We start from the raw sequence: 103,138 nt of genomic DNA, 5'->3' as shown, positions 1-103,138 counted from the left end.
ACAGTAGAGGTTTGTTCAAGTTAATCCTTAACTAACATTTGAACTGATGCAAAACATTATTTTCTTTTCCTTAAATTTGTATTAAAACTACTAAGATAATCCTCTGAAATGTAGTAGTGGAAGCATAAGTACCTCCAAATTGCACCTAAAGCTACATTAATCATTTGAAAAGCCCTCTTTTCTGAAAGTAGCTCTTCTTTTTTTCATCCAACACATGTGCTTTCTGACAGCAGTAATATCATTATTATCATTGCACCATTATTGCAGTTGGATCCTGGGAATTATGTGAAATATGTATGTCCCTTTTTTATATTCTATGGTCTCTATCTGGAAGTGTGTGTCTGTCAGCGGAACATTTCATCTTAAGGCTGAACTCCTGTCAACGGAGCTGCTGATAAAACTGCTTTGAGGAGCAAAGCCTCCCCAACACACACACACACACCTCTTAGACTAAATACAGCCTGCCGAGACACTACACACCTCCATTATTTTAAAACTTTATTTATTTGTGACTATGCCCAACCAGCACACACGCACTCACGCACGCACAGTTGGTCTCAGTACACAGACACTGTTCTGATGTAATTTTTTCTTGCCTGACATTGAAAAGTGTGTGTGATGCTCTCTTGATGTGTGTGTGTGTACATTTGATTTTACTGTATGCTTGTTCAGTGTTACTGAAACTGTGTTTGCCCATCTCACACAATGTGAAACCAAGAACTGCCAGAGGGAGGGAGAGAGAGAGAGGGAGGGAGGGAGGGGGAGAGAGAGAGAGAGAGAGAGAGAGAGAGAGAGAGAGAGAGAGAGAGAGAGAGAGAGAGAGAGAGAGAGAGAGTCAATTAAAGGGAAATTTACATTAGCCGTGACAGCCTGGGAAAAGGCAAACAGGAGAGGGAGGGTATAAAAAGAAACAATTATTACATACATTACATGGAAGACAACAGAAGCCTTGGCCATAAAAACTCAAAATTCAAATGATATGACCTGGAATAGAAGGAGCAGGCAGCAGCAGGGAAAACGCAAGGAAAAGAATGTGATGAAAAAAAAACCAAAAACGGTGGGCACTGTGAAGAAAGCAGGACCCAGCTGGAAAACACTGGGTATAAAAAGGCAGTCACAACACTGCTGCTAAACAGGAAATCATAAAGCAGCACAGCACAGAGGCAGAGAGCTGCAGGTTAGCCTTAAAGTTGCAGCTTTAAGAATGTGAGAATTGAATTGACAATAGAGAGGGCTTACTTATTTCAAGGACATCAGTGGGGACTTCCTCGCAAGCCAAGTCCTTTGGGTTCTAAAGGACACCTGCTTTTAATGATCTTAGATATGAGAATAGCCTTTTGGATTTTTACCAAAGCGTGTTTTTATAAGAGCCCATCGAGACTCCTAAACTGTGAGGCAGAAATTCTGGCAGGAAGCTCTTTGTTTCTGAAGTAATTAACAATTATAGCCAGTGGCCTTTTTTTTCAAATTAGGTAAAAAGCCTGGAGGTTGACAATAAACAGTCACTGTTTGGTTTTAAAGGAGAACTTCATTGATTTTACACTTTCTTAATCTGTCTCTTATAAAGGCTCTGACACACCAACCCGATGGCCGACCTTCGGCAGAAAAGGCGTAATACGTCTCCATAACAGAAGGCGGCGCTAATCTGTATTGTCACCCAAAAATAGAAACCGACAGCTGATTGGACGAACGTGTCACGTGGGTCTGGCTGCTCCCGGATTTTACAACCGAGCATAATGGCGGCTCGTTTAGAATATGATCTCATATTTTACGAAGATAGTTCACCGAAACGTGTTTCTGAAAACATTTTAAGCGAGAAATAGGCCATGCAGTTTCTGAATCTGTCTTCATTTCAGATCGACAAACGTCAGTTTAAAAGATTTTCGTCAGATTTTGAGAGGCGTTAGTCAGGCTCATCCCGCTCGTCATTTCCGGGTTAGCGCTCCACCAATCAGATTGGCCATTGAGTCTGACTGCCCGCCCTCCGATTCAACATGTCAAATCGGCCCAAATGAAGGCCGACGGCTCCTCCGACTGACAACGGCACGGAACACACTGAACAGACTCGAGTCACTGACCTCGCCGACTGTCCGACGGCCGATAATCGGGTTGGTGTGTCAGGGCCTTAAGTCCTCCAACTTCCAGTTGCCACTGGAGATCACTGGAGTACTCTTTTTAAAGTTCTATTTACCGTGTTTACAGCCTCAGTATATATAAATTAGCCATCTCAATACGGAATGCTAATGGTAATGGAATAATGTGTATAAATAAGGGAATGAAGAAGGCCCAGCTGTATTTTTAAATCAATGTAATCAAACAGTTGGAAGAAGCATGGAAATCTGCTTGGTGACAGGCTATCACTCCAAGACCAGATCTGAAGAATCAATGGCTGAAGTGAAGGGAAAAAAATGACCCACTTTATAGGATTTTATGAATCAGCAGTACTTCAGCATCAGCCCCAGTGTTGTCACTAATGAGTCTCAATGTAAAAGTCTCAATGCCTCGTTGGATCCATTTCACTCCTTCTGCGAGGAGAAGAGAAGTCATCACATCGACATGCTTATTCCTGTGCTGTGTCTGTAGAGAATAGCCAACCAGCTGGCAAACTCCAGCTCTGGTTCTGTTACTTTTCTTTTTTCCTGATGCACTGAGTCAGAATTGAAATCCTGTGATCATTAGACTCTTGGCACCTTTGGTGTAATGTGAGTGCTGTGAGGTGCTGTGAAGTGCTCTCATTGCATAAAGGCTAAGTATTTTGGAAGTTCTGGCAAAATAACTGGGTAGACAGATATTCCTTTCAACACAGTCGTGCTGCTGACTTCATTAAAATATTGTCCTCTTTTTTTTGTGAAAATGTCAGTCTGGCTGCCAACTCTGGGGTATAAATAAATCTCTGGACTGTAAATATCATCAGTCACTCATAAGCGGACTATAATTGTTTGGTTTAGACAAGAGCGTGATGCATGCATCTCATTACACTAGTGGATTGTCACATGAAAAAAAGAACAGCATTTTTATGGGGCTTCTGCACTGAGGTGATGGATACCTTTCATATGAGGCACAACAAAAAGAGTGGTGCTGGTCCAGGATAGCCTTTAGAAAGACTCCATGCTCATTTATATCATAATTTGTGTTCAAGTAAAGGACTAAAACTATGGGTTAGGACCCAAAAAGAGTCAGAATAATGAGTGAGTTTCAGTTTGGTCTTGCAGATCAGAGAGAGATATCACTGTTAGCTGTTAAAACTGAGCTCCTGATGCTTTGGCTGCACAAACCTGCATGTGGTGGTACTGATTAAAGATAAACTGAGAGCTGATAGGCTGCCAGCAACAGTGTGTGTTTCTGTGTGCGAACATCTTTTATGTGCAGTTATTTCAGGCCTTCAAGCTTTCAATTATATCCAACCCCAGTATGAAAGCTCCTGTCACACTGACAGAGAGAGAGAGAGAGAGAGAGGCATAACGAATAAGCCTGCAGGCTTATTAAGTGAGTAATATGGACAGAGGCCTGGGCACATTATGCGTGCACATCTCCATCCCAGAGAGGCTGCGCACATGTAGCTCCCGCTGAATGTTCCTGCCTTGACAAGCAGCCAGCCAGCGTCTTCAAGAAAACAAGCAACCCATAATTACCCCATCCAACCACCGCATCACTTCCTGCAGGTGGAGATCCAAAAGACTCTGTCTCCGTGGCTACCCTGTTGCCAGGAGACAGTTCGGGTGGGCCAGGTTGATGACAGAGACAGACAGAAGTAACAGAGAATAAACTAACATATCTCCAGGTTATCAAGTCTCTCCTCCATTACTCTACTAAACTGCAGCCTCAATTGCCATCTTTCACCTTCTGCATCAAGATGTTGGAGACATTCATTAGAATATAAAGGCACTGTATTAAAAGTGCCTTGTTGAGGGTTCTTGTAAACAAACTCAAGTTATCTTTGCATTTTGTGTTCATCAGCAAAAGGCATTGTATGCATTCTTGATGTCTAACAAATGTGTTGAGTGCATTTCCTTCCGTCTGACAACGTTATTAGGAGTGCAATTCTAAATAGGTACTCTTTTAAAGTGTAGGCACAACTGAATCAAGCGAGAAACTATGTTGTCCATTGCAATAAAGCCACTTGACAGACCTTGTATGTATTTTAATATTATGACTTCTGTTTTCACTTGTAGTACCATATTCCGCCAGGAGAATTACTGCATTACAGCATAGAAATGGTAAAATATGAGTTTAGTGTATGGAGTATAAAAATGCAACTAACAAACCAACATGTCCAAGACAAATGTCCATTTAAAGTGCTCATATTATGCTCATTTTCAGGTTCTTAATTGTATTTAGAGGTTGTACCAGAATAGGTTTATGTGGTTTAATTTTCAGAAAACACCATATTTTTGTTGTAGTGAACATTGCTGCAGCTCCTCTTTTCACCCTGTGTGTTGAGCTCTCTGTTTTAGCTACAGAGTGAGGCATCTCACTTCTGGTCCATCTTTGTTGGGAGTCGCACATGCGCAGTAAGGACTACTAGCCAGTCAGAAGCAGAGTATGAGGGCGTGCCCTGCTAGCAGCTAGGCGAGCATTATAACGTGTGTTACAAAGTGATGCATGTTCCATGCTAGCAGCTAGGCGTGCATTATAACGTGTGTTGCAAAGTGATGCACATTTGTCACAGAAGTAAAGGCTGGACTGCAATAGAGCAGTTTGGAGCAGTTTGTGAACAGTGTTTTCTGTTGGAGATGGTAAGTCCCTTTGGGGTGGACTTTGGGCTTTTTCACTTTGTAAACCTATAACGTGCACAAAAAAAGATATATAACACAATAAAGGAAAGGGAAAAAGCCAAAAAGCATAATATGAGCACTTTAAAACTATGGCTTTCTTGCTCCAGATATTTTTTCAGACTTGCATATTCACAAAATTGTAGGTTTCCTAGTAAATAACCAAGTTGTTTAACTCATGTCGACCCCCTTGAAGCAGAAGGTTTATTTTTAGTTCAACACATCTCTGACCCTATTCTGTCACTGCAGTTGTGACTTTAGCAGAGCAGAGTGTCATGCTGCTCTTAAAGCATCACTGTCCAGGTCTCCTGAGTAGGTCACTCGACTCAATATATGCATGTGAGGGCGCTTTGTATGGGATTCACTGTTACCCTTCTGCAAAGGAGAGGGAGAGACAACATGTCTATGCAGAGGGAGAGACAACGTGCCTAAGCTGCTACTGTGCTGCCACCTGCTGGCCGCTCTCAGTCACAGTGTCTCCAGAGAAGTTGAAGAAGTTCTGTGGAAAACACACCAGCCCTTTGCCCTATACACTTCTCCCTCATATCTCTCACAACATGGGTGAGGGGTCAAAAAAAGAACATCCTGTGTACTTTGCCTAGACCTCAACCCAAAACAAGATATTCCCTTGAGGGATAATTTCCCTTTTATTTTTTTTTTTTATTTTTTTTAAAACAGAAGAGTTGCCCAATAGTTTCTCAGATTATTTAGCACTGACTGCTCTAAACCCCTTGAGGACACAAAAAAACTAAGTGAGCAACAAAGACTGCATGTCACATTTATTTACAAAAAAAAAAACTTTACATGAGGTTGACCCCAAGCCTTACGAATAGCGAGTGAAGTGTCCTCAGTCGGTTATGGTTCTCTCTTAAGAGTAAAGTGCATGATAAAGAGGCTTGCAGTTAAACAGCTGAGGCTGTGTAATAAGTTTGGGTTCGTTAAACCATGTGCCCTCCTGTGAGTCGTCTGAATGAGGGAGCTCTCACTGCTTCGTTCCCTCACCTCGGCTTTTCTTCTCCGTCCCAGCGAGGATATGAAGGACCGTCTGGTTGAAGTCATCGGGCTGGTCGGCGAAAACGTAATGGCCTGCTCCTCTGATGACCTTTACAAACACAAACACACAGTTGAACAGAAAGAGTCAGCTGTTTAGAGATAAAGCTGTTATGGTTCACAGGTAAACTCTGACATGAATATTTTTCTTTTTAAAACCACATTTTGAAGAGAAGTTGCAAAAAACTCAAAAAGAACCTACCATGATTTGCACATCTGGTCTGGTTTTCTTGAACGCGTATCCAGAGTCACTGTCAATGCTTGAGCGTGATCCATAGATGAAGGAAATGGGAACGTCAGCCTGGACTTGGTCGATCCTCTCCAGCATGGGCCTCTTAGCCCAACCATAGGGAATGGTCATGTTCTTAAAGGCCGTTTCTCCACTGAAACAGAGAAAAAATAATGTTGGAGAGAAATAAAAAAAAGTACCAGTGTACAGAATATCGGCTTAAAAGGTTTCTCACCTTGGTGTCTGGGCATTTAGATGGTAGATGTAGTCAGAAACTGTGTTGTCGTCAAACACGGAAGAGTATTTCTGCTTGAAATCTGACCTGACTGTCTGGACCAGCATTGGACCTGAGAGATATCAGTACGATAACTTCAAACAAACCAGACCACTGACAAGAAAACTAGCAGCCCTCTACTAACCTCTGCATTGCACATCATGTTTTGTGCCACGCAGATGCCAAACAGAGTTGGAGTTTTCAGAAATTCTTTCAAAAGCCGATGACAGAAATAGAGAAATGATCTTTTTCAGTCAAGTGAAAACAATCTAAGCGATAACAATGCAGAGCCAGGCAAAAAAGTAGTAACATCCTTTTTGTGTTAGGAAGCAAAAGGGTTTACAGGAATGCTTTTTTTATGTGGAAAACCATTTAAAAACAATCTTACAATACTATTGGCATGGGGTGGTATAGGCATGTTTAGCAAGCCAAGCCTCAAATTTAGTATACTGAATATGAAATGGAAGTAAAAATACATGTGTGTTAATGTGCGTGTGTGTGTGTGTGTGTGTGCTGACCTAAAGGCCCAGCCAGTCTGAGTCCAGCCAGAGGGTTGAAGGGGCTCATAACAGCCCCCATGGCTCTGATCCACACTGGGATGGCGTTGTGGTTGGGGTTCTCTGGACGTGCTGGGAACCCCCATGGCTCCACTAGCAGCAGATGTTTTACCCTGTGTGCACACACACAGTTAGATTTTAATTACAAATCTCCACGTATGTAACAAAGTATGTAAAAAGACAGTGAACTTAATCATTTGACAGACCTTTGAGGACTATAAGTTCACACTTGGCATGAATTTGATCAAATGTATTCCAAAAACAATATAAAAAAGTAGTTCTGAAGATACTGTGTGGCTAGTTCTTCACTAAACACTAAATAAAACACACCAAAGCACCTGTGTGGGTATTTGAGTGTGTAGGCAGCAGACAGGTATCCTCCGAGGTTGTGTCCCAGCAGCACCATTTCCTCCAGTCCCACCTTCTCCCTCCACTCCTCCAGGGCCGACACAAACTGCTCCTCAGCCCCCTCGGGGTCTGTGCTGAACTGGGGGTGGCTGCTCCTGCCGAAGCCCAGCAGGTCTAGAGTGTAGACCGGTCCACTGCTGGAGAGAGTGTCCAGGTTTTGGGCCCAAAGAGCAACCCCACCTCCAAAGCCATGCAGCAGAACCAGAGGGGGCCTGGGCTGGACAAGAGGTCGGGAAGGAGCGCATGGCAGTGGCTGAGTGAAAAAAGCTAAGGTCCACAGATAGTTGCGGTTGGATATTCGGACGTGCTGCCTGGAGAAAGGCAGCTTCACACCTGCAGTTTGGGACAGAGGGGTCCTTACTGCTTCTGATTCATTAGACTGAGAGGTGTTTGTTCAACAACCAGTTCTGGTATTTTTTTTACCCTTTTTTATAAAGACAAAAATATTAAAAGAAATTGCAGACACCAAATCCTCTCAGCATTTAGACAATGCAACACCAAAACTTTTAACTGGAAACCACCCAACGTTGTATCAGTGGTTCAACAGCTCTTTAAGGCCCACTTACTCTTGAGCATTTTTTCCTCTGCATCTTTCAGCTGAGAGGGAGAAGTGGGGCACCAAGAGGGAAGCCAACTTGATATCCAGGAGCTGTGATTCAGACAGCAGACATGCACAGGCAGGCAGACAGGACATGTAAAGTACATGCAAATACAGGCAAAGGCAAACTATACATTGAACTTTGACCAGATTACAATTCTGCTATCAGTGCTGAAGGAATGCAATCAATAAAGAAAGGCTTAAGAACTTACAAAATAGTAGCCATTGCTCAATTCGGCATGCAAAATGCATCAAAAGACAGTTACACCACCACAAATTCAATATTTGGAACAGAGAGGCAGGTGGAGATTTCATCAACGAATTAAATAAAAGTTGGTATTTTTATACCTATCTGCCTAATGGAAAACGTACGTTACCTGAGAAGATACCGATGGATTTCAATTGATTCAACGTTATTTGGATATTTAACAGAAATATAATATTACACAGTTTTAACAGATGTTTGGATAGTGTAAATTTGTAAAGAAAGCTAACGTTACTCCGGAAGTTGTCAGTACTAGCTAGTTCGAGAAAACAATTGGGTAACTTACTGTCATCACAAAACAGACGGCATTCAAAGAGAGAAACAACAGGCAAACTTACAAAACCAACCACGGTATGAAGGCAATTTAAAATAAAAGCGTTTTTAAGCAGGAAAACGTACCACTGTTCCTTGACAGGTTGTATCTCCTCAGCCATCCTTCGCATGGTGGTTTGTGATTCTGCTCGCGACAGTCCGTAGCATAGACTGTAAATATTAACAGTCTATGGTCCCTAGCAGAGCCCTTAGTAGGCTAGTCAGCATTTATTGCGATGCGTTCAGTGACATTAAGTAAATAATTAAATCTACAATTAGATGTAAACATTACAACTAAGAACAACATACCATTTTACCAAGTATGCGTCTGTGCAGCATTTCAATAATTTAGAATGCATTATGGTAAACAGAAATATGAATGTAAACTTATAAATGTTCCTGACAGTTTAGCACTCGACGAATTCTTTGTCAATTCGTTGGATGGCTTTCAGAGGGCTCAACGTTTGTATGTCCAACTACATATGAATGCAGCAGCGTGGTCTGAACCCGTAATCCGTGTTTTCACAACCTTCTACCCGTGAAAGTGCCCTGGAACGTTAAACTACTCGTGAACTCGTACCAAATCGTTGTACTCCCAGTTACAGTTTTGACGTCACACACACATAAACAACAATGTCGACCCTTTTGATGCTGTATAGATGCCGGTGATTAACTGTGAGAAATAGACATAAATAGGCAACGTAAAGTAATTCCACACATTGTAATCAAAACAATACACATACGACTGTGTAGGTTATGTTTATTAAATTAAGCCCAAAATATGTTGCCGACTGGAAATCGCTAGTATCAGCTAGCGCGAGATAACGTCAACGGTAGGTAACCGCTAGCTAACGCTAATGCTAGCTAGAAGGGTTTGTCGTGACTTTGCCTGGAACGCTACCAAGTTGTGAGTCGTGACTTGAAGTCGTAACTTACGGGCTAAAAATTGTGTCTGGAACGCAAAATGAATCCATGCCGACCTGTGATCCTCGTGCTCTGAGGCCATGACTCCGCCATCCTATTAAAAAATAATAATAATAGTAAACGGTACCGAACACGGGTCTTGTTTTAGTTTGCTAGGATAAAGCTCTTCATCCAGTTTATGCTAACTTCGTGAAGTTGTGCTTTACATTTGATTCGTTAAGAGGCGTTTAGGCACTGCGCCAAACCGTAATAAATGTGCCAAAGTTATGCAGCTGACTCCTCCAATAGCTTCCTACAACAGAGGTAACGTTAATATATTGTATAACAAATTATACAACATAGTTTATCATCTAAATCTGTAAATAAATATGATGAATAAAACAATTCAACATTGAAAACATTAGTGTAAAATACTAGTTTAATCCAATTTGTTGGGCTAGCATATTAGCATGACTGACCCAAATTGAACTGAATAACATTAGCTACACCATTAATGGTCATTATTTTAGTTAAGGTCACTTTTTTTAAAATTATATTTGGCATTTATACTTTTTTTTTCTTAAACATTACTGAGTAAATGCCATTTCACACACGAGCTAAACATGGCCTATTTCTATGCATAGGCTACATATAACATTTTGGCTAGTTTTTGTTTATCTTGAAGCATATTGTGTTGTGAAATACTGTATTATATTTTTTAAAATATAAGTTTTTACTAAACAACTGGTTAAGGCTTATGCTGCTGTTAAAATAGAATTAGAATGAAATACACCAACAGAAATGTTCCAAATATTGCCTGGAAGGGCTGAAAAATAAATCTGTTTGCATCTTGTGCAATGTCAAACCAAGGTAGATGACTTTGGCTTTTCTTAAACTAATATCTAGGCTAATAATAGACAGGAAAACCCCAATTGCTGGCATATAGATTAAACCTTTGCTTATCTGCATGCATTTCATACTATAATTTAAGATAAGGAAGGAGATTAAAACGAAAGTTAATTTTATTCATTATCCTCAAGGACTTGAGTGGTACAGTATGATCCTGCTGCTGTGGGAATAGCGCTTCTTCTATCTCGCTTTTCTTTTTCTTTTTTCTAACTTTTACTGTGAATTTCATTAAATCCTAAAAGGAGTTAATCTTAGAGATTTACAGAGGTATGACCCTTGAACATGTCAGGAGCACCATTCAAGAAAGGATTTCTTTAGTCGCTGTTTGCTGACCAGAGTTATTTGTGTCTTTTGGAAGACCTCTGGAACTGGGAACACCCTAACGAACCCTAGATTTAAATCAGTCTACAAACAACATGCATTATAAACATGGTGGCAAGACATTGTGTATGCAATCACTTTTTAATCACAGTGATGCGTTAAAAAACAGCCACTCTTTCTCAAAAATGATTTGTGATTTTCTCTCTCACAGGTCTTGGACTATTTGAGGAGAGCCCAACCAGTCCACAAGGTGGCGTACTTGTGTTCTATTAGTATAGACACACACACACACACACACACACACACACACACACACACACACACACACACACATTCTCTGGGTACTTTGTCCTTTATTCCTCAACACAATTTTCCTCTCATACCACCCACTTCTGGTGGCTCTCGGACTATGGGCTGGCTGAGTGGTTCCTGAGTGGTTCATTTCCTTCACTCTCATACATGCACACACTCTTTCTCTCTGTGTTACTGTCCGTTCACTCTGCTGAGCACTCAAAATGTCATAAGCCAGTAGACAATGAAGCTGTAGTCAAGCCCATAGAGGTGCAGTAGCATAAGGGCTGTAGCTGTCTGGAGAACAGCAGCTAAGTGAAACTTTTTACTGAGACGGCGGCACAAAGCTGCAGCATGGGGCCGGCCTGCTCAGTGAGTCTCACAACTAAATGCTAGTCATGCTAGCTAGAGGTTACACCGCATATCCTCTTCCTCTTGTTTTATCAAAGGCATAAAATCAGTAATCAGCAGTAAATTGACTTAACAAAAGTCTGTTGAGTCTCATCACTCCTGGGACAATCAGGAGGACATTTCACAAACAGGCAAAGCCATTACAATTTGGTCTAAATTGTCTCATTGTGTAATCTAACTGATTGTCCTTGGAGGTATAGCGTCAACTCAGGAAGCACTTTACTGTAGTGGGAGCAGGCATCCTGTGGAGGAGCACGCAGACGTCTGTAGAAATATGACACAAATGTTCACAATGCCATGCAGTGCAGACTTAGGCTTTTATCCAGTGATATAAATACTTGCGTCTTAAAGTCATGTTTACGTCATTATCTTGTCAACCTGAATACATTTAAAAAAAAAAAAAAAAAAAAAACACTTAAGTTTGTACAGTAACCAAATACAGTCCCCCACGTTATTAAAATGACCAAAGCATAGGTGGCCTGAAGAAAACTGTGCTTGGATTTCAAGTGATTACTGGAATGAATTCAAACTGCATCCCAATTCCATACTACAGACTAGTTTTAAGCAGGCTTTTGAGTAGAGTGTGTTCACACTGGAAAGGTGACAAAATTAAGTATACTCTTGCCAGAATGCATACTAAAAAGGTTCTGTGTCTGTGTGTGATGTTGACATACACTATTGTACCACAATGCAATGCACAAATGGAATGGAGGAGCTGCTAATGGCTGCAAAAAACTGTAAATAAATTGTGCATAGTGTTTAGACAGCTCAGAAAAAGATCTTACAAAGACAAAAAAAGTATAGATCATTTTGATTTCTCTTTAAGTTTGACATTCCAACGTCGCAGTTTGATTGACATCTGTCTCTGTATGTATTGCATAATTTCCTGTTGGTACAAAACCCCATGTCTCCCAGCAGACATTTTGACTTGTCATATTAGGAAAATCACAGGTAACATTAACGAATGCTCCGTTCTATCCAAGTGTCCCGGAAAGCCATGACAGTGAGTCAGCATGCACAATACCAGGACCCTGAAACTGAAGAAGCTAAATAGAAATCAGTCATCATTAATGTAATTAGTTTCATTATTTACACCTGTGCTTTTCCTACTGTGATGTATATACAATATACTATGAGAATTAGTAACATGAACTGAAAACAAATAGACCTGTGTGTGTGTGTGTGTGTGTGTGTGTGTGTGTGTGTGTGTGTGTGATCAGTATGTGCAGTATGCCCATCTGGAGTCAGCTTATTAGGTCTGATTCGTACAAGGTTAATACAGACCCACTGTAAATTAGTCAGTTAGCTGTTAGCACAAACTTCACTCTGTCATAAGTTTTTGGGGCATGGCCCGGTGCAGTATGGGTAATAAGAGTGACCAAGCTGTTAGCGGAAAATGGAAAGGGGATGGAGGAGAGGCGGAGGGTCTGTCTGGTTGCTAGGATACGTGGTCGGCGCCAACAGCGGATATGATTTATAATGGCCAGTCTCACTGTCTCGCTTTCTCTGCTAGTTTCCTCCTTCCTCTCTTCCCTCTCACTTTTCCACTGACTCTCTCCATCCTCTACCCTCATTTCTATCCTCAGCATCTCTACGGGTCTATTAACCGGCCCTGTCTGATCTGATCTGAGTTCTTACTGCTGGCATTAGTCAGGGCTATTATTTATATGGGTGTTCCTGATATTCTCTCCTGTGTCCACCATGAGCACGCTGAGACGAATTTCAAGCAACTTCAGTTGATTTGGCAATAACGACTCATTTTGAATCCACCTCTTTACGGTCTTGTGGGTTGTACATACACACTATAATTATATGTGCAGCAACTTCCGTGCACGTATGTATGAGTGTTCATGTTCACATGATCATGCATGAGCTGCACCCACATGAACGGATGATATCGATTTGCAGAGACTTGATCCACCTCTGGATGTGAACAATTCTCAGGGACAAATACAGTGTGAGGAGGAGGAGGCACACGGCCATGCAAAGGAAACAAGGAGATAAAAGGGGAGATGGAGGACCATATGTAAGATAAAAGGATGTTATACAAGGATGTAGGGATGTTCAAAGTAGTTTTTGATAAAGATGGGTATTTAAAGACTGATGCTAGCTCTTAAAATATATTTTTGTGCCAAAAGTGTTTGTCTCAGAACAGTATTCAGATGACCATGACACCCTGAAATGTTCTACTAAAAGACGGACTTAATAAAATGACCTTTGTGTTAGTGGCTCCTTTAAGTGACACAGGTTGCAGTGCAGATTTTACAGTGCGATGAGATTGACTTACTGCTATCTGATTTCCATGCAGATAGTTTTGGTTTTATCTGCTAAGATTTTGAGATACCTGTCTCTGAGATTCTGCCATTTAAAAAAAGAGAGAAATATTCAGCCAATTCAAAACCCTTAGGAAACTATCCACAGTGAGGTATGTGGTTTACCAACAGATATCTCAAAACCTGGGCAAAATTATTTGCATAGCTAGATACCACTAGAGGAAAAAGAGAGAAAATATGTTCTGTGTGAATTTGGGTTAAGCAACCCCTTAATACAAAGCCAGTGAGAGTCGCTCGATGGTGTTTTAAGCCCCCAACGTCTCCTTCCAGGCCGCGCTGCGACCGCTGACTTCAAGGCACCTCACCTTAACCCTAACCCCAAACACAGCACTTATTACTAATTTTTAATGATATGTGTATTTTTTAAAGCGCAACTCTCGCCAAAATGCAACCTATGGTCTTTTTGTGAATGTACCCGAGTCAAATTTTCATTTAAAAGCATATTTAGGACGGAATCGCCACTTTTAAGATTTACTGTATTTTCGTTTTTCGGTCAAATGACCTTTTGAATGGGAGTGCTAGGGGCACTTCTATGCTAGCCTCAAAATAGCTATTTTTAAAACACTAAGAAGGCTCGACACAACATGAAACTTTGCTTGAAGTATCGCCAAGGGCTCTACACCTTAACGAAAGCACTGAGAACATTGTTTGTGTACCCAGAGTTTACTAAAAAAGGTTTTGAGCAACTCGCTGTAGCATTTGTTGTTTACGCTATCCGCCATCTTGTCAGTCAAAAAAGGCGATCTCCGAATGCGAATGAACGGACTCCATAGGAGGAAATGTCATTCTTATATGAGGCTCCTTTTTCAACTACAAGGTCAATATTGTTTTTCACTAACGACAAAACAACGAATTATCCGTGCATTTATATGGAACTAAGCTTTTGGAGCTTTCCATCTTTACTCTCCTCCCTCGACTATTTTTGACTGGCTCGATAGACGGCGACCGGAAGAACAACAGCTACAGCGAGTTGCTCAAAACCTTTCTTTTTAGTATACTTATACTGTATTTAGTGTACACAAACAATGTTCTCAATGCTTTCGTTAAGGTGTAGAGCCCCTGGTCATACTTGGAGCAAAGTTTCATGTTGTGTCGAGCCTTCTTAAAAAATAACTATTTTGAGGCTGGCATAAAAGTGCCCCTAGCACTCCCATTCAAAAGGCCATTTGACCGAAAATTGAGAATACGGTAAATCTTAAAAGTGGCGATTCCGTCCTAAATATGCTTTTAAACGAGAGTTTGACTCGGGTACATTCACAAAAAGACCGTAGGTTGCATTTTGGCGAGAGTTACGCTTTAACCTCAAGGGCAAGTAATTCAGACAGTATTTTAGACCCTTTAAATGTTTTTATTTTATTTTTTTAGGTTAATATGTCCTTAATATTGGGATAGAATTTCTTTTGTATTGCGACGCCAGGCTATTTATTTACATAACTCTATATATTTTATTTATTTCAATTATTTATTTTGTAATGTCTCCAGAAGAGAGACCAGGGCAGGTGTGGAGGTGACCTTTCATTTAAAGTTTTAATCTCCCGCTGTCCGTCCTGTCCAGTGGTTCTTTTAACCTGCTTTTAATATCTGGCCTTCTTTTAAACAGCTTTTATATAACCGAACCCGGATTTTTAAGGAGGTTTTTAAGTGTTTTATTGACACCAGTGGTCCCCTTGTGCCCGTGCCCCTTGCAGCGCCCATCCTGGGCGTTGCGTTTTAACCCAAACCTAACCATAACCATAACCATAACCATAACCATTGCCTAATCCTAGTGTTTTAAGCCCCCCAAGACGTTGGGGGGCTTAAAACACTGATAAACGTGAGAGTCATCTGTATTTGCAAGCCAATATGGTTTATGTTGCTGTGCTGTAGACACCTACAGCGTATGTTTTAATTTATGGTGCGATGGATTTAACCTGCTGATAGCACCACAGCAACTCTAGAGAGATGTATCGTACGTTATCAGGCCGTATCATGCTTTAGTTATTTCCCCCGCAGTAATTGTGTTCATATTCTTTCATTTACTTTGTCATATAGAGTGACCGTGGGATGTGCATGTACTAACATAACTAAAGTTACATCCTGTTAGCTAGAATATAAAATACTACTGTGCAATGGCCGTATTTATTTAATTTCATTCCCTGTGATGGATAGCAGGGACCAGTGAGCAGAATGTTTGCAGTGGGCATGGCTTTGTTAGATGTGTGTTACTGAAAAGACTGCTGAGTCTTCTTCTTCTACTTCCTTATAGAATAGCAGTGTTTTCCCTAACTTTGTGGAAGACTTAGGTGCACGTACTTGGTGGGGGCTTTGGGCGTCCTTCCTCAAGAAAAGGTTATGTTTTTCAATTTAAAAAAAAAAAAAAAAAAAGAAGCAATTTCCCCATACATTTTGTGTCTCTTTGTGGGTTTTTGCATCTCTTTGTAGTCGTGTTGTGTCTCTATTTAGTCGTTTTTGTTTTCTTCGGGATTGTTTTGGGTCTCCTTGGTCATTTGGCATCTCTTTGTAGTCGCTTTGTGTCCCTTTGTGGTAGTTTTGCGTCTCTTTTTCCACATCATTTTGTAACCATTACCATTACCATATCTGTGTCTGAAACGTTGGATAAGCTAGAGCAGATAATAAATAAATAACACTCAAAAAGCTTAAAGACAAAACTTGCTCAAGAAGTCCAACTACAGTCATTAGATCTGAGTAAAATCTTTTAGTTACATTCATCAGGCTTGGGTGCTGCCTAAAACGTGGAATTCTGTACTAACCATGGAATTCTGTACTAAAAAGTCATCATGGACAGGAGGGACAACTATCGAGACCAACATGTGGGCATGTCAGTGTTTTAAGACTGACTTTAAAAAGATGTAAACCTATCCTTTATTGTTACCTCCACTATCAGCAATCCAAAAATGTCTCCTCTGGTTAGCTGAGGCACCATCAGTCTTACAATCTTCTTAACTTATCCGCACTTATTGAATTAGATTATTTGGCAAAGCAAGAAGTCTTTCGCTTGCTTGTCTCTTAGCTTGCATCCATAAGTGATCCAGGAAGGCATTCAAACTAGAGTGTCCATATTTCTCTTTCCCTCTAAGTCGGTCCAGTGTCTTCCAGTAAATGGAGGATAATTTTAGAGCGATAAAGAGCCCAGAGGATATCGAGGGGAGGGCGCACGCACGCACACACACACACACACACACACACACACACACACACACACACACACACACACAATAAGATGGTCCCTCATTCCCTGTTGCACCTGCTGACCCCACAGGATCCACTGAGATCGGCTACTGCTGAGTGTGCGGCTTCCTCACACACTCAAACACACACACACACACATACAGGAATGCGTACGCACTTTGACTAATAGGCCTAATGCTTCCTGAAGAGGGCCCAGCACTGCATTAGCTACGGATGTGGGATTGATTTAGAAACTGAAAGCCTTCTAGTGTGCGTGTAAGAATATGTTATGCACTCACTGGTGTGTGTTTTCCACTCCTCTAACATTATCTGTTTACTCACAAATGATGCACACAGTGAAAGACACATGTGAAGGAGGTTCAACCGATTTTGAAGATTAATATTCAATATATTTTTACTATATATAACTTTACATTTGGACATTTTAGTCCAAGAAAAGCAGAGGTATGCTGAGTTTCATCCCAAGATGTTATTCTTTTCAGACTGAAAAAGTCTTTGAATGAACATTTGAGTTAACAGCAGGGCTAATTAAGGCAGTTTGACCCTTCACACCAATTAAACAGTCGCAAAACTCTGAAAAACATTAGTCTTTCTAATGACAGATTAATTCCTGACATCAGTATTAAAGGATTAAACTAAAGAATATAATGGACTAATGAAATAAAGGCTGTTTTGATGTGACTGTGGTCCATCATTGCTGCAGTGGACCACACTGACTGACACTGTGCAGTATTTAACACATGAAAGGGCCTAGCTGATTTGCTACTGACCATGTCTATAAACTGCCAGTCATTTAGCTACACTGACTTTTTGACTACAGGAGTGGAACACTATGTTGCAACACCAAAGCTACAATAGCTGGCATTAGGGAACACAATCTTGACCCTGACTTTTGCTACACTGGCCCTTCGGCAACTACCTCACTATTTTTGCTACATTGTAGTAACATGATACAGATGTGCAAATCTGTGAAAATGTAGAGCTTAAAATTAACAAACTGTATAGAAAACATCCAAAATTAGACATTGCTGCTACATTTCCATTAAGGGATCGGTACATATTTTTTCACGTCTATCTTATACAATACTCAGATGCCATATGTACATGGAAAAATGTTCAGATGCTGTTCAACCATCTGACTAACGCGTGGGTTGGCGCATACAGACACCTTACTTTAAGAAATGGGGGACGGAATCCACAGTATAGCATAGCTGAAACTAACAGAAGGCTTCAGTAGGCTGAGTTATTTAATCAAGAGGTGATCTCCCACCATCTTTTTGTACATAATTCAGCATCAGTGGAATACTCCTGGCAGTTACATGTAGGTTTGTTGTCGGCCAGTATGGACAGGAAGAGACGTACATACGGCATGGGAGTACTGCTTCAAGATAGACTTGAAAAATCAAAAAACATATCCTTTAATATCTCTTTTGAACAAGACATGATATCATATTGTACATGTTAAACTCCAGTCACCTCCTAGATGTTGCTGTCAAATGCATGCTGGGAAACATTGACACAACTGAGATATAACCCTAGCATGAAGCCTTGTGGAGCTAAATGGAGAAACAAAAAAAAGGCCACGGTGCGTGGGGGAAAATATTAGTAGAGAACCAGGTGACTGGCAGAGGATGCTGGTAGAAAGAACGAGATCGAGGGCAGAAGAGGAACGGGTTAAAGCGTCAAGAGCGGAGGAGAGGGTGAGGTGGCCTGGGGGGAGGAGAAGAGAAAGAGCAGAGAAACAGAAAAGCAGACGTGGAGGAGGTGGGGAATTGATGAAGCAGAAAGCTGGGTTATTCCTGCTGTGAATCTATGTGTCTTTGCTGTGTGTGTGTGTGTGTGTGTGTGTGTGTACGCACGTGCACGAATTTGCACGTGAGTGAGTGCGAGTATGAATGGCAGTAAATGAAACTGTTTATCAGATCGATATGGCCATCATGTCCCAGATGACTGTGGCCTCTACTGAAGAGCAATCATAAATCACAACCAAATATGGAGGACACAATCTATACCGTCTGTGTGCGGGCATGCTGTGCACAACCCTACGTTTTTGTGCGTTTGCAGTAACCTGTTTGTGTGTTACTCTTTATACGTGTGTATCTGTGTGAAATAATCTTTCTCCTGATGCGCTGAGATTTGAGATGGAGCAGTCATAAAAATGGAGACTTGAGAAAGACAGACCACACCTTAGACCAGTCTATCTACGTAGCTTCACAGTGTATAAAATGAGGATGTTAAACAGTACACATATACGCGATCAGCCATATTGTAAGTGTGACATATCCTCCGTCCTTTTCCATAGGGTTAACAACAGCGCTCTTGTTCTGTCTGCCGGCCCCCAGTGCTCTCACTCTGAATAATGTAGCCTCCCGATATCAGTGACAAGAGTCTCGAAACCAAAATAGCATCTTGAGCTCCGATAAATATAGAAGGTTATTAAATCGGCAGCAGGAGAGAGACAGAGAAAAGCTAGGAAAAAAGGGATGGTCTGCTGTATGTGTGAGGATAAAACTCCCCTCTGCAGCAAACTACAGAAGATCAATTGGACGTTAACGAAACGCTGTTTGTTGTGTGGTTCCTTTTTTTTCTCACCCCTACGTTGGTATTATCAGTAATCGATTTTTTGTTTGTAATCATCCTTAGTGAATATACTGGATGTCAAGGTTGGGTCTGTGTGTGTGTTTTCGGGCCTGCCAGAGTGCAGTGAGTCAGCAGTATTTCACTGGCTAGTTCTCAGGAGACTCGGCCGCATGTGAGCGCTCGCTGCCATCTGCCTCTTGCCACTCTCTCGCCCTTCTTTACTGCCTTTCTGCGTGTTGTGCTCCTTTCCCACTTCGTCTTATCCTATCTTTTTGTCGAATGTTTTCAGTTCATAGCGAAACTGATGAATCAGGGATTGATACTGCGTGTGACACCCCGCAGAGCAGTGGGGTGAAAGGTTGTGGGGGGGTTGGATCTGCTTGTCAGAGCAACCTGCCCCCATTTTGACATGATCTCCTCTGGGAAAGTAAGTAAGTAAGTGTGTGTGTGTGTGTGTGTGTGTGTGTGTGTGTGTGTGTGTGTGTGTGTGTGTGTGTGTGTGAAATGTTGTGACAGAAACTGACTGACAAGCCCCTTCGCAGCCCAACACTGCAGAGAGACTAATGATGACAGCTCTCAGGCCGTACACACTGCTCTCTTTTTCTCTTTCTCACACACGCGCACATGCACACACACACACACACACACACACACACACACACACACACACATACACACACACACACACACACACACACACACACACCATGTCTTCCTATCTTTCGCTCTCTTTGTCTTGTCTTTCCCTCAGCTACCTCTTCCTCTATCACACGCCCACACAGACAATGGCATCCTGTATATCGTCTCCCTGACACAAAGGCGCAACAAACACACACATTTACATGAACACACAGGCAAAAACACACACACACACACACACACACACACACACACAGTCATATTAGTCTGCATTACAAATATTTCTCAAATACACACAGAAGGTACACACATTTTTTCTCTTGCATTGTCTGTCTTTCTCTCTCACACACACACACACTCGGGCGCGCACACACACACACACACACACACACACACGCGCACACACACGCTGCACTACTCTCTCTGTCTTGGAATTTTACATTTTGATGAAGGAGGAAGCACGTCGTCCAATCAGAGCAGCGGGAGCAGGGAGAGACCATCTTGGTGCAGACAGCAGGGTGGTGCGGAGCAGTTCGATGGAGTGTTATCAGGGTCGTCCCTACCAGCTCTGCCCTCTGGCGTCCCCTCGTCTGCGGGCGGCTGGTGGTACAATCCGCCAGGCTCGATAAGAACCCCTCCTCTTTGTCTCCCCCTCTTCTGTCAGTGCTAGGGTGTAGCTACTGATCCTATACTACAGCAGAGAGAGTGAGAGGGAGGAGGGACATCAGGTGTCACTGCTCTGCAACCCCAGTTGAGGCTGCATTACCACGACAACCAGCTCCAGGGGTGCTGCCAGGTGAGTCTGAGGACACGCACATACTCTCACACATACACTTTGACACACATGCTATACGTGTGCACAATGAGGTGATTCCACATTGCTTTCACATAGTGATTTGTTGAATTGAACAGATTTGCATACACAGGTGTGCAGCCGCTGATGTGCTCCAGGATGTGGGTATTGTCACTGCATCCGACACTACTAATTGAGTAGCAGTGTAGTGTGTGAGCGTGTGCGTAGTTGCTGTCAGCGAGTGTGTGCGTGTGTATGTTTCGTAGCCATGCCAGAATGTACAGCATATGTGTGTGTGTACATCCTTCCCAGTGTGATGGTGGGAGACAAAGGGTCCCCTCTGTCTGGCGCTGTAGCACCGCTCACACCGCCGCTAATGGGTGGGAAAGTTTAACTCTGTCAGCAATCATGTCTGATCGGAAAAAGATAAGAAGTCAAATTGGGTGCCCCCCCCCCGCCCAGCCCCCTCCCCCCAACCTCCACCTTCCCACCCACCCACCCATCGCTGTCGAACACTCCTGACTCACGGTGATAGGAGGACACGGTCATAGCAGATGATCACCCAGTTGGTGGGGGTTGGGGTTGTGGTCGGGGGTGGGGGTGTGTTCTGAGGACATGGAGGCTGAGAGGAGGGGAGGGGGGGGATCATGGTTGGCAGTCATTACTACTGTAATGTGTGATAGACATACCATAAAGAATGGAGTTAAAACACTTGTCTGAGGAGGGGTCATCTGCCATTTACATGACTGCTGGTGTGTGTGTGTGTGTGTGTGTGTGTGTGTGTGTGTGTGTGTGTGTGTGTGTGTGCGTGTGCGTGCGTGTGCGTGTGCGTGTGTGGAAAGAAAAAATTAAAGCAGGAGCTTAATATGCCCAACTGTCAGCCATTACTGCCCGATAAACACAGACAAAGGGCGCCGGATCATATGTGCAGTCTCGTGTCATACTCCGCGTGAGTGTATATGTGGGTGGGGAAGTAGGGGGAGGGTTTGTATGTTGAACGGTCATGTATACGCAGGGCACCTCCGTAAGCATGTGCGTACAGTATGTCTGATCATCATGTCTGAGCTCGTCCTGTAAAGTGGCAGTCGTCTCTAGAAGATCACATGTGCGCATTGCGCTGCCGTGTTCTCGGTCTTCTCTCCGTCTCAGTCCCTGACGCCCTCATTCAACCCGTCCCATTTTGACAGCCGGCCGTCATCCCACCCCGACTCTCCACCGTCATGCAGCACCAGCTCAGCACAGTCTCGTTCAGCCTCTGTCTCACAAGGATGTAGACTGGTTCAACCCAGTCCATATGACACTAAATTATCAATCCCCTCTTTCTGTCAACTACTGTAATAGATGTGCTCTTATCCTTATGTGGCCTTTGTTTAATCCTGCCCATGTAATTGCAGATCTTTCTAGAGGGGTGCGGCCTAGTGTAGTTTGTGTAATATGTAGATTAGCGTTTTAGGACTAGTCAAAGCTTTTTTGGTTTAACAAATGCTGTATCAGATAAATGACATTATTCTGTATTCAAAGAAGACAATATTCTGCATTCAGAAAGACCCATTGGTTGGGTCCACCCATGTAGACCCTCTACATGCGTGGGCTCGAACTCACACATACACTCGAACTCGCAAGTGCACAGGTCATGCATTCACCTACAGTGACACTGGGCCGCTGTGCAGTAAAAAAAAAAAGAAAAAAAAGGAGCAGAATTAAATATTTGACAAAGACAGCATCCCATTGTCTTAAACAGATTTTTTATTAACTAAGAAGTATGGTGCATGACAGGTGTGGGCTGTTGTTATCCTCTATTATCTGAGTATTGCATATATCATGAGAGCGGAGTAATCCATATCCTTCTCCTCCTATAGCTCCGAAACCAAATTACCAGTGACCAAACTGCATAGTCTGTGTGTAAAAATGGTGGCGACGAGAACAAGCTGTACATTTCTCTTTCAGTCCCCCTTCTCTCCTCTCTCTCTCTGTCTCCCTCCTCTTCCATTTTATTCCATTTCTCACCCTTCCCATTCCCTCTCTCTTTTCTCTGTGCTCACATAGACACAATCATTCCCTCCTCCATATGTGAGCACTGACGAGCTGTAGGGCGTGCCCCCCCCCCCACCCCAACCACATACGTTACAGCCAGCCATGTACATGCGAACATACATTCACGACCATGTGGAGTTCACACATGGCTGCACAATAACCAACATACTTGCCGTCACATATGGCCTAGCTTACACTATGGGGCCTCTGCGCTGAGAAAAGACATCGGGAGACACAGAATCAGGATTTTCTTCTATAATTTGGATACTATGTGGTGAGTGCAGTCGCACCGTGACTGAAATGTTACTATGTTGCGTATATGATGTCTGTAATGCTGAGAAATGGTGGCGTAAGCAACAATTACCCTAATTGAACATTCCAGAGCAGCCCTGCAAAATGGCTGCCGAGCTGGCACGCTGTCTGTGATGGCCGACGAGTGTGTAGGTCTCAGGTGTGTGCGTGTATAGCTGCGCTTGTCTATGTGTCTGTGTTCGCCTCTTTGTCTAGGTGTGTGTGTTCTGCCTGTGTGTTTGTGCTAACTCTATGTGAGAGTAATCCTGCTTTTGCTCTTTACTGACTGCTTTGTGTCAGGGGAAGTCTCCGCTCACCGAAGATCTCTGGTAATCCATAATTACTAACCTCAATATACCTCAACTGTAGAAGCCATTATATCAAACTGCCTCACTGTAACAGTTGATGATTTGTTTCCTGGAAGCTGTAGAAAAAAAAATCCTACGTTTAGCTTTGAAAATAAAACTCGACTCTCAGCTTTAGATAGCGACGGCGCTGGGAGTCGCCCTTTTCAGCTTCACGTCCACCATCTTCAGAACGTCGGCATTTTCACAGACGAGCATTAAGGTGCTGAATGTGTCTTAACAAACAGCTGATCTTGTTGTTTCTTTACAGCTCTCTGCCTTAGCCAGCCCTGCACCCAGCCGGCCACCCAGCCAGCTATCTACCCATCCATCCATCCAGCCATCCTGCCAGGCCGGCCCTACCCTGCCCAGAACTGGCAACATGCAGGAGTCATCAGGGTTAGTGTGCCTTTGGCACACCTCTGTGCCAAAATCATCTCCAAGCATCAGGCAGGAACTTGTAAATGTATAGATCTGCACCTAAACCAAAGGCCAGACAATCAAATAATATACTTACATTAGAGAAAGAGAGAGAGAGAGAGAAGGGGGGCGATCCCCAGCCATCCATAAAACACTACCACTGGTCCTGATTTATAACAGTCAATAGGACAAGTCAAGAGACATGCATAGGTTTAATTGTAGCACAAAAACCAATGTTTCATTAGAGGAGAAATCGAGATGGCAATTTTGTTTGTTTGATTTATGCTTGTATTTCTTTATGCTTCGACACAAAGAAGGCAATGAATCCTCTAAGGTCACTAGTCCAATATAATATCTCTGCAGCTTTCAGAGGTGGGTACCTTTTTAAACACACACACACACACACACACACACCGAGATAAGCAGCATTCTCTCATTTACATACCCACTTTTTCTCCCATTGATATTACTATACACACACAGAGGACAGATCACTGGATTAAGTTAAAGCTGTGCCGTTAATAATTCAAATACTGCAAGTGCTAGCATTTTCTGCAGTTCATCAGGGAGACACTGTAAAAAGACAAAGCTGAACTAAATGACTACCAGCGCTAAGGCCTTATCTCAGCTGTGTGGGTGTGCTCATGTGTGAGAGAGAGAGAGAGAGAGAGAGAGAGAGAGAGAGAGAGAGAGAGAGAGAGAGAGAGAGAGAGAGTGTGTGTGAATGCGAGGCTTGAATGTGACAGACGAGGGTCGGGCTTACACATTAAAATCTCCTGCCGCTGTTTGTAATGCATTTGCCAAGCAGTAGTGTGGTCACAGCGAATGGCAGAGATACAGCAGAGAGGAAAGACGACAATGATGAGGGAACACACCGCTGTACATTCACAACAGACCATAATGGGTGTGTCTGTGGATCTGTGTGCGTGTGTGTGTGTGTGTGTGTGTGTGTGTGTGTGTGTGTGTGTGTGTGAAAAATGTGTAAATGGCCTTCTATTTGATTTATGTGTTATTGTATATACTGACAATTGTTCTTGGGTGATCATCACAAAGCACATTTAGAAGTATTATATTTGTATGAGCTATTAGAAAGCTACAGTAAGCGGAGCGACCAGTGGCTCATTTAAAAGAGTTTCTGGTATTGACCGATATGCTTATGACAATTACAAAATAAGGCCATATAAGAGATAAAGTCAGAAAGGCCAGGTTAAAGAAAAAAATCATTTTTTGTTATCCAATTTAATTGGAAAGATATCGATGTCCAGGGAACATGAGGACAGCGGTCTGTGTGTCTGTGTGTGTGTGTGTGTGTACCTATTTTGGCAAAGGACCTTTTAGACCTGAGTAAAGAGGAAATGGATGCTTGGCAAATGCTCAGCCAGCCCCCTTATCACTGCTGCTCTCAGAGCTGACCACCACAGCTTCTTAATAATAGCGGACACAAAACACAAAGTAATTTCTATTCATGCACTCCCTAACAACTCTCAGCCTCCCAGTGTGTTGCTACAGGTAATACTAATGCACAAAATAATGCATCCTGATCCAGGAGACTGTTCATTTCTATTAACACAGTCATTTATCATCTGATTAAAAGACAGAGAACGAGGCGACGCGGCACACATTAAAAGGGGAAAAGTAAAACGAAAGAAATTAGTACAGCTTCTGTCTGTCTCAGCATGATGCTGAATAAAAGAGAATAGTGATTGACACAAGTGGCGGTCTGCTGGTTAATGGTGTGGGTCTAACAGAGATGGGCAGGATGTTCTCCACAGCAAAAGCTTTTTGCCTTCCTGGCTCCCACCCCAAGTGCAGACAACAGCCGTCGTTTTCCAACTCAATTTACAGACGCATTAGGAGATGCTGAGGCGCGCCCAACTCTCTCAAATGCAATCAGCCTGCCTGTGTGTTTTAAGAAGAAATTAAGGGTGCCATCTTTATCGACCTCTTTTTTTGACTTCTCCTCATTTGTAGACTCCTCTTATCACTAAAATAATTTCAAAACATAAACTGCTGCATATGGATTTTTTTTTTCTTGACTACCCTGTACTGATTTGTCTCCCTTTTAGGCTGCGTGAAAAAAAGACAAAGAGGATACTTGTGAGGACTGTGAACTCATCTAATACAGATTTAGATAGATTCAGATTTCCAGAGGTAAGATAAAATATATCTGTCTACATACAGACTTTGTATTTAGACCTATGTCCGCCTGGTTTATGTTTATCTACTATATTGCAAAATGAGTGTGTTCTCCAAGTGTGTGCAATTTCTTTAGGTTTTAATTAATTACATTTGAGGCCTCATATCGTCATTTTTTTTGAATGAAGTTTTATTTTTTGAACCACCTATATTTACAGATTATATGGGTTTTTATCATATTTACTGATGGGGTAGTCTTTAATGAATTTATTTATTATTTGACATTAATTAAAATAATAATGCTATTGATGGGATGGCAATAGTTCCTGAATTTTTTAAGTCAGAAATAACCCAGTTTTGACAGGTTTTCGTTCTATATTTTGTTGTTAAATTGATCTTCAATTCAGTTCCAGGCAGCGTTAAAAAAGCTCTTTAAATATGTGCAACCTGCCGATACCCTGAAAGTCTGCCTCTCCCTCTCCCCCTGTAATTGATTCCACACCTTTGAGCCTCACAATAGTTTCCTAAGTGCACTTAGGGGAGAGATTCAGGACAAAGTCAGCTTGTGAGGTACATCCATGTACGTGCTACCTACAGTCCTGCACTCTTAATGTCCCGTTTGACCCTCACCTTACATATGCTTGGGTAAAAACCGAAGAGAGAGAAAGATGTTTTTGAAAAGATTGCCTTATACTCTCCTATCTAGGAGCTTTCTTTCAATTCCTTTCTTTTAATTCCTTCATTCCCTCAAAGATGTCACGGATCATTCATCCTCTTTTTCACCCTTCATTTCTCTCTGTATCACTCCATTTCTCGTACCAGCTGTTCACTTCTCTGTTTCCCTTTTGATCTCGTTTCAGATTTTTCCCTCATTTTCCTTCTCTATCTGCTTAACATTTTCTTCTTCCCTCCCTCATATCCTTCAAACACTAGTCATTTTTTTAAAAAATAAGTGCGTTTTTTTTTCTTTCTTTCAATCACCCGCTAAGGGAAGCTGCCACGACAGCCGATTGATCTCACACAAATGCATAGCTCAAATTATTGATTATTTCCCACACCGTGGACATGTAGACACACAAAACATTATTCATATGTGCCGTTAAGTGGCTGCATCGCTTCGGCAAATCTCTTTTCCCCCGAGCGGCAGCGTGCATCTATAGCGTTCAGGTGGTGGAGGTGTCTCGAAGCATACGTTATCTTGAAACGAGGGGCTGGCTACCATAGCAACCATATGATGAGGCGGGCAGGGCTATTTAAAGGAATTCAGCTGCTCGCGTTACCGTCAGCTTCACACCGGTCCAGTGAAAGACAAAGATGTAGATGTGAATGCAAGAAAATATAGATCCTTATAGTTCCACCCCCACAATCTAATGCCTGGTATTAAGACTGGGTGACTAAAAAGAGTGGAATGCAACAAATCCCTCAATAACAGTGTAAATAAAGGGTTACTTACATTACACAAACGAACAATGCTTCACATGTATTGCTTTATGGAGGTCTGAATATTTATTTAATTTGCCTGAAGTCCTAATATCCTGCCATAAAGATGCACATTGATAGAATATTTAAACTTAATATAATATACTGTATATAAATATAAATATATGAAGTGTGACTTGTACAATGTAGCTAAAGCTTGCTTGCACAAGTGTTTTTTTTTTTTTGTTTTTTTACAGTGATGTGCATATGCTTGAATTACCTGCAGAAGGGGCCACTGTAATGTAATGTCTAATATTATTCACAATAATAAAAAACCCATACTTTTTCTCTAGAGAGGTATTTCTCAGTGGACAGCAACACATGGGGAAACAAGTGTGCGAGGAAGAACAACTGCTGTGCACCTACAGTGCCTTGCATGCCAAACAGAGAGAGGCAGAACACGCAAAGGAAAGCAGGATTTCTTATTCACATCTTTTATACACATATTTCTCTGTCAGATGTACACCTGGAGGAAATTGACATTTATTTCCCCATCACCTACTGAGTGCATTGTGGTATTTTAACTTAACTCCCCCATGTGTCTCTGTCTAGCTCTGTTAATAATAAGCATTCCTTCCTTTCTATCCTCCTATTTTTTTTTTAACCAAATAACCACCAAAAGATAGCTGTTTTGAACGCAGTGTTCGGATTATAAAAGTTAGCGTTCCCTAGTCTACAAATAAAACCATTGTTTCTAGATTTCCTCTATAATTACGGAGCTGGTTTGTACTGCTAGTCTGACAGGCTTTTGGCCATAAGCGATTAATCCATAAATGGACAGAAAATGAATCAGCTTTTCACTATTTTGATAATCGATTCATCCTTTAAGTCATTTTTCAAACACAAATGCAAAACATTACTCAGTTCCAGCTTCTCAAATTTGAGGATTTTATGCTTTTCTTTGTCTTTTGTGACATTGTTTTCTCCATTTTCTGACACTGTAGAGACTAAATATGTAATTGATTAATGGAGAAAAGAATCAAAAGAACAACAGTTAATGATGATAGCCATTAGTGGCAGCCATTAACAGACTTCTAGCTATTCTTCTGTCTCAGGACAAGACACTGAACCCTTAACGTGTTCTAGAAATCAGCATCAGCTAAGTGCCTGAAATAAAAAAAAACATGTATTTTTTCGTAGGAACTGACCTCACTGGTCTGGGCTCACGGGGTTGATAGGTGATTCTTCCACTCCTATATGTAAATGCACCTGATTTTTTTTTTTCTCCCTTTCATCGTGCTGATATTCTACAACATTTTAATTTGAAGTGCACAATTATTGGGGAAACTGCCGGTGTTCTTTTATCACTCAGTTGAGCCCAGTGTGCTATTCCAACGCCTGCGAGAGCAGTCAGGAAGATTTAAAGTGCTTCATAGAAGCAAAATTGTGAGTGACCTCTCTCGTAACACTCCCTCTGCTCTTCACTCTGCTCTTTATCTCATTATAATCCCAACTCATTTCATATGCTAAGTAAAAGCTTATATCCCTCTTCACTGTACGTACACACACACACACACACACACACACACACACACATATCCCTCATTGCTGTGGTGTGATTATAAAATTTGCATAGAGGATGTTGTTGGAGCTGTGGAGCGCAGAAGCACCGGAGAAATGAAGCAGGGGGTTGTGGGTGGTGGGTGGTCTAATGTCTTGTCAGGTGGAGAAGTGAGGCTCCCAAAATCCCTCATGTCTGGATGTATGATAACTCAACGCGAGGAACCCAGAGAAAGTTCCCACATGTCTCAGTGTCTCTCTCTCTCCTCATCTCGAATGGTTTCCTCGTAATCTAATTTGCATGTTCTCTTTTCACAGTTGTCACAGATGTTGCGACGATTAGGAGAGAGCGGAAGAGAGAGAGCTGACTCTACCACCCCGAGGAGGACGCAATGAGATGGAACCACTTCTCTGCTTTCCAGTGGAAAACCTCTTCCTCCGCCAGAGTGACATCTGCTGGCTCGGTGGGGCGGGGCAGCTGGTGTTGTGAATCAGGCCGCTGCAATCCAGGGACCGGCTACTTCCCAACACCAGGGTCTCACCCTCACCCCTCACGTCCTCACCTCTGGTTTGAAGGATTCAGTCAGCATATATATTTAAATCTGTGCTTTATACTTTCTTATGCCTGATGTGACGGTGATTATTTACTTGTAATATTAGGACTTTGTCCAAATCTGTATGAAATATATTTCATTTGCATCGTATCCTCTTAAATTATGAATCAGAAAAAAAGTACCACAAGCAAAACTATATCACACCCCATAAAATACATGCAACAAGGATACTGACATTTATGATTAGAATAGTATTTTCCCCAAATAAATCAATATATATTTCAAAAATATGTCTGTGGTTATTTTAATGACTTAGAAAATACTGTACCTGTTAAAGGCTGATGCTGTGTCTCTGCTGAAGTCTCTGCAAAAACTGAACCTCATATTGAATTGCTTTAGCGTGAAGTATAATGCAAGTTGTTCTCCCTCTGTAGACCCTGGTCTTATAGGCTACAGCTGTACAGATACTTGATTATATTAGGTTTGTCTTTGAACACAATGCATAATGTCAAAGTTTTATGTTCTATACCTGCCTCTGTAAATCTATTTTTATTTTCACGTTAATTTTCTTTGTCCCATGGTTTCATTTTCCACTTCTACAGCTTTATTCTAAAGAGTTATTTAGATTCTGTCTTTATGTCATGTTTATTTATTTATCTAGTTAATGTATTTAGTCACTCACTATTTTTTTTGTTCATGTTTTCTTTATTCCAATAACTTTTATAATATGTTAGAGGTAAACATCAGGATTACAACGGATTAAACTTCAGAAGAAAATTAGACTATGTAGGTTACAGTATATTATAATAGGAATCTACTATTATATCAACATAAATACGACAAACACACAGTTAAAGTATTGCAAAATTACATCCTTAATTTGCATGGCCAATATGTATAGAAATAGAAAGAAATAGCCTCCTATTTTAATATAACAGCAAAACTCGCGCATGCGCAGAGTGGCCAGCACACCTTCGTTCCCATGTCAATTTGTAGTTAATAAATCTGAACGGCAGGGAAAGATGAACGGTAGGATCGCTCGAGGCTAGTTTTGAAGTCGTTGCGCAGGTTTAATTATAGCGAGTTTGCATTTTACTCTAAAGCACTTTTTATTAAGCGAGTATTATTTTTTAGCTTTCTATAGTCATTGTTTTATATGACAGCATGTTACCATCTTCTAACAGGGTAAAACTTAACCGTGTGGCGTTAAAAAACCTTGTTGGTCAACCAGTGCCGCGGCGGAGACGACTCCCGAAGTCGTGGAATAATGTTACAACTGACTCCAAAAAAACAGAGCAAAACCAAATAGTTTCTGAACCAGTGTCGATAAAAGACAAGACCTCCGTCCCTAACAGCAATGAACCTGTCCAAACCTCTAAAACCGAACAATTGGGCCCAGAAAATGTGACCGATTCAACCGGTAACACCGCTAACGGAGAGCCGGAGGAGAATTGCGTAGGTACGCAGAAGGCAAGGAGAAGAAATAATTATCAGCCATGCAAAGGGAATAGTAGTGTGGTGGTTAATGAACAACAAGGGCCGTACACTAGAGGCAAGTATCAACAGAGCAAACCAAACACCAGGAGCAAGTACAGGTTGCACAGCCTCAAAAAGTTCTGCAACCTCAGACTGAGGTTTACTTGTTGGCTGTGCACTGGCTCTGCTTCAGACAGTGCGTTATTTAAACGGACAGAGATCCACCGCCAGGTAAAGCCGAGGCGCACAATGTCTTGTCAAATGGAGTTGAGTACCGGGGCCCCCTTGACCACAAGCAAGGCTACAAAGAACAAGACTCTGGTCGATCTAAAGTCTAATGTGGACAAATGTTCTGGTAGTTGTAAATCCAGACAAGGGAAAACTCGTGTGGCCCGTGTTGCTAAAAGTGGCAGGGACAGAGGTAGAAAGGGTAGGAGCAAAGTGAAGGCCAGGCCCACTGGGTGTGATCCGCCTCAGCCTGCTGCTTCTGCTGCTGTTGCAAATACAAGACAAGTGCAAACGGGAACACGGTCGATACCCACTGGACTGTCAAGTAAGGTGCACTTTAGGCTAAAGTCTTTAGCCGTGTTGTTTGCTTACATTTGGTTAGTTGACCATCAGTAAGCGTGTAAAATAACTGGCATAACTGTCCAGCTACGTTTTCAATTGAGGATATATTGGTAGTTAAAAGCTTTTGGCTAACTTTTGGCTAATTGTGTGTTGGAACGTGTCAGATGCTAAGCTAACGGCGCGGCTAAATCCTATCCTCACTTAACTACTTGAAGTGTTTTCTGTCAGTGGATAACGTAAGGATAATTTATATAATAAGTAACTAAAAACATAAAAAAGCAGCTAGGTACAGACTCCACATTTTTTTTTAAAATACTGAATTAAATAAGATACTAACGTAGCAGCTAGCTAATAGCATGTCAACTCACATTAACTGCCATGTTCTGCTGAAAGCCTCTGCTAAATACTAGCGTAGACCCTTGGGGGTGTTAAAAGATTACTTTTGGTAAGCCACTGTGCTAGATTGTTGGTTTGTTGTGTCTCGGTCAGACTGAGCTATATTTACCAATTTGGTTGCTTGATTATAAGGCTAGTTAAATGTTACATATTTCCATTGGAATGGTGTAATTTTCTCCACTCACCAGTTTAGAATATTGTGAAAAAGTTGATTAAAAACATGGTTCCCCATTTGGGATTGTCTTATTCACAGTCTGGAAGATAGTCCCAGATAACTGATTTGCTAAACCAACAAGTTAGGGAACTAAAACATACAGTTCGATGACGCCTCTAAGAAAGCATACACCTCACCTTTTGTGTGGCTTGTCCAAGTTTGTTTTTGACTATGGAATGGGCTCATTACTGCTCCTTGTAGCTGATGAGGGGGTGCGGAGAGGACAACCACTACAGCTGCGCTTTTTTTCCAACTGCAGTGAATGTTTCCCCACATTATAACACCTAGTAATGGAGAGTAATGAACCCATTACGGCTTGGCGGATCAGAATGAGGTGAACAAGATGCTGCACTAGAAAAACCGGCTTTGGTAAGCTACAGAAAGGTGAAATTCATGCTTTATCAAAAGTGTTTTACGAGGGAAAGGACTTCACAGAGGAGGATTAACAGGTTGATTTGGCAAATGCGTGTCTTGGTAACCTCTGATAAACAACTGATAAAAGCCGCTCCGCTAAGCTTTTCGTCTCATCTACTGTCTCCCACAACCACCAAAAAACATCTTGCTATGCTGATAGATTGGGTTCTCCTTAGTGCTTATTAGTTACAGATAGGGACTGATGCTCTACTTAACAATTTTTTGTTTCCACTTGCAGACATTGATAGAAATATGCACCCAAGCCCCACAGGACTTGCTGGTTCAGAAGGATCTTTGAGAAGAGCTGTCAGAGCCTCCAGCTGTGGTGACTGTAAATACATTTACTCTCAGCAGAAGACATTGGGTGAGCAAAGACAAAAAAGCAGTAGCCCAGGGCCAGAGCAGTCTACGGTTGATTTTAAGATCAAGAAAGGAAATGCATTCACTGAGACCTCTAAGAAGATTATCATATGGATAGACCAGTATCCAAAGGTGACGCTTTGCGACATAGCTCAAAAATGTGATGCTTTTAGTCGTGATTGCGGCTATGTGTTACCGGATGTTCTCAAAACCAAGGTTGTGCGTTGCTTCAAACGGGACATGAGAGCTTGTCCCAGAATTCAGTCTGAGAAGAGCATCTGTCCGTCTCAGAGCCTGACTGAACACCAAAGACACCTGAAAAAACGCACGGATGTGCACATGTCATCTAGTCATACCACGTGTCATTCCCTCAACAGTTGGACAAGTGAAGGCTCTGCAACTTCTTCTGCTTCTCTTTTACTAGGTGGACATATACAAAAGGGGGAATGCAGGACTGGCATGTTGGACAGAGATGTTGAGGAGGATCCTGGTCCAGGATCTTGCCTAATGGGATCTGAGATTCACAGGGACAAAAGAATAAAGCTTGGGGATAGTGTTAAAGATGGGATTTTGCCATCCACTCCAAATTTAGAAAGCATCCGTCGCAAAGACCCAGCAAAAACCGACTCTAGGGACCAAGAGAAAGCATGCCATTGGATGTCTGTTGACAGTCAGTCATGTTTAGAGCATGAGGTTGGGGGCAGCAGCTCTTTTGGCTCAGCTGTGGAAGAAAACGGTGACCACAAGAAACCTTGTTGTGAGCTTGACAATCCCACAAAAACCGATGCAGCGCAAATGTCATCAGAACTGTTCTGTCAGAGTAACGAGGTGGACACGGATAACCTAGAGTCATTCACCTGTCAGAGAGTAATGGCCTATCTCAGAAAAACTAAACTTTCTTGTGCACGCACATACATGTCCTGGCCCTTCTCTAACAGTGGCCAGACACATACAGTACATACTGGTACCACAGGCTGTCCAGCTGATCCATCAGATAGACATAACAGCAACTCTCCATTAGATCAAAATCAGCCATGTTCATCCAACAACCGAACCAATGACTTGCTCCCAGATGCACCTACAGACGCCTCTTCAGGCACAGCCCACCACGTTTCTCAACAAAACGGAGAGAAGCGAGAAGTGGCTGAAGAGAGCATTTTAGCAGGGAGAAATGGGAAAACACATGGTAATATGTCTTCATACTCTTTGGAGTTTGCACCTCACATCATGGGGGCAAAAGAATCATTAGCAGGTATTCCCTCAGATACTGCTACCCTTTCCAACCCAAGTCAGCATGGAGGAGAGTCTGACACTGACACAGTCTCAGCCTCATCTTCACCAGTTAATGGACCTGAAAGTGACCGCTCCATGTCTACCCCTTCCCCCTCAGCACTTGGCCTGGTTGACTGGGAAACTGCCACTACTTTGTCTCCCGTGTCATCTCCGTTTACACATGGTTTGAGAAGCCTATCGGCCACACCATCCCCTCTCCCACCTTCATCGTTCCTACTGAAGAAAGTCGAAGGCGTTGAGTTGGCTGAGGCTCATTCTGCAAGCGCGTCACCCAAATGTATGGTCAAAGCTGTAGAAAAAGCATTGTTCTACTGTGAAGAAACCCAAATGACTTCATGGACCCCTCCAAACAACTCTGATGCCTTTGAATCATGTGATTCCTCCCTCCTGCTCGCTCAAGATGAGCAAGAAAGTGACAAAGGGATTCTCACAGGCAGGAGTCCACCAATACTGGAGCCATATTATAATATAAGCCCCTTTAACCATGCTCTTTTAAAGGAGAGATCGTTGCATAACATCCGCACAGAAAAGTGTGTCGAAACGGGCTCAAATGAGTTTATGCTTCCACCACTGCTCTCTCCTGTCACTTCACCACAAGGGAGCCCTAGAAGAAGCCTCCTGCCCCAAAGCCCAGGCTGTTCAGATGAGAAGGAAATCAACACCAGAAAACACAAAATATTACCTGGATGTCACATGCTACACATTGTGAATAGCAATAATGAAAACTCGGATAACACAAATAATCTTGAACATGGTAGTGATGAGATGGAAGGAGTCTCAGCAAATTGCAATACTATTTTAAGGGATCCTCAGTCTTCTCCAAGCAATGTTGAAGATGTGGATGATGGTAATGATGAAAAGGAAAGCCAGGATGGAACTGGTTGTGAATATGATGTTGAACAGGGTAACAAAAAATCAGAACAAGTTCCCTCCGACCCCAAAATAAAGGGAACTCTTACCTCGGGTGCTCTGACAAAACCCAGCTCTTCTCCCAGCAGTGATGACGATGATGGTGGAGCCTTCAGTGATGAGAGACAGGCCTGTTCTACTAGAGAAGAGGGATCTAGTCCATCTGAAATAGCAGGCAGTGAAAGTGATGAAACCGATGCAGAGGCAGCTGGTGATACTCAGTGCAGCATTTTGGATGAGTTCACAGCTTACAAACAGGATATCCTGCTTGTTGATGTGATCCAGGACGACCCAGAGCTGTTTGAAAACGTGCCCCAGGAAAGATTGCTGAAACTAGGTCCCACCAGAGTTACTGAGTCCCCTAAAACCAGACCTATTGGAGTGGTGAAAACGCTGTTGCCCAAGATAGGTGAAGCATTTCTGGAGTTAAAACAAAGGTAAGCTCTCATATTTGATAGCATTTCCTTACAGTCACAGATCAGTTGTGTATTTAACAATTACAATTATTACAAATGAAATCAAAATTAAGTCTTATTTGTGTTTCAGCTTGACCCCAGTTCACTGCGACAGTCCTGATATCACAGGTATGACTAGTGCACCAGTAAGGAAAAACGGAGCAATGATGAGTCATTTTAAGAGACAACAAAACATTCAAAAAGTTAAAAAGATCTTCAACGGAAGATGTATTTAGTGTACATTTCTGATGCTTAATTCTGCTTGCAGGCATAGCTAATGTCCCTGTATCAAGCTCACTGAACTTTTGTGTAACTTTATGTAAAAAAAAGAAAAAGATCTGTCCTTTTTGAAAAATTGGATTTGCATTGTATGTGTGGAATGTGATCTATTTTAGCCGAAGATCATCTCATGATTTTTTTTTTGGTGTGCATTTTACAGATGAGAGCGACAGCAGGCCATGGAGACCTCAGTGTAGCAGCATCGCTTCCGAAACGCAAAGCAACACATGGCCTGCTACAGAAAAGCAAACCAAAAACTTGGTAATGTAATGGGTTTAAAGTTGTGTCATGTAGTGGACAAGTTTCCCGGGACTGTCTTTCAGCATGTTACTGGAAGGCACAAAACATAAAACAGGGTATTTTCTGCAGAAATGCTCCCTGTGCCTCCCCACACTAACATTACAAAAACTAAATAACCAAGAGTGTTTGATACCGTTCAAAATAATCGTCCTAGCTTAAAGCTTTAGTGCGTAACTTTTTGATATTAATGAACGTCCGTTACATTCAAGCCATTGCCAAATGAGTTGCTACAAAGCTAACTAAGACTATCTGCTCCACACAACTCTCTCTGTATTTACTCAGTATGGCTATGTTCAGAAGATTGTGACTTGCCTGCGCAGAAACTCGAGTGAAGATAATTACATCTTCTGAAGAGTCCATGTTTTTTTTTTTTAATCCTCCGTGTCCTCCTCGGCTACTAGCAACTGCGTGGAGGTGGTGCGCACTGTCACGGAAGGCTTGTATCATGTGGATGCGCCGACAATGTTGTTGCCATTACTTATCATTCCTCATAGGGGCGACAGAAACTACGCACTATAGCCTTAATCAACATAGGATTTTACAGGAACTTATAATACCCTGTCCTACTACTGTAACATTGGGTCTACTGCATTAAGATTAGATGTCCTGGATGAAGTAATGGCCTTAATGCATGCAAGAGGATTAGTTACTACAATAAGAAGTAAACTTCTTCATGTTAAGTCTGTTTTGTGTTTTTGAACAGGGTCAGCCTGATGCCAACAACAATCATGTCAACGGAGTCCTGGAGAGGTAGCTGTTTGCACACGTCACACAATGAAACATTTCTTCGGCCATCGTAATCTCTTTGTTTTGATAACCACTGTGTTTATGTCCTGTAATAGGAGCTGGCCCATTCAGACAGTAAACTCCCTCCGTAATCACATCCCTCCACTTGTGACCGCAAGAGATGGTTAGTGTATCTTGTTTGCATTGATAACTCCTAATTTTGTCATTAATTTGCCAATGCAAATGTTCCCTCCAGAGTTCCTTATCTAAAACTTGAGCTGCTGGGTATGACTGCTGTTCTTTTGCTCCTCTGCTCTCTCCACAGCACCATGGATCCCAAACCCAGCAAACATGACAGCATTCAAGCGACAGAAATCTAATGTTGTAAGTGTTCCATCAAATAAAGAACAGTCACTGACTTCCCATTAAAAAGCCCTCATTTATAAACACATTTATTGGCTTTAGTATGGATTATATTTTCTAGTTATTCCAAAGAATCGGACCAAAATGAATCAGTTCTAGACATACTTAACATAAAAATCTTACTAAGTACCTAAAAGAATGCAGAATGATGGAATATAGTTCCTACTGTATGCCAGGTATCACCTCTGTTCTTTTGATATGAAGTTAGAAATACTTTTATAATGAGACTTTTGAGATTTCTTTTAATTATAGACAAGTTGGTATTAAGGTCTGCTTTAGAATAAATTGCGTAGTGTTGGGTATAAAATAAATTGATAGTTTTATGTAAACTATGTGCATTGATGGAGGCAGACAATGAGTTCCCGGAGATGTATTACAAAAATGCTTAGCTTGTTAATAATATATTTCATAAAAACTTGTTGAATATTCTCCTGCCACAGACATTTTGTTTTAACTTCTCTCCCTCTCTAAACCCTCAGTACTGCAGGCAGTACTTCAGCGAGTCGCTGTCCTGCGGGTTCAAGATGTGTCGCTTCCAGCACGTGCCTGTGGACGGGGACGAGAAGGTACGATCAAATAATATTTTCATAGCTTGCCAGCATCATGCCAAACAATGAACACACTGGAGCGCTGTAAGGATCTTTACTCTACATTTTCCTTCATCAAGTAAAGGAAATTAAGTAGACGAACTTTTGATGTATGAGTCAGTTATAGAACTGATGTGTAAAGCCACTGGCTGGAATGTGGAGTCATTCTAAAGCTCGCTGGTCACAGAGGAAAACACATCCTCTGCTCTGCCATAGCTGTAATTTCACTCTAAATTTCAGAATTGTGAAGTCACCTCACTTTTTTCCCTCTTTCAGTTGTGCATTGAAACGGTGATACGGTTCACCAAAAATCCAACGTGTCTTCAAAAGGCAGGCAAGTTTTTAATTTATCTGTTTGAATGTCCGTAACATCTCTCCCCCTAAACTCAATGTCCTCCTTTACCTTTTTTTTTACTTTGCTGCATTATCTGTCTGCTCTACCTATCTGACTCCATGGGTGTCTGTCTCCAGGAGCTGTGTTTACAGGCTACTACCAGAACAACCCACCAGGAGCGTTCTTCTCCATGCCGGTGCTTCTGTCACTCCTCTGGGCTCTGCTCAAAGCTGGCATGGTGTCTGATGTCTTCTCAGTCCTCAGTGTCGGCTTGGATCACAAGATTGTGGTCAGTGTGGTTTTCATCCATCTTTTAACAACAATGTCATGCTGCAGTACACTGTGTAATCCAGTAGAGGGCTATTTGGTATGTGCAGAGAAGCCCTTGATGGTTACATATGGTTGCATGCATATTCAAATTACCCATTACCACTATAGGCATAAAAATAATAATATTCCCCTCTTCCTCTCTTGCTAGCCTGGCCATGAGTTCTTGTTGGCCCTCTTTAACATTGTGAGAGAAAAGGGTCTCATCGGTGTTGTACCTGAACTCATGCAGCTCACGTTCAAGGTATCTCGACTCCTACACTCTTAACTTACCGCAGGGCAGTAGGATCTGTATATTATTTTTTTTTTGTATCTATGGAAACATTTATTGTGCATATATGTTGACAGATGGCCGGTGCCGGCCTAGTGCTGAGTTTGGACTGCCTTGACTGTGTGAAAAACACTCCTGAGTTCCAGCAGACAGTCGATCCAAACTCACTTACGTCTGGTAACCACAAGTAAGTGGATCTTCAATTCACATCGCTCTACAACAAAAGTAGTTAATTATCATCCAAACTTATTTATGACTCTTATTTCTGAAATGTTGTATTATTTATTTATCTTTTTGGATCTTTTTTGGAAGTTGTATAAGTGGCTTACTTAACTTAATAACTCTATCTTTGTATGTATTATAAAAGGTTATCCACCAGTGCACGCTTTCCAGAGTACCTGAACTTGGCCCATTCCATTGTGGAAATAGAGGTTTGTTCTTCTCTCCAGAAGATTACTTTTGTCAACTTATTCAAGGATGAAATGGTTTTGTGTTGCATCTGTCATTGTATTCAGGCCTGCCTTTATGTTTCAGCTTTGTACCAAGCAAGAGGACTGGAGGCGGATGGGGGTGGTTTTCAGGTCCATCTGCCAATCCAGCAAACATTCCAACCAAGTGGGGCGAATCAGCGGTCGCATTGCCATAGCGCTCCTGTCTGAGAGCAAAGACAAGTTGTCACTGCCCTTTGTTGCCTTTGCTGAGACAGGTTAAACCTGTGACTTTATACTGTATACACACACACACACACATTTTTTATATATATATATATATATATATATATATATATATATATATATATATATATATATATAATAAAACATGCTTCTGTGTAATTACTATTTTCCCAGAACATTACATAATAATTAGTGCTGTCAAACAATTAAAATATTTAATCGCATTAATGTCATAGTTGACTCGCAATTAATCGCACATTTCTATCTATTCTAAATGTCCCTAGATTTCTTTTTGTCCAATTTTTTTTTTTTTCATTTTAATGCTCTTATCAACATGGAAAAGTGGATCAGCTTGCTTTGTGCTTTTGTCGCCTGGCTTTGACGAGGGGGCGGAGAATTGGCATCATCTGTGTGCTTGGCCATCAAGTGGTATTTCAGACTGGACGTGCTGCGATGATAGCTCAGTTCACAACGACAAAACACACAGATCACTTTGGTCTTGTCAATGGAACCATTTGGCAACTTTTTAAAAGTAAACTTTCCATTCAGAATCTTATTGGCATCCATTTTCGGCATCTCGCGCTCGCCTTCCACTCAAAACGTTCCGGTCTACCTAGATCCGGTGTGGTGTTGTAGTTTTTCTAACGTTACTAGTTGTTGCAACAGCATGTGATTAAAAACTACAAAGTTTGCTAGGCCAAAAAGAACGTTAACCTCGCGATAAAAAAATTGACGCCGTTAAAATGGGTTTGCGTTAACGCCGTTAATAATGCGTTTAACTGACAGCACTAATAATAATTGCTGATAATTTGATTATTCTGATTTTTAGTGTGTCAGAATGAAGGTGAGGACAGCCTGATCATGAGCTTTTTAGGCAGAATTGGAGTCTCTCTCATGTTAAGATACCACAAAACGCATCAATGGGCTAAGGTAAATAAACCGTCTTGGTTTGTTTTCACACCCTTGTCTCTTATTTACATCTGGGTCTGTATTCACAAAATCTTTTTATCTTAGCAATTGTTTGTGATTTCCTCCTAGTCACTTAGGAGTCCTCCTGACTACTAACTTTTCACAGATTTAGGAACTGGTATACTCTATATACTAGAGAACTACTAGAGTAGACTATACTGGAATACTCTTAGACCAAAAATGTCTTAAAATTAGGACTTGCACGCACAATTCTTTTAAAAGTAATTCCTAAATCAACCAGTTAGGAGCTACTTTTAGTCTAAAGATGTTTTCTGAATACGGCCCCAGATCTCTGTCATAACCTGCCAGCCACCTCGAGTCAGGACAGTCCTGGAAATGATGCGTGTGTCCGTTGCACAACATTCATGATGCAGGGGCTATCTTGACTCAGCAGAGTTTATGTAGCCAGCTATGATCTGTGTGTTTTTAAATGTAAATAGCTTGCTAGGTTAGATTTTAACAACTTAATTTCACAAAAACTATATTTTTCTTGTTTTTTTATGTTATAATTAAGACACAGGGTTATACTTAAAGAACATCACATTTAAGATGCAGTAATGTTGCTTTCTTTTGTGTTTGTGTGTGTGTGCATGTAGGGTCGTAGGGTGGTGGAGGTGCTGTCCGTTTCCAAAGTCAACTACTCAACACTGAAGGGTTTGTTTGGGAATGAGGATGGAGCAACACGCTGCTACCTGGTCACTGTGGCTACTGAGCTCTTTCTCCTGAGTGGCAGCTTGGAGGGAGCTCTGAACACACTCCGAGGTAATGGGGCTGACCATATAATGCATCAAAATGTAACCTGTGTTCCTACTCGGTGTAAGCACCCAGTTTTTCACCCAGGGGGTCACATTTTCGCAACTCCATGGTGGTGACGTGTATGGCAAGCCATTTTAACATTTAATAGAACCACATCTTATAATTACCTAATTACAATTTTAAAATCCATAATAGCATTTCTCCTAGTCAAAATTATGTACAATAACATTCTTACTAGTGGAATTTGATTTGATTGTCAAAACTAAATTCAAGATATCTTTAAATCCTTAAAAAGAAAATTGGCCGTTTTAACATTTAATAGCTAGACTGGATATTTATTGCGGATGTCCTTAGTTCAATTCTACCTAAAGCCCTATTCGCACGGGATTAGTACCATCAGGGGACCTCGTGAGATTTAGAAATTACGCCCCCACATCTGAGTTTTGTGTGGCTCATTCGCACGGGATAAGGAGGCCTGGTTTTATTTGAATTTACTGACATATGTAGCCTACCCCCGAGTTGGCTACCCGGAGGCACGCGGAGGACAGCCAGGGCGGGGCTGCTGCACCGCACTTGGGTCGGGGTTCCGTATCTTTTTGGGCCAGGCCCGGTAGAGGTTACCAGAGGCGCATACCCTATCCCCGCCACGGTGACACCCACACAGCATCACCGTCAGCCCTCGGACAAAGTCACAGGGAGTGCGTCGACTCGGGGATGGAGGTCTCCGGTCGGGCAGTGATCTAGATTAGGTTGGTCATGAAAGGCGGCGTCTGCAGCCCCCCGCAGTCCCATATCCAAAAATATATTTTGACTAGTGAAAATGCCATTAGGGATATCCACGATTGGCATTATGTCTAGTAACAATTGGATTATAGATATCTGAAATGCAAGTTTTTTTTCTGTTAAGAATTATATTGCAGATATCCAGAATGAACATTCTGAATTAAAATGAAAATTCTAGATATCAAAAATGCAATTGTGGACATCGGAAATTGAAAGCCCGATACATGAATGGCCAAAGTGACGTAATTTGTCCCAGGAAGAATGATGTGAATATCTGAAATCACAATTGTGTATAGGAAGACTGTCATTGTGGATATATGAAATGCTCATTTTGACTAGGAAGCATTGAATTACTGATCTGCAATAAATATCCAGTCTACTTATTAAATATTAAAACGGCTTGACATAGGTGTGTACAATGTTGCCTGGCAGAAAAGCAGTATTCAGTTTTAGACAAAATAATAACGTCATTTTATTGAACAGGATTTTGAGTCTGAAATGGAGTTGGACGCTGATGTAGCTTAGTCTGTTACAAACATTACAACGAATCAAGATCTTAATAGATTACCATTTAATGGTATACAACAGCCCTATGCTATACCCATACTGTATACTGTTTTTTGTTGGAGTTTTTGGATAGGGCATTTTGTAGATGAAACTTCTTTCTGTTAAAATATGCCTTTTTAAAAGTGTGTTTACTTTTTGTTTATGCATCTCTTAATTCAGAAAACAAATGGTTCCTGAGTTCGTGCTCGTGGCCGTGTGAGCCTGCTGATCTGGAGAGTAGGAGTCGTGTGTTGATGCGTCTGGCTGAGAAAACTTCTCACAGAGACACACTGGAGGTCCTCTGTAATCTCCCTGGGCTCAAAGAGCCAAACGGTGAGAGGGAAAAAATATTCTCATTGCCTGTAATGTTCAGAATCCCAGTTTCATCACTTTCACTCAAATATGCTATAATATACCTGTATGTTAAGGTTAAGAGAAACATGTATTAGACACAGACTGTTAATATTAATGGACAACGCATCCGGTTCGGCGAAGTGCTGTAAATGAGGAAGTTCCTTAAACCTGCATTCTGTCTGAATTCCAGCAATTCCAGCAAGGGGAGACAGGTGCGGTTGCAAAAGGAGGTCGGTTTCTGTAGAAGTCTATGAGAAAGTGACCCACTTCTCACTTGATTTATTACCTCAGTAAACATTTTCATAATGAGTTTATGGTCTCAATCGCTAGTTTTAAGTCTTCTGCAACACAGAATGATGTTCGTGTTTTGAATTATGGTCTCGGGGTGTTTTAGGGCATGGCTATGATGTGATTGCCAGTGAAAGTGTGTAACGTACCGTAGAGTGTAAGCAGCTCCTCTCTCACTCCTCCCTCTTGTCTAAAATCGTCACATCCGCAACCAGGATGGCTGCGCCCGTAACGGCAAACTCGACGACGGATAGCAGATCTCCACAAACCAATGGGTGACGTCACACATGCGCTGTCCATTAAAGGTGCCGTAAGTAGGATTATGAAGATCCAGGACTTGGCCAAAGAATTTGAACATTGACAACTTCTCAGTCCCTCCCCCCCTTTCTGCTAAAGCCCAAATGGTCTCCTAAGCCCCTCCCCCCACAAGGGAGAATGAATGCGTGTGCATGAGCAGTTAGACACCCCCCTGGCCCTGATTGGAGGATCTGAACAGGGAGCTGTGGATCTTTGCAATTCGCACTACAGGCTGTAGGTGGTGCCAGAGGAGCTGGATTTTTTTTTTTTTAATTACCTGCCTAATGTAGTTCTACTGGAACATAGGGTCAGTTTCAGCAAATATGACAGAAAGTTAGTTTTATAACTCTTACCTACTGCATCTTTAATATACAATCTATGATTAGACAGTACCAAGACCCATTTGATTGGGGCCCAGACCTGTCACTTGTTTGACTCAGTTGTGAATGACAGAAGTCAGACCTACGAGCTCAGCATACTTTCCAACCATTTCATAATGACTCACAGTTCAGGGAAATCAACTTGCTTTTTACTATAATCCTTGACAGTAATTGCTATAGTGTTGCCTGTCAATTTGAATAGCAAAAGTAAGGAGCATCAAACATTGTTAGAAATTAAAATACAAGCAGCATCTGAGCAGCAATGTCTGCGCAGCGGAGAGGGGTTCACCCTAACCTATACTAAACTAAAATATTTAATGATGATCAATCGCCAATTAATTGCACTTTTTTTTACCATGAAGTAATAATTGTCAAGTATTTACTGTAGTTACTCTTGTCAACATGGGAGTACACAAATATGCATGCTTCATGCAAATGTGTATATTTGTTAAAAACCAAATTAACATCACAAAAAAAATACATTTTTCTTTACCTGAACAAATCTGTTGAAGTCTGACATATTTAAATCTCTCTGGTCATAATGTTTTTCCGCCTCTCTGTAGTCACCACTCAGCCTCACAGTGACTTTCCCACAGCACTATCTGATTGGTTACATGTCACAAGTAATAGCCAATCGACACCACTGAAGGCTGCTGTGCCACAGACTCAGAGCTGCTCCGGTGAGCGAGCACAACTATGTGTTGAACCTAAAAGGCAAATATATTACAAAAGTTTCAATAAGCGTCAGAAGTTGGAAAAATGAAAATCACGAAAGGAAAACAGTAGTTACTGGATGTTCAGTTCTATAAGAGAGAGCTGCAAGGAGAGAGGGGGAATGAGGTGGCGGCGGTACGCAGGCAAGCGATGCGACCCGCGACAAGATTATTGTAGTAAAAATGCAGCAGTTACGATACGGACAATTTATACTCCTGACATTTGTAATGTGGACCTGCAGGTGCACATTGAACCTCCTTTGGACCTGTTAAGAGACTCCAGTCTGCAGTGTAGTTCATGCACTTCACTGACAAACCAGAGAACTGTACAGTTACACCTGGCTTCATGATCAGTTATAACCAAACTTGCGGAAATGCAAAAACAATTGTGGCGTTCAAACAAATTTGCGTTAATGCAACAATGAAGCATTAACTTTGACAGCTCTAGTAGATACGTAAAGCTAAAAGATAACTCCCAATGTGTTTCTGGCTACTGCCCTCAATATAATTGAATGTCATTGTATGTTTTGTTTTCCTCAGACTTGGTCGATATCTCCAGGTATGGTCCTCTGTTTAACTCTCACCTACAAGTGTGTGTGGACCGACAGATACTTCCTGTAGCTTCAGACACTGTGGACTTCATGCTCTCTAAAAACCTGGCAGTTGACCATGCTTTGCTGCAGATGCTTTTGCAAAAACTAGGCAAGCAAAACCTCTGGCTCCGGGCTCGGGAAGTCTTCAGGCGTAAGTATAACCGTCTGGTGTGTTGGCTTCTCCGCTTATATTAATACGCATCATAAACACAATTTAGGAAAAGCAGAAAGCTAAGACAAATGAATGACTTTGACAGTTGTCAAACTTTTAATTCAATGGCTACACCAATGTGTATATTCATCAGACTCTCTGAGTATGGGGTACTACCCAGGTGTGTCGGCTCCTCCTGGTTTTATGGCCCTGATCGTCCCCTGTCGACTGGGGGAGGTGGAGCTGGCTCTCGCCTTTGAGATGTTCATCACTGTCAACGCAACGGGCATTTTCCACCTTTCAGAGACCACCACTTCCTCTCTTAGCATCACTCTCAAAAGGTAACGTGTGTGTTTGTTTGGGGGAACACTGGTTGCATTGTGTGATCTGTATTAGAGGATGGCTACCCGAACCGAGCACGTCGGGTCCCAACGGGCCGGGCCGGGTTCGGACAGATATTTAGAAATGATTATGGGTTCGGGTTGGGCTCGGTCACATCAGCGCGATAAGGCATTGAACATTTTAAATTTAAAAAAGCTTATTATGTAGGTGCGCGCCTGTGTTAACGTGCGCTTGTTGCCCCGTGTGCGCTGCTGTGCTCATCTGTTGACATTTCTAATTGTCTTCCTACAGTTGCTTAATAAAAGTGGGATTTCCACATGAACAAACGTACATGTGTCAATAGCATGAGAAAAAAAATTAGATTTTAACTGTCGGGGCTCGGGTCGGGCTCGGACATAAATATCTTTATGCCTGTCGGGCTCGGGTCGGGTTCGGTTACTGCTCTGTCGGTCGGACAGAAAAATGTGACCCGATCCGCAGTCTAATCTGTATGTACATGATGGTCCTGCTTCCTCCTCTTCCAGGACTCAAAGCTGTGAGAGCGAGTACCTCTCCGCTGGTAGCCGCATTCTCTCTGCAGCTTGCATCCCTCAGCCCAAACTAAGTGTTCACTACACAGCAGTTAACTCGTCACAGGATCAAGTGTTCACACTTGACATTGCCTCTGCTCGATGCTGGCTCCGCCACAATCATTTGTGGGCCAATGAGGTGTGGACACACTGAACCAAACGGTTATTCCCCTGCAGTACCTGAAAGTACTTAAACTTTCCTTTCCCTGGAAACCTCATATGTTCCAGAGACATCAGTTGACTCAACCCAATGAAATCAGGAAAACAAACTCATGAACATTTCTGTTGGCTGTACGTTTTGTAACACTAATGGTCATAATTTTAATTTAGCCTTTGACTAAGAAGCAGAAAATCACAGACGGACACCAGAACTTTACAATGTTTTATTTTTTTTAACAAAAGATAACTTATTTTTGTTCAAATTTGTTTCAAAATATGTTTACGGATTTTTTTGTTAATTGTTTCCTGACGAGTTCTTCAAGCTAGTTTGTCTATGCTTTATGTCACTCAGTGTTTGTGTGATTTACTATTTGAAAAAATAAGTCTGTTGGGGAACGGAGTCCAGCATAATTTAGTAGGATTGTTGTTACAAGTACTAGATTTAGTTTATAACAATGTAAATAACATCTGAGTGTGTGTGTGTGTGTGTATATAGGTAAATATTTATAATGTTTAGTCTTTGACAGTATTATGTTTCTGTATTATCTTATTGATTGTCAAAACCTCTATTGTTGCTTGTTCAAGAGCTGTGATTTACGTTTTCTTTGTGTGACGTTTTTATAAACAAAATAACATTGTTCTGAAGTTTGTTTCTTCACAAAATGAAAGAAAATCCTAAAACAAAACAAAATATTTTCTGGAATAAAAGTTAAAAGGAAGGTAGGTAGTTAGAATTCCACTGCCATTGTTTTTGTTTATATGGAAGGTATTACCAGCATCATTGGTCAATTCCAATTTCCTTCTTAGGCCGGTTACACACTGGATGCGGCGCGCGAGCGTGTCAGCTGCGTGGCGTGTCCGTTTATATTTCGGCTCCCATGTTAACAGGTTCGAGCTTACACACTGCCTGCGTGACAAGCACGTTTCAGGCGCAGCTCGAGCCGCGCCGAAAACGCGTGCATGCTAGAAATAAGACCGATGCCTATTTTTCACGCAACACGCAAGCCATGCACGCAGCCGCCACGCCTCTGACTGCAACAGGAACGCCACGCTCACGCCACGCAGGCAGTGTGTAACCGGCCTTAATATTGTGGCTCCCTTCACTCACAGCAGCTGCCTGGTGGAGCCCAGTTTCTTAACGGTCCACAAGGGAATCATTATCAATGAATGGAAGGGGTAGTGAAGACACCCCTACTGGGATATCAATCAAAGTGAAAAGGGTGAACCTTTTTAGCACAATGTCCAGCTGGTTACAAGTGTCCTCTTACATTCACAGTTGGTTGGACTAATGACAGCGCTCTAATTGAAGACAACAATCTTTTGCTTTGATGTCCAGCTGACAATGATTAGCCTATTGAGCCGTTATCCCATATGATGGTAGCTACATTTACATGGAGCCTATCTGTCTGTACCATGGAATAATAATCAAATGGTAATTTAACCTAAATGATAATGTCCACAGGGTGCATGGCTACTGTGACAGAGCCAATGACAATAGATAGACTGGTCAAGCAGAAGTCAGTTTGAGTTGCTGGTGATCCACCGATCCACTGTTTAATCAGTTGTATGGTCCATATTATTCAGACCTACATGCTCTTCCGTACCTTTTAGTGAGAAAATGTGTTTGTGTTAGCTACATTCTAAGCCAACACAGACAGTTTCACATTAAAAAAATAAATAAAAATGTGTCATTTGCTAAAATGCAGTTTCTCATTTCCCTATGGTCACATGTTGAAGTCAAAGAACTGCATATGGCCGGCATCAGCACCTCTTACCTCCGTTTCTGTGCATTTAGTTACACATCGTCGAAGCCTAGTGTGAAGGTGTTACGGAGCAACTGAACCACCAGGGGGAAGTACTGGGCTGTGGTGTGAGGCGAGAAGTGATGTAAGACATGATTAGCTAATAAAGTAATAAAGATGTGCAGATGTCAAATGAAAAGAGGCTGGTGAAATTAGAAGAAAATAGACATCTGCTTAGATAACTGAAGTGAACCTGGACAGCTCCTTTTCACTGAGGATTTTTTTTTTTTTTTAACTGATGGTAAAAGTCACTTTCCAACATAAAGCCCACCAATATCATAAAAACAATCGCCCAGATGCTGAAATTGCCATTGTGTGGCAACAATTACAAGTCTAAGATGACCAGAGAGAAATAGAAGATCTCACAGACGACCAGTTTTGTGAGAAGCGAATATAACGCAAGTAACACAGACACTGATGTAGTATTATGTTCTATTATTGTAGTCCTATTCAGTGCTGCAGAAAGTGGTTACTTATAGACTCATGTAGTGCTGAGCAAGACACTGCACCTCCCTCCCAGATCTCCACCCATGTAGCAAAAATGTTTGTTTTAACATTAGGGGGCACACATTATAACCAGGGTGTGTGGATCGTCCCCCCCGGAAACAATTTGTGCCTTTTCTGCATGCACATTCATTTATTAATGTTGTTTTGTTCAAAACGTAATGCAGATTCAAAACATTACACGTGATGTTTTTTTTCTTTAGGAATTACGCCTATGGTTTAGCCTATATGTATTTTCCTACTTCCTAATATATTTCTGAAACTTAAATTGTAGATGTTGTATAGGATGTTACTTACCAAAATATTTTTTTTTACTGTAGATGCACTTGTTGAAAATGTTTGTATGGTAATATACTCTAGGCCTACATCCTTAAAAACACAACGTCCAAATTAAATAAATATCCTGAGTCCTAATGGTCACTTAAGTTATTCCTTTAACTTTTCCTAGTGTGTAGTGTGTGTGTGCACGCCTCGACCTTTCTGACGCCAGTGAGCGAGCAGTGCTTGCACGCACGTGCAAAATGACCACACTCCCCTCACTGTCGTGAACGAGCGTTTGACGCACACCCCTTTCACCTCCCTAGGGCGGAAGTGGGTCCATTTTTTTCCTCAATCGGATAAGAGCGGCTCGAGGAGCTGCAGCCAGAGCAACGCGCAGCCACGAGAGCGCCCACCTTATGTTAACATAAATGTTAATTCACCGAGAGTAAACAACGCCAACAACAACGAAGAAAGGAACGCAATTCAGGTCCATACGGTCGTTGGACCGAGTTTTTCCCAGTTGTAGGGCACCATTTTCCACGCTGCGCATTCCTCCATGCAGAGAGCCAGAGAGGAAGGGAGAGCACCGACAGACTGAACGGGCAACGAGAGCTGGAAGCGGCCTCTTTACAAGGTGGACCGGTGAATTCACCCACAAAGGCTCGCGATAGACGTCCTGTCTGTTGTTTTGGACGTGTCGAAGTCTCCCTGTGTTTGTTTTGATGACCAAAGGCACACTATGAGACCGTTGCTTTGATGAATTATTTACGGTCTCGTTCCGAGGCTCGCGTTGCGACTACCAACCCAACGTTGGCTGCGCCCGACGCCGCCTGAATGGGCCCAGATGGTGGACTAGAGAGAAAATCCACCACGGGCCTTAATTGGAGCGCAGAAAAAAAACCGTGAAAAATTATAAATACTTCGATACTCGTCTGGGTGCTGTTTCGTAGCGCAGAGCTACGGAATGATGTTGCTGAGTCGGTGGGGGAGGAGAGACGGAGCCCCCAGTACTTCCACGCTAATCCAGTGTCACTCCAGTTTCGGGTTTATTTTATGAGCCTCAACGAAGCACCATCGGACACTTTTTCTCGCTCATTGTAATCTTGCTGGTCTTATTCGATAGTGTGACGCGGATGCTTCACTCACGCCTTACACAACTGAATTGATATGATCTTAACAGCCTTAGTGTTTTTCTTTTTGTTACCTCAGAACAATCTTTGAAGAACTGCCTAGCTCCTTGTTCTGCATCAGGTCAGAGTTATACAATACAGAGACAAATCAGTAAGTCGATGAGCACCGATTTCACTGTTGAACTTACTTTAATAGGCTACCTCATGAATCTACCTCAAATACAACTTAATTTTCTACACAACACAACGGGCCGATGTGTCCCCAAATAAATACCTCAACCTCATCGCTGCGCATGTTGTAAACTGAGTCTGTATTTCGGTAATGCTGCAGATGGCTTCGTTCCCAGACACGGACCTGCAGACCTGCCCGCTCTGCAAGGAGCTGTGCGGCTCCTCTGCTCCTATTTCTTCTAGCTCTTCTACCTCTTCATCTTCCTCACATACCTCATCCTCCTCCAGCCAGACCAACAGGAGGCTCCACGTCCTGCCCTGCCTCCATGCCTTCTGCAGGCAGTGCCTAGAGGGCCAGCGCAGTCCAGGGGACCCGCTGAAGCTCCGGTGCCCCACCTGTGACCAGAAGGTGTGTATCTCTGAGGCTGGAGTGGACTCCCTGCCTTCTTCCAACTTCCTCTTCAGCAATCTGCTGGACGTGGTGGTGAGCTCTGAGGAGCAGATTCAGAACAAGAATGGCGGCCACCACCACCACCCCCGGGGAGGCTTAGGTGGAGGCTCCTCTGGCTTCCATCACCCTAATCATGGAGGCCTGCTGCACCCTAACCACCTGGGAGAGCCTCAGTGCAGTTCCTGCGACGAGGAGAACCCAGCCACCTCCCACTGCCTTGACTGCCAGGAGTATCTGTGTGACAACTGTGTGCGGGCACACCAGAGGGTGCGGCTGACCAAGGACCACTTCATCGAGCGCCTGGGAGAGAACTTCCACCTGGGCCGAAACAATGTCAACAACAAGCCGGGCCAGCCGGGGGTATCGGTGTCTCTCGCCCAGTCCTTGCAGAACAACTTTGCCCTGCTGTCCCTGTTCCAGGACCACATGAGCTTCTGCCAACACCATGACAATGAGGTGAGTAGAGCATATGAATATATCTACTGCACCTAGGAAGACAGGCTGTAGATGTTCATTCATATGAAAAACACATTTTACAAATGGATGGAAAATATTGCACATCTCACAGAAATAATGATCTTTTCGTATCTATTTTTGACACATTTTGGGGTGTTTTGGCTCTGTGGTGTTGAAAGTATAATAACAATATTTATTACACACACACACACACACACACACACACACACACACACACACCCCTATAGTGTAATTGTGTTACGTGTGTAGTATAGAACCATACTGGGGGCCATATGGCCTTAGGTTCAAAGGGAGCTGAGTGGCTCTTCACCTAGTTCCCTGGAGACGAACAGGCACGTGTACTGAGCTGGATTTACACACGTACACGTACACACGTGCACGCACACACTTATAAGCATAGACACATGCAGAGTCTGGTTAATCTGTACCACACCATCCATTCAGGGCAGAGAGAGGCCCCTGTAGTAACTGCACACATGTTTCTATGACTGTTAGTTCTGTCCATGGACATATTATGGATATCTAGGTTTTCCCTGATAATGGGAAAGACAAGTTGGAACTCAGGGCCCAAAGGGCTTTTTCCAGACCATGTGATCTAGGCAAAGTAAACTTCAAAGGCCTGTAAAACAGGAAAGCATCTTTGTCTTGGTTTAGTCATATGGTCAGGAAGAATAACAAATAGCATTGGTAGGGGGTCGTGGAATGTAATTTTTGTACCACTTCTGGTTTCTGTTGAGAAGCTCAAGGAAGTACTCCCTGCTTCTGGATAATACACTTTTGCCCAAAAGAGCATCAATAAAAAATTATTTTGTCTAAGTATAGATTTTTAAGTGTCGTCAGGTAAGTCAGCAAATTTTGAATGCCGAGATCCCACAGTATATTTACATGCACTCTAATTGTGACAACCTGTTGTGCACGTTTTGATTTCCAAGAGAAACTGAAGCAAATGGTGGTTCTCTACTCTGCTTAACTATTTAGTGCTTGTTACAATGTGCTGAATGGACAAATAAAAATGCAGCAATGTCAGGCGCCCGGATAGCTCAGTTGGTAGAGCTGGCGCCCATATATAGAGGTTTACTCCTCGATGCAGCGGGCCCGGGTTCAGTTCCGACCGGCGGCCCTTTGCTGCATGTCGTTCCCCCCTCTCTCTCCCCTTTAATTTCTGCAGCTATCCTGTCAAAATAAAGGCCTAAAAATGCCCAAAAAACCTTAAAAAATTATAAAAAATGCAGCAATGTCAAGTAATTCTGTCTGCAGTTCTCAAAACGTTTAGCGCCCACTCACAAAAGCCCAGATCACATTTCCAATTAACTTTTTGCCACCCCTTCCCCCAAACCATTGCCAGTAAATAAGTGAGCCCAGTTTTCCAGTAAGGGCTACATTTCCCCTCACTCACTCACTCACTGTGCTTCAGCCCTGAGGGAGGGAATGACACAGGAGAAGGCTCATCTTTCTTTACCTATGAGCACTGAGCAAACAGGGTCATTGTCCATCACCCAGCTCCACATCCATCATATGATAAAGGTGGTTCCTCGTAGGGCTGCACAATTAATCGCAATTTTATCGAAATTGCAATATGGGCGCAATATGCGTTAAAGGCAAAATATGTGTCTAACCATTCTGAATGAAGTATTGTGGGGCTGCAGATACGTCCTGGGCCTACAAATCCTATCCTACAGACTAAAGGAAAACATCTTTGTTTGGTACCGATTCTTGCAAAAATCCCGCTACATGACTAGTACATTTTTATGTTTCAATGAGAATGATGATCCAAAAAATTGATCATTCCCTCCAATATCGTGAATCATATCGCAATCGCAACATCAGTCAAAATAATCGCAATTTGACATTTTCCTCATATCGTGCAGCCCTATTTCCTCGTATATCCAGTCATTCTGTTGAAAAGACCAATTTTGGCCTGTTTGCACTTTTAAGATTTTCATATTTGGTGATGACCAGTACATTTTTCTTGATCTCACTTTATATTTTTGTTCTGTTAAAACTCTCTGATGAAATGCAGATTTACTTAACACACACTTTGCCATTTCTTAGTTTAAACGATAATATTGTCTATGAAGGCCGGCTATCAATATGAAGGCCGGCTTTTCACTCCCCCTTTGAGTGTCGCTGTTCAGACTAAATATAAACACTTGATTTCTGACATGGTTTGACAACGCGTCCTACGACTTAGTTCTGATTGAGTATACCCCAGCCCTGACAGCCTGCTTGTTCATTCAGAAACTTATTTCCTAAAGTTTGAGTGCTGAAAGGGGTTGATTTGGCCTCAAAGTTCATGTTGTCTCAAACTGTTGTTTACTTGTTTACTTACTGTGAGCAGTAAGAAAAGACCTTGTTACTATTTTGAACGCTATTGTCTAGGCAAAGCTCCAACCAGATATGTCTGTCATCTAGTTTTATGGGTTGTGGGAGCTGGTTACTGGAGAGGACAACGGAGACATTTTGTACAAGAAGTTTGTTCCATGCAGCAAGGGATCTCATCAAAATGGTTTTCTTTTACTGTTTTGATGTGCAATATGTTTATGCTATCCTGTCATCCTATTTAATCAGATATTCAGTTGAGCATTAACCGTTTGGTTTGCTGCAGTGTTGCCAACTTGGCGACTTTCTCACTAGATTTAGCGACTTTTCAGACCCGCCTTAGTGCATTTATTCCTAAAAAGCAGCTAGGGACAAATTTAGCGATTTTAGACTATGAGGGTAAAAGCGAGATATATTGTAATTGATTTCTCTCTCCCTCTTGCGCCATGCAGCAGGCAGTAAGCCCACACAGCCACTAAGCTTTTTGCAAATGATACGTGCATTTTCATCTCTCCCAAGTGTTTGCACGATTTCTCGCCCGGAGTTTGGCTGTTTTTGTATTCCTTTTTAGAGAGGATTTATATAAACCTTGGGTCTCCTAACACAACCTCTCTTCAAAACAAGGATACATTCCATTTTGTTAACTAATTCTTGGCAAACCAGCTAGAGGTGCATACGCCACCAAGTGGAACAAGAGATTAACTGGAGCATATGCAGTTGGCACGCTTGCTGTGCGTACAGTTCACACGGTCACAAATTTTGGGCTGCAAGGGTCTGCGCTGACATGGGCGGATGACGACATTTTCGTGACACGGACCCTTAAGGACACACAGATGCAGAGTGTAGAGAAGTATGAATGGGCCTTTCTTAGGGAGTGGATCTTCTTCCAGGAGTCTGTCCCATCTCTAGTGTTATGTGAGCCTTTTCAAGGAATTTCTCCTCTCCTAGGAGATTGATACTGACGATGGTTAGGCCTGTAACAATTATTACATAATTGTCAATTTTTTTTTACATAATCGTGGTTTTTTTTTAGAGATGCACGGATTACAATTTTTAGGCCGATTCCGATTTTTCATTGAGTTTGACCAGCCGATACCGATTTTAGCCAATTCCGATTTAATTTTTTCTAACCACTTTACAGCACACACAAATATTTATTTTCTATCTTTTCTTTAATAGAAAATTTACCATTTTTCATAGAACATTTTTTTAATAGATAATTGATCACTATAAAATATAACTATATAAATTACTACTGGTGGGGGAAATTCAATGTTATGGAAGAACCATTTTCTTCTTTTCACATCCAATATCCACAACAACAAAAAAAGTGATATATTTAGCAAACTAAACTGCTGTATGTATGAAAACAGGGAAAACAGGTAAAGGCAATAAAATAATTTATAAATAACAAAAATAAATATAGTATAAATATATTTCTCAAAACACACACACAGGCCTGTTTGAACGTCAACAGTAACGTTACCTGAAACAGTGTGTAGTTCCTTATTTAGCAAGTTTGCTTTATTTGTCATTGTGCATAAATATGAACAATACCGTTGCTGTCAACAGGCTTATCTGCTGCTAACATCAGCTACCGGCGGTAGGTTTTTAATGTTGGTTTTGAGCGCTATGCATCCCCACTAACCTGGAAAGCGTTTTAAACAGTAACGTTAATACAGCGTGTCGGAGGAATGCAGCGTCTCTTTTTTTTTTTTTTTTTTTACACAGCAGCCAGTGGGGCGTCAAAGGCAGAGGGACCGTAGCGTTTGCTAACGTTAGCTTCTTGTCTCATCTGGGGTCTGATAAACAGTAAATTCATCAAAGTCAGTGTGCCCAACGCTATTTTCCGATAAACTGTAGCTGTCATATTTCACGGGACCCGCCTGAGTGCGGTTTTCATGTTCCAGTTGTTCAGCCTCAGAGGGGAGAGAGAGAGAGCGGCTGACTGTTCGCCTGAGATCAGTAGAGCCGTGTATAATTATGACTTTATGACATTTCATAAACAGCTGATGGCGCGGCAGTACGCCGCTGCTATGTGCATATAGCGGAAACCCTGCATGTGCACGTGTGGTGCTGATGTTGCGCGATGTAAATCATGCGCCTCCTGAGTGAATTTGAAATCGGCATATGTCAGACTAACCGGCAGGTTGCCGGTCATGGCCGATGACGTGAAAATCGGCCAATTCCGTCACCAGACGGTCAATCGGTGCATCTCTAGTTTCTTTGTTTAACCGCAATTAATTGCTAACATTAGCTAAGGTACTAAGGAGTATGGATTAGGGTAATTGTTGATTTCATTTGGATATGTCAAATTGTAATTATATAAGTGATTATTGGTTGGATTGAGTTTTTGGCACTTGATGCTTTACATGTTCATAGCATCAAAAATGACCAGGGGGATACAGTTAGAAAAAATGTTTTATGATAATAAAGGGCCGTGGTTTACTTCATAGGCTGTGTACTTGTGTTATTGTATTATCTGAGTCACATAACCGTGATATAACCAAAAGATGTATCTGGAATTCATTCAAAACTTTCATTTGTTTCAAAAAGTAATAAGTAAATACATCTTTTTAAATAAGACTGAAAGAGACGCTTATATTGTTAATCGCAATTATTTCTGAGAGAATTAATTGTACAGCAAAATTTGGAATTGTTACAGCTCTAACGACGGTTACCGCTCAGTGCACAAACTCCTAACAGAAAGATTTTGTTGGTTAGGATATTGTGGAAGTGTTCAGTCCCTTGGGTAGGGCTGCAACTAACGATTATTTTCATAGTCAATTAATCTGTCGATTATTTTCTCGATTAATCGATTAGTTGTTTGATCTATAAAAATGTCAAAACATGGTGAAAAATCTGGATCAGTGTTTCCCAAAGCCTAAGATGACGTCCTCAAATGTCTTGTTTTGTCCAAAACTCAAAGATATCCAGTTGACTGTCACAGAGGAGAGAAGAAACTAGAAGATATTCACATTTAACAAGCTGGAATCAGAGAAATCTTATTTTTTTTAAATAAAAAAATTACTCAAACGATTAATCGATTATCAAAATAGTTGGCGATTAATTTAATAGTTGACAACTAATCGATTCATCGTTGCACCTCCTATCCTTCTTCTCCGTCTAAAAGGGGTACTAGAATGAAACAAATTCAGTAAAGGGTCAATTAAAAGACTAATCACTTACTACTTTTTATGAGGATTTTTGTTGGCCCACAAAACACAAAGTGTGAGGCAATGGTCCTGATTTGGAAAAGGGGTGCAAGAAGAATGAATCTTGTACAGATGTAATTAATAACATTAACAATGCTTGCATTACACTTCACTTCTACAGGTGTTCCAGTTACAGGGCCCTGCTGTTGTGCTTACTTAAACTTAAATTGCATAAATGTCAGTTGTTACTCATCTGAAGCACTGGCAGTCAGAGAGGATCCGTGTGTGTGTGTGTCCGTGTGTGTGTGTGTGTGTGTGTGTGTGTGTGTGTGTGTGTGTGTGTGGTGGAAAATTGGATTACATCAAAGGGTTGTCCTTTGCTTGCTGTGATGTCAGCCCTCCAACATACAAATCCATACGCAGGTCCATCTGAGAGACTGCTAATGATAAGATAATCCTATAAAATATTACTCTGTGCTTTAGATTAAGCACCATGACTACGCGCCTGGCTGTGCACGTGCGTGGCTACTCAGCAACACACGCAAATAGTTTTTATAAAGTAGAGTTGGGGAGGGGGGGGCATACAGAAAGTGGTTGCTAGGCATGAGCGCCTACAATACATTGTGTTATAAGGATGAAGTGAAGTTGAACTAATCAGTTTGACAGTCTACCAATGCTCCTGTATCTCCTCAGGGACCATTTTTGTCTAGCGTTAAACTAAGGAAGACAGGGAGATGGTCAGATGCTATGGGAGGTCTTGACATTTTATTGAAGTATGTCACACATTTCCACAATCCTACTTTTCTTTGTAAAATTTTACTGAACTATTATCTAGTTCTGTAGGGGGAGACAATCACTTGAAACATATGCTGGGTTGGCTTTGTGTTCACCAGTTTTAGTCCCCCTCTCTGGAGCTCACTAGCAGAGAATGTAAGGAAACCTAACCCTACACTGACGCTGATACAAGGCCAGAGGAATTCCTGTAACTTGAGTTTATACCTCCTGGGTACTCTTTACCCTCTTTTCCTCTCTCTCTTCTCTCTCACTCACTCACTCACTCACACACTCTCTCTCTCTCTCGCACACACACACACACACACACTGTGTGCCGACTCCTGCCTTTCTCATCAGTGCTCTCTGTCTGCTCTATGTCAGAGACAATGGACATTATGGATGCAGAAAGTCTCCTCAACATGATTTAGCAGCTGTTGCTGTTGAGAGGCAAGTGATTACATTTCATCACTCCTGGAAGTGTCTGTGAGTGTTTGGCAGCAGCGTTTTTCTTTCTTTTTTCTGTTTTTATAAATCTTTTTATTTGCAAAAAAGAACAGCAATTGCTTACAGACATTTGGCAACAAACATTTTGTTTTTTTTGCTCCCCCCACATACTGCCTATGCAAATAATAGTTATACAGAAAAAAAGGGTATTGTACCAATAAAGTAAATAAATACACATAAAATGAAAATATATATTAAAATAAAGTAACAATATAAAAGTGTATGTATATATATATATATATATATATATATATATATATATATATATATATATATATATATATATATTAAAAAATACATATTGAGAGGTACGAATAAAGGATGTCTGTGGATGCACAAGTATATAGGCTAATTTGCCATCAGCTCTTATCATTATACTCCAGTATGTTGAGAGCTCAAACAATGGAGAAGGGTTAGTTATGAAGGGTGCAGTTCCTTGTTAATTTTTGGGAAGAGTCTTCAGCCTTTCAAAATAAAACACCAAAGCATCCCATCTCTTATGGAATTTGTGGATCGACCCTCTACTGGAATATTTAATCTTTTCTAACTTTAGAAATAGCATCAGGTCGTTCATCCAAGCTTAGGCTTTGGGTGAATGTTCCGATTTCCACTCTAACAAAATCCTTCTCCGCGCAAGAAGAGTTGCAAATGCAAACACATCTTTTAGTCTACTTGTCATTTGTATCCCCTGGAACGCCGAAAATAGCCATTTCAGCACTAGGCCGGATCTCTGTCAAATGCCTCAGACAAGGTCTGGAATACCATAGCCCAAAAAGTCTTCAGCTTGTTACAGGACCAAAACATGTGGGGCATGTCTGCCTTTTCTGTGTGGCAACGATCACATAAGTCATTTACATTAGGGTAGAGCATGGACAGCCTGGCCTCAGAATAATGTGCCGTTTTCCTTTTCTAAGAGCATCTCCCATCTGTAGGTAGTTATCCTCTGAAGAGGATTTTAGTGTGTGTGTGTGTTTCCACACAGCCAGCAGAGTTAGATTATATGAAGTTGTACTTCCAGGTTTTTAATGCACAACATGTGCCCAGTAATTAGAGAGCATTCCCTGTTTCCTGTGTGTTGTGAATGTGTTTCATGTAGGCTAAGGGGGAGTGTGTATGTGTGTGTGTCCTAGCTTTGATGTCCATATGAGGACTTTGGGCCATATAAATTTAATAGAACGGTAGGCATTTATCACGTTCCCTTGGACAACAGGATTTAAAACCCATTCAAAAGCTGGAACCTGCCGCTTCCTACTCAGTGGTTGTGCACAAATGGGGTTTTAATTGGCCATTATTTGACCTCACTCAACGGGATTGCGCGGTTAACACATTGTGACGTTAAAACTCTCAACCTATTTAAGGGGACATTGCACAGCTTCCAGCCATGTTTTGTCTACCATAAGTATTTTTTTTAAATATTAGGCCAAGACTATGCTTGTTTTTTAGCAGTTGCGATAAACCGTCGGCTCAGTTGCTGTAGTTAAAGAATCCAGCAAGTTTTAGCTCTACATTTTTGCTAAGCTGTTTTTTATGGTACAAAACTAGATTTCTTCCTACTGTCCTAGGCAGCCGTCTGTTTCCATTGGCTGTAGTATGCAAATCGACTAGCAGACTCTTAAAGCTTGGTTGATTTGTATAATATTACAGGCACTGGGTAAAAAAAAAATGCAGCCACCTTAATTCATTTGAATGGCTCTGATGCATTGACACGGTGTGGATGCTTCAATCTTAAAAATAAAACAAAGAGTCACAGCATCGTCCAGCAAAACAGTTGAACGTGGCTGCAATGCAACTCACTGTCATCAGGCAAGGTGCTGCATTGGCCAATCTAATATGTGCAGGCACACATTCCTAGTATATTACTTTGTAACCCAAACGTCATATTTCTGCCGTTTCTTCTTGATCACCGAGATGGAGGATAAAGTGATTGTTGCCATCCTTCCTCGTAGTTGGGTAATGTGTTTTGGTGTCCCATAAGCCTTCAAACGTCACTCAAACCGGCTGCCCTGGATCTACTCCAAGTTACCTCATAATGATAATATATTATAGTGTTCAGTAAATATTGTTTCGTTGTTTTGGCTGTTCCTTTTATTGTTTTCTGTTTTCACTTCAGGAATTAGCATTTTTAAAGGTTTTCACTTGGTTTTCGTTTTATATTACGGTTAATGCTACATGTGACAGGCATTTGCTCACGTTGATGTTTCAGCTTACTTGTGTAACCAGTCCATTTCCTGTAAAGGTCATGCTCTTTAGGCTGCCAGGTTGGTATGCCAGCCTTGTACATGTGTATGTGAGCGACAAACGGGTGAGGAATATATGAGGCCTTTGGGACAGAGCGGTGTACAAAACGATGCACGTTTGTTGTCTTTCTTGCAAATGTAGCATGTTGGTTAACGTTTTGGACCAAATCTGTTTATATGGTTATGTTTTGTTGACATACATGAGCAGTGAAGACAACATTGAGAGCTTAATGTGAGAGTGTGGCAGAATGGATTGCGGGTCATTAAGCATGTGGGTTGTTTATTATGCAGTAACCAAGAATAACTGCGTTGTGACTGTATACAACTCAGCTGCTCAACATTTCATTCACACAGCTTCTCCATTTCTCCCCTTGGTTGCTCGAAGCTGTGCCCCCCCCCCCCCCCCCCCCTCTCATGTTTCTCCCTTTTTCTCTTCTTCGCTTTCTACATTGTTGTTTACCTCCTTTTTCTCTTTCCCTTGATTTTTATCCACCCCCTTCTCTCGCACTCTTTCACTTCCTTTGCTCTTTATTTTTTTTATTATTTTTTTTTTTTTTTACTGCTCAAGTATTAAGCACAGGATAGTCAGTCACATGCTCGCTGGCTAAGGAGGCCAGCTGACTGTGGTTTGTTTTCCTTCTCCGCTGTGGGGCTGTCCAATCAGATCGCCTTCTTACAGCCACCGCCCCCCCTGTCGTATCTGGCAGAGTTTCAAAACATCAGCAGGCATGTCTGTGTGCGTGTTGTGTCCGTGGCAACAAGCCAACGGGTTGCCATGAGAGGGCGTGGCAGCGGTGGAAGATAGGAAATAGCAATGATAGAAGACTAATGTAGGGAACAGAGAGGGGAGGGAAAAACTGTATGTGAGCAAGATATGGAGGGTGTTTGGAAAAGATTAGAGTAGGTGTCTGTAAGTTTCATAAAAGGATTTTTGTCTGGCAGATGGTGTTCCTGGGAATGTTGGGATTGGGTATTCCACAGATTATCAGCCTGGACATACCAGACTGGCTTCAGGCCGGGGCCGTTTATTTTCCCCTTTTATAAGTGAAGTAACGTTGCTAATATTTCTCTCTTTCCCTAGTTCTTAACCCTATCTAAAACAGATGCAGAATGGTGAAGCGCTGGAGTTTCCTCACAGACAGATAATTCAGAAATGAAAATTGATTGTTTCTTAACCTGCCTGATCTATTTTGCTATGCAGGAAGCGCTGCACAATATGATCACCGTAATATTTTCTTCATAGAGGAAGACAGTTTTTGTGTTAGTGCTTAAGGCATCCTGACACCGGCTTCTGCCTGATGTGCTGGAATTAGGCCTGTCGGAGTTATGTGTTTGTCATCAAATCTTTCAAATGCTTGGCAGTCTTACCTGACGTGACTTTTATTCGTGTATGTGTAAGGAATCCCTAACATTTCGACATACAGTACAGTAAAAAGAGAGCCCACATTTGTTATTTTAACTCAGTGTGAAATGTGTTTTTAACACTTAATTTTGTGTTCGTAGTTAAAAAAAAAAAAAAAAAAAAAAAAAAAAAATTGACAAACTGCACTGCTACTCGTTCTATCGTGGACTGGCATGATTACAGGTGAGGTTATGAATGCGGTCGCCTCTCCTTCATTACTAACTTTAAAGTGCCCTGAAGCAAGGCATAAAATGAGGGATGTGTCCGTTTCTCAAATAGAAAACACTTATATTAAATGTGTTTGTCTTAAAGCTGTTAAACACACAGACCACACCTTTTCAGGTTTTAAAAGACAGAGTACATAGGCCTACAGCATTAAGGAAAAACAATTTAACATCCACTCAGTTAATCCCATTATCTTAAAAATAAACATACTTAAAGTGGACATATTATGCTTTTCCGTATTTTCTGTCATATCTACAACGCTATAATGTCGGATTTCCATGTTAAACGTGGCCAAAACATAATGAGGTAAACGTATTTTAGAGAAATCCCTGTGAGCTAAAACATTCAGATTTCCAACTGTTCTGAACGCTCTGGTTTCAACCGTTTTTTTCTACTCTCGGCTTAGTGTTACGCAACTCTAAGCCGGCCTTTTATGATTGGTCATAAGCTCCAGGTAGGCAGGACTGGAGTGTTTTTTTTTGTTTTTTTTTAAGCTACTGCGGTGTTAAGATCATCTTGGCTGCCAATGTTGTTAAATTCTCCCCAATTCCAAGTCACATTACTCCTGAAACATTAACGGTTATGTAGTATTTGGTTTAAAAGCCTTTATCTGCGGATATTTGACTGTAGAAAGTGCTGCTATATACTATTAGTGTCCTCTGCTAACTATAGTAGCTACATGCTAACGGCAGTAAAAGATGTCATCTTGGCTGCAAATTTGTTAAATTCTCCCAATTTTGGGTCGCATTACTGCTGAAACATGTACGATTGGGTAGTGTTTGGTTCAGAATAGGGATGCACCGATCTGACTTTCAGTCCCGATACCGACGCCTGGGCTTTGTGTATCTGTCGATACCCAATACCGATCCGATACCGTTGTTGAATTAATAATACACTGTATACCTTCTACCTTATACCTTCCTTCCACCATGTGGAAGAGACTAAAGGCACCAGACGTTCCTAACTAAACATTACTTTCCTAACTAAGACAAAATAACATAGATGGAATGTATTGAATTCTTATTACACTCAACTCTTCCAGCATGCGACACACGTGCAACAGAGGGAAAAAAACTGGATCGGCCCGTGGATCTGTTAATTTTTCTGATCCCTGATCCAGCTATTTTGTCAATATCGGGACTGATATCCGATCTTAATATCGGATTGGTGCACCCCGAGTTCAGAAGCCTTTGTCTGTGATTTTTGAGAGTAGAAAGTGCTGTTCCATTACAATCTAATGTAGCCTAGTGCTAAATATTAAGTAGCTGCATGCTAACGCAAATAGCTGTAATCTTGGCAGCCAATGCTGGTCATTTCTCCCCAATTTTGGGTCACTTCACTGCTGGGACATGTCCGGTTGTGTAGAATTTGGCTTAGAAGCCTTTATTGGTGATTTTTCACAGTACAAAGTCCTGCTATATACTCCTTTTGCAGTAGTTTCAGCTTCAACTATTGACGCAACAGCTGAGGCTGCGGCAGAGCACAGATTCTAGGAAACACTCTGGCCAATCAGAGCAGACTGGGATTTTTCGGGAGTGGGTCTTAAAGAGACGGGTGCTCCTACAGAGCATCTCATACAAAGGGTGAATACAGGTGCAGCAGCCATAGGCAGTATGAGAAAAATAGTTTTTTTTTGTTTGTTTTTTTAACATTAAAGCATGTAAACATGTTCTGGTACAAACACAAAATACTAAGTATTATCCTGAAAATGCTATATAAAAGTTGCCCTTTAAGAAAATGTCTGTGTATTTGTACTTGCAGGTTACTTTTAAACATCTTTCAAAAGATGTTTTGAGGTGATTTACTGTTAGACCTTTCAGTATGGTTTTGAACCAAAATGTATTTAGTTTCTCTGGGTTAAAATAATAATTTCCCATAGTAAGTTTCTTCACAGATCAATTCCACTAACCTGAGCCCCTGTGCACTGCTGCTGGGAAAATAAAATCCCAGAGGAAACAGTCTGATCTCATCTCTAAAAATAAGCTCACATCTTTTCCTACTTACTTCAGAATGGGTTTTATAGTTGTGTTATGTTGTATATCGAGTTTTAAGTCATGCAAGCCATGTTAACAAACATATTCTGCAGTACATGTGAAATGCATTTTTTTTACATGTAACAGACAAGGTATAGAGTAAGATGGAAACTGTTGAGGAATGGCATTTGAACATGGTCATTGCAGATGATCTGAGCATCTCACAGTCAGTGAAAAGTGGTTAAGTTCTTTGAGAGAACGGGCTTTCACAGTTTTCAGAGCAGCCCTGGTTTTTCCAGCGCCACAGTGTGACATTACATGGCCCTTGTCCCTTCCCCCCACTTGGCTCTGCACGCAGGCAGGGAGTGCTGCACGGAGTGATTTTACTGGCTAGTTGAGCTCGTGCCCTCTCCCCCAGTTCCCAGTACCTCAGAGGGAGGGAGGAAAGGGGGCTGATCCTAATGCTGCCTGCCCACCGTGTGAGCAAAAGGCCAGGATCACAGCCATCATGCATTTAAGGTTGTTTTCCTCACGATTTCAGTATTTTGCTCCTGTTAAGCTAGAGTGTGGTGTGATTCTTTCATACTCCATTATAGATAGCCTGTAACTAGCAGATTATAATGTGAATGTGTATTAGTGTGATACTACTATAGAACAAATGTGTAATGTCCCTGTCCTTTTGTGGGGCGTGGAATTATTGTACTTGAGTGCACTTTCCACCATGTATTAACACGTACTCTCGTAAGCAGAGATACATTTCTCAAATAACTGAAATTAGTACTTGGCCTGCTGGCGCACTAGCAGTGTTGGTCTATATTTGTATATATGACTGCAACAAACAATTATTTTCATTGTTGATTTATCTGTTAGACTATATGTTTAGTCTATAAAATGTCAGAAAACGGTGTAAATGCCCACCATAATTTCCTACGGCCCAAGGTGACATCCTCAAATTGCTTTGGACCAACACAAAAACCCAAAGATATAAAATGTACAATGACAATGTTTCGGCTTTATTTGTATGATTTTTCAATGGAAATAAGAAAAAACAAACAAAACGACAACAACATCAACAATCCTTAACGTCTTTGATTTATGAAGAAACATTTTCAAACTCACACACACACACCCCGACATATGTAAATGTCTAAGTGTAAATGCATTAAGGAGCATAATGGGCAAAGAGGAAGAATGGGGAAACCTCCGGTGCATTAATGAAATACAATAACTCACTTCCCCCAATGTGGCCGAGCCCTGCTACTCAGAGCATCATAGCTGGTGATGGCATGTTTGTTCCAGCCCCTCCTCAACAGCAAAACATCCAGCGGCACACATCAAGTTTACTTTTCATTTTGTGTGTACCTGTTTTCCTGTGCATTTTGCACGCACATCAACATGTGCTTGGATATTTTGTTAGAGCATGTGACATGCTACTCTGCAAGTCTGTATGTGTTTACTATTTCACATCTTTTAAGTTTTTTACATTCTGAGTCACATACACACTGGAAGTTTCTGGTGTATTCTTGCATGTGTGAGTGTATCTGGCGTGTCTGTGAAATTCCTGGTCTGTTCTAGTACCACATGTGTAACGGAGCAGCTGTATTCGTAGCTTGCAAAGAATTAGGCTTGTATGTTAAGCATTCTTGTTTCTCATAGCTTGAATAAAAATTAGTTATGAATTACTTAAAGCTTGTTAAAGATGGGTTTTAGAGAGAGGCAGATAAAGACAAAGGCAAGCAGAAAAGGAACAGCATCCTTCCATGAAGACCTCTGGGAAAAGCCAGTATCCTGTGTAAGTCAATAATATTGACTGGCATTCCAAAAGGTTGGTGTTATGTAGTCTACAACCTTGTGTGTATGAGTGAGTGTGTTTCACCTCAAGGACTGTTGAGCTGTTGATGGCACATACAGTAAGCAGCAGGTAGCATTTAAGAAATCTGAAGCCTGTTGCAGCTGTTTGTCAAAGGATCTTTTTCCCTAAATTAGCCGAAGCAGAGAGGAAGACTTAAGCAGGCTATTCTCCTGAATAGTAGGTGCTAGGCCTATAAACATCACAAGTAAGCAAGTCAGTGTTTTCATAACAAGATCTACTTTCTTATCACCATGAAAATGTATATTTCATTTAACCACTCGTCATGTAATTGTCAATATTTTAACGGCTTCATTTGATAATCTGAGTGCTGCAGATGGGTCCTGTAGATACTATGGGTCTATCGTTCACCAGAATCCATTCTATCCTTGCACCATCAATCTGCCTGTCCCTCAGCCCCAACTGCCTGAGCCCTGTGTCCATCATTGTCTATCTCCACATTCCTCCTCCACTCAACTGCATTCCTTGCTTTTGTGTGTCCCGTCCCCTTTGAATTTAGGAGATGTCGATGGGGGTGGGATAGGACAGGAGGGAAGAGGATTGAGTGACAGTGTTGCAGAGACTGTAGTAGAGGACAAGGCTCAGCAGAAAGAGGGACAGCAAGAAAAGGACAGGAAGAGCTTAAGGAGGAAGAAGTAAAAAAAGGGGGAGGTGTGTGTGTGTTTCTCATTAGATTATGCTGCTCCCTGGGGGGAACAGCCATAATTGATGGATTGATTGCAGGCCCCTCCCTATCCACTCAGGTCTCCTGCTATTGGAGGCCATTAATGTGGTGTCTCTTTGGAATGGAAGGCTAATTAAATATGCACTAGCCATCATATCCCAAACAATCAGCATTCAGAGAAGGTGTTTGAAGCAAAGCTTAGGTTTTAACCGCACAGGTTAAATGACATTTTTCCTTCTTATCCCGATCATGTCAACCATGATTAGTGCTGATTTTACTTTATCAGTTATGCATACTATATACCAAGCATCTCTGTTAAAATAAAACTGGTATATGGCATACATAGGCGTGTATATTTCAATCTAAGAAAATGTAGGAAATAAGGCATATACAATTTATTTTAATTAAGAAAATAGTAAAGTTCAAAGGCAAAACTACAAACTTCCAAACAGAAATCTCAACAAGCATGAGACTGTTGCCAATACAGTAATGAATGGTTTGAAAAATATGACATCCCTTTACGGCCCTCTTCCACAGATGTTAAAAGATTGTTCAGAATGAGTATTGATCTAGTTTTTGTGGCCTTTAGTCCCTTTGTACTTCTTCTGGCTCTGTGTTTTGGAAGAGACAAACTCACTGGGGTCTCAAGGCCTATATGAGTACCTAGTAACGCATGCATTTGGATGACATGTTTATCATTCATGGTCTTTTTATAAACTGAGCATTATCACATTGCCACAAGTCAAAATCATAACAGTAATTGTTGGGGGTCTAGCAGTATAGAGAAGGGGATCGTGGCGTGCACAGGAGTGAGCAAGGCAATGCATTGTGGTGTTTACACGGAGCTACGGTAGAGAGGGAGTGACAGGCTGGGAATCAAAAGAAGGATGGGAAATACTGTTTTTTAAAATGAAATAAAAATGGATAGCTGTCCCAGAGTCATCTTAAACTTTGTATATTGACTTCTAATAGCCGTAGTGACCGCACCGTTTGGTGTAGTTAGCAATGCTGTTACCATGGTTAGTAAGTCGTCTAAAAGATAAGATAGACTTTATTAATCCCACACTGGGGAAATTCCTGTGCTACAGCAGCTCAAAAGAAGAAAAAAAAATGTATACACAACAGAATACCACAAATACACATTAAGTAGACATAGGTGAAAAAAAAAAATACATTAAGTATAAGAAATAGAAAAAGAATAGAATTGGTTATAGAATTAGTTATAATAATAATAGCAATAAATCAAACATATTTACACAGTAATAAACCTCCTTTTATAAACAGACAGTATATAAACACAGATATACAGATGAGTAAGGTGTGGATGAATAGAAATGAAATATTGCACAGTTGGAGGTAGAAGACAGAAGATATACATTAACTATAATATATATATATATATATATATATATATATATATATATATATATATATATATATATATATATATATATATATATATATATATATATATATATATATATATATACACACTAATAGAATTAAATCAAACCTATTCACACAATACACCTTCTAAAAAAACAACTGTCTAAGTATGCATACACAAAGGAACGTTATATTGTAGCTCAAAACCTTTTTTGAGTTTCTTGAGTGTCTCTGAGCGATTATAAGAGTATTTAAATTGATTGGCCAGTAAGATTTATTCAACATCTCAAATTAGTAAATTTGTCTATTTGTGAGTATAGCTTTGATAAGGCAAATGTATTTATATAGCACATTTCATACCCAAAGGCAAACCAAATGGCTCATATGCAGTATCAGTCATGTATGAAGTCCAATGAAGTTTTTTGTTTGTTGTACGGCCATGACAGCAGGTGTTGATTCAGTTCGTACTATTTGGAACACAAAACTGATTTGTCTATCTCCCTCTTTTCCCAGGTGTTTCTGTTCTTCTGTGAATCCTGCTCGGTGCCTATCTGTAGGGAGTGCAGTGTTGGCCGTCATATGGGCCACACCTTTATTTATCTACAAGATGCTGTACAGGACTGCAGGGCCATCACCATCCAGCTGCTGGCAGATGCCCAGCAGGGACGTCAGGCTGTGCAGGTGAGACAGGAACCCAGACAGACACATTCTCGGGGGATAAAAAGGAAATATCAGTGATTTTTTTTTCGTTTGTTTGCTTGTTCTACCCCTTTAGAGCTGGAACTAAAGCAGCAGTATTCAGGCAAACGTAAAACCTGCATAAAATAATTAGAGATGCACCGATTACAACTTTCTAGGCTGATTCCGATTTTTGATTGAGTTTGAAATGCCGATACCGATTTTAGCCGATTCCGATTTCATATTTTCTAACCACTTTACAGCACACAGAGAGCAGACGGCTCTGCAGAGCCGTGTATAATTACGACTTTATGACATTTCATAAGCGGCTGATTGAGCGGCGGTGCGCTGATGTTGCACGATGTTAATCATGCGCCGCCCGAGTGCATTTGACCGGCATAAAATCGGCATACGTCAGACTGACCGGCAGGTTGCCGGTCGTGGCCGATCACGTGAAAATCGGCCAATTCCGGACACCGGCCGGTCAATCGGTGCATCTCTAAAAATAATACTTATTCATGTGTTTTGTCTTTAAGACAACATGGCCAGATTATAATTGCATTAAAAGGAAATGGTATTGTATAACTCCACTGGATTCAAATAGGTCAACCTGATTTAAGTCCCTATACAATGCCAAGAGCTCTTCTGCATGATTCTTCAAGGTCTGACAAAAAGCCAATCCTTATGGAGGTCAAACCACACAAGTCCACACACACTCATCCATCTCCTAGAGAAACCAAGCAGTTGCTGAGAGCAGCTGTGTCTTTCCAGTGTTCCTCAGCACAGAGAAGACCAGCTTGTGTTTGAGAGTGACCAGACCTGGGCTGCTGGGAAGCCTGAGGTTATAGGTGTCCAGCTGGCCCTGAAAGAGAGGGGGAGGTGCGGCCTGAAGGTCAAAGGGGAGGAGGAGCCGAGTGGGGGATGGGGGAGGGTAGATGAGGTATTTAAAGGATTTCAGAGAATGGACAACTCCCCTTCTCTTTAAAGAAGTGGAATACATTTCCCTCCCCCTATTCACTCACTCACCCATCCACTCACTCCCTCCCTCCGCCTCTGACTCTCACTCCCACACAAACACACACACTGCCTGTCTTCAATTACGTAATTATAGATTGGGTGGCAGCTTCATAGACCCCCCTTAGATTTCATTTTATACAGTGACACATGCACAAGTGAAGACTGGATGAGAGGTTTCACTAACTGTTTAATAACAATGACCTAAACAGTCTAGTTGTGATTTTTTGCCCATGTACGAAAGCACCATATGAGTTGCATGTATGGTAATGGTTTTAAATTGTGCGGAAATAATTGCTTAGTCATTTGACAAATGAAAAACTAATTTTAACAATTTTGGTAAGCAATTAGTTCAATTCAGTAATTTATCAAATAATGTATGGCTCTAAAGCATGCTGGATCTGTGAGTTTGTGATTAGGCACAGAAGTACTCTGAGCCAAATATGAATGCTAGCATGCGGATGTTTAGCAGGAAATGTTTACCAATCTCACCATCTTAGTTTAGCATGTTGCTGCTAACATTTGCTAATTAGCACAAAACACAAAGTATGTGCTGGACAAATTAATTTACAACACACGACAACTAATTTTGACCTCGTTAAGGGATCACAAAAGTTATTTACGTTCATAGTGAGGTAGACATGAAATTGTGAGTGTGAGTGAGATGTGTTGAAACCACACCTAAAAGTGGTAACAATGATAAATCACTCACACTAGGGTTGTCTAATGAGTAAGTTCACACAACGTGGACCGGGATCTGTGCCGCTGAGTCATTAGAAGCACGCCTACCATCTGGCAATACCTTGCAGTGTTTGGTGTGTGTTTGTCCATTTTGTGCCAGGTCACCATGGGAGTAAATGCTGACGCCAGATAATATGTAAACACTCACACCACACGCGCTCCTGTCCCCTGAGGTAGGAAATTTCCGACCACTCCACATCCATTATCTCCGCTGACCTCTGACCCTGGGCTTGTGACCTGCTGGTTGGCCAGAGCTCCTTCCCTGTGATTGGTCAGTTTGACTCTCTTTGTGTTCCCAAGCTGTTCTGGGAATTTTGAGGGAAAAACCAAAAGTGAGAAAATGGAGACACAGTGCGTTTTACATTCAGTTTAAAAAAAGATTATATTCAGGTTAAGGCAATACCCCCTGTTTCTCAAACGCCATGTATACACCTACTCCGGTTAAAATCGGACTTCTCATAACCCGATTAACAGACCTAGAGAACTCCTTTAGTAACCGGGGTACGTCTGCATGTACACGCCTTAATCGGAATAAGGTCGGGTTAAGCGTACATATAACCCCTTTAATTAACATGATACAACAAAACAAAACAGTGTCAGCAGCAATTTACTGTCCATGTGCTTCAGTCCCCACCGAGCAGCAGACACTGGGAGATGGCTCAACAGGTTATCCATCTCCGGGGCTGTCAACGCTGTGTCTCGGCAAAGAAGTTTTTATTTTTTATTTGTCTCGGCAAAGAAGTAGAGGGAACGATCCACCCGCTGCGGTTGATGGCTAACGTTAATGTTAGTTAGCTAACGTTAGCTTGCCAATTCCACTGACACTGGGCAACACTTAACGTTACAGATAATGAGCCAAACCAAGTTGTCATCTGGCGAGAGCACTAGAGTTACACCCGTAATTCTTCCCATTCTTCCCCGCTCATGTGTACGGGGAGAACTGGCATAATCCGGTTATTCACTTAGACCACATGTGTCAAACTCAAGGCCCGCGGGCCAAATCCGACGCCTTCCAGATTTTGATCCGGCCCGCATATCAATTTAGGTTCCCAATACATTTTGGCCCACCTAGCTTTTTCCCACATTTTTTTCACTTTTTGGCGATTTTTCGTTGCTTTAGACTTTCAATGTTTTGGGCGCTTTTTCTATGATGGATAATTTTTTGCTGACTTTTTTAGGGCTTTATGTGGACCAAACAGTAAGTGAGAAAGCTATATGAGACATGCAATAATACAGTCAAAATATTTGACTTTTTCTCTTAAAAAAAGCATGTCAATAAACTTTACATGTCTGGCCCTGGATGTGATTCTCTTTTTCCAGTGTGGCCCGTAGTGAAGTGGAGTTTGACACCATTGACTTAGACCATACCCCGGTTACTGCTCTGCATGTAAACGCACTGACAGAGACTGAGGAAGATAATGAGACCGAGGACAGAAAATGAGGTGTAAAAAAGAGAACCTGAGCAGGAGTGAGGGAACTCAATGGTAAGAGAATTTTGTATGAAGACAAAGAGACAACTGGAGAAAGTTGGTGGCTTTATAGTTCACCCTGCCTCCTTCCTCACAATGTATTGATAACACTCCCCCGATTCTTCCAGGATTCCCTCCCTGCTGTTCCTTCTCTGGGGGCCTGGTTTATTTGACCATTTAGCTGCCCACCTCAAATGGCCAGGCGAAAGAGAAAAGGGCCCTGCTGCCAAGCTTTGTTCTTGCAGGGCTCCACTGGGGGGTGGGCGGTATGTGTCTCAAGACAAGGGTTGTAGATCATGACCTGTAGAGGTTTAGGTGACCTTTGATCCCTGCGGCCGATATCACAAAGGAGGCCTTATGCCACCTCCTCGTTCGTCCCTGTGAGGTCCGGTTCACCCTGTGACCTCCCAGAAAACGCCAGAGGAAAAGCCAGATAAAACACTTCGGGGGAAGGGAGGGAGACAAAGAGAGAAATGTGCGTTTAGCCCAGATTGTGGGTTTTAAAAGCTTAAACCTTAAGTCTATGCCTGTATTTAGCAAGGTAATGAAGAAACGTAATGTCCTCATGTCACTGTACAGAAGCCCTGATCATATAATTCCATTTTGTGCAGTGAGAGGCACTGTGTAAAGAGCAATTCATGTTCAGTACATACATTGGGCTGGGTAAAATGTTTGAAAATATTTAATATGATGTTTGAGTTTTGATACCAAAACAATGCTGCTCAGTTTTAAATAAAGAATAGTGCCTAAATAAAATAAATGGCAAGAATAAAATTTAGATTCAAATGATATTGAAAAATTAAGATAATTAAAATAAAGATTTTAAAAAGTCAACTTTCAATACTTTTCAAGTCTAAGGACACTTCAGAATGTTCAATATTGCACTATGAGGGGGAACCCATTTCAAATGTACTGCATGTATTATTCGTATTTATGATGCTGACTTTGAATATCAGGACCGAGTAGGTTTTCAGCCCAGCAGGAAGTTGCGTCATTTTGTGCTGTGTGAAGTGACTTCCTATTCCTGACCCATGTTTCCCTTTCAGCCTCTAAAGGAGCTGCCAAACATGAGAAAGGAAAAGATCACAAACACACAAAAACTGAGCAGGTGTTTGTGCAGTCACAGGAAGATGTCACATACAGTGTCCTCTCTTTTAATGTTTCCTAGTCCTCTGCATCCTGTTTCTGTGGCTCATCTGTATCCCATTTGAGTAATAAAACAGACCAGGCGGTGGTGTGTTTGAGCATTTAGACATTCCTGTCCGGTCCTTTTGTCACACTGCAGAGTGAGAGATAAGCATGTATCTTTGCTTGACCCCACATCTAGTGTCTTTTTTTTCTTTCTGTCCCACTCTTTGGTCCATTATCATTGGAAGTGATCATTCATAAAATTCGGGGGAAAAAATCTCTTGTGGTTCAGATAATTGTCAAATAAGGCTGACACAGTGTTATGGCACATCAGCGAGATAACATGGCTGTTTTTTCCCCCCCAGCTAAGCATGGAGAAGGTCCAGGCCATGGCAGAGCAGGTGGAGATCAAAGCCAAGGTGGTGCAGACGGAAGTAAAGGCCCTTGTGCTCAAACACAAGAAAGCACTGGAGGAGAGGGAGTGTGAACTACTGTGGAAGGTGAGCTGCTACCTTTGTGTTCATTAGCATCAAATCAAGTCCTAGACTGGGAAGTTTTGTTTCGGTTTGAAACATTCAGGCCAACTTGGCACAATTGTCAAATAACTCTCTCTATCTGTCACACAGTTTTCTTTACTTTTCACCCAGGTGCTAATGAAATATCCTGTCGGCACTAGGACCCTTGAATACAATACTACTGTTGTGGCATGCTCATTGCCGGCACGTTGTGATTATTACAATGACTGTGTTAAATGCATTACCACCTGTAACAGACGCATTAAAAAAGCAAACAAATACCTTTGCTTTGTTTAAAGACTTTCTGGACTCAAAGGAGTCAAAATAGAAATACAATATACAATCTAAGAAGATGGGCTTTGATACAAATCTAACTATTTCTAACCATATGAGAAAAATACCATACATTTACTTTTTAAGATATTTTATTCATAGTTTTCGTCAAATCACAAACCACTAAAAAATCCATACAAAAGAAGACCCTACAGTACATCCTCTTCCATACCCACACCCATATTGTGAAGGTGTTGGCTCAGTGAGACCAAACTTAAAGAAACACGCCGACTTATTGGGACTTTAGCTTATTCACCGTATCCCCCAGAGTTAGATAAGTCCATACATACCCTTCTCATCTCCGTGCGTGTCAAATCTCTGTCTGACGCACCCACCGCCAGCCTAGCTTAGCACAGATCCTGGAGGTAACGGTTCCAACTAGCCTACTGCTCCCAATAAGTGACAAAATAACGCCAACATGTTCCTATTTACATGTTGTGATTTGTATAGTCACAGCGTGTACAAATAACAATGGTCACATGAGCCACAGCCATCTTCTAACCGTATACATACTGGGAACTATATTCTCAGAAGGCGAAGTACTGCTACTTGGGCGGAGTGATTAGCGCAACACCTGAAAAGCACCGTTGTTATTCTCTGCTCCTCACCACGGGGCTTCTCAGGTGCTGCAAGCAAATCACTCCGTCCAAGTAGCAGAAGTAGCAGTGCTTCGCCTTTCTAAGAATATAGTTCCCAGTATGTATACGGTTAGAAGACGGCTGTGTCTCATGTGACCTTGTTATTTGTACACGCTGTGACTATACAAATCACGACGTGTAAACAGGAACATGTCGGCGTTATTTTGTCACTTATTGGGAGCAGTAGGCTAGTTGTAGCCGGTTACATCTAGGATCTGTGCTAAGCTAGGCTAGAGGTGGGTGCGTCAGACAGTGTTACAACACGCACGGAGATGAGAAGGGTATGTATGGACTTATCTAACTCTGGGGGATACGGTGAATAAGCTAAAGTCCCAATAAGTCGGCGTGTTCCTTTAAGACTTATTAAATGAAGAATCCCCAGGTGTAGTTCCTTAAATGAGTTTGCAATCGCCACAGATAGTCTGGTAAGAACTGCAGAAGAAAAAGATGTCCTCAAATGGTGCTTTATTAACTACAACACACATAATGCAAGCCACTCACTAGTAGACTGAGCTCAGATCTGTAAACTGATGTGTGGTTTCATATTGCATTAGTTTAAACCCAAAACTGTGTATCCTTAGATACACAGAGCAAAGCCATTGTCAGCAGGGGGAATAAGGATGTATGCCTATAACGGAGCATTTAGTGTGTTGTCTAGACTGGTTTAAGCTAAACAAAACCAAGATCCAGTTTTTAACTTGGCAGTTTAGCCTGCATTCTGTGCTTCAGGAACCCTCTGCAAGGGCCTCCTAGGTTTAAGGTTACCCAGCGAACAAGTGGGGTTTAGGGTAAAGAAAGAACCTTCATCCCTGATGCCCCTCACCTTAGCCCCTCTGCTAAGCCAAATCCCTAACCCTTTGGTAATAAATTAATTACCACATAAAAAGGAGACTGTACATGCATGCCATTGTACCAGTCAGGTCTCTAACACATGTTTACAAGCACACAAAATATGCATCCTATCAATTATAACTGAAACCAGATAGTAAAATGTGTATTTGTGCATTTATGTACATGTGCAAATGTGTTTCTTTGGGCCTGACGGAACATAGTCAATGATTTACCTTAACACCCACCAGTCTACCAAACTCTTATTTCTCTTCTCCTGAGAGCAGGCTCAGTGACATTGTAAAAAGTGACCTGTGTCTTACTCCCTCAGATCTTACAGCTCTTATGTGTGCAGGTCAAAGTGTCACAAAGAAGGTTTTAACTTACCAGTGTTCCCGCTTTATTCCTTTTTACACCACTACAGGGGACTCTCTTTATCCCTGACCTGATAAAGCCATTACAGGCAACCATAGCCAGTGTAGAGACCAGTGTAATCTTTTAGAGCCCTTGTTCAATGACCAAATACGCTTTGGTCATTTCAACCCAATAAAAGTGCCACACTGGTGGCATGCTGCACGCTTCTTTACCTGCCAGCTCAGATGCAGAAAGCTTACAAGTTGAGCTGTAAAACGCCCAAATCATGCAAGGTATAGGAAATTACTCAGCTAGTACTGTGACTCAGTGTGATGGTCACCTGTGTAGACAGTGGTGTTAGGAAAACAGAAACTGAATCTGGGAAGGCTCTCCACAGAGACTCAGCACTGTGGCATTAAACTAGAGAGATTCATGACTGAGATGACAGCAAAAGCACTATAATGTGACTCACGGGTAAAACGTTTGACTTAAAAGAGCGAGTCTAGGTGTGTCTTGCATATGTTAGATTGTGAGGTTGTAACTTAGTTGTTACATGAAAGAACATGGGTGTCTCCCCCTCTCCGTGTCTCTGGGCTTTGCTCCGTAACTCTGTGAAATGCATACCAATTCTACCAATGAGTGTTTTCAACTGAGGAACTAAAACTAGGTGTCTGTCCATTAGAAAGCCTGACGTTGAGTCTTTGTCCTCAGTTACTATAAAGTATAACTTGAGTCTCACATATGCAAATTGGAGTTCCACTTATTCCAAGGATTAACAAAAGACCCCTCTCTTTTGGATCCTTTGTTTCTTTCAGAGTTCCCCCCTACTATCAAAAGTCATTCTAACCATAGAGGCAGTCAGGCTATTGTGTAATTCTCTTTTTGTTGTGTTATTCTCTTTTTGTTAGGTGACAGTAATAGCCCAATCCATGCCTCTCAGGTTCTACCACCCTCTTTAATGCTTTATTCTCACTGACTTTACTGTAACTTTATCTGGCTTCTCACGGTAACAGAAATGTGTCGGGGCTAAGTGACGGTCACATTTCCTTTTCACAATTAGCTGAATAAGTCACCCCAGTAGTACTTTAGTACCCATTTTTTTGTTTTATCAGTCCCATTATATCTGTGAATAGTGTTCTTTGTACTATGGAGTGTTGCACATTGTTTTCTTCTTTCTTCTTCTTCTTGCAACAGTTGATTAAAATAGGTTAAATGTTATCTGTGATGCAAAGTGGACTAACAGCAACCCTCTAGCTTTTATAAAATATGCATAAATGATGCCCTTCCATTTAAGGAACATTGTATTACAATTAAAATATGTAATATGTCTAAATCTATAGTAACAGTAATACATTTTGTAGGGTTGAATTTCTGCTCAAAGAAAGCCACAACACAAGAGCAAACACATCAATGGTGTGTTCAGTTGTATAACAAACTCCCCAATAATCAGTCAACAGCCTTTCCAACAAAGATTATATCCATATTTCTCTATGACATTCATGGAGTCCTTAATACTTATTACACAGGAATAAATACGATGTGAGGTTATAGAAGTTTATGACATATCAATTATTTACATTTTGTCAATCGCCCACAATTTGAATTTACTCCTGGAATCAATAATGCACTTTATCTCAACCATGCCCTTCAACCTTAAGTCAACTTCAAATACTTCCTCTGCTACCTCACATCTCTTCACTTAACCTGCATTCTACCAGACTGGTTAATATTGACACACTGATGCCCAATCAAATTTTATGCAGCTAGCTAGATGCATGTCACCCACATTTTAACCTCCTTCTGCAAGAATATTTGACAGACTTGGCATGGTCAGCACATTGCTGCCATCCTGTGGGCAGAGTTGCTGGTAACAGGCTGTGGTATGGAGGTACCAGGAGACTTAATTTCACATTCAATTTTACAGGAAAACCTTAAAGTACAAGGATGTTATGTGTCTGTGTTTTGGCTGCCTGCATTACCTGTGCTTCTGGCTCTGTCATCTGCTTTCTATGCTGTTTGAACAATAAAAAAAAAAAAAAAAAAAAAAAAAACTTTGTTGTTTAACATTCTGTACTCTGGTTGTGTCTCCTTTCAGGTAGAGAAAATCCGTCAGGTGAAGGCTAAGTCTCTGTACCTGCAGGTGGAGAAACTGCACCAGAGTCTGACCAAGTTGGACAGCACCATCGCGGCCGTCAGCCAGGTGCTGGATGAGGGCCGCCACCTTGATGTGCTGCTGGCCAGAGAGCGAATGCTCACCCAGATCCATGAACTCAAGGCTTTGAGGAGCCTGCTGCAGGCGCAAGAGGATGACCGCTTCATGTTCACTCCTCCAGACCAGGTAGGCACTGGGACCCTGTAGATCATAGATCATAAAGAAGTGGTCAGCGCCTAAAGTTTGGATAGGTTTTGACATTATGAAAGCATTTCTATGTTTGCTGAGCCTGAGGTGCTATGGCTGGTTAACTTTGGGTATCACTTAAATGTATTCTTCTAAGTAAACCTTTAAAATACCAATGTATTTCATCATGGTTCCCACAGGCTCTATACATAGCTATCCAGTCAATGGGCCTTATCAGCAGTGGAGCCTTTGCCCCAGTCACCAAAGCCCATGGTGAGGGTCTGAAAAGTGCACTACGTGGCAAGCCTGCATCCTTCACTGTGATTGGATACGACCATGATGGCGAGCCACGTCTTTCCGGCGGGGACACGGTGTCTGCAATAGTCATGTCAGTCCCAGACGGTAACCTGTCTGCAGCAGAGGTACAGGACCACCAGAATGGCTCCTACAGCGTCAGCTACCTGCCTAAAACTGAGGGGGAGCACCTTGTGTCGGTGTTGGTGTGTAACCAGCACATCCAGGGCAGCCCCTTCAAGGTGATCGTGAAGTCAGGGAGGAGCTATGGCTCCCTGGGCTCCCAGGTTTCTTCCTTCGGGTGCGAGGGGGAGGGAGATGGTCAGCTGTGTCGTCCCTGGGGCATCAGCGTGGACAAGGAGGGATACGTGGTGGTGGCCGATCGCAGCAACAACCGCATACAGGTAGAGCATAATCGTCCATGTTTTTCTCTCCGCAATCACACTGTCACAAGTATGTTGAGTTGGTTGTTATAAACCTTTTTTTCTCTATACCTGGCCAGTTTCACAGTTTTTATTTGTGGGACTTAAGGAAATGATAATAAAATGAAGCCAATGAATGTGGGTAAAGCAAATGGAAAGAGAGAGCATTTTTTTTGCATCTAGGGCTCTGAAAGCGACTCTGGCCCCTTCTTTTTTTTCTGTATTCTACCCTCAATTTTAGTCTGTCTAAACTAAACACCACATCTGAACTTAAATTGCATTTAGAATGGTTATATGTAATTTATCATCATTCACTCACCAGCTATGCTAACTTTACTGTTTATTGTGCTGAAATGTTTAGATAGCAGAGTCTGCTTAGCAAAACTTTGTTCATTACACACACAAATACACACACCATTGTCACTGTGATGTCTTGTCACTAAAAGTTTTTTTTAGTGATTAAACGCTGAAAATAGGATAACTAAATATAGGACTGTATTTAATAGAACAAATGGCCTAAATGTTGAGGAAGGCCCTAAAAACTTACCGTACACTCTTACAAGCTTGAGTGGTTCTCACATGTATATTGCTATGCTAGGAGAAGACATTAGCTGGATGTACATTGGAGTGCTTCCAGAAAGCCAGAGGAGAGTCTACAGTCTGTAAAACTTACACAAAAACACAGCTACGTTTGACCATTACTATAACATGCAGGTTAATGTGAGAGCTTTACAGGGGAGTTGGTACATAACTGCTGGAACAGTGAAGTGGAATCAATAAGCAATGTATTTGGTGCTGCCCTCTCCAGATATTCAAGCCTTGCGGTGCCTTCCACCATAAGTTTGGCTCTCTGGGTTCTCGGCCTGGTCAGTTTGATCGTCCAGCGGGGGTTGCATGTGACAGTCAGAGACGAATCATTGTGGCTGATAAAGACAATCACCGTGTGCAGGTATGAACACCAATACATTCCTACTTACTAATTTTGTATAATTGCTGTAATTCTATTGTATTCACATGTGAATCGAAAAGTCCAAAAGCCACAGGAAAAATGTAAAGAGAAAGTTGTTTAAGTTTTTAAAAAAAAGCATGTTAGCTTCTGAAAACTTGTAAACCTATATGCACGTATGTAAACACATAGCTCCTCATGCTTACTCTCTCTACTGCAAATGTAAACATGTTGGGCCCTAAGACATTTGCTTTGTCTGACAGGTGTTTACTTTTGAGGGCCAGTTCCTGCTGAAGTTTGGGGAAAAGGGTACTAAGAATGGGCAGTTTAACTATCCCTGGGATGTGGCTGTCAACTCTGAGGGTAAGATCCTGGTCTCAGACACTAGGAACCACCGTGTGCAGCTCTTCGCCCCTGACGGCTCTTTCCTCAACAAGTATGGCTTTGAAGGGGCCCTATGGAAACACTTTGACTCTCCCAGAGGAGTGGCCTTTAATCACGAAGACCACCTGGTGGTGACCGACTTCAACAACCACAGGCTCCTTGTCATCCGACCGGACTGCCAGTCAGCTCGCTTTCTGGGCTCTGAGGGCACCGGGAACGGTCAGTTTCTGCGGCCCCAGGGCGTCGCTGTGGACCAGGAGAACCGAATCATCGTGGCCGACTCCCGCAACCACCGAGTCCAAGTGTTTGAGCCCAATGGAAACTTCTTATGCAAATTTGGCACACAGGGGAGTAGCTTTGGACACATGGATCGCCCCTCCGGTGTGGCTGTGACGCCTGACGGAGTCATTGTGGTGGTTGACTTTGGAAATAATCGCATCCTCAAGTTCTAACAAAGTTTATCTTTGCATCCTCTCTCTCTGTTTGCCCTTTTGCAGTTTTGTTGATGAAGGAAATGGAGGCGAGAGAATGAAATCAACAGACACAACAGGAGGCAAGCTCAGAGAGGATTGAGAGCATGCTGAAGTGAAGGGAAATTAAAACTATAGCTCTTTTTTTCAGTTACATTACTATATTCCCAATGAGATATCTGTGGTATGTATGACAAAGGGGACCTCTACAAATTGATAATCAGTAGAACAAGCCATATTTTCCTTCCTCTGTCTCAGCTGCTCTGAATTCTCTCTGTGAGCTCTCCTTAATATCCATCTCAGGGATTTTTTCACTTTTCTTGAAATCTTGTACCCTCTGCTCCATACCTACCTCATTTAGCTCTTTATGAATGTACTCATAGTCACTGAGCAGAGGTTTTAGTCCGTGAAGTTTTACAAAGCAGAAAAGCCTACCTCTATACTTTATTTAAGAGAATAGACTATTCAGTTGATATTTGCACAGGATTAAATGAATTCTTGCTGTGCATTTTGAAATATGAGTTAAAGTGAACCTCCTGAATGTTGTTGCTGAGACAATACTCAGACCGCTGTAGAGGCTGCGTGATTTATTCTCATTAGAGGGCTTTGCTCGGAGAGGAAACTAGGGTACAGTAGTGTCGTTTTTCGTGATTTTAGGCTAGTTAGTTTTTCTCTTATGCATCGACCCATGTCTCTTTGGGGCTCTGTGAAGTTTGTCGTGTCATGATAGCCTCAGCAGAGTGTGCGAAGCGATGCCAAAATAGATAGAATCAAAATAAGTTCAGATCACGTTAGGACTGATTTAAAATTGTCAGTACTTTTCAGGCTCTCTCCCTCTAGCTTTACTGGCTAATGCTAAATTGATGAATTTATTGACAAATATTGAAATCATCTCCATAATAATCCCTGAAATAAGTTATAACTAAGTTGCCCTGTGAGAAAAAATAATCCAACGTGTTTGATCATGCTTACACCCCACGCCCCCAATCTGCGCTCATAAAACCGGATGAACTCATGTCTTTGAGCAAATAAGAGAACCTGTTTCGTTACTATCCAGTCAGTTGCGTAAACAACTAAGATGCAAAGACAAGTATGCAAGGAGAGCAATGTCTCCTCTAAAAGGGAGGACCCACCAAAGGATTTTGGTGATGAATTTTCCGAGATCTAGAGCGATCTTAGCGCAGAGATTTAATAATTTAATTGAATGACACCTTTTTGATGAGGCATGCTGTGTGACAAAAGCCTCACGGGTAGACACCTAATATGGCTGTCCAGAGGACGTTGATGACATCAAATAAAGGCCTAACATTATAATCCTTTGGATTTAGATTGTGGTTGAAAGCCACCCCCCTTGGCTCCTGGGGCCAAGGATTTAGTCCAATGAGAGGGCGAGATCACAAAGCCCTGCCCTATTTATTGATCCTCGGAGTGGAGGAGACATCTCCAGATTGAGAGCTAGTAGACCGATTCCTCTAAAGATGGAGGTCTGTAGACCAACTACTGGAGTCAACCAAAGTTAGAATTTCTGCACAATGGCCAACTGTAGATTTGGCGATTTTAAAGAAACCTGGGAAAAAAAGAATCCCCTTTTAAAAACATTTTCTTAAATAATCATTGTTGCTGGGAAGTCTAAAGTCGATAAAACCCATGGAGTTGAGTTCATAGCACTGTCCATGTTAGACTTAGATGAATAAAGAGTGCATTGGTCACAGTTTGTGTACTTCCACATCCTGCTACGACCTGTTGCTGTGTGAGGCAGGTTTTGAAAGAAGATCCTTTTCATCTGTCTGAAGAGATGTTCGTGTAGAGAACAGAAGACACCCGCACCAAAGAGAACCCCATTGTCCCCCTCGCATTTATCATATCATTTATCATTACTAGACAGCCCATTAACTTAAAGTTACATCTTAGATTAGCTTTTGTATCCCAATCTAATTACCATAGAAACGAATAGCTACTAACTCTTTGTGGTGAAAGCATTGTGGGGTTTAGAATCCCCTTGCCCGTTTTCAATCTGTGTTCCAGCACTAGACAATTATGGTTCGGTTAGTCCTTAGCTTAGCAACGAATCTTGGGACCTATGAAAAGATTCACCGACTGGCTCTCGCCTCTGAGGAGAGGGCCCGTCTGCACATGATCAGGATCTACATCGTCATATCTCAGATATCCTGCACCGTTTTACCTCCTTTCTCGTTTACCTCAACTCCCGAATACCTCAAGTATGTCACTCATAACTACTGTGCATTTAAACATTCAAATACCTCAACTTGTTACACATTCTGAATACCTCATGTTTACTCTTTTTATTTAAGCATACCTCATTAGATATTTATGCATTACAAATATACCTCATTCTTTGCATCCTCCTGTTACAGTACAGCAATTGTCCCTCAGCTCTAGGACCAAAGATCATGGTACTGTCTTGAGTTGAACTAACTGTATTATGGTTATCGCTTCATCTTGCATCCCTGAGCAGCTTTTGGTTTGTTGAATCTACTGTAAAATGCCTGGTAAAACTGCATTTTATCATCAAGAAACCAAATATTTTCAGATGAAAGCATTGTGCCAAAATGATCTGTGAGAGTTCTTGTGCCAAACAGGGTTGGCATTGGGACCACGCTGTTGTAGACGACAAATGTCACTGGACCATTATATCATAGATACAAATGTTAACCCAGAGCACCTGAGGATAAATTCTCTCTCTCTCTGATTGGATGCACTTAAGAGGGCTGGGCCCAACTTACCTTTACCTCATAATGATGATGAACATGCAACAGGTAGTTTGCTACTGTGTGCAAAGGGTGAGGGAATGAGGATGTGGCCTCTTTTAAAGAGTTAAGATCTTCACAAATCTGCCCAAGAATGACCTCCTGATTTCTGCACAATTTACCAATATTTCCGTGTGGATTTTACGAAGGTTGACGTTGGTTGTGGAGGACCTTGAGTCTAAACTCAACCATTCTGTGGCAGAACAAAGGCATCAGAGGATTACGCCTAATGCGTGACAACAGCCTGGTTCATTATTTTGAGTGGAGCGATTGGCACGTTGATGGCGAGCCAGTTTGATTCCACAGACCCAGCTGCTTTGAACTCAAGTTACACCAACAAGATCATTTATTATTTTTTTTTTTTTTTTTGCTTTTCAGTATTACTTGTGAAATGTTCATTCATGTTGCATCCATTTTTGTTTTAATTTAAACTGCAGAATTCTATCTTTATGATCCTTAGGTCTTCACTCTTAAAGAGGAAACATGTATTTTAAACTTTTTTTTTTTTTTTTTAATTTGTTTTTCATTTTGTTGCATGCTTTAAAAAGTCCTTGTATTATATTGACGTCTCTCAGATAGGTGTTGAAAAACTCAGATGGGGTGGGTAGCTGACTATTGGGATGGTTTTACCAAAATATATACCCAAAGATGTGTATGTGTGTGTTAGGGTTGCGTTGGATGGGATTAACCTTTTTGACCTTTGCGATTGTATTTCCTGTTCTCAAGAGGCTCTGCAGAGCACAACCTGTTCAGCCAGCCAAGCCTTGATTCCTAAAAACAATAGAGGCAGAGTTGTTAGATAAATGCTGGCGCGCCCCTGACCATTAGTGCTTCATTTACTTTAACTCTCTCAAGTATGCATAATATGGGTAGACGTATTGTTCTTTTCACACTTCAGTTCTGTAACTTTAGGAAGCGAAGCTGTAAAAGCTTCCTCCTGAGGATAGATTTACCTTCCCAACAATGATGAATCCATAAGGCGGCCATTTTGCGTTTGACCTAGTAATGGGAGCTCTCTCGCTGTCATGTAAGAAGCAGCTAGTTTTCTCCAGCACAAACCAGCAATCGGCTTCCCTCCTTGTCTTTGTTCTAAGAATCCATGAAGTGTGGTGATGGCTGCTGAGCACGTGATCGGTTGACTGCACTCCTTTTTTGGTGTTTTATTTTTATTTTTTATTGGGCCCCTGTGGTTTTTGTCCACCATTTTATTGCTGGCCTATTACGGCTTTAAGAGAGAAAAAGCAAAGCTGCACCAGGTGACGTGTGCAAGGTCGTAGACCTCCATGTAATGATTGTATACTCTAAAGACAAAAAGACAAAAAAAAGGTTGGAAAATTTAGAAAGGAAAAAAATAAAACTCAGGTAGTTCTCAGCAGCCCTGCTCTGCAGGTGTCTCATTGAAACGTGTCCCGTAGTGATGATGTAGTGACTTTTTTCCCTGTTATGACTCTCAGTACTAGTCTAATTCTTTTGTGTGGCCATTTACATAAAAAAAAACAAATTATTTCTAAATCTGAAACGATAACACTTTAGATTAGTTTCCCCTGATTTATCTTTGGTTTTGTTAGTTTTTTTGCCATTTTTTTTAATTTCCTTTTACAAAAAGTACAAATACTTGACACCACTTGATGTTCATTGGCCCTTTTAGAATGTATTTTGTGAAGAAAAGGGTTAAATGGGATCTTGTTGATGCTCACTTGCTACAACCAGCTGCTGGTAGCATTATAAGACAGAACACAGGGAACGCTCAATTCTTCTCTGACATTCGGTGCTAAATGTTCACACCAGCCATACTTTGAGTATGAGGTGGAATCATGTGGTTGTATTGGAACATGCAGCACCGTGTTCATTTATAAACCAGCTTTAACGCCAGCCTCCCCCAAATGGGAGGTGTTTGGCCCAGCTCATCCTGTCCAAAAATAATCTTGTTTGCGTCCTGTGTTCTCCAGCAGCTGGATGTGTGTGAAGTGGATATTTTGTTTGTGCGCTGAATCGATGTGTAAGCAGAAATCCACTGAATGTATCCTTCTTACAGTCCAAGAGGCAGGGTGAGCCAGTGTGGCCAGCTGAGTTTAGATGGTTGCTGCTGGCACTTCCTCAACCAGGCCGTTTTGTGTGTGTGTGTCTTTGTGTGTGTGTGTTTATCAGTCAACCCTGTGTGCGTGTTGGCCAGGACACCTTCCCTCCCTCTTAGCACACACTCACAGATCGTGCTGAGTTTAAGTGCCAATGTCAGGTCTTCAGTCTAAATAAGGCCAGAGGAGACTATAATATATTGGCCACCTGCTGCTCACTTTGTACTCTGTGGACTTTAAACATTTCCTATGCAGTTTTTTTTGTTTACACTTAAATAAAGTTGTATTTCTTTGCCTCAAAACTTGTGACTCTTTCTTTCCTCTTTAACAGAAGAAATACTAAAATCTATGTATTATTGTGACTGTGACTTATATAATGCCACATATGCTTTGTTACTCGTAGTAGTTATATCTTTCACTGATTCACAACCATGTCAAAAGACCATCTCATCAGGAACAATAAAGAAAACTTACAACAGTATGGTGAAAATACTCTCAAGTGGGAGATTTTTTTCTTCTTTTGCCTTGCAAGGGAAAGTACCATTTTAAATGTGTACAGATTGTTTTTATTAAACCTCAATTTAATTCCCATAATCCAGCAAAACAATTACATTTTTTGTCATTTAACTGAAGTCTCCTATCCGAAGTCAGCGGACCTCAACCCCCACTGAACATTTTTGGGAACACTGGGAATAGCAAACATATAATGGTGTGACATGATGGTCTAAAGTGCAAGCGGTAATTCAAACCTGAAAAAACTTCAGAATCGGTGAAGGGTTTATTGCCAAAGTTAGTTACACTTACGAGGAATATGCCTTGGTGGTTGGTGCATACATAAACAAACTAACATATTGAACATTAATATGAAATAAACAAATACAGAAACTAAAATATGGAAGTAAATTTCATCGGATTTTGAAATTAAAAAGCCATTGAATTTCTAGCACTAAATATTTATGCATTGAAATTATGTCTGAATTTTACTCTTCAAATTTTCAGCAACAAATTTTCACTTATTTTTCTAAGTTCATAAATTCAGAATCAAAAATTCAACGTAAACATTAAATATAACAAAATTCTGATGCGAAATACAATGTTTAAAATTCAACCAATATTCAACTTGCTCAAATTCAACAGGCTAAATTCACCTGCAAAATGTAATGTTTAAATTTCAGTGTTATCATCCGGGAACCCAAGGAAAAGCAATCGAGTCTAGGATCTACATCGGAAGTGAGTCGTAGTAGCAGCAGGCAACAACTGGAAACTTGTTACAATTTCCGTCTGCTATTTCACCACTAAATTCACTTCTGAGACTTTTTATGCAAGAAATCAACTGGGCAGAGTTCGAATATGGGCAGTTTGACAAAAATTGATGGCAAATTTCACATTTGCTCCGATGTTGTCGGACTTGAGAAGCTCCACTCTGACGTGACAGCCAGTTGGTGGCAGCCGGGATCGCTCGCTCGCCGGCCGGACAGTGATGCGCACAGATCCCGCTGTCAGCTGGAAGTCTCTCAATAGGCTTATGGACAAGTTTATTTCCTCAATCGTTTGTTTAAATAACAAAACACAATTATCCATTATAAGATAAACCGCAACCTGTGGTTATCTGCCTTTCAGAGTTAAAAAAGCTCCACAAGCGTTTACGGACGTAACGTTTATGAGCTCCGTGGGCAGCCAGAGGAGGAGTCAGAGGAGTAGGAGAGCAGCGTCTGAAAGGGCAGAGAGATAGGTCTCTCTTTAACATAGTGTCAATATGTGTAAATAAGAAATAATGGCATATGTTATTTAGACTTAAGGGGAGACACCAAAGCTATTGTCATTCGTTGGCTTAAAACAGGGACAAACAGTTTATTGCACCATAAATTTCATTTAATTTCATTTATTTATTTATCTCGAACCATCAACAATGTTGCAAGACAAAACAATAACAAAAAACCATAAAATAAAACACAAAATCAGATTTTAACAAAAATAAAAATATAAAAGGGATTAGTTCAAGAAGGAGCAGGCGGAAGCAAATAGCTTATTTGGTCCTGCCCCTATTTCACAAAATCAAATTGATACAAAGTAAGTAGATATGCAAATACAGCATACACTTGTTTCAGTCTTACAATAACTTAAAACAGTACAACAATATACAACAATACCTTTATATTACAATTCCATTCCTGTTTTGGTCTATTCTTTTCTGTATTGGTCAAGTAATGATTTCTTTAATTTATTTTTGAACTGAATGATATTATGGCTCTGTTTGATCACAATGATAATTCCCATCTGTTGTCTCTGGGCATGTAGGCTGCACATAGAGGCTATATAAAAATATATATATTTCCACATAACACTAATGTACACCTGTAGGACAGACTAGTGTTCAGAGAGGCATATCAGACCTGAATGATGACTCTTAAAACAGTTTTGTTCATGTAAATAAAAACCAAAGTTTTTTGGCAAAAATGTTTTATGCACCCTCGTTAAATAAAAGTATGTTAAAGGTGCACTATGAGTTCCTGCATGGTCACTTCTGTTGACATAACGTAAATTTCATACAAAACAGAGCAAGCTCGCCCCTCCCCCCATGTTTCCGTAACTGTCATGACTAACTGACTGTCATTAACCCCCTCCCCCATCCATCTTGTCGGTGATTGGCTGGAGGGGTTTGTTGTATTTTGGTGCACCGCCTGTGCCTCTAGTGTTTGTTTGACATTTACGACCCCTGTGTTGTCTCCCGAGACCGGGCTTTTTCACGGTGTATTCAGGGGGCAGACAGCTAGCAGGTCATGGAGAGATGCCTACGATTTGAGACAAAAATGAAATCGCACTGAAACCATGCAGGAACTCATAGTGCACCTTTAAAGAGAGACCTATCTCTCTGCCCTGTCAGACGCTGCTCCCCCTCGCTTCTGGCTGCGTGCGTGCGTGTGCGTGTGTGTGTGCGTGCGTGTGCGTGTGTGTGTGTGTGTGTGTGTGTGTGTGTCAGCTGACCAGTTCGTTAACATAACGCCCGCAATCGCATGTGGAGCTTTTGCAAAAGGTTGCTTGGTTAATGCTTCTCAAGTCTGACAACATCGGAGCAAATGTGCAATTGGCCATACATTTTCGTAAAACTGTCCATATTCAAACTCTACACAGTTGATTTCTCACATAAAAAAGTCTCAAAAGTGAATTTAGTGATGAAATAGCAGACAAAATAGTTGTTGACTGCAGCTACTATGGCAAACTACCGGTCTATATTCTAGAATCGATTGCTTTTCCTTGGGTTCCGGGATGTTAACACTGAATTTTAAACATTACATTTTGTAGCTGGATTTGGCCTGTTGAATTTGAGGTAGTTGAAAATATATAATATGAATATATTCTGCATCTGAATTTGGTATATTGAAATTTTTTATGTTGATTTTGGATTATGAATTTATGAACTTAGAAAAATAAAGGTGAGAATTAGTTGTTGAAAATTTGAAGAGTAAAATTGAAATTCAAACAATTCAGATACATAATTTCAATGCATAAATATTCAGTGGTAGAAATTCAATGGCTTTTTAATTTCAAAATCCAATGAAACAGATTTACTTCCATACAAATATATGCAAATAGCAAGGGGCTGAATGGATTGAGTGCAGAATGTGCAAAAAATATATAGTATGTGCAATGTTTTAGTGGAAGATTGCTGGGCCTTGCTTTGTACAGTATACCACAGAGGCAGTTTCCTCCTGTTATAACATGGATTCATATAAGACTAAACTAAAACATGTGACCTCATGTATATATTCTACACATGAACAAGTGCACCATGGGCTGTCATCCCCCCCTAGTGGAGACATAGTTCAGCCATTGTCACATGTCAAAATGCAAAATGTGTTACAGTACAAAATGCCAAGTTTCTTTTTGAGTATTAGAACAATCGGGCCTACCTGCCTTTATGGAGCAACTCACTCCCAGTGATACTGACAAGAAGCCCCAAGTTTGCTTCCCCACAGGGATACAATGAAGTGCATCAGAATCTGACCCTGTTGTAGTTCCCTGCCTCTACAACTTGATGTCAGCAGCGTTACGTTTCAGAGTCACCCTGAGAGCAACACTGTGGCCTGCTCTTACAGTAGATTTGTGGTAGCCTGAGAAAACCCTGACGAACTTCTGGCAAATTTGAGATTTGCGCTTACAACTGAGAAGGGTCTGGTGTCAACCAGGCTAGATTTGTGGTACAGTATGTCAATGAATGATGTTAATCAGATCAAGAGGAGGACTGGATAACAATGTAAGCTGTGTGAAATGTTCAGTGGAGCATCCATGTGATTGAGATCTCTTGGTGTGAAGGAGTGTTGTAGTCAAAGCCACCTAAACCGAGACCAAGTCAATTACCAAGACCAGAGTGTATAGAGGCCAAGACAAGACCAAGACCAAGACCAAACAACTTAAATATACAGTATATACACAACTGGTTAGTATGTATAGCTGATATTTGCCTTATCACTTTGGGTGATGGGTGAAGAGATTTCTGAAGAGTTTTGGTACAGAGGCAGATTGATAACTTTAGCTAGCTAGCTTTGCTAGCATAATTTACACTCAGCTTACCTTTCTTTATGTTTCTTTACTAAGTGCAGGTAAAAAATTAAGGTGGTCCCAGCTGTGTTGGTTAGCGTTACATTGCAGAATTTACATACTGCTGTGTGTTTTCTTTTAGATGTTGTTTTGCAAATAAACTCTAAAAAAATATATAATAAATAAAATGTTATTACGACAATTTGGCTGACATCTCCCAGACAGGCAGAGATTCTTCTCCTGTCACCTACATTCACTTTGGGAGTGTGTGTTAAGCGGGCGGGGAACTGGGGTTAACAGTAAATTATTGATTGCATTTGAAGTAGGAAGTTTTACATCCAATCACAGTAATGATGTTAAAGCTTTAGTGCGTAACTTTTTTTTTATATATATATTAATGAGCGTCCGTTACGTGCGCTATCACGGAAGGCTTGTGTCATGTGGATGCAACAGTGGTGTTGTCATTACTTAGAATTCCTCATGGGGGCGACTACAACGCACTATAGCTTAAACACAAATCAGACATCACACAGGCAATTTAGTGATATCCCTGAAGTTGTGGTCCTCTTCATCCAAGACCGAAACGAGACCAAGTAAAAATTCTCAGGTAGCAGTAACGAGGTGGAGTGCAGTGAGAGAAGTGGCTGTTTGGATGGAGATGAGTTGTGAACGGCAGCTTTACAAAATTACAATGACAAGACACGACACAGCGTCTCTGATCAAACAGCAGGCTGGTGGGACCTCAAACATCCCCCTGAGCACTGACTTGGGAACGCAGGAGCAGAGGAGCACCTGTATGTACGAGCCCCCAACAGATGGCTTGGAGGTCCTGGGTTGGTGTGTGTTTGCGAGGATGTCTGTATGTGTATGAGTGGCTGTATGTGGCTCTCAGAGGAGCCAATTAGCTGTAGCAGACTGAGAAGGCGCCACAGAGCACAGAGATCCAGATTGTTTTGTTTTGGTGGTGGCACAAACTCGGCTGCTTTGCCAGAGTCAGCCGAGAGCATCAGTCACCGTTAGTCACCACAGAGCTGGATTAGCCTACATGTTTATAGTTTTACTCTATTTATTTGTTTGCACTGAGCATTGAGGAGATGGCCCAGAGGCTATGAAACCCCAAATATGGAATAGGCCTCATTAAAAGAAAAACATTATGAAATAGCCTAAATAATCATATGAGTAAAAGTGAACTAATGTGAAATAATTCAAGCAGTTATTAATAGGCAAACCCATTATTATGAACTATTTCATAATTTTTACTTCCATGAACTTTGCTCTAGAGTGACCACAGAGAAACACTGTCCTGCAGTGGTGACTCTGGAATAGCCAGCTAGCTGCTAACATTACCAACAAAGCTAGCCTGTTAGCAGGCTAGGTAAGGTATGTGCAACGGGGTAAGCGAGCATTTGGAAAGCGTACCTCCTATGGGGAGATTCTAGGCTAACAAGCCATCGCCTTCCGCTAGCATTCCATTGACTCCCATTCATTTTGGCGTCACTTTGACAGCGAATAACTTTACATCTGAAGCGTTTAAAGACTTTTTTTTGTCCATTGTTTATTTCTAAAGAAACACGACAATGTATAAAAGGCTCCGTTACCTTGTACCTAACGTTATGGCTCCGTAGCAACCGTTTTTGTAAAAATAGGCTAACGATTGTGTCATAACCACCCGACTTAGTAGAGAAATTACCGTATAGTACAGGAGAAGCTCGCAGGCAGTTTTGACTTACATTAGCTGTTTAAGTTTAATTACTAATGTTAACTAACATTTTAGTTAGCAATAATTAGCCTGTGCCTATGTTATCTCCTTACATATAGCTACGCTCTCCGTCTCTGCAAGATTGGGAATGATTGAGATTTCTCTTGGCACAGCTACCAGAAGACTTCCAACTTTCAGACAGGTTGCTCACGTCACATCTACGTAGTCAAGCTCAGTTAGAGGCTGCGTAGTATGCAGCCATCACCGGAAAAGTGACTTCACTGGTCTCCGTTGAAGTTTATGGCATCGCTGTGTCCATTTATTTTACTGTCTATGGGTACGTGCAGCCGTGTTAAACGTGCAGTAATTTGTTTTGGCCACTTGAGGCAGTGGACACAAGTTGTGAATGCAACACTGATGCGTTATTATGGAACCCACGCAACTTCTAGGCAAGACCCGCCTTTCAATAGCATTCACACGCTACTATTGACCAGTCATCCATGCTTACGCAAGGTAATGTAACCCGATTTGTTTAGGTCCTATCCCCTGACCAATCGGCTATCCTAACCTTAACCACTCAAGGTCAATGCCTAGCCCTACGAACCAACTGTGCTGCTTCGTAGGGCTGGACTTGCCTAGAAGTTACGTGGGATCCATAATAACGCAACAATGACGTGTAAGTTGATGTTGCGAACATTTTAGCAAACAGTTGCTAACGTTTATTTACACATCCAGCAGTTACGGAACATTATCATTTGGGGAGGTGATTTTGGACGCCTGGTGTCACTCTCTTTCATACAGAAGCGTAATTCTTTAACTTGAGGACAAATATGTTTTTATGAATTAACAAGATAATTATCTCAGACATTCTGAGATAAAAGTTTATGAAGAGAAAAATTCTGCTCTGTTTTCTAATTTAAGGAGATATCTCAAAATCTTCTGGTTGCTGCTGCAACAGTGCAATAGATAGATTATTTCAAGACGTGATTCTTTTTAAAACAGATACATTGTACATATTTCTTTTATAGTATTTTTATTGTACATTACATATTCTATATTTATGTATCTTTTATGCAGTAGGCATACTTCCTTTTATTATTTTCTCCTACTATGTTTATTGTTATAAACCAAAACAACAAGGCAATTTCCTTGTACACTATGTGCCAAACCCTCTTGGCAATAAAGATTCTGATTCTGATGAAATAGCATTTCAAAACAATTAAGTTTTAATCATTTCTCAAAATTTTCCACCAATTATTCACTCATTTATGAAGTTTTCAATATGTATTCACGTATTAATTCAAAATTACTTGTTTTATGGCTCCATAAGAAGCATCTCTGAATCTTTTCCCTCCAAATAAAAAGTTGTTTTGAGTCACCATCATCAACGTTTTGAGACATTGTATGTTTTTTGACCCGTAGACAACTTTTTCTTTACTGAATACATTACTTCTTCTGGATTAGCAATTCCTTTTTGAGAGCGTAAGAGATAGGACCTTGATGGACAGACAGATTTGACGACCCCTCCAGTACAGAGCAGAGCGAGTCGCTGACGTAGTCTTGACGTTGAGTTGATGCAGGGCATGACGTGGTCGAGAATGTGATCCCCCTGAGGTGCCTTCATATCTAATTCCACCCTGGTGCTGAGGAAAGACGTTCCTCAGTCTCGAGGAGGTGTCAGGAAGGAGGAAAGGAGGAGGGGGCAGATGTGTGGCAGCAGCACGGGGAGGGAAACAGAAAGAGAGATAGACATTGATTTTGTCTTGTATTTCACACTCTTCAAAGACTTTTCAAGCACTCCAACTCACAATCAAGACATTGGTTGCGCTCTGTCTCATCATGGAGACAACCAGAAGGCAACATGAGATAATGAGCCTTTTCACCCAGTAGAATAACAAGATACACAAAGTGAAAACATTGAAAACAACTTTTTCTTATTGGATGTTGTGGATTTGAGAAAAACAATTAATGCCTTGGTTGAATTTCTTTCTTCTTTGGTCATTTCACTTCACATAACATGCTTTTCTCCTCTTATATCAGTTAACATTCACTCTGTGTCATATTATCCCCATGTCTGTGTGTAGTGTCATGTCATGTGTGTAGTGTTCTGTTGCCTGTTTCATGCCTGAACAGAGCTGTGGACAGAAACGTACAGACAGATTCAGCTCTGCTAGAAAAAAGGTGTTAAAATCATCCTTATGTTGTTTATTGCTGTTGCTGATCCGATTTGCTGCACGCCAAGAAATTATGTCATCTACTGTACATTTACCATCATATCCACTTTTCAAATGTATTCTGTTGGGTAGTTGTTGTTTTGTCCCAAAATTGTCTTAAATTACAATGGAACCCTCCTTGTATCAGAAGTAGAAATGAGCACCCACTTTTAAGACAATCCATTAGTCTCTCCCACACACACACACACACACACACACACACACACACACACACACACACACACACACACTTCAACAAGCATCCAGAATGCACCTCAAAATGCAGGCACACGCTTCTCCACACCAGCGACGATGACGCCTACTCAATGAGGGCAATTGACTACTAAACTCAAAAAGATGATGCCCACTTTTCTGCCGAGATCGAGGTGACACGCTGAGTCATACTTCGGCTCATTATCCCATTTTCTGCTCTGCATGATGTTTTTTTGGTGAACCCCTTAAAAAAAGATGGGGCAAATGACACTGTCATTTTTTCTTTTTTTTTTTTTTCATAGCCTTTGCATTACCTGATAGACTCTGATTATTTTCTTCCAAAGACAAATTGCATCTGTATCCTCCTCCCCTCCTGTGAGTCATGGCAACCCCACTATGGCAGCGTCGTCAGGCAGAATGTGATTGAATGTGAATAATGTGGTGGGAACATAAACCAGTAATAGGATCGTAGACTCACCGCAACCTTGTAACCTCAAGTTTTGTCTAGGCTGACCACTACTCTCCCTAGTCATCATGCATCAGAGCTGGTTAGGCTATTAGGCATGAACACACTCGTGCGTGCACATACGCACACCTGACCAAGCCATTAAAGCAGGCAGTGGACTGATATCCATACAAAGCGACAGATGCAAGATGGAGCCATGTAAGAGCCCATTGACCTCTGCCATATTCTGGGCGCTGTGTTCGCTGGCGCAAATTACCCGTCCATCCAACCCCATGCATCCTCCCAGCAAAATGAGACCGACTGTGAATCACTGCATCTCCTGTGCAGATAGGCCTATGGCACGCTCCTGTCCAGAAATTGGAGTCCTTTCATGCATGTGTATGCTGACAAAGAGAGGAATAACCACAGAGGAAGTGAGGGAGAGAGAATATGAAGTTCAACCAGCAAAGCGAGGACATGTTTTTGGAGTTTTTGCTGCTCTGTTGTGTCCTTTCTAGGAATGTTTATTTGTGACTGAATTGAACAACATTTTTAAATTCTAGGTATAAAGGAGCGCAGAAACTGACAAACTGTTGTAAAAGGTTATCATCAGGGGTTAAAGTGGGATCAGGCAGGTAAGATCTGGCTGGTGTAGTTTTATGAAGATAGACTTAATTTTGTCAGTTTTGGAGCGCCATGTATTTGAAGTTGTTGCAAGATAAGAGAGAAGAAAAAAGATAGTAAAAAGACACCTTGCCCAATTTGATTCCTGCAACAGCGTGGCCATAAAAAAGACCCTGTGGAGAAAATGTCCTTTAATTTAAAGTATACATATTTACCTATTGATTTATTTGTTGTTTTTTTTGCATTTGTCTTGCCCCAAGAAAATCTATCAGTCTCTCCAGGGTACAGTTTAATTTCACTGTGTCTGTGTTTTTTATAGTTTAACCAGCCAATTTGCCATTCCCTAACTCCTCTTGTTTACATACCCCTCCTAGAAGTCAGTCAATCATAAATAAGTGTGCTGCTGTCAAAATATTAATTTTATTTTGTATTAATTCAGCATTTCTGTCTCTCTTGCTCTTGTTTCTCACAAGTGTGTCTCAAATGGAAACACCCAGGGGGAACTGAACTTCTCTTAACAAATCAAACAACAGATTTCCCAGGTTGCCACAGTGTGAAAAGATCAGCACACACAGGTCATTACGTGCACAGAGATCAACGTACGGTACATCACCCATGATCCTGCAACACCCCCATTTTTTTCTGCGTCTCCAGCCCTTGTGTTCTTAACTGTATGTTCACTTTATCTCCCACTCATTCATAGATTTTTCTGTTTGAACAAAATTTCTTTTGCTCTTATGACAGCCGAAGATCCAGTGGTGAAGTGCATCAAAGCTTGTTTCATGTTGGGGGGCACACGCATGGCTTTTATTCCAAAACTCTGATTGGCCTTAGAGGAATACACTGGGTATTTGGAAGACTGGCCTATTTTAGTCAACTTACTTCTTAAGTCAGGAGATCACCAAAGTCAAAAAGCTTCATCCTCTGGGCACCACAAATTGACAAAAAAAAACACATGCCAATCCATAGCTCAACCAATAGTGGTGGGCTGACAGTCGGACATCGCCATAAAAGCAAACCGGAACTTGATATTTCACAGTGACTTTTCAAAAAGATTTTCCACAATCTGACACAACCCAAACATTTTTCTCATCAATGCTCATAATGCATTAGTAATGATTCATTAACCATTAATGTATCTATTAGTTACAACTTGCATTCTAAAGGGTATCTTATTAGAATGAGAAAGTGCTACCCTTTGAAAGCTGCTTTCATGTTCTTCCTTTTAAGCAAATCTAAATAGTTCTGTGTGTATCCTGAAGTGTTGGCATGGAGCAGCAGTGTTAACTATCAACTGCAAACACGTGGGCAAGTTTCAAGTCTTGTTCACGGCGCAGACAAACGGCACATTGAGCTGAATGATGTGTGCACAACATTTAAAAGTCATCTGATAGCAAGATAAGAGGCTGGAAACGGGGTTGTTGCTTCCGCTGGGATAATGATTACGTCAATATCAATTTAGTACAGCAAACACGGTGCTATTGGCATAACAGATCACAGATCGATGAAGTGGCACACCACCAGTTACCTATTCCAAATCAAATGGGTGTAGGATTATTAGGTATTAAGTGTTGTATGTCCTCTTAAAGGTGCATTTGTTTGGTCTATTTCAGGGGTCTTCAACATTTTTTAGGCCAAGGACCCCTTAGCTGAAAGAGAGACAGAGCAGGGACCCCCCCACTACATATTGTATGAAATTGAGTTGAATATTAAACTTGACCTACAATAATGCGTAGGGTGGCCTAAAGCCTTTACACATACCTTGTCATGGTGCATACAATACTAAGCTATTTAAATAATTATTGACATTCATATATTTACACTTCATGTTTTAATGTTAAACATACATGTAGCACAGTCAATCATTAAGTTTAACTGTGGATGTATCTGTGGATGGCTACCTTAGCGGTTACCTTACCTACAGGCCTATATGCCTGTCATCAGTGTTGTTTAAATTTAAGAACAAATCACAAATATCTTTGCTAATAATATGTTGGACTCGTGTTTTTGTATGTTGTCAGACATATTAACTTTTGACCTTTTTTGAAAAGGATTAAACAATAACTTGGGACCTCCCTGCAGTAACTCTGAGGACCCCCTAAGTGTCCCGGACCCCCTGTTGAAGACCTGTTTAATTGGAAGAGAAACGGAATGAAATTCAATTCTGAAGCAATTTGAGTGAAAAGAAACAATTAAGGTAGATATTTAAAGCTGCTATTAGAGCACTGTCTGCCGAGCATCAAACGACAAAGTCAGCAACTAGCTGGTGAACATAGTGAAGCATTTAGTCGCTGAAGATACCGATTTTTAGTGCAGACCAAAACAGCTAAAAGGTATAGTGAATATTACACTTGATTTGTCCGATGGACACAATCCCCAAACTTGAAATGAATGTGAATCTTGTTTTGTGTCTGTTTTACAGCTTAAGGCATTGCCCGCAGGTGGCCAAAAAACAGCAATGGTTAGAGAATCAGGGCAGCACGACAAGAAAAATGGAACATCACAAAAAAAGAAACATGTTTTTTTTTTTTTTTTTTATATAATCTCTCGGTCTTTGTTATCTCCACTTACAGAGGAAGACACTAAATGCACAGACATAAAGTTTGAAGCTCTGAGATTTTCCCCCAGACTTGTAAAGCCAACATCTGTCAGCTGACGCCACAGTATCTGTGAAGCATCTCGGCCCATCAAAAATTGAAGCGATGGGCATTAAATATGTACGAGGTTAACAATACTGGGTTGTTTCTCTCATCCTGTTCCTACTGATCACGTTTAAAGGACAGAGAAAGCAGCCATTTCACAGACAGACCTCAATCAATATCCAAATGGTTTCCCAAACATTTTCACTCCTTCTATTACATTTTATGTATCCAACAAAACTGTGTTACTGAGTAAACAGAAAACAAGAGGGGTTATAGCTTGTAAGTTGTGATTTTTTTTTTCCGTTATGGTGAAGGCAATACAGTTTCTTATGTTTGAAACTTATTTTTATTTCCTCTTCATCTTTAAAACAGCTGACTCTATGGCCATCTCTCTGTGATTATCAGTTGAAGCTGCAGCTATAATTATACACCGTTACACTTCATTTCATGTACCCATAGTAAGCTCCAGTTTTTCTGCATTAAATGTGCCCACAGTTTAACACAGTTCATCAGGTCTACCTATCCTCTCATACTGTATGTAATAGTTGAGGAGGATGACAGACTGAAAGCCACATTTCTCATGTTTCTCTCATCTCAACCATCTTCCCATGTCCCCACCTCTGTCATTTTCTATACCAAGCCCATTTCCTTTTCCTTTATTCCCTTTTCTCTTGCCCTCTCCGTTTGTAACAAAAGATGTGAATAAAAACTCTAACGAAGACCAGAGAGACTTCATAATTGCACGTCACCTTTAAGGACTGCAAGCATACATAAATGAAGACAGAATTACAGGGAAAGACTTTAAGTCTAAGAATAACCTTCATTATCATGATAATTAGAGCTGGAGATACTTTTGATGTTGGAAGATAACTGGGGAAAGGACCCAGATTTCAACTGCAAGATCCCACAATGCAACTGTAACAAAGGGATAACCTTCCACTATACGTGGACCACTCTATCATACCGATCCCCCTGCAGCAGCATAGACACTACCATATGCTATTGTGATTTGTCTCAAGGCTGCTATATTTTGACACGTGGTGATGGTGGATGCATCCAAACAGGACAGGGATTGAGAGATTACTGTCCTTGCTGTCAGCAATGTGGAATGCAATGTGACGCTGCCGGGGGAGCTAGTACATTTTTAAAGATCCTGTTATGGAGGGGGACGTGTGTTACATACACAAACACACAGGGCGTTTTGCTTTGGTGGTAAAGACACTTATGATCAGTGGCACTACGCTAACATCAGCATGAAAATGCTCCAGGGTAAAAGTTAAAAATTCAAAATGTTGACGCTAAAGGTATTCTTCATGGAAAGCAAATATTGGGCTTGTGTTTCCCCGTGGCTAAAAGTCAAAGCATTTGTTTATAACCTAAGCGAAGTACCTTCAGGAACTCGCCCCCAAAGCAGTGAAACAAAAGCAGAACCTGTGACAATGGCTACACCTTTACGTTACGTTTATCAGAATGAGTAGGATTTGTCGGTTGCGGTTTGTAAACACAACATTCAAATTGGCTCAACGAGGGTTACGGTGCTCGCCAGTGGGTGACCCTAGATTCACATTCTCGTTACGTATTTGCATTTCTTCAGCACTGTTGCTGCCATTTTCATATCTTCCTCTATGTTTTTATAGAGGTTGACGCCCAGAAATGTCCCGAACACAGCAAAATAAGAAAATACAGGCAGAGGGCAGGGTCTCTGCAGATACACACCACCGCCACACACTTGAGTCATAAGTGATGACTGATAGGAATAACTTTAGCATGAGTCTATACATTGTTTTTTAGGAAAATTCTTTATGTTTCTGCAGCTGAAAAGAGCTATTTGAGTCATGTTTCTTGACTACCTGACAAATGTAACAATGTGACAATTTTTTTACAATTTTTGCTGGGTTCTGGTCTCCACAGACTCCTAAGAAGAGTTTGTAGTTGCTAAATGTTCAACTATGTTCCCCAGCTTGTTACTAACTTTGCCTCTTTAACTTTTCCTGTTTGGTGCTATGTAGCTATGGGTTTATCAGAGCTGTTATGATGAAACTGAAGTTGATGAGAGCAGAGAGCAAAGAAACCCAAAATAATAAACTAAAGAGGCTAAAAAGTTTGGTCCGGTCTCCACAAACTCAGATATCACTGACTTTGTCTGCTCTGCTGTTTTGATGCTGGGCAGCCAGCATACAGTTGGTTTATTGCAGCTATATAGCTGAAAACTACTGCCTGCTGTGGCTGGAAACAAGGTTGAAGAAGGCGGGGAGAGTGAACCAAAACTTTAAAGTTGCCGGCCATAAAACCATACAATGAGCTGAAAGACATTTTAAAAGTTTGTGGAGAGGTGAGGGGATCCGCAGTCAGGTGATAATTCTCTGTGAGTTTGTTACGAGCACCCACACCTTTCACGTTACACATAGCCATATGATCAGTTGTTAATATAAAGATATTGATTAGTGCAGCTTTAATGCTTTTACAAACACATTGAATGCAATTCTTACTTCCAAAACCCAACATTGTTTACATCAGCTTGAGGTATTCTTCTTCTCCTCTTTTATCCTAGCACTGCTACCTTTTATTGGCGCATTGCGGTTGCCAACTGTTGCTATGCGTCGCAACAGTCTGCCATAGTAATGTTTATTACATCAACTCCATCCTTGTGACCGTGCTGTTAGAACATACAAACCTGCGTACCAGACACACAGATATGGGGGACTGTGCTGTTGATCCTCTTGTCATATTTTGGGTAAAGCCACCAAATAGGACAGTTTACAAAAAGTCACAGCCATTCTTTAATCATTAGTGTGTTGTAGTGGCAGCTCCCTCTGACAAACAGTTGACGGAGAAGAAAAAAAGAATAAAACAACAGGGAGGGATGGAGGGAGGGACGGATGGAGGGACGGATGCTGTGCCAGACAGAGAGATGTTATCAACCCTTCTCTCTAATTAACAGCCCCTCAGACAGACATCGCTGTAGATTCAATTTAGTCTTAAGTGCCCCAGTGTCAATTTTCTCCACCTTGTCCTGCATGGACTGATAATGTGGACTGTTGAACATTACAGTACAAGGCTTCCACTCAAATGACTAAAAGTAATTTGTCTAGAGTGGCATTTTCCCCACAAATAAAACACATCAAGACGTTTTCTCATTATTAAACGTATTTTAGCCTCCCACAGGTGCTGCATGGATGAACCGTGATTATTGTGAGAATGTCTGATTTATGCAGATAATCTGGGGGTTTTCACTGCCCGCTGTGTTAGATAAGTGATCTAGATCAGTCTTTAGACAGACAATTGCTTCCAGGCTTCAACCAAGAAGGGCTTTACTGATGTCCTCTATATGAATGAGTTTAGCGACTCATGTTAACTTTGAATGGGGTGTTAGGGTCAGTGTTGATACATATGTGATGCAGGCTATAGTAAAATAAAGTTTCATTAAAAAACTTATGACATTAACAGCCCCCCCCAATAAAGAAATTTATGCTTAAATAACCTTGATCAGTGAAACATCCAGCTGTTCACTGAAACCATCAGGATTTGTACAAAATTAATTTCATTAATTATTGAGGATAAAATTATATCTAATAAGCAGTTGAGTGTGTAATACAACTCACTGTCTCTGCGAGTCTTTCCCCCCTGCTGTCCGAGGTCCATTACTGTGATATGAGCCAACTGAATGGGTCAAAGCAAAGAGCATGCTGGGAAAACTGAACTGCTGGTTTTGATTTTGCTGCTCTGAGATGCAAGACATCGAGGAACTTATGGCCTCCAGAATTAGTCTTTTATACCAGTAAGTGAAACCAAGAATATCATGTCATTTTAATGAATACAATAGGAACATACGAAATAATTCATTTATTTAAAATGATTAAGGGCAAGATGTGTTAATAGCAGATGATTATTATCTGCACAGCGCTTCACTCCACCTGCAACTAACAAACATATTCATTAACAATTGATCAATCTTATATACAGTAATCAATTAACTAATCAATTCAGCTGTACACTTCACATGAACAATAAATCAGCAACACAAGTCATAAAAGCAAGTATAGTCATGCATTTTTTTTTACATAAAATCAAAACAAGAGTCAATACAAATTTTATCATGAAAATGGATGTTGAAGACAGTATTTTCATTATCAATTTAACATCATTTAAACAAATGTAACTGTCTTACACTCTTCCACAGACCTAAAATCATCTTTTGAAGTGGTTTTCCCGCAACAAAAATAAAGCTTTATTAGTTCTACTCAGAATGTTGTGCATACACCCCCCTAACTGCTTGTAGATGAAGCCATCTGGGAGATGGGCGGCTTGGCTCCTCTGAGCTCGTCTGTCAAGCTTTAGTGCAGCCTCACACATTTGGCTTCTTCTCTGTGGGATTTTCTGTAGATTCAGGTTGCTTTTTCTTCTTTTTTTGATATTGGCATGTTGTGGACCACATGGCTGACTAATGGGATGCCCATGAAATGGATAATGGTGACTCTGCACAGGAATAAAGCTCCATTAACAGCCACCCTGCACTAACTTTGCAGTGACTTCTTACTTTTAACCTTTGGTTAAAGGTTAAAATAGAGGCTACATTTTACAAGCTTAGAATGAAGTTTTCCTTTATTTTTTTATGGCCTTTTGACTCAGTACAGTTTATGTTAGGGTGGTTTTGTTAGTCAGCCCCAAAGGCAATAAGATGAAAGATCACTGTCAGCTTTGCTTTATAGCCAGAATAATACAATGTAAAGTGAAAAAACGCAAATGTGCAAATTGTCTAACTAATGTGATGTAATATTTTTGACTATCAAACTATAAACAAGACTGGTGTACAAAAAATGAAAAATCCAAGTGCAAAATAATAATAATAATAATAATAATAATAATAATCATGAATCATTTGTTGCTTGTTGTATAATAATGGCGTCAACTGGTGTACAAGGAGACAAAGTGCTGCATAAAGTTCATATTTAAAGTACAGGTGCCATTTGAGATTGACAATGAATAAAATGTGGTGAAAATCGGGCAGATTTTGAGCAGCTGATCTTGTGTTGTCAAATTAAACTAATCAGATGTTTCCTGGAAAGTGAGTACATACCGTGGTTTCTAAAGAGGGAGAGAAAAGTGAGAGAGGGACGAGGCATTCTGAAATGCTAATACGAAAACAGGGTCCAGGTGCTCGGGAGACAGGAAAAAGAGGTACCATCTGCTTATCCAGACAAGGCATGCCAAATATGAAATATTCATTATAATTCATAGAAGCACACACGCATACCATGCATACTGTATTTCAGTAGGGCCTGAGGCTGTGTACATCCATATGTAATAAGATAGGAGCTAGATGTACCTGTCAGCATGTGTGTGTGTGTGTGTGTGTGTGTGTGTGTGTGTGTGTGTGTGTGTGTGCCTAAATAAGTGACTATCTGGATCTCAGTGTGGCTGTGTGACTAATTCCTCCATGTCTGCTCTAATTACGTTGCGTTAGTATATCATTTCCAGACCTGCACTCTCAACAATATAATTCTGTTATTCCAGCCAAGGAGAAATTTCCCAATCAAATATCATTGTTTGCTTGAAGGTTGAG

General features: G+C 41.3%; 3 protein-coding genes and 1 long non-coding RNA gene across 7 annotated transcripts; 3 read left to right on the top strand and 1 right to left on the bottom strand.

Annotated features, from left to right (window-relative positions):
- Positions 1-5,534: 5,534 nt before the first annotated feature.
- Positions 5,535-8,701, bottom strand: LOC116041317 (1-acylglycerol-3-phosphate O-acyltransferase ABHD5-like). Its single transcript, XM_031287208.2, has 7 exons — positions 8,553-8,701; positions 7,857-7,939; positions 7,221-7,623; positions 6,844-6,995; positions 6,287-6,398; positions 6,025-6,205; positions 5,535-5,874 (listed from the first exon to the last, which is right to left on the bottom strand). The coding sequence occupies exons 1-7, from the start codon at positions 8,594-8,596 to the stop codon at positions 5,755-5,757; spliced, it is 1,095 nt and encodes a 364-aa protein (XP_031143068.1). The 5' UTR covers positions 8,597-8,701; the 3' UTR covers positions 5,535-5,754.
- Positions 8,702-20,632: 11,931 nt separating this feature from the next.
- Positions 20,633-29,880, top strand: LOC116041301. Its single transcript, XR_004102899.2, has 4 exons — positions 20,633-20,837; positions 23,775-23,902; positions 25,990-26,074; positions 29,357-29,880. It is a non-coding gene; the product is annotated as an uncharacterized LOC116041301 (long non-coding RNA).
- A 690-nt stretch (positions 29,881-30,570) lies between these two features.
- Positions 30,571-47,145, top strand: topaz1 (testis and ovary specific PAZ domain containing 1). Of its 4 annotated transcripts, XM_031287202.2 has the most exons (21): positions 30,572-31,621; positions 32,901-35,105; positions 35,151-35,661; positions 35,771-35,808; positions 36,119-36,219; positions 36,962-37,008; positions 37,101-37,168; positions 37,310-37,368; positions 37,887-37,973; positions 38,271-38,328; positions 38,466-38,617; positions 38,807-38,899; positions 39,004-39,113; positions 39,294-39,357; positions 39,461-39,632; positions 40,430-40,530; positions 41,166-41,331; positions 42,835-42,987; positions 45,227-45,430; positions 45,585-45,771; positions 46,297-47,145. In XM_031287202.2, exons 1-21 carry the CDS (start codon positions 30,757-30,759, stop codon positions 46,493-46,495), a joined length of 5,640 nt encoding a protein of 1,879 aa, XP_031143062.2. In that variant the 5' UTR covers positions 30,572-30,756; the 3' UTR covers positions 46,496-47,145. The 4 variants fall into 4 exon arrangements, with proteins under 4 accessions (XP_031143063.1, XP_031143062.2, XP_031143064.1 ...); XM_031287203.2 differs by having other exon boundaries at positions 30,571-31,144; positions 32,901-35,661; XM_031287204.2 differs by having other exon boundaries at positions 30,572-31,051; positions 32,901-35,661.
- A 2,242-nt stretch (positions 47,146-49,387) lies between these two features.
- On the top strand, positions 49,388-81,929 carry trim71 (tripartite motif containing 71, E3 ubiquitin protein ligase). Its single transcript, XM_031287119.2, has 7 exons — positions 49,388-51,275; positions 68,319-68,486; positions 73,201-73,335; positions 77,599-77,841; positions 78,042-78,539; positions 79,366-79,506; positions 79,767-81,929. Exons 1-7 carry the CDS (start codon positions 50,520-50,522, stop codon positions 80,337-80,339), a joined length of 2,514 nt encoding a protein of 837 aa, XP_031142979.2. The 5' UTR covers positions 49,388-50,519; the 3' UTR covers positions 80,340-81,929.
- The last annotated feature ends 21,209 nt before the right edge of the window (positions 81,930-103,138 follow it).

Source organism: Sander lucioperca, chromosome 16 (genome assembly GCF_008315115.2).
Source record: "Sander lucioperca isolate FBNREF2018 chromosome 16, SLUC_FBN_1.2, whole genome shotgun sequence".
In the NCBI taxonomy this organism is placed as follows: domain Eukaryota; kingdom Metazoa; phylum Chordata; class Actinopteri; order Perciformes; family Percidae; genus Sander; species Sander lucioperca.
Note: the sequence above shows the minus strand (reverse complement) of the source record. Positions and strands in the feature narration are given on the sequence as shown.

Coding starts and splice junctions, on each gene's coding strand:
- LOC116041317 (XM_031287208.2), bottom strand. CDS start 8,596: ATGCGAAGGATGGCTGAGGAGATACAACCTGTCAAGGAACAGTG. Junction 7,624..7,856: donor AGAGGAAAAAATGCTCAAGA/GTAAGTGGGCCT, acceptor CCCAAACTGCAG/GTGTGAAGCTGCCTTTCTCC. Junction 6,399..6,843: donor CAGACTGGCTGGGCCTTTAG/GTCAGCACACAC, acceptor GATATCTCTCAG/GTCCAATGCTGGTCCAGACA.
- trim71 (XM_031287119.2), top strand. CDS start 50,520: ATGCTGCAGATGGCTTCGTTCCCAGACACGGACCTGCAGACCTGCCCG. Junction 68,487..73,200: donor AGGGACGTCAGGCTGTGCAG/GTGAGACAGGAA, acceptor TTTCCCCCCCAG/CTAAGCATGGAGAAGGTCCA. Junction 78,540..79,365: donor GCAGCAACAACCGCATACAG/GTAGAGCATAAT, acceptor TGCCCTCTCCAG/ATATTCAAGCCTTGCGGTGC.
- topaz1 (XM_031287201.2), top strand. CDS start 30,757: ATGTTACCATCTTCTAACAGGGTAAAACTTAACCGTGTGGCGTTAAAA. Junction 37,369..37,886: donor AGCGACAGAAATCTAATGTT/GTAAGTGTTCCA, acceptor CTAAACCCTCAG/TACTGCAGGCAGTACTTCAG. Junction 45,772..46,296: donor CTTAGCATCACTCTCAAAAG/GTAACGTGTGTG, acceptor CTCCTCTTCCAG/GACTCAAAGCTGTGAGAGCG.